Source organism: Sesamum indicum, linkage group LG7, assembly GCF_026168435.1.
Source record: "Sesamum indicum cultivar Baizhima isolate 11 linkage group LG7, ASM2616843v1, whole genome shotgun sequence".
NCBI classification, from domain to species: Eukaryota; Viridiplantae; Streptophyta; class Magnoliopsida; order Lamiales; family Pedaliaceae; genus Sesamum; species Sesamum indicum.
In genome coordinates, this window is record NC_142663.1 from 3590725 (window position 1) to 3722624 (window position 131900).

Below are 131900 nucleotides of genomic sequence, written 5' to 3' on the forward strand. Positions count from 1 at the left end.
AGGGATGGCAGGAGCCTGTGGAAACGTCTTGATAGTGTTCTCATCCATCATGTTGTTTTGCAATTATGGTCGAATGCCTCCTATAGGAGCATCGCCCCCTCTACTTCAGACCACTCCTCTCTACTACTTTAGGGTGGGACTCGACTCAACTATGTAAAACCTTTCCGATTAGATAATTACGTGGCTACTTCACCACAATTCTTGGATACTGTTAAATCAATTTGGTTGCATAATATTGAGGGTACATGCATGTACGTGGTCACTAGAAAGCTACGTGCACTTAAGCCTGTCTTTAGGGATCTTCGACAGCAAAACTCTCGCTTAACGTCCAACTAGCAAAGGAATTCCTTGCTGAGGCCCAGGGACTTTTGCCAACAAACCGGCACGATGAGACGCTGTTGTTACTAGAGCACTATTGCAGGATTGTCTTAATGAAGGCTGTTAAACTAGAGCAAATCATTCTTCGCCAGCGAGCTAAGATGCAATGGCTGAAAAGGGCGACCAATGCTCGCGAATCTTCTTCAGGAAGGTAGCAATTCGACGGGCATCTAAATGGATATTTCGAATATAGGGCCCCAACGGTAATATGCTTACTCATCAGGATGTTGTTATTGCTGAATTTTTGTGCTATTTTGAGCATCTATTAGGTGGTGAAAGGCACGAAAGGGTGCTAAACTTAGCACATTTGAGGCCGTGGGCAAAGCACGTATTAACGGAGGAAGAAGGGGCGATGCTTACGGTGCAGACCACTAGAGATGAAGTTAAGGAGGCATTCTTTGACATCAAAGAGGATAAGGCACCGAGTACTGATGGATTCTCTGCAGGGTTTTATAAAGCTGCATGGTCGGTAGTAGGGCATGAGGTACGAACGCAACATTGGAATTCTTTCAAAAGGGGAGGATATTGAAGCAGATAAACTCAACGGTTATCTTCTTGATTCCCAAGGTACACAATCCCTTATCTGTTGGTGATTTTCGACCTATAACTTGTTGTAACTAGTGAAGCGACTTAGATTGGTGCTCGATAAATTAACTAGTCCTATACAAAATGCCTTTGTTCTGGGGCGCAGTATTGGCGACAACATATTAATTGCACAGGAACTATTGTCGGGATATAATCAGCAACGCACTCCACCTAGGTGTGTGTTGAAGGTTGATTTGAGGAAGGTCTATGATATGGTGGAGTGGTACTTCCTTTTGACAACGCTGGAGCTTTTCAACTTCCCAGGATATTTATTGGATGGATACGGGAATGTGTTACGACCACCTCCTTCTCAATTGCACTTAACGGGGGGATCTATGGTTTCTATATGGGGGCTCGTGGACTTCGACAAAAGGATCCCATGCCCCCTTACTTGTTTGTGTTGGTGATGGAAATCCTTGGGCTGATACTCCAACAGCGTATGAGACTGACGGTGACTTCCTTTATCATCGGCGCTGTTGAGAAGCAGGGTTAGTACAGCTCTCGTTTGTGGATGATTTGCTGCTGTCTTGCCGAGCTGATGAGGGCTCCATTCGGCTGCTTAAGGAGGGATTGGAGTCTTTTGCTACATTATCTGGTTTACATACTAATGTAGCAAAAAGTCAGATTATACTCTCAAAATTGGCACAGCCTGTTAAAGACAGGATTCTTGGATTTCAGGAGTGGTCTCTTCCAATCACGTACCTTGGATTGCTCTTATATCTTCGAGGCTCACTATCTCTGATTGCAAGCCTTTATTATTGAAGATATATAAGCGATTACATGGTTGGAATGGAGTCTAGTTGTCATTTACAGTAAGGATTCAACTTATCAAATTAGTCGTTATGGCACTTCAGATCTATTGGGCGATGGAATTTATTTGCCTAAAGGGATTCTTAAGGAAATAGAGAAGAGGTGCCAGGGCTTTCTTTGGAAAGGTACCTTGACCACGGGTTATCCCAAAATTGCCTGGAATCAGGTATGTCGACCGACATCAGAAGGGGGTCAAGGACTTATGGATATCACGACACTAAATCGTACACTTATAAGTCGACATATTTGGAGGGTTGCTAATAAAACACCCGGATCTATTTGGTTTTTATGGATACGATGCGATTACGGGGCAAATCTATCTGGACGATAGACCCTATAGTAGGCGCATGGACCCCTTCAAAATACCATAGAACTCATTTATTCTTTGGTTAGCACTGCATGAATGACTCTACCCTGGATCGTCCGTGGCTATTACATATTCCGAGGGAGTGCATCCTCTGCACTAGAGGTACGTTAGAGACACATCAGCATCTATTCTTTACTTGCCCATATGCCAGGCAATGTATACGAATAGTACACAATGAGGTACGATTTCCATGGACGAACAGAGGATCGGGTATTGATGCACTAATTGTTGTATGACTGTGGCGGGGGAAGCATGTAGTTAATGCAGCATATCGGCATCTTTTGGCATCCCTGGTTTACCACATCTGGCAGGAGCGGAACCGAAGGAGATATCAACAAATGGAGCGGGATGCATCAACCTTTACCCGAATGATTTTGGATGAACTTAGACTACGCATTTTGAGTGCTAAACTTCCTTATAGAATTAGTGCGATTGCATTGTATAGATTATGGCAAATTTCATGGCACACTCCATCGGCCATATGATTGTATAGCTTGTACATTTTATACTTAATGAAATTTACCTTTACCGAAAAAAAAGCTTATTTTACAAATAAAATACATGATGGTATTTATAGATCATCAAAATTATGATTACAAAATACACCGTAACTATTATAATTACAAACCATCATGGGAGGATACAAAAGGGTATAGTATAATGAATATTAAAAAGGAATATCAAGCGGTGTATGCATTTGTATATACATGTATATATAATACCCCCTTAAATGCATACGTCTTATCATATACATCCTGCCTTGTTTAAAAATCTTGCCTGAGAAAACCTAATGGGTTAAAAACCAAAGCTAAGAAAAAGAGTATAGTTATATAATCTATACCTCAATTTAAGCAGATGTCTTTAAGTTGTTGCATACTAAGGGCTGGTTTGGTTGTGTTTTCAATTGGATTTTTCCCACTTTTCCCTGTTTGAGAATGTGGGAATTTGTTTGTTTTGTACCTTTTTTAGTGAGAATGCATTTCCAATTCAATTCTCAATTTCAAATTTAATAGGTCAAATAGGCTTGTCATAGTTGTCTTTTCTTGTCAGCCACTATTTGTTTCTTTCCCATCAATTAAAATTGCTCTCCTCCTCCTTCCTCTTTGTAGCACCCCCTATTCGCTACATCTAATTATCACTGTTTCATCCTTTCTTTAATCAGAACTCATTCTATAAGTAATTCGCTTTCAACCAGTAAAATAAATTCTAATTTATCAATATAATATTATATATCACAAAAGGCATTAGATACCACCAAAAGTTCATATTTACCCTCACTACATGTTCTCGTGTTCATAACCTCAAGAAAATCATACCACAACTTTAAACATAAATCCCGATAAAAGACCAGAATATTTACAACCCAACAATCAAAAACTTTGGCTTCAGAAGTCACGGCTGACCCACCTAATAAAGACAACGGCACCGCTCAAAGTCAATGTGGCTAGTCAGTGTGACCTATCTCCTGAAAAGTACGTGGCAAGGAATGAGCTGCCTACTCAATAAGTATAGCTGATCAGTTTATATATACATACAGGCAACAATTTCACGTACATGCAGTCACATCGACTAACAGTCATTGTCAATAGCAACAACAAATATAAGCAGTCATACCTAATCACAATTATAAATCAATCTATGACACAATATTCAACATTATCGTTTATTAGCTAAGGGCCCCACTCACTCTAATTGGTATACATCAGTCAATGGTTTCGCCGGCCATCATCATATCATATACAGCACAGGATACCCGTTGTGTGATATCCCCACACTCTTTTACTTCAGCTGTGTAGCAATATAGCACAGGACATCACAACAAACATGGTACCCCCACACCACCCCAGTGTGTAGCTAACAAGCACAGGATATTCCCTGCTGCCCCGGAATACCCCGGTACCCTACGCGCCATGGTACCTAGCTTAATTCACATATTTTTCATATCTCAATATCAATCACATTATCATCAATCATATTTTCATAAACCATTGACTGTGTTTCCAACTAGGTAAGCATCATCTTTTATTTCCATTCACAATCGTCATTCTATTCTTTATAATAATCACTTTCTCAATAACAACTCCCAATTTGATTTCATCAACAATCAATTATATGATTATCGCATAATCATATCCCGCATATCTCTACATTACCATCACATACCACATAGTAACAATTTCATCAATATTCAAATAATCCACAACTAATTATATAAACAATCAATATACGAAAGCCACGTATAATAATATAAAGCCAAGTCCATGATCGCATCCAAGAAACCAATATATATAATATATACAATACTACACACACACACATATATATATATAAATCCAATTAGCTATACTTACCTTAATCCCAAAATACTTCGATTCACGAGGGACTGCTCAACCCTCTACTTTGTCGTCACGTCCTATAACAAAATGTTATACGTATAATCAACATATATATAGAATATCATAAACTCTAAATAACCTATTATATAATGTTCGTACATTTCTATCAATCTTTTAATATTCAATTTATATTAAAGTCCAACCCCCTGTTCCATTTCTTTCAAATAACTGCCTTTTCTAAGCTCCTCAAATATATATTTAATTTATCAATAAATTCATAAGAATTCATTTAATCAAACCCCTTATACATCCATAACTATCATTTTTAATAACATTCGTAAATTATATTACCATTGAAACCTCATTTTCCTCTTTAATAACATAATATTTCTAAAATATAACTTCCGAAGTATTTTTACGAATTTTCTGTCAATTTACCGTTGCTATACAATTTAATTAAGCAATAATACATAGAATTACATATTTGGTTAATCATTCCGATGGAATTGTGTAAATTAGCTATAGTAATAATTAAATCTAACAAATCTAATATTTTAATTACCCAACTATATCATTTTTATAGCAATTGTGATATTTAATTTGACACTAATATAAATAGCCAAAATCATAAAATACTCCGATTAAATAGTTCACCGCTCAATATAATCAACATTTAATAAACGGACTAATTAAATAATATAATTATATAAATTAATAGAAATTAAATTACAATTTTCGTACCTCTGTTTTTCCGAAATGTGTGTGTGCGTCGCTGTGTGTGTGTGTATGAATGTGTGTGTGTGAGTTTGTATTATGTGTGTGTGTGCATATTAATATGGAAGAGAGGCCCACCGCCTCATTCATTCTACACTCTCTCTCTCTCCCCTCAATTCTACTATATATTATTTATATATATAATATTATTATTTTATATATTTAATTAAACTTTTCTCAAAATACCCATTACGTCCTTTCTAATTTTCTAATTAATATAATTTGCTTTCAAATATTATTACGAACTCCAATTTAATCCGTTCAAGTTTTATTATATCCCAAATTCAATCTATAATTTTATTTACTAATTACATCTAAATTTCTAATAATTACCAATTAGTCTCCCAACTACATACAAAATTCTACGGACGTCACAATTCTCCCCTCCTAATGAAAATTTCGTCCCCGAAATTTAAGTAACTTACCCGCTCAATGGAATAAATAGGGATATTTCTCTTTCATATGCTCCTCAACCTCCCAAGTCGCCTCCCTCGGAGAATGATGACTCCATCTTACCTTTACCATCGGTATATCTTTATTTCTTAATTTCCTTACATTTCTATCCAAGATCTATGCAGGCTCCTCCACATATATTAACTCCTCAGAAATCTCTATCTCCGGCTCATGAATAATGTGACTAGGATCAGACCGGTATCGTCGCAGCATCGAAACATGAAAAACATCATGTATTTGTGACAACTCCGCCGGTAATGCCAGTCGATACGCCAGTGGTCCGATTCTTTCGATAATTTCATACGGCCCAATGTATCTCGGACTCAGCTTTCCTTGCCTGCCAAACCTCAGAATTCCCCTCCAAGGAGATATTTTCAGGAAAACCTTATCACCTACTTCGTACTCCATCTCTCTTCGGTGTTGATCAACATAACTTTTTTGTCGATCTTGTGCTGCCTTCAAACACTTCTTAACTACCTGTACCTTTTCCACTATTTCCTGCACCAGTTCAGGACCTTCTAGCTGTCTTAATCCTTCTATATCCCAACAAATCGGACTACGACACCTTCTTCCATATAAAGCTTCATATGGAGCCATACCGATACTAGAGTGGAAACTGTTATTATATGCAAACTCCATTAGAGGTAGATGATCATCCCAGTTGCCCTTAAACTCCATTGTACAAGCTCTCATCATATCTTCTAGGATTTGTATCATTCTTTCTGATTGGCCATCTGTTTGAGGATGGAATGCGGTACTGAAATGTAACTTTATGCCCAATGCCCTTTGTAAACTTTCCCAAAAGCGTGACGTAAATCGGGGATCTCTGTCTGACACAATTGATATAGGGACTCCATGTAATCTCACTATCTCAGAAAGGTATAATCCAGCTAACTTATCCAGAGAATCAGTTACTCGTACCGGCAAGAAATGAGCAGATTTTGTCAATCTATCCACAATTACCCAAATAGCGTCGTGCTTTCTGAATGTTCGTGGCAACCCCACGACAAAATCCATAGTGATCTTCTCCCACTTCCATTCTGGTATTGATAGAGGTCGCAGTTTACCTGCTGGTGCCTGATGTTCTGCCTTGCTGACATGTCATACATTTAGCCACAAATTCAGCCACATCCTTCTTCATTGTCTGCCACCAGTAATAGGGTCTTAAATTTCGATACATTTTTGTAGTACCAGGGTGCATCGCATATGGTGAATTGTGAGCTTCCTGCAAAATTGCTTCGCGTAACCCATCTGTATCAGGCACACAAACTCGTCCCCCATTCACTAGTACTCCATCACCTCTTATTGAAAAATTTGTTTTCTTACCAAGTCTTATTCTTTCCAACATTCGTAATAAGAAAGCGTCTCGAGTCTGTGCTTCTTTGATCTGATCCACAAAGTCTGGTTTAATTTGCAAGGCTGCCAATAAACCCGCTACCTGATCAACCTCTAGTTTCGTATTCATAGACCTCATCTCCAGTAGCAATGTCTGATTGTGACTCCCCAGATTGGCTAATGTACTTGAACTCTTTCTACTCAAAGCATCTGCTATCACGTTCGCTTTCCCTGGATGGAAGTCAATAGTGCAGTCATAATCCTTCAGCAATTCTATCCATCTTCTCTGTCTCAAATTCAATTCCTTCTGTGTCAAGATATATTTCAAACTTTTATGGTCAGTAAGGATCTGAAATTTTTCTCCGTACAAGTAATGTCTCCAGATCTTCAGTGCATGCACAATCGCGGCTAACTCCAAGTCATGTGTAGGATAATTTAATTCATGGTTCTTTAATTGACGGGACGCATAAGCAATTACCTTTCCGTTTTGCATCAACACACATCCCAAACCCCGTTTAGAAGCATCTGTATACACTATATATCCACCGCTACCAGATGGCAAAACCAAAATCGGATTGGAGGTCAGTCTCTTCTTTAACTCATCAAAACTTTGTTGACACTGTTCCGTCCACTTAAATTCTACCCCCTTTCTTAGCAACTTGGTTAGAGGACCGGCAATTATAGAGAAACCCTCAACAAATCTCCTGTAATATCCAGCCAACCCTAAGAAGCTTCGGACTTCAGTGGCATTCTTTGGCACTCTCCACTCCATAATAGCTTTTACTTTTGAAGGATCAGGCATAACCCCATCACCAGATACTACATGCCCAAGGAAAAGCACCTGATTTACCCAAAATTCACATTTGCTTAACTTAGCATATAATTCCTTCTCTTTCAAAATCTGCAACAACATCCTCAGATGTTGTTCATGTTCTCCCCTATTCCTCGAGTATATCAAAATGTCATCTATAAACACAATAACAAAGTGATCCAGATATTCTTGAAATGTACGATTCATTAATGCCATGAATGCCGCTGGTGCATTTGTTAACCCAAAAGGCATCACCAGAAACTCATAATGACCATAACGAGTACGGAAAGTTGTCTTCGGTATGTCATTCTCTGCAATCCTCAACTGCCAATACCCAGACCTCAAATCGATCTTTGAAAATATTGTAGCTCCCTTTAGCTGGTCTAGCAGGTCATCAATCCTCGGCAATGGATATTTATTCTTCACTGTTACTCTGTTTAATTGCCGGTAGTCGACGCATAACCTCATGCTCCCATCTTTCTTCTTCACAAACAACACTGGTGCTCCCCACGGCGAAGTACTTGGCCTGATAAACCCTTTCCCCAATAATTCTTCAATTTGCTTTTTGAGCTCGTGTAATTCCACTGGAGCCATTCTGTACGGCGCAATAGAAATTGGAGCAACTCCTGGGAGAGTTTCTATGGCAAAATCCACTTCCCTATGCGGTGGCAATCCTGGTAAGTCATCAGGAAATACTTCAGGGAAGTCTCTCACTACCGGGATTTCTTCCAACGTGGGATTAACCTTTTCGGTATCTACCACATGGGCTAGATATGCTTCACAACCCTCTAACATCAATCGTCTTGCCTCCATAGCTGATATTACACAAATTGGTACTACTTGACGATCCCCCACCAATATTACTTTTGATTCGCTAGAACATTCGATCATTACTTCCTTTTTATAACAGTTGACTATTGCTTCTGGTGCATACTTGGCTAGTGCCGCAAAACGGAGTTCATATTCTGCCACTGTCTGATCATCCCCTTGCACTAAATTCAGAAACTCCATCCTCTTCTTGTCTCGGTACATCTTGGGTCTGTATTTGTCATCAAACTCTTTTTGAAACTCAGCCCAAGTTATTTCCCTTGGCTCATATCCCCTCTTTACAGACCTCCACCAAATCAAGGCATTACCCACGAACAAAGAAACAACATACTTAAGTCGGTTCTCTGGAGTGCAATCTACCAAATTCATCACATCTTCAACTTTTTCCCACCATCTTTCAGCAACCTCTGGGTCTAGTGTACCCTCAAATTCTATAGCCCCCATCTTTCTGATTCTTTCATAGTTACGATCAATGGTAGGAACTACTGGTGCTGGCACTGGAGTGGATGCGCGCGCCTGTGCAAGTAACTGCGCTTGTGCTTGTGCTTGGGCCTGAAAAGCCATTTGAAATATTTGTGCATACTCTGGTGATAATCCTGTCGCTGGAGCACCACCGGGAGGAATAGGAGCATCAACACCAACACCCTCTCGACCTACTTCTACCCCACCTGCACTTGCAGGTGCCACTGAGCCCTCTACGGACTCCGTTGACTCTTCTCTACTAACTACTGGGTCAGCACGTCTACCGTGAGAAGCCATCCTACATTAAACAATTCAATCATTAAAGAAATCTCACAATCATTACCCTAGAAACGTAGACCTGCTCTGATACCACCCAATGTAGCACCCCCTACTCGCTACATCTAATTATCACTGTTTCATCCTTTCTTTAATCAGAACTCATTCTATAAGTAATTCGCTTTCAACCAGTAAAATAAATTCTAATTTATCAATATAATATTATATATCACAAAAGGCATTAGATACCACCAAAAGTTCATATTTACCCTCACTACATGTTCTCGTGTTCATAACCTCAAGAAAATCATACCACAACTTTAAACATAAATCCCGATAAAAGACCAGAATATTTACAACCCAACAATCAAAAACTTTGGCTTCAGAAGTCACGGCTGACCCACCTAATAAAGACAACGGCACCGCTCAAAGTCAATGTGGCTAGTCAGTGTGACCTATCTCCTGAAAAGTACGTGGCAAGGAATGAGCTGCCTACTCAATAAGTATAGCTGATCAGTTTATATATACATACAGGCAACAATTTCACGTACATGCAGTCACATCGACTAACAGTCATTGTCAATAGCAACAACAAATATAAGCAGTCATACCTAATCACAATTATAAATCAATCTATGACACAATATTCAACATTATCGTTTATTAGCTAAGGGCCCCACTCACTCTAATTGGTATACATCAGTCAATGGTTTCGCCGGCCATCATCATATCATATACAGCACAGGATACCCGTTGTGTGATATCCCCACACTCTTTTACTTCAGCTGTGTAGCAATATAGCACAGGACATCACAACAAACATGGTACCCCCACACCACCCCAGTGTGTAGCTAACAAGCACAGGATATTCCCTGCTGCCCCGGAATACCCCGGTACCCTACGCGCCATGGTACCTAGCTTAATTCACATATTTTTCATATCTCAATATCAATCACATTATCATCAATCATATTTTCATAAACCATTGACTGTGTTTCCAACTAGGTAAGCATCATCTTTTATTTCCATTCACAATCGTCATTCTATTCTTTATAATAATCACTTTCTCAATAACAACTCCCAATTTGATTTCATCAACAATCAATTATATGATTATCGCATAATCATATCCCGCATATCTCTACATTACCATCACATACCACATAGTAACAATTTCATCAATATTCAAATAATCCACAACTAATTATATAAACAATCAATATACGAAAGCCACGTATAATAATATAAAGCCAAGTCCATGATCGCATCCAAGAAACCAATATATATAATATATACAATACTACACACACACACATATATATATATATAAATCCAATTAGCTATACTTACCTTAATCCCAAAATACTTCGATTCACGAGGGACTGCTCAACCCTCTACTTTGTCGTCACGTCCTATAACAAAATGTTATACGTATAATCAACATATATATAGAATATCATAAACTCTAAATAACCTATTATATAATGTTCGTACATTTCTATCAATCTTTTAATATTCAATTTATATTAAAGTCCAACCCCCTGTTCCATTTCTTTCAAATAACTACCTTTTCTAAGCTCCTCAAATATATATTTAATTTATCAATAAATTCATAAGAATTCATTTAATCAAACCCCTTATACATCCATAACTATCATTTTTAATAACATTCGTAAATTATATTACCATTGAAACCTCATTTTCCTCTTTAATAACATAATATTTCTAAAATATAACTTCCGAAGTATTTTTACGAATTTTCTGTCAATTTACCGTTGCTATACAATTTAATTAAGCAATAATACATAGAATTACATATTTGGTTAATCATTCCGATGGAATTGTGTAAATTAGCTATAGTAATAATTAAATCTAACAAATCTAATATTTTAATTACCCAACTATATCATTTTTATAGCAATTGTGATATTTAATTTGACACTAATATAAATAGCCAAAATCATAAAATACTCCGATTAAATAGTTCACCGCTCAATATAATCAACATTTAATAAACGGACTAATTAAATAATATAATTATATAAATAAACGGACTAATTAAATAATATAATTATATAAATTAATAGAAATTAAATTACAATTTTCGTACCTCTGTTTTTCCGAAATGTGTGTGTGCGTCGCTGTGTGTGTATGAATGTGTGTGTGAGAGTTTGTATTATGTGTGTGTGTGCATATTAATATGGAAGAGAGGCCCACCGCCTCATTCATTCTACACTCTCTCTCTCTCCCCTCAATTCTACTATATATTATTTATATATATAATATTATTATTTTATATATTTAATTAAACTTTTCTCAAAATACCCATTACGTCCTTTCTAATTTTCTAATTAATATAATTTGCTTTCAAATATTATTACGAACTCCAATTTAATCCGTTCAAGTTTTATTATATCCCAAATTCAATCTATAATTTTATTTACTAATTACATCTAAATTTCTAATAATTACCAATTAGTCTCCCAACTACATACAAAATTCTACGGACGTCACACTCTTCCCCTGAAACTCACCCACGGATCCATCCTTTTTTTACGACCGTCGAGTCGTGTGGTTCGAACAACGAAGTCATTTGCCGGAAGAGAAAGCGCGGCACTCGAACTAAGGTGAGCTCTGAACCGAGGTCCGTCTGTTTCTGTTGTTTTCTTCAGTGTAGAAAACACAAATATGAATCTGAAGTAGTGAAGAAGCTGATAGGAATTTTTCTTCTCTGCAAGTAGTGTTCAGCTGAAGCCGAAACTTGATGTAGCAGACTTGTAATTTATTTTTTTTTGGTAATTAAATGCAATTTGTTATACCATTTCGCCCCTTTTGTCATGATTATTTTTTGAATTAAGTAATACCAAAATCACATTTAGATAACAGTTTAAAATTATTCTCTGAAATAGACATTTTCGACCTGCTCATCACTTAATGAAGCTCATCTTAACTATAATTTTATTTTCATGAAAATCATTCACTTCATTGATTTTTAATACTTCACTAACTTTATGTTTTAATTCAATACTTGGTGGAATTCTTTATTAGTTTTGGAATTTAGCTTACAATTTACAGTTTTATAATCAATTATAAAATTTGAATCCAAACATCTTCATCACTTCTGCTAAAATCAACAATTGTTCTGAATCAATTCTTTCATAATCAATTGTTCTGCATTGCTTTGTCAAATCAGGATCTTTTTGTTGTTAATTTTCCAAAATATTTCGTATATTCTTTGCAAATATGTGCTTTCTGGTAGCTTGAGATTGTCAATCTGGACATCCTTCCGACATAGACCAATATCCCTTTTGGATTCTCCTACTGTTAGGTGATACTCATCAATTTTGTGGAAATAATTGCTTGGACTTCAGACATGTTTGCAATCACTTCAATTATGAACTCAAAGTTGTGGAATATCCAAATGGTTTCTCTTATCTATTGTTCAAGTTGTCTTTATTATACTTCAACCTTATATGCATGTGTGGCATTTGATATATGTTTTGCCCTTTATATCAAATTGCTTTTATCTATTTTCTTAGCTGGGTGGCTCTTCTTTTATCCTTGAAAAATATGAAGGCTAGCTATATAGGTGCACTCGATTAATGTGTGCAAATCATATCTGTTAAAAACCAATGTCATGGAGGATTGTAAGAAAATGGGATTTTCTGTAAGTAAAAACCTGAGAAGTTTGTGATTAAACGAAGTGTTTTTTTTTTTGGGAAAAAATAGGTACTTTAGCTTGGGTTTGTTGAATTTCTCATGCCATAGGGATGGGAGAACAAAATTAAGCTTTAAAATTATGTAATTGTCGCGCCATTACTAGGCGTAATATATATTCTCAAATTATATGAAGTTTATGTGTAATTAGATTGAATTTTTAAAAACAACGGTGTAATTATTCTAAAAAAAATTGTATCTCAACCTAATGTCACGATTATCATGTTGTCTCTTAACTTGATGTGTTTGAATAACAATTCCACAGTTTTATAGAATCATTCTCGTCTCAACAAATAGTAAACATCAAAATTAACTCATTAAGGATAAACAAAATTAAAGATACATATGTTATATGCTACTGAAATAATAATAATAATAATTAGATCGTTTACTTACTACCAATAATAAATAAAATAATTACAAATATTTATAGTAATGAATAATTAGAGTAAATTACAAATAGTTCTCAGATATTGTTTATACTTACAAATCTGATGTTATGAGTTATGATTAATACTTTAGATATTTTAATATACGTTGTGACTTTAACATGATAGATGAGTCGAAAAGGGAAGGAGGCATGTAATACGTCTTCAAATCCAAAGTCACGGGCTGACGATGCTTGGTGGGATATGCCACAGGTGTCTCTGCTCATTGAATTAATGTATGAGCATTACAAGAAAGGACACCTTCTCGCATCAACATTTAGTGAGCAAATTTGGCGTGAGATCGGGATTGAATTGTCCCAACGTAATAAAACACAATACACAGTTGCACAGCTTAAAGGTAAGGCTAACAGGCTTCGAATGCTTTGGCGTAAGTTTTACGATTTGGTGTACAAACGGACTGGTTTTGGTTGGGACCCAACAACGTGCACCGTGACTGCTTCTGAGGATCGTTGGGCTGAATGGATCGCGGTAATTGTATTACGTTTCTCCTATTATTTTGATAAATCTATTCATCATTTCTTGACATATTTCAATTAATTAAAGTGTGACTGATTATGCAGGTTAATCCGAGAGAGTCTGGCTTGAAAAAGAAGGGTCTTCCTCATTTCGATTTATGTACTGAGATGTTCTCATCTTCTGTGGCCACCAGTAGCCATGCCCGTTCCTCTGCCATGCCTCCTATCTCCAACAATGACAATGATGACGTTGATGTAAGCTATTCTGCAATGGATACTGGTAATCCACTCTCATCCGGGCCCGAGCAAATTCCAACAGCAACAAGAGGCCGGCAGCAAAAAGGGGGGCAAAGTGATCGGTTGAAGCGAGTTGATAAATGCATTGATGCCATAACGGCTTGCAGTGAAGCCAAAACTCAGAGGCTGGCAAATATTTCCAACGATAATATTGAAAACTGCATGACTGTGCTGTCTAAAATGGAGGGACTACCTCAGCATTTATTCTTTGCAGCGCAAGATCAGTTTGTGTTGAAGGTGAGGCGTCAAATGTTTCTTCTGATGAGTGATGAGGACAAGCGTGCTTGGGTTGAAACATTGAGAAAGTGAAAAAAAAATTTTATTATTATAGGGGTTGCATGAATGTGAAGACAATTTTTTTATATACTTGCATGATGTTAGTTGTAGTTGTTTTTCTTTACATCATTTTAAATATTACATGTATGTTGGTCATGGTAATTCATCATTTTACTGACGTCATTAATTTTGTCAGCTGCAAGATTTTAAAAAAATTAGGTATAATTATTGAACTAAAGTGAATATTAAATATATTTAGCTGGCTAAAAAAAATTTACAGTCATTTCTTTTGCAGCATTTTGTATTTATCAAAAATATTTTCATGTTCTTTATTGCTGCGCATACATCACATTAGTTAGAAGCCTTTTATTACTCATCTAAGTTTTCAAAATTTCACTATAAAAAAATGAAAACATATTATTACTATCCAATAAACTACAAATTGAAATTAGAGTAGAATGCTTTTAAAATCTTTCCAATTAAAATTGTCCAAGTAATTTTCGAAAATATATAAACTAAAACAATCTAGAATAATGGAGTAGTAAGTCTTGACAATTTTGACCAAAAATCCTATATATAATTAAAAATATTTTTTATTCATTTTACACACCTCGTTTGCTTATAATTTAATGAGAATCACAATTTTGTGTTACAATTATTATATTAAAAACAATTCAATTGATTATTCACTTTACTCACCTCATTTCCTTACAATAGATGTAATTGCATTTCACCAAACCCCCGTCCTTTAAAAGTCACCAACCCTCTTTGTGGAATTTTGTCACCAACCCACTTTGTTGTCATTTTTTTCACCAACCCCCACAATTGGCCAAGTATAAAAGAGTACTCTGGCTTGTGTCTAATGCATACTTGCATTAGATTACAAATATATCACCAAGCAATTTGAGCAGAAATAGATAGATGGATGAATCAAGCGGCAACAGTCGTTCTAATAGTTCTTCTGATATGTCCTCGGATGATGAAAACAACCTCAGGTTAATCCATGAATTGTGAAGCACTTCAATTTTGTGTTCGAAACAACCACAACATAATTCAATTATGCAAGGCTCTGATTGGCTGAGCGAGCTTCTGTGCTGGCACCCCGATCGAATCTACAATATGTTACGTATGAACAAAGATACATTCCAGAATTTATGCCTGTTCCTAAAAGTGAAAGGTGTTTTAATGGACTCGCAACGGACGCGTGTCTCTGTCATGGAATCAGTCGCCATTTTCTTATAAATCGTTGGTTTAAGCGAGCGCCAGAGAACGAGCTGCGAGCGGTTCCAGCACTCTTTGGAGACCATCTCCAGGCATATGAAAAGGGTTTTCGCGAGCTCTGAATCTTCTTGCACCGGAACTGATTTGTCCTCCAAATTTCAATCATATACATCTCAGAATCCTTAACAATACACACTTCTTTTCATATTTTAAGGTAATATATACTGCATTCATTTTTTCTTCGAAATTATTTTATTTCTTGATCGAAATTATTTTTATTTTTCACGAAAATTATTAATTTTTGACCGAAATTATTTATTAATTATCGAAATTATTTTATTTTTCACCAAAATTATTTTAAGGTAATATATATTGCATTTTCCTTCTGATAACGTTTGAAATTATTTGTTATTAGGATTGTGTCGGCGCAATTGACGGAACACTTATAGCAGCAAGTTTTTCGATGTCCAGGCAAAATGCATATTGTTCACATCAAGGTGATATATCACAAAATGTTATGGTTGTTTGTGATTTTGACTTGATGTTCACGTATGTCATGGCTGGATGGGAGGGTAGCGCAAATGATGCCCGTGTCTTCATGGACTGCCTAAATAATGATCTGAATTTTCCTTGGCCATCAAATGGTATTACATTTACATTAGTGCTTGTGGAACCGCTAATTTGACAGCCTTCATTGATAAATATCTCATGTTGTTTCAGGTAAATATTACTTAGTGGATTCCACTTATCCCAATGTTCCTGGATTCTTGGTGTCGTACCGTCAAGATCGTTATCATATCAACTCCTTTAGAGGTAACAACCGGCAAGCCCATTCACCAAAAGAGTTATTTAACCAGCGTTACTCACAGTTGCGTAATGTCATCGAGCGGGCGTTTGGTGTGCTAAAGAACAGATTCTCAATTCTGAAAGGACCTATGCCGCCATACAGCTTAGATCGTCAATGATATCTTGTCATCGCATATTGTGTTATCCACAACTTCATACGGAAATTTGGCATAGATGACCAATTTTTTTAACGTGGGGAACGGGGAGAGTTTGACGATCCTGATAATGAAGCAAACGATCAGTTTCGTCGTTTGCCTCAACAATTGCAACAAGATATTGATACACAAGCGGCATTCCGCGATGCAATGGCCGGCCATTTGTGGAATGATCGAGAGACCGGTAACGACAATACTGATTGAATTATTGTATTTGCGATTGCTTAAAATTGACAGTTCAAATGTTTTATTATACATCTATACATATATATATGTCTCCACCGGTATCTATCTATCTATATATCTATATACATATATATATATTAAATAAATAATAAAATATAATTTCGAAAGATATAAATAGCAATAATCAAAATATAATCAATATAAATGTAATCAATACGGTATAAAAATATAACGTATTGTTTGTATTAAATATATTTAATCCAAATGTCAATTGCATTATTATAAAACCTGAATTTTATATAAGTTAATAGACATCAAATCAAATGTCAAATGACTTTGCTTGTGGAAGGAAGCAATGAGTTGTCCAAGAAATTTGCAGCAAATTAACTCATCACTTTTTTATATATAATGAATACAGTGCAGAATAATGAAAAATAAGGCAAATGTTGTTTGTATTAAAATATATAAATATAAAAATGATATTGATTATTACAAAAATTTTGATTTTATATAAATGAAAATAAGTAATAAGGCAAATGTTATTTGTATTAAAATATATAAATGTAAAAATGATATTCATTATTACAAAAATTTTAATTTTATATAAATTAAATACACTTCAAATCAAATGTCAATTGGTTGTGGAAGTAAATGAGTTCTCCAAAAAATTTGCAGCAAAGTGGTTAACTCATTAATGATGTATTTTGCATTAATTTTTATTAAATATACATAACTTTTTATATATAATGAATACGGTGCAGAATAATGAAAAATAAGGCAAATGTTGTTTGTATTAAAATATATAAATATAAAAATGATATTGATTATTACAAAAATTTTAATTTCATACAAATGCAAATAAGTAATAAGGCAAATGTTATTTGTATTAAAATATATAAATGTAAAATGATATTCATTATTACAATAAATTGTAATTTTATATAAATTAAATACACATCAAATCAAATGTCAATTGCTTGTGGAAGGAAGCAATGAGTTCTCCAAGAAATTTGTAGCAAAGTGGTTAACTCATTAATGATGTATTTTGCATCAATTTTTATTAAATATACATAACTTTTTATATATAATGAATACGGTGCAAAAATATGAAAAATAAGCCAAATGTTGTTTGTATTAGAATATATAAATGTAAAAATGATATTCATTATTACAACAAATTGTAATTTTATATAAATTAAATACACATCAAATCAAATGTCAATTGCTTGTGGAAGGAAGCAATGAGTTCTCCAAAAAATTTGCAGCAAATTGTTTTTGTAATGATGTATTTTGCATCAAATTTTACTAGTATGTCCCTATTTCTTAGTGCAATTCCCATGCAACCTTCCAATTTAACACTTTGCCTATATAATCACATTAAATTTTATTCATGCACCATTTGAAACTACCTTCTTCGGCTATAATCATAGCAAACTTTATCTACTGCTTTGAGCAAAATTTTTCTTCTTCTTCATAAAATCGTAAACATGGTGGTATCCGGTTATATATTTCAAGATGTCATTTTTTATTGTGAATGGTGGACAAGGGAGATGGAGGACGTATTCGTCCAATCTTTCATATACTGCAAATGGCTCGGTATATGGCGCCCAAACCACCACAACATGCAAGCCATCCATTCCGCCCTATTCGACGTGAATAGGAATTTCCACACGCGAATAAGTTACATTTGGGCGTATACAAGGGTCGACCAACTGCGAGATCGCTTTTATACGTTTCAATGGGTGGGAAATCACCCGAGCGTTACATGGAACTACGATGAAAGGAGACTAACGCGGACGACCAAGTGTGGAATGCTATTGCCCGGGTATGTTTCAAATTTTTTTATGTTTGGTTATTGCAAATTTCTTCTTTTTTTTTTTAACAATACAAATTGAAATAATTTTCGGTATGCTAATGAATAGGAGAATCTAATGGCTCGATGCTACCAAAATGCGTACGAGCCAAAGTGGGAAGAGCTGTGCGAGCTCTTCGATGAGGATGAGAACCTCGACATTCTGGTACCCGACGAGGAGGAAGAAGATGACGATGATGTTCTTCTCCCGGAGATTCCAAATATGGCAGCCCCCCTCCCTCAACATGATGAGCCTGCTACCGTCATTTTTGATCCAATTTGCATTGATCTGTCGTCGAGCTCGGACGACGAAAATGGCATGGACTTAAACGTCCCAAAGGTGCTAAAAGACGATGGTGCAAGCTCATCCAATGCGGCGCCGCCGGAGGAAACCCCTAGTAAAGAAAAATGATTGTAAAGTTTTTTTTAATTTGAAGATTATTTTTTATGTAAGCCATTGATGCTTAATCCATGCAAGCTTTGCACGTAATAGTCTTCATATTTGCTATTCTCCTCTCCCATTCACAAGCAATATATATATATATTCTCAAACATTGTTGATTTAATTGTTGAATTAATAATATAACAATGCCAAGTTATGTTATAATCTCTATTTCTTACTCACTGTCTAATAATAAAATTTGTTTGTCTTTTACATGACTCTTCTAATTATGAAAAATATATTTAGTCCCATTCACGTCTTTTTTCTATTAATATAAAAAATATATTTTATTATAATAATATACATCTTCAACTTAATCCCGTTCACATTTTTTTTTAGATTTATAAAAAATATATTTTATTATAATAATATACATCTTCTACTTTTACATGCATTCTATTTTTTATATATTTTGTTTATTTGCTTTAAAACATGGAATATTCAAAACTCAAACAAATATTGTGATATTCTTTCTTGAGAATTTAACGTAATTACGTTTGGCTTTATTATTAAATTTTCTTTTCACGCTCATATTTCCATGTTGATCTCTTTTTCTTTTTGGATCATCAAGGATGATGATGTCATGAAAATTCATGTTCCTTTTTCTAAATTAAAAAAAAATTAGCATAATATATACAAGTATTTACCTTAATATAGTGAAATGTGTTGTGCTAATTTACTTAATATTTGTTTTTAGTGATTGATTATTATTACATTATAAATTTCAATAATCAACAATCAATATACGCAATTATTAATATCAAATATGGATAACTAACCAACAACTATAATTTTTTTTATTACTAATTAATAGAACTAAATAAATTATAATATAACTCATCTTGACACTGAACAATACTTTCAATTCTCTAAAGTTTGTCATATTGTAATTACATCCCTTTCAATTTTTTTCGTTTCACAGTTAATCACTCCTATGATTTAAATATCTAATAAAATATTGTTACAACTGTTTATTTGTTTTTTGTTCAATTGATTCTTTTGTTTTTCATCTTCATTTTCGGATTTATTTGCACCAATGAAAGTGGTCTATTCTTTCATGACTATTAAATTATTTTAATTTATTTTATAATTATTTAGTTCATTATTCATGATAATTAATTTATTCTTTATTTTTCTGTTCAAATTGATGAAATAATAGTCAGAATTTAAAATAATATAAATAGAATTAAAATAATATAAAAAGGAGACAAATATTCAATCAATTAGGTCAACCCTCATAATTAATTTCTCTCACATCAAAAGTACATATACCTATTTTCAACATTCTCACACCTATATACCTACATTTAGAAACAACTAAACCAAACATATTCTCAGTTTTCGCACAAAAACCAATAAAGAATTTCCACCCATTTCCAAAAGTTGGAAACTGAAAATGAAAATGAAAACACAACCAAACGGGCCCTAATATTACGTACGAGTTGTTTGAACACCTCTGTGAGTAATGCCTTCGTAAACAAATTTGCTAAGTTTTGACTAGATTAAATGTTTCTAACATCAATTTTGCCGTCCACTTGAAGCTCATGGTGGAGAAAAATTTTGGTGATATGTGCTTGGCTCTATTGCCTTTAATATAACCATCCTTGATTTGGGCGATGTATGCCACATTATCTTCATATATTACTGTGGGACTTTTCTCGATTGATTCTAGTCCACATGATTCATGAACGTAATATATTAGTGATCTAAGCCATACACATTCGTGCCCAGCCTCATATAATGCAATTAATTCTGCATGATTTGATGAGGTGGCTACCAAGGTATGTTCGGTTTAACGCCAAGAAATAGCAGTTCCACCATAAATGAATACATATCCAAATTGAGATATAGCTTTATATGGTTCAGACAAATACCCCGCATCTGAATAACAACTAATTTGGCTGTTTTGGCATCATCTTGCCATTCAAAATATAGTCCCACGTCATTTGTTCCACGCAAATAACCTAGAATGTGTTTAACACCATTCCAGTGTCTCTTTGTTGGTGTTGAGTTATATCTTGCTAGTAGATTAATTGAAAAGACTATATCTAGTCGAGTATTATTAGCAAGATACATCAATGCACCAATTGCACTGAGATATGGTACTTTTGGACCCAAAATTTCATCATTATGTACTGGAGGATGGAACGGATTTTATTAATATCAAGTGATCACTACCATAGGTGCACTATGGATGAGCTTTCTCCATATAACAACGCTTAAGGACTTTTTCTATATAGTTCTATTGATGAATGAAAATTCCACCCTTAGTATGTTCGAACTGCAGGTCGAGACAATACTTTGTAATGCCTAAATCTTTCATCTCAAACTTACTTTTTAAGTAATCAGCTGCTTATCGAATCTCTTGAGGAGCTCCAATAATATTCAAATCATCAACATACACAACTATGATTACAAATTCCGACTCTGTTGTCTTTATGAATAAACATGGACTTATTTGATTATGCTAAAATCTTTTCTTTATTAAGTACTCACTAAAACGATTGTACCACATACATCCTGATTGTTTAAGTCCGTACAAGGGCCTTTTTAATTTGATGGAGTACATATGATGAGGCTTTGACTGCAATGCTTCAGACATTTTTAATCCTTCTAGGATTCTCATATAGATATTTGTATCCAATGACCTATACAGATATACAGTTACCACATCCATGAGCTGCATTTGCAGTTGTTCAATGACTGATAAACTGATTAAAACTCTAAGTGTGGTTTCATCCACTATAGGTGAATATGTTTCAGTATAATCAATTCCGAGCTTTTGAGTAAAACCTTGGGCGACAAGTCTAGCTTTGTACCTTACAACTTTATTTCGTTCATTTCTCTTTCGTATAAACGCCCATTTATGGCCAATTGGCTTGACACCTTTTGGTGTTGGAGTTATAGGTCCGAATACTTCTCGCTTATTTAGTGAGTCTAGCTCATCTTATATGGCTTTTTTTTCAACATTTTCAATCATTTCGATGTCAACATTCTTCCATAGTTTGAAAATCATTTTCATCTTCACCCATGATTTCGACGGCTACAGAATAGGCAAAAATATCATTTATTTCAATTTCTTTATGATACCAACCTAAACTGTTATGAGCATAATTAATAGACATCTCGTAACTATCCTCAAGATCTTGCTCATTACTTTTAGAGTCTTCAAATAAAACCACTTCAGGGATTTTACCCTTAGAGACGATACTAGAGATCACTTAGCATCGTAATTAATTGAGATTATATCTTTTGAGGATTTTCATCTTTACAGCCAAGTGGTCTACCACACTTCTGGCTTATTTGTGACTCAGATGCATTTGATTGAGTAAGAATCGCTTTAGGAACTTTTAAACGAGCTGGAATATTTTCAGCCTAAATATGTGATTTTGCGACCTTTTTGGTATCTATCAACGCTTCTAATAGCCTATTTGAGCAAATGTATGATCTGTTGAACTTCAAGTTTACTATCATTTGTCCGTAGATCCATAAAAGACATAGATATTGCATTTCATGCAATATCTTTCCTTTTAATCTCCTTATATACTCCCCCTAATTAAAAGAGATATGATTTGACAATGAACAGTAATTTTTGTCTCTCAAATCCCAATATCAAACCTACACCATTTATTTTAAAATATTTTAAATTACCTCAAAACACAAATTTAAACATACCATCTATCTTCAATACACACTTATTTATCTTTATTTATCTCTCTCTCTATCTTCAAAACACAAAACAAAACACTCAAAATACAAATCTAAACACTATGCTAGTATTTTCTTTTATTGTTTCTCCTAGTTTATTGCCAAATACAGTTCGGCATCAAGAACCCATTATAGATAGTCTTTTCCAAAAACGTCAAGGCAACAAAATCTAATTTTGTGAGATTGGTCATTAAGCTACAACAAGTTAATATGGACTTTTAACATAATATTCAACATGTACATATAAGTAAAATAAAATGTATTACACATGATATAAAGTAAAAATGACATAAAATATTACTAATATTAAGTAACATATAAGTTACCATGTAATTAATTTGAATTATTATGGCATGCATGCATACATGGAATTAAATTTGGCTTAAATCTTATAATGTTACAAATAGCAATTAAATGGTATTCATGTCAAAATTGTTTTCTTAACAAATAAATTTTATTGTATATGAATATACTAACAAAACATGTAAAATACATACATAGGCATATGAAAGAAAACTATATAAGTAAATGAACTTAATTAAATTAACTTCAAGTTACTCATATTTTAATAACAATAGCTATACTATGATATCCAAAAAATTATTACGAATCAATTAAATAAACAAAGAAGCTTCGGGCTTCTTGATCAAGCCATTATCTCAAAACACTTCAGGTGGTGAGAAAATGAAACATTATACTTATCATCGCTTTAGGGATGATATCGCACATAATTGCTATAAAATATTTCACCTACTACTGGAGATGATTTTAACTCATTACTTTACTTCAAGAAGCAATGAAATTTTATAGAATACATCCACTTCAGGAGATGAAATTAAGAATTGTATGCCTACTTTTGGAGGCAGTATCACATCTACTTCAAGGGATGAAATTAAGAATTGTATGCCTACTTCTAGAGGTAATATCAAATATGATAGAATATATATATGTATATATCCACTTCAGGAGACATTGAAATATATAGAATATAATACTCATATTTTATTATGAATAATCAAGAATAAAAGTAACTATGATATTGTAGAGGTAAACAAACAAAGAATAAAAATTATACTAGAAAGATTAACATTCTACCTTAATCGAGCGTAATGTCGTGCTGATAACGTGTTATAAACTTAGAGAAATCCTAAGTTTATTAGCCTATCACTTCTAATAGAATATAAAGAAAATAATATATGTATTTCCTCCAAATCACTTTCTTATTACATAAAATACATGATGGTATTTGTAGACCATCAAAATTGTGATTACAAAATACACCATAACTATTATAATTATAAACCATCATGGGGGATACAAAAGGGTATAACATAATGGACATTAAAAAGGAATATCAAGAGATGTATGCATTCATATATATATGTATATATAATAAATTCTTATTTTATAATTAATTCTATAATTTTTTTCATCCCTATATTTGAGATGATAAAATCATCGATATTTTTCTAAATTAAAATAATTTCCCAGGAAAGCATGAAATAAATAAATTTATCTATATACGACCTAAACCTATCCTCTCTCTCACACAAGAATTCTTCTCTCACACACACTATGTACACACACTGGGACTCTAGCTTGAACCTTAGCAATCCAAACGCGAGCAGCAACCGTTGGAGGAGGTGGACGTTGACAATCCAGATGCGAGGGGGGACTTTGCATAGTTTCTTGAATTAGTGCAGAGGGCAATTGAATGTGGAGACTCAGAATATCTTAATATACTTGGTCAGATCAAGATGAAGTGGGTGGAGAGGTTTGGTTCATTAGTTAGGGTCCACGTCGGGGGTGGGAGTGCCTGAAGTTACAATTGGTTCTACCACGCCAAATCCTAGGCCAACACCTAGGGTTTCTTCAGCGCCATGCATGAATCTTGTGCTATATAGAGGTTCACGGTAGGATACGGAGGAGATGGGTACTAATGAGAAGCAAGAAACAAGGTCAAAATTCTAGCCTTAGATCGGTGGCTAGGGTTTCACCCTCAACATTCATGGGAATTGTAGGACTACAGGCACACAGTTAGGTAAAGTTGTTCATAAAACTGTTGATATTACATAGGGCGGGTGAGATTTATGTTTGTTGGGTTAAGCTTTAATCGCCTATGATGCCTATGGAGGAAGACAAGTTAGCAGAGGGTTGTGATATATCAATTAGGCGAACGTTGCACTACGTTCGCTCAGAGTTCAGAAGGATGAAATAGTCGCTAAGCCCGCCTATTGTCTTGGACTCTAGGCTCTTTCAAAGGCAACCTATTGTCTTGCAACAACGGGAACCTGGCTTAGCACATTCGGTAAGATGAATAGTATAGTACATGCCCGAGAATAAGAGAAATTAACAAAAAATTGAATTTAAATCAAAATTAATATCAGATCAAGGGGATATACCCCTTGATTCTTTTAAGGGTTCTGGAGTAGATCGGCCAGGGAATGTGCGAGCGGAAGCGCGGGAAATAAGAAGTGAGAAATTACATATAATTAAAAATTATTTCTACAACCAACCAAGAGGTGTATCCTTGGTGTTCCCGAGCCTCCGGTGTAGTATGTAAATTAGAATAAAGCAACAAATCCCAACATACAAGGTTATAAATAAGCAAACAAAAGATATACATTTATGTAAATGAAAGCTTACCTCTTTTGTTTATGTTAACCCAACAACATGTACTTGACTCTTTGTTCACCTTAAGCTCCAATATAGAAGTCCTCTAAAGATGATCCACACCACAGCGAGAGAAGAATGATTTTGATCCCCTTGCTAAAAGAAATCAAAACCGTTTGGGAAGAAGATGATTAAGGAGAACTGCACTATTAGTTAGTGTATTCTCTTCATTAAATTCTCTACAACTCTACACTTGATCTTAAATCAATGAGAGTTAGAGAATTAATAAACTGATAGGGAGAGAAAGAGAGGGCCACATTTTCATGGATGACGGTTGGAGATTGTGTGTTTTCTATATTACGTGTATCATCTAACGATAATAAAAATCACACACATATATATATGCTTTGTATGGGAATGTGAAAATGTGTTACAAGGCAACTCCCTTCCTTTATGGATCATTCCATATAGAGAAGAGTTCCAAATATGGTCAAGTTTGCACTTTACAAAAGTGCAACTTGGTCAACCCTCCTTCCAATAATAGAAGTCAACCATTTGGTTAATGGGCCTTAATTTAGTAGATCAAGTTTTATTTTAATTAAATTAAAATAAATTCAAGGCCCAATGAATTTAATTAAATCCAAACTAAATTAAACTCAATATCATTTAATTCAATTAAAGACATAAGCCCAATCTCTCTAATTAATAAATTTAATTTATTAACTAAGACAAGCTCAATCAAATTACTTCAATTAGTTTAATCTTGAGTCATTCATCCTATGAATCAATTAAGCCCAATGTCATTTAGTCAAATTAAAGACATAGGCAAAAATATCTCTAATTAATAAATTTTATTAATTAAGACAAGCCCAACTAAATTAATCCAATTAATTTGATATTGGGCTATGCATCCCAAGTATGAATAATTCAAAACAATTATATTTTTAAAATTATTTCTAAATTAATTCCTTGTCCTTCTTTGATTATTTGTTTGTAACTCTTTAGGTTCACCTTTCAGCTAGACTTGGGCTAGCGTCTAACACTACTGATTAATTAAAGCCAATTTAATTAATTATTCCTAATCAACCATTGATGAGGAAAGGCCGCTACCATTGGTGGCCATCTAACAATGATCCATGACATAGAGGCTAGGTGAATATTCGTTCCGTCTACTGTCTCCCGACCTGAGCCTAGGGCATGAAATTTGGTTGGTATCGATTTTCATCTTGGACTAGGCATCAATAATTTGTAGTTAAACTTGATACCACGTTTTGCTTAATTGCTTTGCATAGGAAATCATTTTCAATTCGATCAACTACTGTAGCTACAGATTTATAAGGCGTGAACGCGTTTTCAAGTGCATACGAGATATTGTTGTCATATATAGACAAGGGACGGTTCCTCTTTTTGAAACGCACCGTCTTCATTGCACATTCAACTGTACTGGACAAGGCTTATAATGATCATGTCTGTGATACAATCACCTCTCGCCAGATCCAAGATACAGCCATGGTTCCTCAAGTCCGACGATTACACCTGTACTATCGAAGCTAGGAATTCTAGTCATATCGATCAAGCTTTCAAGGCTTTCATATGACGATTCCCGCGAGTCAGTTCAGTCAGTTGACTAACTTGTCATCTAACCCACTGATATTGTGTAGACGTCCAACATTTGTTGCCTATGAAACACGGCATTCATTCATTGAATGTAATATTTAGTGCAAGTCTCAATAAGACTCTCGAGATCCCTAACTTGGAACATTTCAAACAACCCTCAGAAGTTGGTTCCGTAGTCATCATCCGATACGTATCCCAACAACATGGGTTATCTAATAGTCTATAGGCATCTGTTGAGACATTAAAGCAATGCTTATCGTAATTGGTAAGCACATCAGACACATATATCAAGGGTGAATCTTACCATACTCACAAGGAATGCGCTCACTGTTCCCCTATCTCACGAGTCGTGGAGGACGATAGTTGAGGTGTAATGTGTTTGAAGGGTTGGTCTTAACATCGAGTAGCATGATTCGCTTGGTGTTTTCGGAATCATGATGAGGCAAATCGTCTTGGCAATCTCATTAGATGAGAATGGTATTGGATACCTCCCATGAGCCTTTTGCCGTGTGAATTGTAAAATTGGGCATGGTATATTGCGCTTGTGAATTCAAGCCCACTAAAAAATAATTTTGGCGATAACCCACTTGAGAGTGGTGGGCTTATGTGTCCCGGTCTTATTTATAATAATTTATGGGATAATGGATCCCATCTCTTAGGTGAGATATACACTCCCATCAATTATTATAAACTTGTATTAAAACTATCTTTCCCCATTTACCTTCCACTCTCCCAACTCTCTCCTCTCTCTCTCTTCACTTATGTCCCCTCTTTCTCCCTTTTTGTTTCCATCTATTTCTTCTCCCCAAAAACTATAACCAAATGACTCGTCTGAAACAAATCTTGGAGTTCTTGCTTTTTCTAAATGATTACAAAATTGTATTTCAAATTATAACAATTAGATAATAAAATATAATAAAAATATTACTTTATCTTTTTGGGACTTTTGAAAAATATTTGAGTTTTGATTAGTTGCCAAACTGAATGTGTATTTAGAACTTCTGTTTTTTGTGAATATAGAAAAAAAATTCCACAAATTAATTTTATTTTAAAAACTTTATTTCAATAAATAATTTAGATTTTTTTTTGGTAATCATTCACAAACTAGGGTATAAAAATAAAAATAACTTAAAAAAGGATGCCTTTAATAGTCCTTTTACATTTGCTCATACTTTATATATCCCTTCAACTAAATACTATATAACATTATCAAATGAGATATCACAAGTATAATACCTTAAACCAACAATATATAATGAAAGGTTGGATTAATTATCATTCAATTTTTCATCCTATTCAATCTCATCACGCCTAATTATTGTATGAACCAAATGAGCTTTATAGATATTTTATAGGATAGGGTATTGGTAGGGGATGGAAAAATTGCTATATAGTCGTCGGGTCCAGGTAGGGCGACACCCACCCATTGACAGGCCTAGATGGGAATAGTGGACCACAATTGGCGGGTTGTGGGCGAGGAGGGATCCGAACCCCCCCCGACACCGTGGTTCGTAGCCACGTGCTCTAATCCTCTAAGCTATAGGCCCCACCCCATCTCCACTGGATTTGTTCTCGGGAGTACCCTACAGGCTGACTTCTTAAGTCTTTTCCATATAACAATTAATAAATTAAAATTCAGACGAATAATACTATACTCACAGATGACATTACTTGGTACCAACATCACAGGGTGAATAACATTTTACTTTGGGGAAAAGCTATAAATGGGCAAAAAACGTACATGAGCATAAGAATTTTGTACCTTCCTATAATAAATATTACTTTTGGTCCATCAACTATGCCACCTATCCAGATTTGGTCCCTCGTATTTTTCTCTCATCCTTAGTCGCTTACAATTTATATATTCCATCATTTTCAGTCCCTTTGGTTATTATCCGTTAAAAGCTAATGGATTTCTTAAAAGAAAATTCTATTGGAAGGATTCAAAATCGAGGCTTGTGCAAGAATTCAATGCATTTACTACTCCACCAAGTGCAATACTTGTTTACATTTTTAAATAAAATATTACTTAATAATATAAATTACTTAAAAAAACTGTTTGTACTGCCAAAAGTACTTGAAATCAAGGCTGAGTTCCTAAGAGTTATTAATTTTTTTATTACAAAAAAAAAGTTTATATTAATATAAATTTTTTAAATATATTAATAATAATATAACGAGTCGCTATTTTCGATTAAAAATTAGTTTTTTTTAAATAAAAAGCCCAAGTCGCAATTCGAAATTGCGACTCCAAGTCTTAATTTGGAATTGCAACTGCAAGCAACTTGCGACTTGGGTGGGCAATTTTTTATATTTTTATTTTTTAATCAAATTTTGTATAATTAATTATATAATTTTATTTAATTATATATAATTAACATAATAAAGTTCAAAAAATTATAATATTAAAATTGTATAAATTTAAAAAATTATAATTAAGTATACAAATATAATATGTATATTTTTTTGTACAGCTGTAAAAAATACAATGAAGTATATAATTATTCTTGACAACCCGATACCGGCACATCTAATTGTGTAGAAGAATTTCTTTGTTCGAATTGTTGCCTTGCACGCGTTTGCGCCCAATCCATCTCGTTGTGAATAATTTATAAAATTATATTATTTAATTAGTCCCTTTATTAAATATAGTTTATATTGAGCGATGTATTATTTAACCGGAGTATTTTATGATTTTGGCTATTTATATTAATGTTCAATTAAACATCACATTTGATATAAAAATGATATAGTTGGTTAATTAAATTATTAGATTTGTTATATTTAACCAAATACGTAATTCTATGTATTATTGTTTAATTAAATTATATAGTAACGATAAATTGTTAAAAAATTCATAAAAATATTTCAGAAATTCTTCTACACAATCAGATGTGCAGGTATCGGATTGTCAAAAAAAATTATATATTTCATTATATTTTTTACAACTGTACAAAAAAATATACATTATTACACTTGTACAATTAATTATAATTTTTTAAATTAATATAATTTTAATTAATTATATATAATTAAACAAAATTATAACTTTAATATGTTAATTATATATAATTAAATAAAATTCTATAATTAATTATTTAAAATTTAATTAAATAAAAAAAATTGCCCAAGTCGTGATTATGAATCAGAACTTGGGTTTTTGTTTAAAAAAAGAATTCGCCCAATCACGACTTGGGTATATTTTTTTAAAAAAATTATTTTTAATCGAGTTGTGATTTTCGTTATATTATTATTAATATATTTAAAAAAATTATATTAGTATAACTTTTTTTATAATAAATAAATAAATAACTCGAGTTCCTAAGTCTTTTCCCTACAACAATTAATAAATTAAACTTCACAAGAATAATACTATGCTCGCAGATGACATTACTTGGTACTGACATCACAGGGTGAATAGCATTTTACTCACTGGAAAAACTATAGAGAGGCAAAATTCCTACAACATAAGAATTTAGTGCCTTCCTACTCATTTTTAACCAGACATGTTTTGTTAAGCCAAAACTACCCTTGTATACATATACATCTGAAAATTGACTGTTTGACCACAATGAGAGACAATTCAGCATCAAAGCTTTTATATATAAACACAAAATCAATTACCAGTTGCATTATACTCACTGTTAGAGGACTAGTTACGGCGAGTTGCTCTGGCCCTTCTTTCTTTTTTTTCTTTTCTCCGAGGAAGTTTTTCGTCCAATAAAGTTTTCAGAAGGGGGTTACTTTCTGTTAACCCACTATGTACATACAACAGAAGATGCCAGCATGCGACAGTAAATTGCATGTAATGAGACTATAACTAGATCATTATTTCGGAGGTAATCCGGTGGCCATTGAAACTTATTTCTCTTTTACATAAATACATGGTTGAACGCAAAAATTAGACCTATAACTACATTAGCAGCTCAACCCAAAAACAACACCAGCCGACTGTCGGGAACACTACTACAAGCAAGACGCTCAGACAGTATCCCCCAAGTATAATAGGATCTTTCTATATGATGACATGATAAGATAAATGATATGTTTCTGGAAACTCCGCAAGAGAAAATGTGCCACACGTCTCTAGCTCTCTTACAGTTACAGGTGCCTGTTCTTTCTTTCTGACTTGATTGCCTCATAAGACACCATAACTTCCTTGAATTTTGCTTCAGCAAACTCTGTCGGCAGTAACAAAATCGGCACAGCTAATATGAGTGATCAATCAGATGAAAGATAAACAGTTAGTGTTAGTATCTGCAGAATTCACCACCTTTATTGTCCCGATTCTGATCAGGGTGAAATTCCTTTGCTTTTGTTCTGAAGGCTGACTGTAGATAAACAGGGGAAAGAGAACAGTGAAAAGAAACATTTAGAAACATAAGCCAGGAGCAAACTATTAAGAGTACCAAGTAAAGGTACTGTTATTAATCGAATTCCATCATCAGATATCAATTACTCATAAAGATGCAGCACAAACAACTATAGGGACAACCACCGACCTGAATATAATAAACCTAATATTTTTTCAGCAATGACAAAAGCAGTGTGAACAGAAGTAGATTTGTAAATGATGTATCTTACCTACACTATCACAGCGAAAGATATCTAGGGGCCTGGATTTCAACTATCTAGAGAGTAAGTAGCACGGAACAAACCCACAAACCCTTCAATAATGCGGCCAGTTTACACAGAATTGTAAAATTAAGTGCTTTTTGTCCATTGTCACATTGTAATGAGTTAACTATATCCTACCTAAGATAATGTCAGAAACAGATGATACTACCATAAATACCCTAATCCTACATTTGGAAGGAAGAATTTTTTTGGATGAATGATTTGGAGAAAGATCTCAAATGATCCCATAAAAAAGAATTTGAAACCCATCAATAAACTACAAAACATAGTTATAAAAATAAAAAAAAATTGAAGGATTTGTTAACCTTCCAATTTGGCATTATCCAAACAATCCAAATGATTCATTACTCAATCCAAATGTAACCTAAATGATTTAACCTTAAAGAAACTAAACATGTTCTAGAAATGACTTGCCTCTTCATACTAGTTTTGATCTCAAAGTTACTTCAGAAAGGTCAGAGGCACAAAATCAGCACCTAATTAAAATCTATAAAAATATTAATAGTTTCAAGTTGAAGAAGCCTAAACAGAGCATGTTCAACGTAATTGATAGCTGTCCCTTTTGCACAGAATTTAGTAATTTATTTTTGCCGACACTGGTCTGCAGAATCAAAAAAGAACTCAATCATTATTCATGCTCAGTGACATAGGACAACCCAGCATCAATCGGACACAACCAGTCACTCTATCAGCCATTTCTAACAATTATTAGGTACTTGAATTTCAAAGAAGCATTTAGAAACCAGCCCATTTAATTGATAAAGTAATCAGGTAAGAAAAAAGTAACATAAGTTAACAATAAATGAAAACTTCCACTAAATGCAAGAGTATGAGGATTCTATGGACCATCATTACATTAAGCTACCAAAAGATGTCATCCAGGCAACAGTTTTCCCGCTGTGTTAACCTTGCGTACCATTTTGTTCCCTTCCTTCCAGTGGTCAGAATCATTGACATAAAGACGAAAGAGAATGAAGAGTCATTTACGGAACACAACTATGTCCTTCAGCTCTTTGATTACATTTTCTATCAGGATATCCTAATCTAAAGACAGAAGAGAGTAAGTGAAGCCTATGAAAACATATTTAGCTCTTCAATATCTTAAGCAACTTTCAATTAGTGCATTAGTACCAGATGCTCAAAAGTATCAGCTGAAAAATTATATTGTGAAACTAGAATTGTTTGAGATTGTCTCAGACTATTTGGAAAACTTTGCCTTGGATGAAATTTTATCATGATAACAGGCTACAATTCCTACAGTTCATTTCAGATTCCTATGCACTTATTTGTAGCCATCAATTCGTTGAGCAACATATCATAAAGTATTTTCCCTATAACATCTCTATATAACAGAGATATGCATAAATACTCCTGAAAAGAATCACAATAGTACAATCTAGAACTCTTTTCCTCTCAGATATTCTAAAAATATACAGAACCTCATCCAGTGAGAAGGTTATGAGAAAAGAACATTTTGATGATCCTCCAAAACTCCACTTCTTCCTCTTTTCCAGTGGTAAAACTTCTCAGAAATCAGAATTTAAATCAAATATTTAAATTCATCTCACGTCATTTATCACCTTTCGTTTCTTTTATTTCAGTTTATTTCAAGTGAAACAGGCTATAAACAAGAATAAAAATGTCGTCATAATTGAAATCCGATGAGATAAACTTTTCATCTGTTACCAGATAAGATCGGTATGGATATGTATACATTAGACTCATTGGCAAGTACCTTTATCTCGTCATCTGTGTAAGGTTTTGTCCTCAGCCTGAAAAAGAGGAAGACAGGCAAATCGGCGAACTTACAAATGCACATACCGTTCATATAGTGATGCATGTATCAGATTAAGACTTCTATAAAATAGCAATGAACTGTAATTAAGAAAACCCAGCTAATAAATGCGTACATCATTTTATCAATATGTTGAAGACTGCATAAGATACACAGAACTTTCCCATGCATCCATGAAAATTTATCTCTTTTAAATGGAAAAGAGCATGCCTTCTTCACTGGAGAATGGCATGACTTTTAACACAGGATATCATCCTACTACTTAATTACTTCACTTAACCTATATTGCACCGATCCAGGTACAATCACACATATGCACGCCAAGGACAAAGGATAGCACCATATCCAAAAGTTGTACAGTTAGCCACATATATAGAATACAATAAGACTACAAAACCGCATTGTTAATATAAATAAATCTTTACACTTATATGAAATTTGTACTTCATAACAAAACATTTCTAAAAGTTAGGACACCTACTCATGTTATATTCTCCCAGATGGTTTAAGATCCAATAATTGGATCCAAGTAAAATGAGCAGCCCATTTTGAAAGAAAACTGCAAAAGCCCAAGTCTATTGAAAGTCAGACTCAAAACCCCAGTCATCATTTTCAAACTACATCTTCCACTCTTCCGCCACTGCACAACTTCTGTCTCTCTCTTTTAGTATTTTTTCTCTTATCTCCATCTTCCCCTCCCTTTTCGTGCTTTGTCTCCAACTGCTTTTCTACCTCTTTTGCTTTGCCTTTTTTTCTCTTGCACCGAGGGAGTCTATCTGGAATTAAGCTAAACCTCAAGGGAGAGTATTGTAATCGTCCCATAAAACTTCTCTTCATTCAAAGGAATTTCACTAGTACCAACCATTGTTAGAATAGCGGTGAAACCATTGTGTTAGTAGATTGATTGGGATTTTGTGTATATTTGCCTTATTTATTGTTGCTATTCTTGGTAGGCAGATCAATCATATTTTTACCTTATTTGTAATTCTCTCTAGTCCTAACAATATATAATTGGGACTAGCTCTTCAATGAAAACCAATCCTTTCTCTTCTTCCTATTCAACATGGTATCGAGCAGGTTTACGAAACAAAACCTGTACAACCCTAGCTCACCTGCTTCCCCAACCCACCACTCCACATTCGCCGCCTTTTTTCAATGTCAACCTTGGTTTTTGTCTACTTTTCATTCTAACACACTCTCTTCTTTTTTGCTCTGTAGATATGATCCCTTAAAAAAACAGAAAAAAGAAAGGGTTATATCTGCTGCCACGTGATGCATTCTTAATCTTTGTCCTATACCTCTGTGTGCTTGAACTGTGTGTCTATGGCGTCCTCCTCTGATCTCAAAGGATTGGGACCATGAAATTAAATGGTCGTAATTATGTCTTTGGTCTCAAGCCTTTAAGTTTTTCCTTGGTTCTCAGAATAAGTACTCTCATATCCTTTCCTCTCCTCCAACAACTACTGATGAAAAATTTGCTGCATGGTAACAATTTGATTATTCCATTATGACTTGGTTGCTAAATAGTAAGAAGGAGAATGTTAGTGCCAATGTACTGTTTCTGAGTTCCGCCAAGGAAATATGTATACTCTACAAGATATGTATTCACATGAGAAAAACATTTCTCGCGTGTTTGAGTTATATGAGAAACCTTTTTCTTTAAAAAAGGATGGACGCTCCACAGATTATTGAAAGGTGCCACTGATGAGATTCTCTTATATCATCCTCTCAATTGTGATGCTAAGGCTAGACACGCTCAATGGGAAGAGTTTCTAGTGGCCAAATTTCTATCTGGCCTCGATTCCACCCTACGTGCCACCCGAGATTCTTTGTTGTCTAGTATTCAGTTCCTACTTTATCTAATGCCTTGTCTCAGCTTCTTCGCATTTCCACTGGTTCTGCAGTAGTGCCACCTCCCTGTGAGACCTCCGCTTTGGCTATTTGAGGTCGTGGTTCATCATGTGGCTGCTCATCTAAGGGAGGACGAGGCCGTGACTCAGATATCTCTCGTGGATCTCGATATTGTGAGCATTGTGGTAAAACCAATCATGTTTCTGAGAAATGCTGGATTAAACTTGGCAAGGCTGAGTGGGCCAATGCTCTTTCTAGTGAACCTAACGTATCAGTTCCGGAGTCTGATCAAGTTTCCGTGAGTCGAGAGACATATGAGTGACTTATCCATCAACCTATTGCCCACTCCACTTATTCAACTGCTACTCCATTTCCAGGTGTTTTTGCTGCTTCTCATGGTAAGCTATAGTTAGTGGATTCCAGAGCCACCACTCATATCAATGGAAACAAATCTTGTTTTACCTCTTTATCTATGTCTACGTTATCCCCTGTACGCCTTGCTAATGGCACTCATTCTCCTGTTTCTAGCTCCAGTATCATTCATCCCTCCAAAGATCTTACCCTTTGATGATGTTCTCTTTGCTCCTCGTTTCCCATCAGTCTAATGTCAATAAGTCAACTTACCAAGTCTCTTAATTGTTTGGTCACTTTCTTTCTTTCATATCGTGTGTTTCAGGACTTGTAGACGAAGAAGGATTGGTGGCGGACATGAGGGTGATGGCCTATACGACTTGGATACTACGACTACACCTGTGAGTGCTTGTGCCCTCTCGTCATCCATCTCTCCTTTTCAATGGCATTATGGCCTTGGACACCCCTCCTTAGCTAAGTTGAAACAACTTTGACCCCTTGAGTCTTCTGTTTCTAAGTTCAAATGTGACTCAAACATCATCTTGTCTCCTATCCGTCTAGAGTCAATAATCGTAGTTCCTGTCCATTTGATCTTGTCCACTCTGATTCTAGGGATCTAGTCGTATCGAGTCTTTTGGTGGTTTTAGATATTTTATTAGCTTTAGTGGTGATTACTCTAAGATGACTTGGCTTTATTTACTTAAAGATAGGTCTGAAGTTTCTAATGTGATCACCTCCTTCTATAATGAAAAAAAAAAAAAAAAAAAACTCAGTTTTCTGCCAACATTCGTGTTATTCGTACTCATAATGCATTGGAATTCAAAATGATGCTTCCGTTTTTTGTGCATCGCATGGCATCCTACATCAAACTTCATGCCGCCATACCTCACAACAAAATGGTGTGGCAGAACGTAAGCATCAGCATATTTTGGATGTTGTTGCATGCACACTTATGTCACACATGAATGTTCCTAAGTTTTTCTATGGGGATGTTGTGCTTACTGCATGTTTTCTAATAAATCGAATACCTTTTAGAGTTCTGTATGGAGATATATCATACTCTTGCCTATACGCCAGTAGGCCTCCTTTTCACGTTTCACCACGGGTTTTTGGATGTATGTGTTTTGCACATAACTTAGCTCATGGTATTAATAAATTAACTCTGAGGTCTGTCAAGTGCATCTTTATAGGTTATTCCCGCCTCCAAAACGGGTATCGTTATTACGATCCTGTAACTCATAGATCGTTCACTTCTGCTGATGTAGCGTTTTTGGAGTCCACTTATTATTCAACTGACATAGACAAAAACATCACTGATAGGACTTCCCCCTCTACCCTGGTGCCTCTTCCATTCACTGCGTCTCCTTTGGTACCTATTTCCAAACATTCCTCTCGACCTCTACAAGTGTATGTTCGACGTCGCCAAGTACCGCCACCACGCTTGATGATTCTGCTCATCCATCGTCTCTTCCTGTAGCTCCTCCTTCCTCTCTACCTACTCAGCCAGACGATGACCTTCCTATTACTCTTTGCAAAGGTAAACGTTCCTGTACCGCACATCCACTAGCTAACTCCATTTCTTATGACCACCTCAGCTCACTTTTTCGTACGTTTGCTGCGTCACTCTCTAGTAATTTTGTCCCCAGGACTTACCATGAAGCAGTATTACACCCTGAGTGGAAGCTGGCAATGGATGAGGAAATGTCAGCTCTAATTTCTCGAGGCACTTGAATTTGGTTTTACAGATGTTAGGCAGACCATTCAGTAATTGTCCAACGAGGACCATCCGGTATAGTTATTGTGGTTGTCTATGTTGATGACATTCTAATCTGGAAGTGACATTAAGGAAATAGAGAAGACGAAGGCATATCTGCAACACTTTGTTACCAAAGACATGGGACATCCTAAATATTTCTTGGGCATTGAGACTACTCATGGCAAAAATGGTATCTCTAGAAGGTACGCCCTTGACTTACTCCAAGAAACTGGCTTACTTGGGACCAAACCTGTTGATAATTCTACAGAATTCAACTCTAACTTTGGAATGACAATGGTATGTATTTTGAAGACAAGGCCAAATACAGACGACTCTTTGGGAAGCTAATATATTTAACCGTAACGAGACTGGACATCTCCTTTGCTGTGGGCATAGTGAGTCAATTTATGGATAGACCCCAAATTATCCACGGGAAGCTGCACTCAGGGATACTCAAATATGTTAAAGCTGCTTCAGATAGAGGTTTGTTGTTCAAAAAATATGGTCATCTAAGAATAGAAGCTTATTTACATGTTGATTATGCTAGCTCTAGAAATAATAGAAGATCTACATCTGGATACTACACCTATCTTGGGGGAAATTTAGTTACTTGGCAAAGTAAAAAAGCAAACCACTGTTACTCGGTCTAGTGCAGAAGCTGAGTACAGGGCTATAGCTCTAGCTCATATTGCTAGTGAGATGATGTGGCTAAAAAATTTATTGGGAGAATTGGGATTCTTGTACGATGAGCCACTACCTATGTACTGTGATAATCAGGTTCAGGTAGCCATTCATATTGCAAGCAATCCAGTATTTCTTGAAAGGACAAAACATATTGAAGTTGATTGTCATTTCGTCCTTGAAGCAATGAGTGGAAGAATTTGTACTCCATTTACTCCTTCATTAGAACAAACAGCAGATGTGTTCACCAATGCTTTAGGACGCAGGCAATTTCAGTTCTTATGTAGCAAGCTGAACATGGTTGATATATATGCTCCAGCTTGACGGGGACTGTTAGAAGATTGATTAGGATTTTGTATATATTTGCCTTATTTTGGTAATCAATCATATTCTTATGTTATTTGTAATTCTCTCTAGTCCTAACACTAAATAATCGGGACTAGCTCTTCAATGAAAATCAATCCTTTCTCTTCTTCCTATTCAACACATTGAAAACTAACATATCTAAAGTGTCAACAGAACCAACTATACAAATTCAGCTGCTAGACTTGAAGCAAAAGCATTTCCCACTCCTGTTTCATCCTTCTTTCAATTGTTAGAACAATGTGCACCTCCCTCCTTAAAATAGGAAATGAGTGAAACTTTTATTAAGTGAAATTTCTAGAATAGGGGTAACAAAACAATATAAATTTCATCATTAGTGATGTCGCTGGCATGAGCCATATATGACACAGTCAGGTCTCAACCATCCTGCAGCCTTTCTTACAGGATAGACAATAGAAGCCTATCATCATTCATCACATACTTCTAACATTGTTGGCCAGTCAAACAATTCTAGGCTACAAACTGAAAATTTCTGAAGACAAAAACTAGTCACTTCATGATTCTTGCTTAGCAACAAATTAGCTGTAATTTCATATCTGGAACAAAATATATACCTGTCAAGACCAAGGACTGAATAATGATGTGATAATGGAGCTCTTGCATTGGCTCTAGGTGTTTCCCCAAAATTACTACCGTTATGATCTCTGAATGAAGTATCTGCCTTCCAGTACCAATCATTCCTCTGAAAGTGTTGATGGTAGGCACCTGGACCATTTTCTTGCCAGCTCTCATAACTCCTTTTAAACTTATTTCTCTCTCTGTTGAATACACTTTGCATTCGCCGAATTCGCTCCTAAGAAAAAGCATAAGATTTGTCAATATAGTAATAAAATTTGCTATATAAAATTAAACTCATTCTTTAGCCTAGTTATTGATTATGAAATGATAGAGATACTGTAACTTAACAGAAACGACATTTCCATGAAAGAAAAGGTCAACTACCTTATTGCTTTTATCAAAGTGTGAAGGCAAGGAGCTAGCTTTGTTCTCAAAGAAGAACAAGCTATTATCAACTTATTTCTTGAGCAAAAGACAACAGAAAGGAGAAAAAGAAACTCCATGACGTAGTACAACTACAAGTGTTTAGAACACTTAATCAGAGAAATGCATCATCCACATGCACAGTTAGAAGCCAAAAGTATGGTAGCATACCCACTTTAAGTTATAATATTATTCTCTTGCTACTGCTGCAATTACAGCCAAAATTTTCAAACCAACTTGGGAGAACTATGCAAGCTGCTTCGGATGGATTACAGCCTTCTAAAAACTTCAGTCTAGAAAAAGAGAAGGGAAGAACTGAAATAACCAATAAAAGGTCATCTACATTTGCTGGTTATTTCAGGAGATCCTGGTAATTTTGTCAAACCATAGAGATCTCTTGGTTCAACTTTTATTTCTATGTACGAAATCAATGTTTTGGGATCTTCTTTAATTAGGAGTTGGTGAAAATACACCAAATCGTTTTTGAATGCGCTAGGTAGGCTGAATCATAGTTGAGAAAAGGACTTCCTTTTGTTCTAATGTTTCCTAGTTATTATCCAAGTCAAGTCATGTGTCAAAGAAAATGTTTCAAGAAAACCATAAACACAGTTTTTAACTTTTGCACTTAATGGCGAGACTCCATTAATCAGAAATCAATCTTTTCCCTTAAACCTTCTTTTATTTTCTTGAAATCTCCAATCTGTTTACCTGCTGGGAAATCAATTTAGCGACCATCAACTTGTGTATAACTTTATATCACTTCAGCTAGAGGTTCTCAAATAAATTAGAAGCAGTTTCTTATCTTTCTCTTTATTCTACAAGAAGAGGCACCCATCAAGATCAGAAAGAGATAAAAGGAAGACATATAGAGAAAACTAGAGCTAATAGCATTGGCAGCCCAATTATTCAGCCACACAAAAATTTCTCCCCTGCCATAGATCATTATTTTTTTTGGGATAATTACCGTGTCCACTCTTGAGGTTTTATCTTTATTGGTAGCTCCCTTACATTTGAAAAATTATATTTATCACACTAACACACAGTAAAGAATCCTAAAGTTCTTAATGAAATGACTCTTTGATTCTAGATAACCAAACCTCCCTTGAGATATGTAACCTGTTCACCTTTCCTAAGATATGTCAAATTACAACTACACCCTTTTTGAAGTTTTTTCATTTTAAGACCCCCTATAATTTAATGTTTTTCCTAACATAATATCTAATTTTTAAGGTAACTCTTACCATCAAGCAAGCTGCACTTCAATATACAAACTCAATTCATAACATTGCATGAAATATAAAAGAAGTCAATATATACATATGTATATGCGTATCTTAAATAGATATTCTTTCTTTTGAACAATGTCTTAAATTAGATTTTTACAGAGAACAAAAGCAAATTCAAAAAAGTCTTACCACTCTCTCCATTTCTTCTTCATATTCTTCTTGCATGCGACGATTATATCTTCTCCATGCTTCCTCTTGAAAACTAGTTCGAAAAGAGCGTCCATCCTTCCATGATGATTGAGACCTGCTCAACTTTTTGCAGTCGAGTAACATTCCAGGTCAGAAGATGTTAATTAAAAATTGGTTTAGGAGCTGTTCATGAAACATTATATATTGTCAGCTATGCACATGCAACTGCACTACTACATTTCTCCAAAAAAACTGAAAAGATAAATAAAGAACTATAAGTCCAATGATTACCTGAGAGTAGAACCAATCAACTGTTCTTCGTAATTGGGTAACCTGCAACATTTGTTAAAAATTACAAAAACAGTCCACAAGACAATAGCACAGGAATGTTTAATCAACCAAATCATAAACTTCAACCACCAGATGGACCTTTCAACAACAAAGGCAAAGTCTTACTAGATAAATTTGTACATAAACAGTAACATCTCAAACTTTTGGTTTATTTTGCATGAAATCTCACATGGCACTGAATTCTTTCATGTTCCTTCACGCAATTATTTTCCAATTACATTTTTTTTTGTATTAATGGTAAATAAATTCCACAGCATCATTTTGTAAAAATCTAATTACAATAACATTTGAAAAGCTACTATTACAAGTTTAGTGCCAATAACTTATGACTTAGTCACTTAGTCTAGTCTTAGCTGCATTGTACAATCCAACCACCCTCCTTGAATGTCTTTACCTCATTATGTAGTAGAGTTAGATGAATATATTTGTTGTTCTCTAAATGCAATAATAGAGGAAAAACAAAAAAACAAGATAAGGGTATATGGCATCCATACATGCAATATAATCTAACAATTGATCTCCCCGCAAGTTTTAATCCATTCCAATCCTCCAAGTTTGACTAACTACAAATCGTAAATTGAGGAAATTTTTCAATGAAGTGATAGTTGTTCTGTCCAAAACCTCGTTCCTATACCTTCAAGGAATATAGCAAACTTGGAGGGGAGGTTTTCTTAATTTCAAAAGGGAAAAGGGTATAGTCAGTAAGTAGTCTAACTCTCAAATGAGTAGTAGTAATTGACACCAAGGATTTTCCTTCTTTCATTATATTCCATAACTTATGAGAGCTAAAGGACCGGGAAGGCAATACAAGAGATGATGTATGCTTGGAGTTGAATTTTTATACTTCTACGGTCAAAATTAAATGACAATTTGTAATCATAAAGGGACTATGATAGCCAAGATTGAAATGAATCTGTTTAGTTATCAAATAATCCCTTCTCCCATAGAAAGGTAGCCGTAGCTGGACCATGAACCTCAAAGTTCTTTTTGTTCCTTTTAATTCTTGATCTAATTAAGAAGGTACCAGTTTTTCATTCAGAAATTAGCTTTAGTGGCTGACCACCCTTACTACTGCTAGAGATCCTAAACACCCTTTAAAGCGAATTACGGTCAGAGAAAATATTGTAAATGGTATATTTGTCAACAGAAGAAAACTTTATCATAGCAGTTCAATGTCGTAGAACTACTATAGCATTCTACATAAAGCTTTCTCCATCAAATCAGTAACATCAGGATACATGCAGCATACATATCACCTGAAGAATTCTCAGAATTATTCAACAATTCATCCTTTAATTTTTCAGAAGATGTAATCATAGACATCAATCAAACCTTAAGATCAATGCTGGGCATTTCATAATTTTTAAAGTCTAAATACTGAACTTAACAATCCCACACTCAGGCTTTTCGCATTTCCTAATTCTGATATTAACAATTAAATACCTTACCAAGATTAACATGAATTCTATACACCATTTCCACAATAAAACACTGCACTCAGCTTATTCAATAGTTTGAAAAGCACAGCAAAAGCTTCAAGAATATCAAGGTCCTCTGTCTGCAACTTGCATTGTCTTATAACTAGCTTTCCTTTTTGCACTCATCACATATGCACCATAAACAACTTCTCAGCAAGCACCACCCACACCACCGTCACTTCTCAGTCGTCTAGCCACCACTTTTACATGACACACAACCCAATGAACAGCATATTTCATAGATCACCTACCTAGAACAGTCACTAAATCCCAAAAACTAGCAATCCTGCCAAGGAAGCTCTAAAACCTTTTCGTCTATTTTGGCAAAAAAAATTATATCATAAAATTTAATACTCATCATAGTAAGGTTCCAAACATTTCCGTTTCCTATATAGGCTACACATAGTTTTCAGTCAAAATCACATGCTGAAACAAGAATCATATCTGAGAACAATTTTGAGATGTTATATCTGTGCCGAACCATTTAAGATTCAGGTAACCACATCTAGCATATGGTTCGCAACTTCACCGAACACAAAAATATCTAGTCTCCAGCAAATAGAACTTCTGAAAGTAATCATGTTTTACAAACATTACCATTTTCATCCTTATTGTAAACAAAGTAACATGCCTATCTATGCATAAAACATGGGGGCCTAATACAGCAAGAAGAATCATAAAAAACAACCAATAACTACTAATAAATTATCAAGACTTCAATTAAACTAAAATCCCAAAGTCCTAAAAGCTGAATAACTAACTTAATTATCAAAAAGCTCTTAATGCTCATGCCTTTGTAATGCATGCAAATCCCACGACAAAAATTTCAACTAAGCTAAACAACAATTTGAACAGAGAGAGACATAATTGAACAAACGCAAAAGGCTTACTGCGAAGGTAGTAACAGTGGCTCCTATTAACCCAAAAACTAGAATTCCCCATAGCCTCATGCCCTCTTCTTTCTCCTGATAACCTCTGTTGGGTTGCGGCCTTGGATTATCCCCGTTCCATTTATCGCCTTCCTCTTTGCTCATTCTCTTCTATCTTTATTCTATCCGGCTCCAGGAAAAACTCAATTCAAGAATTTCTATCGACCGATGATGACAACTCCGACTGATTGAAATCACAATGTTGAAACCATTTGCATCCCCAAATTTATCGCATGGTAAAGTGAATTCCTTCCACCGCCATAAAGATTTTAATTGAATATGACCTTTTCCTATCTCTCCGCTCTTCAATTTTTTATTATTTTCTTTTTTGTGTGAGGGTCTAAACGCAAATTGGAATTTAGATTGATCGGGACCGTTGACTTTTCATGTTACGGTTGGGATCGCGGCCGAGTTGGAGGTCCTTTTACAAGTAATTCATTTTAAGTGTTTATTATTAATTTTTTATTGCAAATAATTCAAAAAATATTTATATATATAATTTAATATCTTTTTAAGTATTTAAACTAAATTCATTTAAATAAAAAATTATAGAATTGTACTTACTAATTTCTTTTGTTCACCTTCATATTACTTTTATTTAAATTTATGACGTGATTTTAGTTTATTTGGAGTAAATTTTATTTTGATAATCAAATTTTGTCGTTAATATCGTTTTATACTTATTTAGTACCCAATTTTTATCATTAATATCACTTGGTGTCCGATGTATTTTTTTTGATCTTTTTATTTAATGATCATTTTACCACGAGATACTAAATTGAAAATAATTAATGCGCCAAAGAAAAATTCGCATAAATTTTAATTAATATATTTTCTACCATTTGACTTTCAACTTTTATATTTGAATATTATGCCACATAATATTTTTTTTTGTTATTTTGCACTAACTATATCTTTTTTTGGCAATTCACTAACTTTATTTATAAATATTTTTAAGATAACTCAATTTTTAGTAATTAATTATACTAAAAGTAAACTTTGAGACACATTGCTATCTTAAAAGAAATTTAATTTTTATTTTTATTTTTGAAAAATTATAATATAAAATTTATGCTCTTGAATATAAATTTAAGTTTTTACAATCAAATTTCAATATTTCGATTAAATGCAAAAAAATTACTTATTTCTGTACCTTTATTATATTAATTAAAAAATCATTACTGCTTGAAATCTATCTTTTTGAATGAATTTAATTGATTATTTATATATATTATTTAATAATAATTTTTACAAATATTACAAATAAACAAAGGATACCAAAAATAATAAAGATATAAGAATCGTGGAAATATAATATGAAAATAAAATGTCAAATGGTTAAAATAAAGATATAATATATTGATCGATATTTGTGCGATTTTTCTTAGGTTCATTTATTATTTTTATTTTAAAATTTAAAGGTACAATCGTCTTTATTTAAAACAATTAACAATAGAAAAGAAATAAAAAGTATAATTAGGTACCAAATCAATATTAACAATGAAACTTGGTACAAATTAAGTTAATTATAATTACTTAGTACTAAAGTAATATTAATAATAAAATTGGGTATTGATGGGGATTACCTACTAAAAAGACAAAAAAGCCCTTCATTAAGGGCAAAAACCAACATATCGGAAGGGCCATTCATGACCAGGTGGAGGCTGCACAAAAATGAATTTCTCCTTAAAGGGATCAACATTGGATTTAAGAGTTTCTAAATAACTACAGTCTTTTCGAGCTGACAAATAGAAAAAGCTTCTATCCCCTGATCTTTTTTAGGTGGTAAAAGAATATAAGGACAAAAAATTGTCAAAATTGGTTCGAAGCGATGAACCCACGTTATTATAACAAAAAGAACGATGTGGCTGATGAAGTTAGGGGATAATTGCATAGGGCAAAAATTCAAGCCCTGAAGAATTTTGGATACAGATACTGCTAAAGGAAGGCATAAACCAACTTCAAAATAAAGAAGGGAAAAGGGGCAGAACCCCTTAGGGGGATGATGCATGAGATCAAATGATTGCAGAATGAAGATCTCATAATTATTGGGAATAAAGTAGTTCTCTTTAATGCGATGAATTTGAAGTTTTACAGTAGTCACTATACTAACCCAAGGATTATGATCTAGCATTAGTTGATACCTAACATGAGTGGGAATTTTCTCTCATTTAGACTCATCTACCTGATGTCTAGATCTAGACCTAACCCTAGATGGACCCTCAACAAGAATTGGGGTCGCCCCACTTAATCGAGGAGACATCACAGAAGAAGATGAGCTAGAACTGGAATTAGAAGAACTAGAGGAAGATATTGTACCTTAAGATGGAGGTCGAGGTCAAGGAGAGCCAAGCAACAATCTCAGCAGATGAATGAGTGGGTAGAAAATTTTAAAAATAAGGGGTATATATAGGCTAAGATATGGAGACGTGCCAAAAAAGGGCCACTCTGATGGTGACAAGTGGCATCACAAAGATTGAAGTGACGGTTTAGATGAAGATATACGACTAATTAACTTCTTCCAAAGTAATTAATTATACTTAGACCCGCCCCGTGTTTGAACCTGCAAATCCAACCCTGAAATACCCAGGATTGTGCACCACATGATTAAAGCTGGGAGACGCCCTGATGAAGACACGTGGCCTGATCTACAGTATCAAATTGGACCTTATAAATACTTCAGATATGATTCACTCGAAGTAACTAAAATTAATTGCTTTGACCGTTTAACTTTTGATCGCATATTTCTATCTCAATCCAAGAACTAACTTGAGCGTCGGAGGGTCCTTCTCGGGGACGAACCCGAACCTTACATACGTGTTTCAATCCTCAGGACGTCGGAGGGTCTTTGTTGAGGATGAACCCGAGTCTTACGTACGTGCTTCAATCCTCAGGACCCATCACAGATTTGGGGAGATAACGTGGCATGATCGAGGTCGTTCATCGAGGTCATATATTTTGAGCCGGATCAAGTACCCAAATAAATTTACCCATGTATTTTTAACTAATTTCAAGTCTAATTGCCATTATGCAATTTTATCAAATGACAAATTCAAATTATCATTTAATAATAGAACATGAAGGTATAGTTTCTTGGCAAGTTAGATGATGTGATTATTCCTTTTAATTAATTCACTTTAAATTGTGTTGTAGAAATAATAATTCCAGTTAAAAAAATAAAAATAATTTTTTAGGTTGAGGTACGGATATCTTGCTCTCTTTAAGGAGATTCAAGCCCACTGCAATAAAATTCTCACTAGTCCAACAATATCTCTCTTGACTTGTTCCCTTCAAGATATAACAACTTGACAACATCGTAGCACTCTAACTCACTTTTTGGACAAGTAGTAGAGTCTACAGCTCCACAAAAAAGAACACCTTTCAACAACTAATATAACTTTCTCTTATAGAATAATTGCACGTAGTATATAAGTATGTATGTGTATATCAAGACAAGTAGAATGATGCCCTATTTTATAGGTATAGATTCATCCACCATTTTAACATGAATTAGTGAATAATTATGTAATAGATGGAGTCATAATGGCTAGTAATGTGTATGAATATGGTGTAGTATTGAGATGGTGGTATTGAAGAAGAAAGGTTACAAATATTATGACCATAATCATCCACCAATACCACTAACCTTAATATAAATTGATGGAATATGAAAAGGCATATGTTATAATTTAAATATTAATATATAATATATACCAACAATCCCCTACTCATTTCAATATTAAAATTAAAGAGAGTATATTAGTTGAAGGGAGACTATTATGTATAATGAAGCTGTACTCTGTATTTAACCTTCACTTAGTGAAACAACGACCTCTACTCCAGAGTTAGTAGTGATCTCAAACTTGAACAATGACTGCTTAGGGGAAATAAAATATCATTGCACACACATAACAATCAAGGTGTTAATATGAGCTTCATTAGCCAACATATTAAGGCCTTGTGCTATCCCGATTTTCATGATTTTTTTTTAGAATAAATCCAATTCTCATATAGTGCTCCTGTAATTCTAACACCCCGCTCATGTGAGCTACATATTTTTATTAAGAGTTAGTAAACTCAACCTCCACGAATCATTACAGGATAAATGCACTAACATCATAGGGATGAAAACTAATTAAAATAAGATAGTGCATATTTTCCATTGAACCTAGTTATAGGTTCTCTAGTCTCCAAATTAGGTTTCCTCATACATGACTTTGAAGGGATTGGATCAAGTAAGGAAGCGCGGTGGAAGCGTGAAAAAAATCAATTGACCTTAATGTAATTTTAGGAAAATAGGAATTTTATGAAATTATTAGAAATTTAAGGACTACTATGCATTTTTAAGAAAATTATGCACCTAAAAGAAATTTTTAGGAAATTAGAGGATCTTAAGATAACTTTTGAAAAATAGAAATTTTATGAAATTATTAGAAAATTAAGGAATGTGATACTTAGAGAAATTATGCACCTAAATGAAATTTTTAGAAAATTAGAGGACCTTAATGTAAATTTAAAAAAATAAAAAGTTTATGAAATTATTAAAAAATTAAGGACTACAATGCAATTTTAGAGAAATTATGCATCTAAAGGAAATTTTTAGGAAATTGTGCAATTATTAGGCAAGTTACAAAAAAAATATATAATTTATTCAATAACAAAATACAATTATGTGTTTTTCATATTAATAATTTTATAAATTATAGATAATAACGATTGGTGCTCCGCCACTCCCGAGATGAGGTCGTGGCGATGAGCCAGCGGATGCGCCTCAGCCCCCCCATCCTGGGAGGGAGTGTCCCAGCCCCCGCCCATTCCTGCAGACTCTCCCGCAGTAGGGTCACATGCGGCGGGGGCCAACAGTTCACAATCCTAGGCGCGGCTGTGGGATCCAACACTACTTCCCCCAATGGCTTAGAGGTAATACATCAGCCTCCGGGATGCGAGGTACGTAGAAGAATTTATTCAATTATTTTATATATTTTTATTTTTGAATTAATTTTAATATTTAATTATTATTTTCAAGTCTGACCACGATTTTCACATGGCCATCAATACTATGATCAAAGGGCATTATCCCCATCCCTGGCCACCATCTCCCAGATCTTAGAGGAGCACCAGCTATTTTGGTTCCAAAAGTTGAAGGTAAGTATAATATCATTTAATTTTAATTAAAATTTATATTTTTAAAATAATTATAATTTTTTTATTTGTTAATTTTTCAAATGTCTTACTGGTGGGATTGCGACAAAAAGAGCATGTTCAAGCTCGTTAAGTTGCAGGCGGGGAAGTTCCTGCGGAAGCGGTTTGCTGACGCTCGCAACCAATTAGCTCGACCACTATGGCTGGCCGAGGAGATCTGGCGCCAGCACCTGGAGTTTTGGTCGAGCATAGAATTTTAGGCATGGTCTGTCAAAAATAAGGTCAATTGGGCAGCAAACCTAGAAGCAACTGCGACCGTCTACCATGGGAAATCGTCAGCCGTTAGGCGCAGAAGCAGAAGACAGTAAGTATTTCAAATCATATTAGTAATTCCATTTAATTTTGTATATTTCTAATCAATCTTTAAATTGATTTTTAAATAGGAGACACAACTCAAACGCCCCGGCACTGAAATGAAGGTATTCGAGAAGGTCTACAAAAAGAAGGAGAACGATCAGTGGAGCGGCCTGAGGGCAGAGGAGGTCGCCTTAAGTAATTAAAAAAAATTACGTAATTTATTCTTTTAATTTAAATTTTTTTAATCTAATTATTTAACATGTTCACAAGAGATATTCTTGAAAATGATGGAGGAACGAAAGAGAGAACATAATAGCAATGAAGAGCTTCCATTGTTGTCTCTTGGCTCCATGGCCCGAGATGAGCAACAGGTCTGGATGTCAGCAGCGGACGACCGGAAAAGGCGCCGAGTATTCGGTCTTGGCTCCGAGGCCCATCACTCGATTGCTGGACCATCACAGGCCAACCGTTCGACTGCTCCATATCCTCACCACCACAGTGCAACGTCCCAACATAGATGATTGGGTGTTGGCCCTCGAGCACTACATCAGAAGCATCGATTCTAACTGGCCTGATCATCTAATGCCCGAGCCTCCAGCTGATCCCCCGACACCCGACGACGATGAAGACAAATACGCGGCCGCTGGGGATAATAATTTAAATTAGGAATTTTTTGTATTTTGTAAAAATACAATTTTGTAATAATATATTATTTTTATAATTAAATTATTATTTTTCATAATATTAGGTGTTTTTTATATAAATCCATTTAGTTAATTTTACAAAAATAAATATTAAAATATATTAAATAAAATAAATATTAAAAATATATTAAATAAAATAAATATTAAAAATATATTAAATAAACTAAATATTAAAATATATTAAATAAATAATAATTTTTATAACTGCATTTATAACGAATTTTGTAATATCAGGCCATTACAAAGACTATCAATTTCACAAAAAATAATTCCATAAACTGTTAGAAAAGCAGTGAAAAGGTTGTTACAAAAGCAGTGGCAAAAACAGATACAATATAATTCAACACTGTTACAAAGTGTATTATAAAAATCGTTATAAATATCAAGCATAACCATACCTAAATGTGTTATAAAGGGTGTTACAATAACAATTAAATCAAATTTAACAGAGCCATTACAAAAGCAGTTCCAAATTTATTTTTTTTCATGTCACCATATTTGTAATGGCTACTAGCGGCCGTTCCAATGCCGTCACAAATTGTAACGACTTTTTATGAAGCTGTTACAAATTTTTTGTAACGCCTCGTTTAGCCGTGGTAAGCCTTTCTGTTATAGAAGCCGTTAGAAAAAAAAAACCGTTATAAAAAAATAAAAAAAACCGTTATAAAAAAATAAAAAAAACCATTCCAATAAAATGATTTTTTTGTAGTGCTTGTAACATTCAATTTTCATATTCTTCTTTTTGTAAAAGTATCAAAAAAATTATTATCTTTTAAGTTCTATTCAATTGTGTTGTAATAACCATTTATTACTCAATGATGAACACTTAGGAGTCCTAAACATAATTATTTTGTTTTTTCTTAATTTTTTGAAATATACTAAAAAGTATTTTCGACTGTTCAAGGAAAGAACTTAGCTATCTTGTACACATTTTCTTTCACAATTGTGTCACTGGCAGTTATGCCCAAGGGTGGCAGTTATACTTAAAATTGACCATATATTATAATTGTTAATCAATATCATGTATTTTATTTTGGATAATAATAAATTATGGTACTTTTATTTAAATATTTGATCTTTATACAAAAATAAATTTAATCAACAACTTAGTAAATTATAACATTTTTTATAATTAAAATTATTATTTAATATGACACATATAAACTTTATGTTATATTTTAATATATATTTGTATTGTGTTATACTTTTTTAAATTGACAAGTAATTCACCTATAATTTTTTTTATTTATTTCTGAGTTTTATATTTATATCAAGATACATACTATGTATTATGCAATCTATTTTATTACTTATAAATTTATCTCAAAATTATTCCTATGAATTAATCTAGTCATGCCTTGTACACTGAAGTGAGTAAGTGAGACCAGAATTCCTAAACCTCTATCCTCGAGATCCTTTTCTAAATTTTCATTTAGCTGCTGTATTTTTCTCAAATATCTTAGAATAGCTTAACTTAGAGACCGGAATAAAATGAACTAAATTTGAACTTATATGGGTAAAAATTTCATTTGCGTTTGGTAGCTAGGACTCTAGAATTTGATTTCATCTAGAACACTAGATTGTTATATGAATTTCCTAAAAGTGAATCGTTTGCAATCTATTTTCAGATGGGAATCTGGACCAAAACCATTTGATATAAAATTTTAGTTTTAATCATTGACTGAGCATCTATGTCAAAAAAATTCACTGAATCAATTTTAGTTTTTATTTTTTTAGGGTAGATTGCATAACACCTCCTGTATTTTACGGAAATAATGCGAAATACCCCTATGTTATATTTGTAGGCAAAAAACCCCGTATTATCTAAAGTACAATAAAATACTCCCTCCCCATGAGAAACTAACGGAGAGTGAGCCACACGTGCGTTTCCGGAGAATGGTCTTTGTATTTTGCGGCTTTCGAGATTTTTTTAAGTGGGCAAATGCCCAATTTGCTTCTTTTGTTTGAATATAAATAAAAATCACTTATAATATTTTATATTATTAACTAAATTAATTTATTATTTAATTTCAATATATTTTAATATTTATTTGTAAAATACACTAAATAAATATAAAAATACCTAAAAATTATATTAATTTTTTTAACTTATATAAAATATTATATTAAAATTATTAATATATATTTAAATTAAATATCTAATATTTTTTATTATTTTAAATTAGATAATTTTATTTAATTTTGTTTAACATTCTTCTTCTTGGTGCACGATTGATGAAAATGGGCAAGCTTGGCCTTGTTGGAATCGTCTGGACGAGTGGAGTTGAACGGTGGTAGTCTCAGGCCATGATTCATCCACATGAAGGCCTATCGGCGACAAGAAACTTCAACGGTCATGCTAAGAGCCCAACCTCTACACTTGCTGAAAATCCAAATTGAAGATATGAGAATGTTCACCTTGATGAGAGGATTCGAACGGTATAAGCCACGACCTAAAATTCGTTCGGACAGAGGAGCAGTGGCGGCCTGAAACTTCATGGCGAAAATGAGCTTAAAATTTTTGATCTCAGCAAAAACTTAATGTAAATGAGTAAGCTTGGTCTCGTTCAAATCATCAGCTCGAGGCGAGTCTAGTGGTGGGGTCCTACGATCGAAATTCATCCAGACGGTGATGAATCGATGCCATAAAACTTTGATGGTCGTGCTCAGATCCCTCTTCGGTCAATGAAAATTTAAATTAATGGTATGGATATGTTCGCCTTAAAGAGAGGATTCGAATGGTGTAAATCACGGCCGGGAATTCATTCGAATGACGTTGGAATCTTAGAGAGAACATTCCAGAGAAATAGTTATATTATATTATATATGGTGTTATATAAATATACATATATATAAATAAAAACTATATTTAAAATATTTAAGATCTAGACTGTTCATCTTTTACATTTCAAAGATCAATAGTTGTTATAAGAAGGGTATAACAGTCAATTTAGCAAAAAATTAACGCTGTTAAGGTTTACCTAATGAAAAGAGAGAGTATGCAACATTTTGAAAAATATAGGGAGTTTTTAGCTAAATTTTAAAACACAAAGGATTTTTATGCAATTTACCCTTTTTTTTTATTTTAATGTGTATGGTTGTGTTGCAAAGTCCATGGCGCATTTGTTTATTATTTATGCGAACAATAATATTTTTAACTTATTCTTGTTGAAAATTTTGTTTTATGTTCAACATCTATAGTTTGTAACTTAAATTCTAGTTGGATCTGGTGTGGTTATAAGTAAGAAATTTTATTTTAAATAAAAGGATTATAGATAATACTGACGACAGTTATTATGTTGTAGAGATTAAGAATTATGATCTCCCTAAGTTGTTTCTAATCATTTGTTCAGCCAACTTGGAGAGGTATGACTCGAGGGTTTGCTCAACTACTGTGGGGCCATGGTTGGGATCGTGGTTGGGATATGGAAAGATGGTTAGACCACTTAACCCTGATGCTTCTGATGCCCTGGAAGCATCGGGACAGCCCCTCCTGACACCTCCAAGTAAATTTTAAACTTTACATTTTTAATTATTTTTATTAATGTTGTAAATTCACAAATTTCTTACTTATTCAAATATCTGTGTGGGAGGGTGGACGACACGTGAAGCGGGAAGCAGGTTGAGGAGGTCGTGGTAAGTTTTTGAATATTTCTTTATAAATCAAATTTTAGTTATTTAATAATAAATTTTTATTAGTTATTTACTAATATATTTATTATTTATTGACTAATAAAGTTTATTTAATTATTTTCAGAAAACTTATCAAAAGTTGTTTGAGGAGCGTGTCTCTTAGCCCGCGTCGGGGGAGGTAACCTCATCAGATGATACTGCCTCAGTTGTTCAAGAGACCAGTTGTGGGTTGAGGCTGCCGAGGGGAGAAAGCGAGGTCGAGTTTTCAGCATGGGGCCTGATGCTTTGATGTTAGATGCAGCCCAACCATGGATCACAGAAGCCCGACCATCTTTATCTACTGTTGTTCCTTCGCCGACTGATACCAAGCTTGATAAAATAATATTGGTCTTTAGTGCTTTTTGCGTCAAGATGGGGATGCCACAGAATATTCCCCGAGGTGCAGTTAACCACTAATGGCCCAGTCGAGGGAGCGACACAGCCGAAAGTCGAGGATGCTATTGACCTGAGCTTTCAGATGAACCAGAAGCATTAGACTAGGATTTGTTTTAATTTTTAATTATGCGCTTTGTAAAATGACACTATTTATTTTTTTAATTAAGTATACTTCTATTGGACAAAATATGGTTCCCAAACATTTATTTTTTATAAAATATTAAAAAATTATATAAAACATAGTATATATTTGGGACGGATTTTGGGATGAAAATTGTCAAAAATATTTCGGATGAATTTTGTGACGACAATGATCCCAAATTACATCAGAATAATTTGGGACAGAAATTGTGATCTATTCGGTCCCGAATTTCCGTTGCAAATTTTCAAAATAATTTGTGACAATTTTCAAAAATATTTTCTACGATTGAATATACGTAATAGTTTTCAACTAATTTATCGACAAACTTTCCGACAATAATATAAAAAATCCGCAGAAAGAAATTTGTCGAACTTTTTTATTTTTTGTCCGAAGATCCCTCCCAAACTCTGTCACAAATAAAATACTAATTTTTCATCCTATGGATACTTTTCCAACGACAATAACAAATCACCATAAAATGTTCTATCATAAGTGCGATAAAGTAGAATTTAGAACAAAATTTACTTTTTATTCATTGTTTGTGCATTTGTGTTTTTTTTCACAATATACGCCTATAACATATATGTGTATATATAAAAATATACTTGTATATATGTGTAATTTAGTTTATTTTCTAAAAATTTCTTATGAAATTATTATATTCAATAAATAACAAAACTACCATCATGTTTTTTCATTAGTTCTTTTCTAAGAACATGAAAAGATTACATTAATCATCTTGATAATGTCATCATATGAACTTGATGTAGGCCGCGCGAAATTGGGATCGGGTCGCGTGCTCGGAATGCTGATCAGGGTCGCTGAATCCTTCTTTCGTACTACCTGTTAGTGGATTCTAGCCGAGTAGCCCTCGACGATGGCCCTCCGATGCTTAAGTTAGAAAAGTGGGGTCGAAAGATAAAAATAAGATCGAATGAGATCACGAAAATCGCGGTAAAATGATAGATTGAACATATCTTGAATAATCATAAATGGGGCTATTTATAGCCGTACGGTACTGTCTAGGAGAGAGCCACGTGTCCCGCTTGAGATGCTGCCACGTCTTCATGATCCTAAGGCCTTTATTTATTTTCTGGTCAAAATTGGTCAAAATAGTCAACTATGGAATTTAAATGACTCAAATTGGTAGGGGTATTTAGGTAACTTAATAAACTCCTTCATCATTACTCCCCTACTTCTCTTAGTGTCATTAATGACACTAAGGGAAGTGAACAGTCATCCTGTCAGATAAGAGGATCCCAGCCGTCTACCATGACCCACGTGTAATCATCCGGTGAAGTGTGGGAGGGCCCGCTGCCTCAAATATTCCCCTATATATAGTCCTTCATTTGAATATCATTGACCGCACCTTACAATTAATCGCTTTCGATCTCCCCCTACGAGCTCCCTTCGTCTCTTCCAGGTATTACTAAAACGCTTTTATTTCCGCTTTTATTGTAGCATGTCTTCTAGGACTAAGTCTAGGAGTATTTCTGATTCCGAGTCTGCGTCTTCATCGGGCTCAGATTCAAGTTTCATGTCGGGGTCGTCCGCGACCTCCCCAAGTGTCACTGGCCGCTCCTTAGGCAAGACGGCCGGCAGTGACTTGCGGAGGACGTGCGGGCGGCTAGGGGATGCCGGCCGGCACGCAGGTGCGCAAACGGCCTTCGAGCAGAGACTCTTACCGATTGGGGATTGCAAAACTGTTCGTATGGGAACTTCCTTGATGTATGGGGATGCTTCCGCCAAGTATGAAGTCATTCCAAAGACGTTTGGGCAAGGAGATATAAGGGCGACGATCAGGCGCCACCCTGCGCGCGAGCAGGAGAGAAATGCGTGAAGCAGAGTGCTTTATCTTTCGAGATTTGCAAAACTGTTTCTATGGTGAGATCCTTGGAGTGTTGGGAACACCTCCAAGATGTTTCAGAGGTAGACGGTTCCGTTTGGATAGGAAACGATGATGATCTTCAGAGTCTGCCAGTGCAGTAGCGAGACTGTAATTTCAGAATATTGCGTGGGCAATTCCTCAGTGATGGATGATCGGATGGGACTGAAATTCAAGAGTTATGATGTAGAAGTCGTAGGCTACGCTACGGTTCAAGCGGCACGTGATTTGGACGTCGGTTGAGGGAGATGCGGAAAAGGTGCGCTCCTCAACCCCTTTCAATGTCTACTGCTAGAAATAAGAAAAACTTTCTTAAGCCTAGTATAAGGGGGGTATGATGCGGTGAGCTCCAGCCGGCCCTCCCCATGCACGACGGCAGTGGCGGTAGGCAACGTCGGCACTAACTGAGCATCTCTTGGGGGCCTCCAAGGGCCGGCTCTAGGCATCTCAAAGGAGTGTTTAGAGTCCTCGAAAGGCATGGGAACCGGACGGGCAGCGTAGGGCCAGGACGGCCTACGTTGGGCACAAATGCGGCCGAGAGGTTCCGTGTGACGTGCAAGGTTGCTCCGCGGGCTGCGAGATATTTGGGGCAACACCTCTCGTGCGAATGGGTGATCGAGGCAAGCACTCCAAGACCTCGTGATCCAACTCATGGCACGCGCTATCGGGTTCTAGCCGTCCATGGGGGTCCGTTGGCCAAGATGAGGGGTCGTGGGGCGACGCCGCACTGTGGGCAAATTAAGTAGCCACGCCGAAAGGCAAGAAGGCATGTCGGGCATGCCATGCGGGATCAAGGCAGGATGTCGGCATATCATGTGGGCCTCAGACTTAAGATGCGGTCCTACTCGGGCGAGGTATAGAAGACGGCCACGATGAAGGCGTGCGCCGGGGATGCCCCGAGTGTGCGTTGGACATGAGACGGGCGTTGCGGGCGCATGTGGAGCGCCGTAATGCTGAGGCGGAGCGAGGATGCTCCTTGCCATCGAGGGATGCGTCGGCGGGTTCCGAGATTGTGGGCGAGACGCATGGCGGCAGACTAGCTAGTCGGGGCCGGCCGCTAAGAGACGCTAAGGTGTGCGTGCCGAGAGCCTCGGCGAACATGGGCATTTTGGATAGGCGAGCGCAAAGGCACGCGGTGCCGCGCAGGGATGCGTTCAAATGTCGTGCTAGCGAGCTTCAGTGTCGAAGACACACGACGAACAGTCGGTAAACTCTATGATGTGCGAAGGCTGGTCGAAGGTTGGGTGAAACCTGAGACGCCGCACGGGCGAAAAATATATTCCGCTGCGTGACAAGAAAGTCCGCCCGTGACACCAAGGGAGGTCACTGGTACATCTCGCGACCCTGCTTCTTCCCTTCCTGCCTTCCCTTTAAACATTCCTGAAGAAACTGCTGACTCAGACGATGTTCCAATATTTCACAAATATTCTGAAATGCTGCAACACAAGCCTTGGTTAGCAATAGCCAGCACAATCAAAATGCCTGTTGTACAAATAAAAAGAAAATATTTCATCCCTGATAGATATGAGGTTATCCTTCCTCGGTCATTCGATAGGATGCACCAACCTCCCGAGGGCTGTTGTGCCATATCCCTTCCCCATTTAGATGCAGGGTTGCGTTTTCCTCTACCTCGTGAAGTGAATGATATTCTCACTAGATTAGAAGTTTGTCCGATGCAGCTGTCCCCAAATTCCATAAGCCATATCCTTCTATTTAGCATCGTGATGAAATATCTTGATCTTCCTCCCACTTTTGACAATTTCTGGTCCTTCTATAATATTACTGCTTCCAAAAGATCAGGTGAAACCGGATGGTTTTATTTGACCACCCGCAAGGATTTTCGATATTTAGATGATTTGAAATCAAATGTAGGTCTTTGGCGAGATAGGTTTTTCTTCATACGTCCTCCTCCTAGCCATTCCTGGAATTTTTGCCTTGATTGGCGTGAAACAAAACCTAAACCAAAAATATATGGGGAGGGGCTCGACAGCGACCTCATCAACTATACCACCCTATTCTGGTATCTTCCAAAGGTCTTGCTGCAAGAGAAAGTGTTAAAGCTCGCGGGCCTCTTCCCAGCCCCTATTCCTGTCAAGGGCTCCTTAGGTGACTTTGACTTCCATAGTCTTTTCCTCTTTTTATTTTTTTTTAGAAAAAAATATTTTGTTAACCTGTTCTTATGCAGAATCCACCATCATGCTTGCTAGGATCGCAAACAAATCTCGAGCCAAAAATGGAACATTGCCTCCCTCTGTTGATCGTGAACTAGCTCGCTATGCTGCCCTTCAAAAAGGCAAAGGCAAAGAAAATGAAACCACTGTGCCCTCATATGCTATTCCCGACGCTCCAGAACGACCTTCCGCCCCTACCGAACAGCCCTCCACATTGAGGTAGTAGAGGTCTCCGAAGAGCAAGGTCTGCAGAGGAAGAGAAAAGGAAAAAGACGCGCGAAGAACCCCGAGCCCACAGAAAGCAGAAGCAAAAGTGGTAGCGAGCCCTCATCTAAAACTGACCGACGAAGCCGATTAGAGGCCAAACTTGCTGCCGACCGAGCTGCCGAGCCTGTCAGCCGTCAGAAGTTTTTAACCTCGCAGGAGGTGTGGCAGCATACAAGGGACGAGCGATCTCCTCCACTTAGGGTCGCTGAAATGTCAGGTGAAAAATGGGTGCCCGATTGGAAAATATCAAAAAATAGCAGCATCTTGCGAACACTAGCTGGCCAAGACTCTTGGGAGATATACAAGGCAGCTTGCCTCGAACGCGACCAAATCATCTTAGCTCAGACCTCCCACACTTCAATTGAAGAGCATTTGGCACACAACATTGCCCAGGTAAACAATGATTTCAACATTTCATGAGCTCGGTAAGTTTCTTGTGAGATAATCCCCTTTCCTTGTCAGGTGATGGTTTTTTCCCACAATCTCTCCCTCCAATGCTCTGTGTGGCGCCATGAAAAGATTGCTGTGGATGCTCGAGCGCTGGACCATGAGATGAAAATTCTCGAACAACAAACTCTGATCGAGTCCCTACAATCGGAGATGAGGAGTATGGCAGAGCTCACTTCAGAGCTGGAAGCTACCAAGCAAGCTTTAGAAGAATTAAGATCCACTGCCTACAACGATCGCAAGGCAGCGTTTGAGTCTGGCAGAGAGCAGGGACAATATGAAGGTCAGGCCCAGTACCTTCAAAGTTCTGAGCATCAAGCCCTCCAAGCACAAACAAGGTACGAAGGGGCTCGTGATTTCCTCAAATCCAATACCTTCAAAGAAACCGTGGAAAATCAAGCCTCCGAGTTCATGACCGAGGGGTTTGAAAATGTCAAGGCCAACTCCAAAAGCTTGGTGGGCTCGTGCTAGATTTCGACCTGGAGCAATTAGATGTGGGTTTAGATAGGAATATGGAGCCCCACCCCAGCGAACCACCACTCGAGGATGAATTTCCCGAATTTGCTCCTCTAATGGACGAGCTTCCATCTCCGAAAATTGCTTGACTGCTGTTTATGAACACTTCTTTTTGTGAGTTATTCAGTTGTATATTTTGCTTTGATCTTTCAGGATGTAATGCTTAGAATACTCCCTTTTGTATAGCCACAACTGAACTAATCGAATGACCCCTTTTGCTTAATTGATTTGTGGGTTCCTTTTATCGCAAATGCAAGCTTCAAGCGGGACTACGTGTAAAAGCAACATTATTGGGTCGTTTAGCAGACCCTCTTTTAAACTAACAAACTTTTTCGGATAAGAAATCTTGCAATCCCTCTCAGGTCGCCTAATTTTTTTTCAATTAGAAATTCTGCAATCTTTTTTAGATCACTTATGAACCTTTTTCAGGTTCGAAATCCTGCAATCTTTTTCAGATTGCTTATGAACCTTTTTCATGTTAGAAATCCTACAATCTTTTTCAGATCGCTTATGAACCTTTTTCAGGTTAGAAAGCCTGCAATCTTTTTCAGATCGCTTATGAACTTTTTTCAGGTTAGAAATCCTGCAATTTTTTTCAGATCGCTTATGAACCTTTTTCAGGTTAGAAATCCTGCAATCTTTTTCAAATCGCTTGTGAACCTTTTCCTTTAAGGTTAGCTTTGAAAGAACAAAACAAAACTTGTAGATGTAAAATGACCTTTTTCAGGTCGTCTTTTTCAGACTTTATTGTAGTGTCTTTTCCAGACATCTTTTTCAAACAATTACAAGCCTTTTCAGGCAAGACCTTACTAGGTAACTTACGTACATCTAAGCATAAAATTTCTTCAGATTATGCACATTCCAAGGTCGCGGTAAATTCTTCCCTTCTAAATCTTGCAGAATGTAGGTTCCTTTTCGTCTGATCTCCACCACTTTGTATGGACCTTCCCATGTTGGATCGAGCTTCCCAACATGCTTTGACACTTCCACTTTCTTAAGTACCAGATCGCCAATTTGAAAACTCCTGGGTCTCACTCTTTCCAACCTGGTCTTCAAATACTGCAATAACGTTCGGTTCGTGACCTCTGCCTGCCAATTCGCTTGAGGATTTCCGACCGCTGTGAAGTTCTGTTGAATTTTCAGCTCCCAACACCATGCCACGATCTTCTTACCTTGAACTGAGTTCCATTGTCTGATACCAAAACTCATGGGATCCCAAACCTGCAGATAATATTTTTCCAAATGAAATTGATTACCTCTTTTTCAGAGATTTTTGCCAAGGCTTCAGCTTCGACCCACTTGGAGAAATATTCGACCGCGACAATTAAGTATTTTTTCTGAGCCGCTGCCTGAGGAAATGGTCCAACGATGTCAATCCTCCACTGATCAAAAGGACATGTGACCCTCAAAGGATCTAATGGGGTCGCTGGGGAGTGGAGTAGTCCTGCATACTTCTGACAACTTTCGCATTCTTGGTAAACTCCTTCGCGTCTTCTACCATAGTGGGCCAAAAATATCCTTGCCTAAGGATCTTCTGGGCCAACGATCTTCCTCCCGAATGGTTTCCACAACTGCCTTCATGTATTTCTTTCATAATATACTGCAACCTTTCAGCATCTAAGCATTTCAATAAGATACCTTCCGGAGTTCTCTTGTATAGATCATCATCGTAAAACGATTACCCTTGAACTATAGTCTCTTTGCAGTGATCGTGTCACTAGGAAGTTCTCCATGCTTCAAGTATCGAACAAAGGGTGTTTTCCAAGAATCTGCTACTTCGACTGCGTGAACCCCTACCTCATCTATTACTAGTTGCGATTTTACCATCACAGTGATCTTCCTCTCCTTAACTCCTTCCACCAACGATCCAAATTTTGACAGGGCATCTGCTCGTGCATTTTCATCCATCGGGATCTGGTTAATCGTGCATTTGTCAAATTTTTTCATCATGTCTTTCACCTTCGTCAGATATTGTGTCATGGACCACTCTCGCATCTCATAGGTGCCCTGTACCTGCATCGCAACCAGTTGTGAGTCTGTATAAACATCTACCTGCCTTATACCTCTATCCCATGTTGTCTGCAATCCTTGAATTAGAGCTTCATATTCAGCTTCATTGTTGGTCGCCGGAAAATTAAGCCTCACTACGATCTCGATCTCAACACCATCCGGACCCTACAAGTAAGTTCCGACTCCCTCGTTCTTTAAAGTCGACGACCCATTCACATGTAGCAACCATCTCTCATCCTTTTTGGGTTGCTCGCCAACAAGCTCAATCAAGAAATCCGCAAACACTTGCTCTTTTATTGCACTTCTCGTTTGGAACTCTATGTCAAATTCTCCCAGCTCGACCGCCCACTTTACCATCCTGCCAGATGTATCCGGTCGTGACATAACCTGGTTCAATGGATGGTAAGTCAGCACAACGATAGGATGAGACTGGAAGTAAGGTCGCAACTTCTTTGCCGTTGTAACCAAAGCCAACGCTAGCTTCTCGATCTGGATATACTTCTTCTCTGCCCCTTCTAACATCTTGCTCACGTAGTAAACAGGGCTTTGCTTTCCATCTTCTTCGCGAACCAGCACCGAGCTAACCGCGTTATCTGAGACAGCTAAATATACATACAATTTCTCCCCTAATCATGGGATTAGAGAGTAGTGGGGGGTAGTCAAATACAATTTTAGCTCTTGAAGAGCTTGCTCAAATTCGTCATTCCATTCAAAATTATTCACTTTTCGCAGAACCTTAAAGAAGGGTAAATTACGATCAGCTGACCTGGCTATAAAGCGATTTAGAGAGGCGACCTTTCCCGTCAACTGCTGCACCTCCTTTATCGATTTTGGCGACCCCAACTGCATAATCGCCTTTATCTTTTTAGGATTCGCCTCTATGCCCCGCTCGCTAACCATGTAGCCCAAAAACTTACCCCCTCGTACCCGAAAAGTACATTTAGATGGATTCAACCTCATGCCGTAGGATCGCATGATGCTAAAAGCTGTTCGCAGGTGCGCCACATGATCACCTTCTTTCTTACTTTTGACCAACATGTCATCTACATACACCTCCATCGTGCTCCCAATGTGGTCTTTAGACATTCGATTCACCAGTCTTTGATAGGCCGAACCCACGTTCTTCAATCCGAAGGGCATCGCATTGTAACGGTAGACTCCTTTCTCAGTCACGAACGCAGTTTTTTCTGCATCTTCCTTCGCCATAAAAATTTTGTGATAACCTTGGTACGCATCCATCATACTAAACAACGCACACCCCGCCGTTGAGTCCACCAGCAGATCGATCCTTGGTAGCGGGTACGGGTCCTTCGGTCACGCTTTGTTAAGATTGGTAAAGTCTGTGCACATCCTCTATTTTCCAGCAGCCTTTGGTACAATTACCACGTTCAAGAGCCAGGTCGTGTATTGGATCTCCCTCACGAACCCAGCTTGCAACAACTTGTTCACTTCCCCTTCGATGATCTTGTTCCTCTCGACCCCAAACATCCTCTTCTTTTGTTTCACTGGTTTGACCTGTGGATCAAATTTAGTCTATGTACAATTACCTCAGGGTCTATACCTTGAAAATTAGAAGGGCTCCATGCAAATAGGTCGTTGTTGATCTTCAAGAAGTCGATCATCAACGTTTCCATCTCCGCCGTCATCTACGACCCAATGCGGGTCGTCTTTTGAAAATCCCCAGATCTTAACCCACTTCCTTACACTCCTCGGAGGGTTCAATCCTTTCCATTTTTCCCTTTTTTACTTCTTCACTCTGGCTCATCTCCTCTTTTCTCTTCTCCTTTTTTGCTGTTTCTCCCTGTTTAATGGCCAGGTTATAGCAATGTCTGGCCGTTTGCTGATCGCATCTTACCTCCCCTATTCCTTGTGTTGTTGGGAACTTCATCTTCAAATGGTACGTAGATAGCACTGCCTTAAACCTGTTCAATCATGGTCTCCCCAATACAACGTTATATGCAAATGGGTTGTCGACCACCAAAAATTGAATCATGCATGTCTTTCTTCGGGGTTCTTCACCCAATGAAACTGGTAGCTCAATCACCCCCTCTGGCACGACCTCACCACCTCCAAACCCAACCAACGGTGTTCGAACTGACTTCAACTTTATATTCCATTTTCCTGAGTACATCACTGAAAATAATGTCAACTGAACTGCCATCATCTATCAACACTTTATGTACCTGATAGTTGGCGATGTCCATTTTAATAACTATAGGGTCATTCTGATCACTGATGCTCGAGCTCAGGCCTCGTCTCCAAAGACGATACTTTCCTGTTTTTCTACCTGCATCACCTGTTCCCCGTACTTGAACCTGCTCTCCCTGGCATACTTTTTCCTTGCTCTCATTGAATCTCCATTCGTCGGTCCGCCAGAGATCTTTTTGGTATCGCTCACGACTCCTCGACCTGCTACGTTTGCCCGCTTCGGCTCTCCTATCAATCAAATGTTTGAAATATCCTTGCCTGATCAATCTTTCAATCTCGTCCCTCAACTGGTAACAATCCTCCATATTATAGCCTTTATGTTTATGGAACCTGCAATACTTGTGAGAATTTTTCTTGGCAGGTGTGTCACGCATCTTACCTGGCCATTGCAGGAGGCCCTCCTTCTCCACCATCGTCATCACTCTTTCCCTGGTCGTAGTTAAGGGAGTGTATCTGTGGTATCGAGGCTGGTATGATCCTTTTCGTTCTTCATCTTTTTTAGATCGCTGCTTACCATCTCTCGATCGCTCGTACTTCGATCGCCCCGGATCCCTTGTCCACTTACTATCTTTCATGGCATTCATCTCTTCCTCGTCTATGTATTTTTGTGCCATCTCCATCAACTGTTCTGTACCTGCAGGTGGATCCCGAGCCAGCGCCGACGCGAACGGGCCTTTCTTCAATCCATGTATCAAAATGCTCACCATCATGTCGATTTGCAGATCCTGAACTTCCAACACTTCATTGTTAAATCTCCCCATAAAAGCCTTTAGCGTCTCGTCCTCCCTTTGTCTGATCGTGAAGAGGTGAGTGGTTGACCTCTTCGCCTTTCTCTTACTGGAAAAATGAAAAGAGAATTTGTGAATTAATTGCTCATAAGAATCAATTGTTCCACTACCTAAGCTCGTGATCCATTCCTGAGTCTTGCCCTTCAGAGTAGTTACAAACAGCTTCGCTTTGATAGGATCAGTTTGGCCGTATAGGTTCATGACCAGATCGAATGCAGCCACATGTTCCCTAGGATCCTTGCTCCCATCGTACTTGGGAAGATCCGGGAACCGAAAGCTACTGTCCACCACCTCCAGCAGAATCCGATTAGTAAAAGGTGAGCTCCTATTTTGCGACACGATCTCTCCCCTTTTCTTCAACTCTTCTATTTGCTTTCCCAACTTCTCAATCTGTTTGCTAACGCTGTCCACGTCCGCTCGTGATATGTCAGGTTGTCTGGTGGTCTCTTTTGCTAGTCATCGTCCTTTTGCTGGTCACTTCATTTGACAAGGTTCTCTCAGGGCCTTTTTCAGGCACCCTCGAGACCTCTCTCCTCTGCTCTGCCTCTATTTCCTTGAATAACTGCCTCCTTACCCCTTCTCTAGCTGGGGTTACCGTTCTACGCTCATATTCCACAATGGCCTTTCTGCTCACCTCTTCGATCATTCGTTGCAATTTTCGTTCGTCATCTGTATCATCCGCTCGTCCTCTCTCCCTAGGGTTTCTTCCATCTGTTGATCTCGTCGAGATGACCCTTCCATTTCTAGTTCGTTCTCAGTTTTCCACAAACAGCGCCAAATGATGTAAGTCGCGCGAAATCGGGATCGGGTCGCGTGCTCGGATCGCTGATCAGGGTCGCTAAATCCTTCTTTGTACTACCTGTTAGTGGATTCGGAGAACAAAGCAAACGTGAGACTAGCCGAGTAGCCCTCGGCGATGGCCCTCCGATGCTTAAGTTAGAAAAGTGGGGTCGAAAGATAAAAATGAGATCGGATAAGATCACGAAAATCGCGATAAAATGATAAATTGAACATATCTTGAATAACCATAAATGGGGCTATTTATAGCCGTACGGTACCGTCTAGAAGACAGCCACATGTCTCGCCTGAGATGCTGCCACGTCATCATGATCCTAAGGCCTTTATTTATTCCCTGATCAAAATTTGTCAAAATGGTCAAAATAGTCAACTATGGGATTTAAATGACTCAAATTGGTAGGGGTATTTAGGTAATTTAATAAACTCCTTCATCAGAACTCTTTTTACATAACTTGAACAATAATAAAATAATAATTTTACCATGCTTGGTAGAAATATTAGTTAGAATTTACCATCTATATATCCAAAATATCAATCGTTATACATATTAACAACATTCCAGTATGTGAAAACCTTGCAAAACGAAACTTAATAATCATAAGTTACTTATAATTATAAGTTATATTGCTAAGATTCATATCGTGTTAGTTCTAATTGCTATTTCATTAGAATTTCAATTTGTTGAAGTTTCTGTTTTTAGGAAGCATTTCACATGTCTAATTTAAAATATTTTAATTTTCTTCAACTATTGTGATCTTTAAAGAGTCTATTTGTATTTTACAACATACAACTAATATTTTTTTTATCTTATTTAAAATATTATGCGAAATTCTATTCTATTTGTCTTATAATTGTTTGGCAAAAGAATATTTTTATATATCTATATAATTACTTTTTTAAGTAGGGAAATGTAAATTTTATTGCAACCATGTATATAATTTAGCAATTTCTTATCCTTTAAGTATAAAAGAGTTTTAATTTAATGAAGTTGGGCATTTTGTTTTTTTTTTTTAATCTTGATTCTTAAAAATACTAATTTTTTAGTTTAGCGCAACTCCAAATATTATAGAGATATGAATCTATAAACATATCCACACAATTCATATGCTACTAAAAAAAGAGACGGAGCTAATGAATAAAAAATTGAATATTTTTTACTAATACAACTAAAAGAATACATTCTCAATTAAAGAAGAAAATCAACACTTGATGGGGAGAACCCAAATTTTAACATAAAATACCAAAAATACCCTTAATGAAGGGTATTTTCGTCATCACAGGAGTAGATCTGCGCGCTGAGGAAAATGGGTCGGGTAACCCATCATTCGGATCTGTTTATTGACTGAAGACCCCGACATGCAGAGGACCGTCTGATTGAGAGCGCCCGCATTTCCGATGTCGACACGTGGCTGAAAAAACAGTAACCACATTGGCTTTATAAATACCCCGACGCACTAAATTAGAGGTAATTGACATTTAGTATTTTCGACCTATGCTAATCAGATCGCATATTTTTACCTCGATTAAACTAACTTGAGCGTCGGAGGGTCGTTGTCGGGGACGAGCTTGACGAGCCTCACGTTCGTGTTTTATCCTCAGGACCCTTTCACTAGATCTTGGTAGAGTATGTGGCCAGGATCAAGAACACCACTCGAGATCGTATATTTCGAGCGACATCAACACTCATAAGCAAAAACTTCAATTAACTCAGTTAATCTTAATTGGTTTTAAAATTCCAAGAAATTAATACAATCCATGCACCAAATTGATGACATACATGATATAGTACTTGAGAAGACGGCCTAAATAATAAATAATAATAAGAAAGATGATATTAAAATTTAAATCCCCAAACAATGGCGAGGAAATTAATAAAATCATTAAGGAACCTCAAGAAATTCATGAAAACCAATCATGAGAATTTCTCCAGCCAACACAATCTCCCTCCCATGTTGGATTCCTACAAAAATGGATTGATTCTTGAATACAATTGAATCTAACGGTTTACGTTGTCGAAGAAAGGAATGTTTTTAGATTTCGATACGCATGCATTTGTGCCCTTATTTCAAGGGCAATTTGATAAAACGTGGCAAAAAACACAATTTTTGTCCAAATCTCATAAACATAGAATTATTAGAATAACAAGTTTTATCATCTTGCATAAAAAATGGATTAAATGCAATTTATCTCCTGTAATATGTGAAATGAATAAATACCCCCTATAAAAAAAGAATTAGCAAATTATTCCCCTATATTTCAAAGAATGAAGCAAACTACTATCGATAGGGGTAATTTGATTCATTTTTCAAATTATAGATGATAATTTACTATTTTATTTTTCATAAAGAGTTTACATAGGATAAATTGCATTTTTTCCTAAAAAATAATGATAAATTATCCTTTTCTTACAAGTCTCTATTGTAATCCCACTTTTGTCCATCACCATTTTATCCCATAATAGTATGTAAACTAAGGCTAAGAGTAAAGGGGATGAATGCAATTCTCCCAACACATGAAAGGGAAACTACGTACACTCATATTAAACGGACAGTTGGATCTCAGACAGCTTAGCCATTTTCTATCCCAAATCCATATGATTTTCCAAGATTTAGATTTACATATCACGACTCCTTTCTCCTGTTAGCCATCATCAAGAAATCAATAGGGGTCTCCTTTCATTTTCTCATTCATGCCATTCTTGAGTGTTGTTCTTGGTCTACAGAACACGTGAAGAAACATTGAGCTGTGAATCATTAGAATTTTGAGGGCAATGAAGATGTCAAGAAGGCCCATAAATCTTTCTCGACGCATGTCGGAAAGCGGGTTGTCAGCTCCATTCTCATCCACCTTTCATCCAAGATCCCGCTCTCCCCCTTACTTATTTGTTGGAGTCATCATTCTGGTATAGTATCTTGTTGTTCTCTACTCTTTGTTTTGTTTATATATATATATATATATATATATATATATTTGAATATGCACTTCTAATTTAGGGTTGAGGGATTTGTGATGTAATGCCCTAATCACAAAGAAAATTTGATTGTCTGAGGTGAATATTGATGGAGCTTAATCTTATTCATGCATAAATTCTGAGGGGTTAATGCAATTTGCGCCCTTATAATATTGTAAATGAGTAAATTATTTCTTTATGAAAAAAAATAAGTAATTTAACCCTCTGATAAATTGCAATATTTTAAAAAATATAGGGAAATAAAATTGCTGGTTTTTTTTTTTCATAGGGAAGTAATTTGTTTAGTTACACTGTTACAGGAGGTTACTTTTATATTTTCCTAAATTTTAATTTTGGATTTTATTTGCAACTTTTCAGGGAGCATTTCTCCTCATTGGTTATCTGTACCGTGGTCGAGGTTTGAATTTTGACTTTTTTGTCTTCTCATACTTGGATAATCAATGTTTGGTTATTTGTTCATGATTTATAAGTTCAGTGGAATTATGAATTTAGGTCCCGTTTACTTTTTATGTATTAATATGATGAATAAAAACGATAATATAGTTTAATATAGTATTAATTTCGAGGTACGAGGGACCTGATACTAGTCCATGAGTCATGTACTAATCAGTGTTCCACCTACATAATCCATTCGGCCTAATGACCACAACCAACCTGGTAATTAGCATGTAATTTCTCAATTTTACACACAATACTTTTGTCTTTAATAGATTTCAAAGGGTTCAATAGTAATTTTTCCACTCAATCCATGTGTATCAATCAAAATGAACATATAACTAAACTTTATCCTGATGCAATAATATGTCTAAATAAACAGCTTATAATTAATTCAGAGCTTTTCTTATCATTCATTTAACTAAAAATAATCCTATCACTCATTTAATAGGCGAAGTAAACGGTGCCCTAAAAAACAAATTGAAGTAAACGTGGCCCTATAAATACAAGCAACCCCCTTGTGATATGACAAACGAGCCAATTACCCCTTTATGAAAAAATAAATAGTGATTTACCTCCCTATATTTTTTAAAATGCAGCAATTTACCGCCCTATATAAGGAGGTAAATTGCTTCATTTTAAAAAGTATACGGGATAAATTTTTATATTTTTTTCATAAGGGGATAATGTGCTCATTTTCAATATTACAGGGGATAAATTGCTATTCACCCTGAATTTATTGTTATTTGATGACAAGTTGGAGCATAGACAAACTTCAAATAAACTAAGTCAATTCTGTAGTATAGTACTATTATTAGTCATGTTTCACCAGATTGGAATTGTCTTAAATTGGCCGCATTTAAATAGTTTGCATATTCTCGTCATTTTATATCTTTAATATGATAGAAAGATTTGGTAATGCTCATAATTTTATTATTTATTTGGGGATATTAAATGTATCGAAACTAAGATAAATAAATATCAAGGAAGAAGCATTTACATAAATAAAAGGCAATCATCGTACAAGAAAAGAATTGCACTGCCACTGCTCCGTGTTTAGAGTCTGCTAATTTGATTCAAGAAGAGATTTGATTACTCCAAGAATTTGATACACACTGCAATTCACAGCAATGGCTCCTTTTATAGAGCTGAGTGCCTAACTGCTCTGTGTTCTAAACTAAACTAATTGAGGATGTAATCCAGCTAGCACTAATTGTAAGTTGTTAACGTAATTGTACAAAACGTGGGCATGACTTAGCAGCTGACCAAAACTAATAAACAGAGTGAGCTGAGGTAGCTTCTTGCTTGTCTGAAATCTGAAAAAATTGGACATCATCTCTTCACATCTTTTCATCCCCTCCTCAAAGTGGGACTTGATAAAATGTTTATCAATCCCAACTTGGAAATAATTGACATAAAAACTGGACCTGGAAGTGGCTTAGTAAAGACATCTGCCAACTGAAACTTAGAGGAGACATGTGAGGGCGCAAGGAAGCCACGATTGTACATATCTATGACCAAATTACAATCAATTCAAAGTGTTTAGTCCTTTAGTGAAACACAGGGTTCGCAATAATATGGAGTTCAACGTGGTTGTCGCAAAGAAAAGGAATAGGTGTGGGAACTTGAACTTGGAAATCCTTAAGCAAGTTGTAGACCCCAAGTTAGTTGATATGCTGTAGTTCCCATACTTCTGTACTCTACTTCTATAGTGGATCGACATATCTTTGTTTGCTTTTTACTATTTCAAGAGATCAAGGAGGCTACAAGGAAGATGCACTATCTAGTTAGAGACTTTTTGGTATCACACAAGTAGCCCAGTCTGCATCATAGTATGAGGTCAAGTGTAGATCACCACATGTAGGAAAAATAGTCCTCTACAGGTTGTTCTCTTTAAATATCTGACAAGATGAATGGTTGCATCTAATGTTGCCTACAAGGATGCTGAATATACTGACTTAACTGCTGAGTGGCATGACACATATCAAGCCTGTTGAATCCTAAGTCAAATAGCCTTCCAAGCAACCTCCTGTAAGCTTCAAGATTGGCTATTTGCTCTCCTGCATCTGCTGCGAATTTAAGGCCAGAACGTAATATGAATACTGGTTGCCTTGGCATGGCTGAGACCTACATCTGCTACAATATCTCAGATGTATTTAGTTTGAGTGACAGCAAGTACCTCCTTAGACCTGGCAATTTCTAGGCCCCAAAAAAGTTTTAGTTGTCCTAAGGTTTTTAATGGTGAAAAAATTATCCAAATATTGTTTAATTTTTGTATTCAACTCTTCAGAAGGCCTTGCAAGTAACACATCATCTACGTATACGAGCAGAACAAAAAACCAAGGGATGTAACCTTAGAAAGAGACAACGATCATGTTTAAATTGAGTCAAGCCTAAAGCCTCTAGCTTTGTCGTGAACTCTTGATTCCACTTGAAGCTTGCTTAAGGCCATAAAAGGACTTTTTGAGTTTGCATACATGCCCTTTAGGAACTAGATAGTCTTCAGGTGCCTGCATACAAACTTCTTCATCCAGAAAAGCATGTATAAAAGTATTGTTAATGTCTAATTGATGTATATGCCACTGTAAAGAAGCAACTATAGCTAGAAACACTTTGACTGTCACAGCCTTTCCCACAGGTGAAAAAACTATCCACATAATCTATGCTTGCCACCTAGTTGTAACTTTTTGCCACCAGTCGTGCTTTATATCTCTCTATAGGACCATGCCTTTAGTTTTACTTTGAATACCCATCTACACCCTATTGCGTTCTTGTGTTTGGGTAGTGGTGTAACTTTCCAAGTGTGTTTCCTTTCTAAAGCTTCAATCAGCTGACATTGCATTTCTCCGTACTTCATGTTGGTTAGCTTGGTCATATGTTCTTGGTTCCTGCAAATGGGAAAGTACAGTAAGGAAACAAGAATGCACAGAAGCTACAGAGGCAGCGACAGGGATATCTGTACCTGTAGAAGTGCAGAACACACCAAATCCTGAAATTAATAGCTTTACATACAGTTCTATAACGATAACGCCTCAGTATTATCCTGTTGTGTATTTAAAGGCTCTTCTTGAGGTACAGTCTCCAAACCTATAGCAGGATCACTAACCTATTGTGTTTCTGAATGATACTAAACATTTTCCAAAGGATCATAGACAGTTTTAGAAGCCACTATAGAGATAAAACAGGTGATGGGATCTGTTTGCTACCTAAATAAGGAAAGGAGTTCTCATAAAAGACCACATGTATTTAGACTATGACTACTTGTTTAGTTAAATCAAACAACTTCTAGCCCTTTTGGTTATGTCCATAAAATAAGAAAACACATTTAAGGCCCTTGGATAAAATTTGAATTTACTTGAAAGTGTGTTTGTAGCAATACACAAATAGCCAATAACTCTAAAGTGGCTATAATCCATAGGTTTGTCAAACAAAATCTCATAAGGTGTTTCCATCTGAAACTGGTTTAGGTAACCTGTTTATAATATAAGTGGCTACTAAGATAGCATTTGTATAGTACATTTTAGGAAGATTGGACTGAAACATTAGTGATCTTGCTACTTGTAGAATATGTTTATGTTTTATTTCCACAATGCCATTCTGCTGTGGAGTATACACACAGGTTTTCTGATGTATGATTCCCTCTTATTTAAATTTTTTTTGGCATTATTCCCCTAAGAACTCAGTACCATTGTCAGTCTTGAAAATTTGATACTTTTATTGAACTGTGTCAATATCATTTTGTGAAAATTAATAAGGAGGGTTGTAGTTTTTTTATTTCTACTGCATTAAATAAGTCCAAGTGTATCTACTATAATCATCCACTATTGTTAATATGTATGTGCATCTGAAAATAGAAACATGTCAAATACATTTTGGGAGTAAGAATCCATGTTATTTAGCTTGTGGACATATTTCACAAGGGGGGGTTCATCTTTATTTTCTTTGAACAAACCTATGTGATTTATTACATTGTTGGAGGCGTGGCCTAGTCTCCCATGCCAAACCTCGAAGGAAACAGAGGATACACTAAGGCCTAACTCTTTGGATAAGTTCGTTACTTTATCAATTTGTTTCTTCTTAAAGGATTTATCATTCTGAATGTAAAGCTTTCTTAGCAAGCATCCTACTACAACCAGTGTGTTAGTCTTGTGGTCCTACAAGACACAATAGGAGGGCAAAAACTTAAATATGATAGAGAAAGTGGTACACAACTTACTCACAGAAAGTAAATTAAAATTCTAAATTAGGCACAAGTAAAATGTCCTTAAGAACAACTTGGTTAGAGAGCAATATATCTCCTATGTTTTCAACAGGATGCATAGTACCATCTGCAAGATGTACAAATGTGTCAGCAGTATTAGTTTTGAAGGAATGAAATAAGGAAGTATTATTACATGTATGTAGTGGCTCCACTATCTATAATCCAGGTTGTAAAAGACTAATTATCCAAGATTGAATTGCCAAGAGATTTTTCCTGAGGATTCATCCTAGTCCTCAATGGTTTTTAACAAGTGTTTCAGGTTCTATTTCTTTGAAATATATCTGCAATTCTGCCTTGATAATTTATGAACTGCTTGCTCATCAATGGCATTATATACTAAACCTTAGATTTAGCAACAAGAAAGGCTCTACTGCTACTGGATCCATTTTTCCTCCTTGCTCTACCAAGGTTTTGTACCAATTAGGGTACACATATATTTCCAAACATACTTCCTTGAGATGCCTAGTTTTCCCACATTCCTCACAGAGTTATGTTCTTCTATTAGCTGGATTCTTTCTTTTCTAAATTTTATAGGGCTCCAAATTTCTTGAATGGCTTGCATTGCCATTTTCTGAGCGGTGGTTGAATTGCCTGAGTTCACTTCTTTTTGTTTTCCAATTCTCAGGATCATTGATTCCTGACATGGTCGTAGTTCTCATTAAGACCCATTAGAAATTGTATCAATTGATCTGACAAATTGAGTTCAGCCAACTCTTTGGTGGTTCCACAAGTACATTGTGGGTTCTGCTGTGATACAAGCCAATTGATCCCAGAGTCTCTTAAGTCTTGAGAAATAGACTGATACTAATAGAGACCCTTGGGATAGAGTGGTCATTTTTCTTTTAAGTTGGTCGACCATTGGTCTATTGCTTTGTGTAAAACGAGTTTCCAATTCAATCCAAAATTCTCTAGTAGTGCTAGTATACAAAAAGCCTTCCACAATCTCCTTCGAAATAGAGTTCAATATCCAAGAAGTCACTATATAGTCCGTATCCCTTGTTCAAGATCTTTGTCCCCTTTTGCAGGATTTGTACTTTTTCTATTGATGAAGCTTAGCTTCATCTTGGCTTCCAATGCTAACTTGACTGAGCGGCTCCAAGCCAGATCATTGGAACCATTCACAAGGGTAGATAACAGGCTTAAGCGTGGATTATCACTGGGATGCAGCTTCAAGATCTCTGGATCTTGAACCATCTTCTTGTATGAAAAAGTCCGACACCATTATGGAGATTTTTGTAGTTTATAAGGGAAAGAAAATCAAGAAAATAAGAAATCAGAGACCATCAAACATGGATTTAATACCATGCAAAGAAACTAGAGATACAAGAAAAGAATTGCGTTGCGGTTCTATGTGTTTAAACTTTGCTAATTTGATTCAAGAAGAAATTTGATTACTCCTGGAATTTGATACACACTGCGATGGATCCATTTATGGAGCTAAGCGCCTAACTGCTCTGTGTTCGAACTGCCACTAACAAGATAACCTCCATTAACTGATCAAACTAATTGAGGATTGAATCCAGCTAGCACTAACGATAAGTTGTTAACGTAACTGTACACAAAGCGTGCACACGATTCAGCAGTTGACCCGAACCAATAAAAACACTGAGCTATACAAAAAACGTAAAACAGAAACAACCCATTTAAATAGAAGTAGTAGAAGTAAATAGAGTGAGCTGAGGCAAGCTCGGACAGCTTCTTGCTTGTCTGAAATCTGAACAAATTGGACACCGTCTCTTCACATCTTTTCGTTCTGAAGTAAACAAGTTTGTAGTGCTCTTTATTATCATACAATGAATATCTAGCATTTTTCCGTTCCCTATTGATTGATTAGAATAAGATTTTATGTTCTTAAGCAATATGCTTTATACTTAATGCATGTGTTTAGACTAATGAGCAATGCTTTTCTAAAAGGTACTCTTGAAAATAGGATAGCTCTGGGCAGGGTGGAAGGTAATTTACATTCCCTTGCTTTTACATATAATTTGTAATTTTCTTTTTTTTTTTTGGTTCTCTTTTGAAAGGAGCCAAGAGTGCATGTCCTTTAGTCCCCCTGTCGTAATTGCTATTTGTGGTGTGGTGTTCATTATGTAGGAAATTTTTTTGTACAAATCAGGTTTGGTCGAACTAAATCAATCACAAAATAAATGTATTATAATTGTCATGTGATTTGTCACTTTTCTTGAACTGTACTAATGACAGGATTTCCATCATTATATATAGAAACCTGCTACTGTTTGAAACACATTACTATATTCATGGCAATTCTTCAAGGTCTCCAAAATATACACTTTTTCCCTTCCAAGACAATACTAGCTAAAGTTCCAAGCCTTGCATTCGTTCGGATGAAAAGTTATAACTTTTCAAATCCATCTTTTTCTGATTAGGCATGTCCATTCAATGATACATTTTCAACTTCTATAAATCAGTCTTCCCATTTCATTTCATTCGATCAATTTGAAAGCATGCCGGAGCGTTTGAAAGAGTTAATAGTAAAAGCATTTTATTTTTTATTAAAAGAGTTCCAAAATATTGTTTGGTTCGCCGAATCTCAAAATTTGTAGTCATGCTACTTTTAGATTGTCAGTCATAGTATCTTGAGAGATAAATCTTTCCTCGACTTCATACTACACAACTCCTTCATGTCCCTAATTTTTTTCAAAACACACATTGTAATAAAACTTATGATGTCTATCACAAACTGACATTATCTTCTAAGATACATATGACAAGTAGTTATGAGTTTGTCATTAAAAGATTATCCGTGACTATTGCTATTAGGTGATCTTTTTTGAGTGAGTAACAATTTATTCACTTGTGATATTGAAAATGAGCACATTACTCCCCTATGAAAAAGTATAGCAATTTACCCGCTTGTACTTTTTAAAATGAAGCAATTTATCTCCTTATACAAGGAGGTAGATTGCTTCATTTTAAAAATCATAGGGGGGTACATTGTTGTATTATAAAAAATATAGGGAGTTAAACCGCTATTTATTTTTTCATAAGGAGGTAATTTGCTCATTTGCAATATCACAAGGGGGTTGCTTGCATTTTCCCAATCTTTTGTTAACTTCTAAATTAATGTGCCCGAATAGAGAATAAAGATGTACACATGATTTCTTCATCCAACCAAAGATTCTTTGACTATCTGAGCAGGCGACTTTTCATGTAATAGAGAAGTTCAACGCGCCATCCCAATTCTAAAACAAGCATATGGCGACAGCATGCATAGGGTGTTGCATGTTGGTCCGGACACTTGTTCTGTCATTTCCAGTTTGTTAAAAGAGAAGGAGACGGAGGCTTGGGGTTTGGAACCGTATGATATAGAGGACGTCGATCATACGTGCAAGCGTTTGGTGCATAGAGGCATTGTTCGTGTTGCTGATATTAAGTTTCCTCTTCCCTATAGAGCAAAGTCTTTTCCGCTAGTGATTGTCTCAGATGCGTTGGATTACTTGTCTCCAAAGTATCTCAACAGAACCGTTCCTGAATTAGCCAGGATATCATCTGATGGCCTTGTCATTTTCACTGGTATGAGAATTTATTCCGCCTTTTTATTTTATCATGATATCTTTAAGGAGAAAAATGGGAACAACTCCTGATGATATTAAAATGAGCAAATTACCCCATATGAAAAGAAAAGTAATTTAAGTCCCTGTGTTTTTAAAAATACAACAATCTACCCCTGTGTTTTTCAAAATGAAACAATTTACCTCCTTAGACAGGGCGGTAAACCGCTTCATTTTAAAAGATATAGGGGGTAAATTGCTATTATTTTTTCATAGAGGGGAATTTTCTTATTTGCAATATTACAGGGAGGTAAATTGCATTAAACTCTGTTTTTAAGGGTTAATTACACTTAGATCCCCTCCAAAAAGCGAAAGTACACTTTCCCCCAAAAAGTTATAAAATTACATTTACACCCCCTCCTAAGGTTAAGTGTTTACACCTGACCTTTTTCCATTAGAGTTTTGACGAATATTGTTGACGTTAGCAAAGTAATCACATAAATTTTAATTTTACCCCTTATTTAAGTTTCTCATGTAATAATTTTATACTTACAAAGGGAAAAATATAATGACGTTAACATCACTCCATATATAGATATTATGTTTATTCCTTTATAAATACAAAATATACATGAAAAATGTTAAAATGAACGGACAAAATTGAAAATTTACGTAAGTTCTTTTGCTAACATCAAAATTTTTCATCGAACTCTAACGAAAAGCGACCATGTCTAAATAAATTTTTTTTTGGAGAAAGTGTAAGTGTAATTTTAAAATTTTTTTTAGAAGAAAGTTAATTTCACAATTTTAAAGGAGGTTAATTTGCAATTATCCCTAGTTTTAGTTTGCAAGTTCTTGTATGTTCTAAAGGCTTGTTGTATGATTTGCTACTTTTATGTGTTCTATTCTTGGTATTTGCTAGAGGAAATTTAATTTCTTTATCTGCCTTCCTCATTGTAATAGCACTTCACAACATTATCACCATCAAAATGGAAAAAATGCAAGCAACCTTCTTGTGATATCGCAAATGAGCAAATTACCCTCTCATAAAAAAACAAATAGCGATTTATCTCCCTGTATTTTTTAGAATACAACAATTTATCCCCCTATGATTTTTAAAATGAAGCAATTTACCTCCCTGTATAAGGAGGTAAATTGCTTCATTTTAAAAAGTATAGGGAGGTAAATTGCTATATTTTTTTCATAGGGAGGTAATGTGCTCATTTTCAATATCACAAGGGGGTGAATTCCCATCAAAATGTTCTAGTTCGTCGTTATAATGCCCCTTCTTCAGTGGTAAAGGGCCTAGATGGAGTAGGCATTGGATATTATAGTACTCAAACTTCTAGCATTTATTAAATTACAAAAGGATGGTAAGTTACTTAAAATAAAAGATTAGGAATATCTTGAGAAAGAAAATACTAGCACTAAGTTTGGTTTCATATTTTTGCATTGTTCGAGATAAGATAAAATATATTTAATATTTATGTTTGTGTTTTTATACCTTACATGTATGTTTTCTTGTTTATTAATTTTCTATATATAATATATATATACACACTTGTATATATAATATAAAAGAGACAAGATTTGATAATATACAGTGATTTTTATCTAAAAAAAAAATACAACATTGCACATACAATATTTACACGTATATACCTATTTTTATATAAAAATATGTATAAAAGAGATATTTTAATAATGAACAGTTATTTTTGTCTCTCAAATCCCAACATCAAACCTACACCACTTATTTTAAAATATTCTAAATTACCTCAAAACACAAATCCAAACATACCATTTATCTTGAACACACACTTATATATCTCTATTTTTCTGTCTCTATCTCCAAAAAACAACACAAAACACTCAAAATACAAATCCAAACATTATGTAGGTTTCCACCATAAATGGATGGAGCAATTTATATCATTGAGGTTTTGCCTGATTTGTGTGATTAGGTATGATAAAATTGCTATTATGCATGATCACACAATCGGTTTTGCCTTATTAGAATGCAATATTGATATTGGCCCGATCTTACAATCTTAATTTATGGGATAATGTATACTCACATAACAGGGGTGATAACCCATTATTTAGTTTAAGTTAGGATTACTTTTATTTCTTATAATTCCTTCCCCTTAAAGTTCACATAATTTTTATGGTCCATATATTCACTCATTATTAAGTTGGTTGATTATTTTTCAGTCTTCACGGAAATTACTTTTTTCACTTTTTCTTTTTCCATGTGAAATACATGTATGCTTAAAAAGATACACTTTAAATTATAATAATTTAATAATAAAATATAATTAAAAAATATTACTTCACTTTTTTTTAAAGATTTTTGAGAAATACTTGAGTTTTGATTAGTTATTAAGTTTCAAAAAGTAGAATTTTGACATATTTTTATATTTTTTTTTAAAAATAACCCTTCCTTCTCTTGTTTTTTATTTTTTTTATTGAATCTCTATTTTGAACTTCTGCTTCATATAAATTTAGAAAAAAAAAAGAAACACAAATATTTTTTAAGAATTATTATTTTAAAATTATATTTAAATAAATATTGAGAGTTCTTTTTTTTTTTTGGGGTAATTATTTAGAAGCTACAATGTTAAAATAAGATAAACTTAAAAATTAATACCCTTTGTTGTCTTTTTAGATTTAATATTTTGTAATCCCTTCAATCAAAATCTATATTATATCATCACATAGGATATCACACATATAATGCGTCAAACCAAATACTATATAATGAATGATAGAATTAGTTATCATTTCATTTCTCATTCCACCAAATTCCATATGTCTAATCCTATCATATGAACCAAATGAAGCCTGTATGCGCCAGTCTTGTAGTTCCAAGTAAATACTATTTTTCTCCACAGTTATCTTTAGCTTTATATTTCTTTTTTAGGGATAAATGCAATTTACCTCCCTATGATATTGCAAATAAGCAAATTACCCCATATAAAAAAATAATACAAATTTAGCCCCTTATATTTTTTATAATAGAGCAATTTATCTCCCTACCTAATAAGGTACGTTGCTTAATTTTAAAAAATATAAGGTGGTAAATTGCTGCATCATTAAAAACATAGGAAGGTAATTGTTTTTCTTTTTCTCTTTTTTCATAAAAAGATAATTCACTCATTTGCAATATCACAACGGAATTACCAAGTTTTGATTCCCGTCATGTCCTCTCTACATGATAAAAGTATAGTTTCTTAACACCCCATTTGGTTTTGGTGATTATGTAGGATAGCATCGACTATCCTAAATGATCCATTATTTGGTAGGAAAAATTATAATTTTAGTCCTTTAATTTAAGAAAGGTGGCATTTTTAGTCTTTTACAAATTGATTTTCACAATTTAGTTCAATAACTTTATAATTTTGGCAAGTTTAGTCATTTTTCGACAAATTTGATCGAATATTGTAATTTACTTGCAATTTTAGTCCTGTAAATAAATTCATAAAAGACCAAAAATGCCAACTCTCCCAAGTTATAGGACTAAAAAGCCAATAGCTTAAGTTACAGGACTAAAATTACAATTTGATCGGGTCATGTGCAAGTCACATGCAATTTTCCGACCAAATTGACTAAAAAACGCTAAAAATTGCCAAATTCTTAAAATTATAGAACTAAATTACAAAAACCAATTTATACAGAATCAAAATTACTCCCTTATAAATATGACTAAAATCCCATTTTTTTCCTTGTTTGGTATGTATGTCTTCAACGCAAACGAAAGAAGGCCGGTATTCTTGTGAATGGTGTGGGTAACTGTGGATAGGAAGCATACACAATATTGTATTTCCAAGTATGAACGAAATATATTTGGACGAAGAAAACCCTAACTCCTCAATACTAGACTAAAATCATGGAACCAGTAGGTCATATTAACCCTCACCAACATATTCTCTTTCCTTGAGGGCTATTTGAAAACACAACTTTCTCGAACGTAGCAATTATCGAGTTAAATGAGTAGGCTTCAAGCTACGGTTTCCAAAGATTATGTTCATTCTGAGCCATTACTTCCCGTCGTTGTATTTTATGATCCGTTTTATTCGTGTGATTAGACGTGATAAAATAATTTTTTATTATATATAATTATTATATTATTAGAAATATCAAGTTTAATTTTGTCAAAGTTATGAAATAGTGTATCGACCTAAGAGGTGGGATACACAATTATACTTTTCGACTTTCTTCTCTTTCTCTTGGTCTCCTACTTCTCTCTCCTCTCTCTCTTCTTCTCCCCCTAAGTTCTTCACTATCTACTTAGCTACCATTTTCTTTCCCTTTTTCCTGAGTTGTTTACATAATTAATAAAAAATATGGTGGAAAAATATCATTACGTATCAAATTAGATTTCGTAATGGAGATATTCAGTTGCGAAAATTAGTATGACAACAACTTAAGTAGGTGTGAATATTAAAGATTTTAACTATGCCTTTTTCATTACTTGTGAAATACATGTACACTTAGAAGAAGATACTTCAAAATGTATTGGTGTGTGCCCCATCTTTGTGAAGGAAGTGGGTCGACCCGAGAGTATATGACCGAAACACGAAAATGGTAAAACCATGCATAAAAAATTTCATAAAATCCGACCAAGGGTTGTTCCTTTGCTCGTTTTTAGACATTCAATACAAAATATGAAGATTTTAACAACATACATAATCGTGCATACAAGGCTCGTGTATAGAAGAAAGAATAAGAGATGTGTAATCATAAATTGAACGTTTTTTTGATCGGTTATAACTTGATTTTTCTCTCCGATTTCTTCCATGTTTCAGATCTCAATGTAGAGATCCTACATGTATATCCACACAACACCAAGAGTAGTTTAATCCTCTTACTCGAAAAGATTAAACCAATGGAAGAAACGATCTGAAGAGTAGTTTATTCCTTTTTCATATTCTCTTATTTTTCAAATGATTCTAGATAAGTGAAGAAGCAAGAAGGGAGAATGCGGAGAGGCCAAGAGTGAAAGGGACTAGAGAAGGTCCTTGGCCATCATGTGTGCTTGTGTTGGAGGGAGAGTGAGAATGAACCTAGTCACTCAAACTCCATCCTTCCAATCAAGCAAGATTCCTTGTGATACGATGCAAATCATACCATGGAAAGTGCAACTCGATCAACTCTTTTTTCCATGTAAGGAGGAGTCCAACTCCTCCTTTCCTTACATGAAAGTTAACTTGGCCCTTTAGGCCCATTTTAGTGGACCGAAAATTTAGTTTAAAACCTAACTAAACATGGTCCAATGTCATCTAATCGAATTAAGAAATAAGCCCAAATTTCTTTAATGAACAAATCTAAATTATTTATCAAAGTAAGGCCAATTAAATTAATTCATCTAATTTAATCTTTTTCTATCCATCCGATGGACTATCCACGTAAAATAATCCAAATATTTATACTTTTCAAAATTAATTTAATCCAATAAGATTAATTCATTGACAATCGGTGATTTGTGTGTGACTCTTTAGGTTCACCTTCACCTAAACTTGGTCTTGTGTCCAACACAATTGATGAATTAAATCCAATTTAATTTATTGTTCCTTGTTAACCATTAATCAAGAACGCCAATTATCATGTGTCGCCATCTAGCAAAAGTCTATAACACTAGAGTCTAGGTGAATCTTGAGTTTGAACATTTAAGCTCTCAAGTTCCATATGGATACGGTCCTTTCATCTATCATCTCCCAGCCTTGGTCTAGCATATGGAATTGGGTGTCTGTTCTCATCTTGTACTAGGCATCTATGCTCAATACTCCAGACTGTGTTTGCTCCTTTGTTCGACATAGAAAATAATTTTCTATTCGATCAATCACTGTGGCTAAACATTCTAAGAGCATGACCACATCTCCAAGCGCATAAGATATATCGTTGTCACATACAATGACAGGGAATGGATTTTTTTACTGGAATCCACCGTCCTCACTGCACATTCTGATTGCACTAGACAAGACTCATAATGATCATGTCTGTGACACAGTTACCTCTCATCTGATCCAAGATACAACCTTTGTGTATATGTGATTACCATAGTTTTGTAAGTCTGAAGACTACTCCTGTACTATCGAACCCGAAAATTCCAGTCATATGGACCAAGCCTTCAGAGCTTCAATATGAAGATTCCCCTGAATCAGTTCAGTTAGTTGACTACCTTATCAACAAACCTACTAAAATTTGCATAAACGTCCAATGTCTATCGTCCATGAAACACGACAACATCCAATCAATGCAATATTTAGTACAAGTCTTTATAGGACTCTTGATGCCCAATCACGAGGTCCTTGATTGGAATGTTTTAGACCAATCTTCAGAAGTTGGTTCATAGCCGCCATCTGATGCACAACCCAACTACACGAGTTACTTAATTTGTTTATGGGCATATGTTGAGTCGTTGAAGCATTGTTTAACGTAACCGATAAGCAAAATAAATACATATCACAAGGATAAATACTTACTATATTCATCATGATAATATTACTTTAATAAAGATTGCTGAGTTCCTAAAATCGTCAATTCAATTGGCTTTCTAGTCACCTATTCCAACACTTTGTTCAGATCATGCATATACAGATGCGCATAGGTAAAATATTCTATAAGAAGTTGCACCTTTTGGTTGTTTAAATTTTTTCTTGATCCATACTACCTTCAACTAAATACAAAAATTGGGATACTGGATTGGATCATTGCGAGATACACGAGTCCGTTGGATGTGAGAATTACCTCCATACCTACTGAGTGCATCCTAAAATTCAATTATGAATAACATGACAAAAAAGGATTCTCAATGGATGTACTTGAGTTCTTGACAAAAATTATATGATACTTATCTTTTTAGCTCTTATTCGATGTGGGGACGGAGTATCATAATCGCACCTCTTTTAGAATGTGAGTCCTCATCGTGGCATGACATACCTCATGATCGACTCTGAAGCATCAGAATTCTAGAGGTGGATCCTACATGTTCAAAAGGTGGATCTCACACATATAGCACTTTGTCCCGTAGGTTTAAGAGGTGGCTCCCAGACGTAGAGCACTATATCTTGTATAGCACTTTAGTTCCTAACTCGGGTTGATGATAAGACTCTAATACCATTTGTTATGCCCTAGGCCCACGAGCGCCTTAGACCGGAGAACTGCCTCCAAACCCACTGAGTATAGCATAAAATTTAACTGAGGACAACTAGCTGAAAAGAGATAGCAAATAGATGCACTTGAGTTTGTTTTTCTACCAAAACTTATATAATACTTAATCTTATTAGTTGTTTACCGATGTGGGAACGGCAATAGTCAATATGTCCCACCACACACAGGATAACATAATATAGAATTGCTTATCATGAATTATCCTGTCCTTTTTAATTCTTTCATGCATAATTTGATCGCTTTAACCAAAATGCCCAAGGAATAGTAACTTGGTTAGATGTGATCCACAACTTGCATTAGCTTATGTAGTAACTTTTTTATTTCTCCTTTGTACATATGAATCTTGGACATTAAACTTATGAGATTAGAATACACTGTTGAGAAAAAAATAATGCTATAACACTCAAATTTTCAAGGAAAAGAAGATGATGATTTTTCATTCACTATTGGCCTATTTATAGCAATAAGTTACAAGAAGATAACTATTAGAAACCTAAAAGAATTTCAACAAACTAACTAAATATAATCTAATACAAAAATTCAAATAAAAACAAATAAAATCCTGCATAATCTGATGAGATCTTGATTAACAAACTAATCCCAGCAAACTTGTAGCAAATATAGAATAATGTTCATTGCTCCTCCTTGCGACTTTTGTTGCAAACTCCAATTTCATTTCTCGATGCTTCAAATCTTGTTTTTGGCAGTTCCATTGTCAGAATATCTGCTAGATGAACATTTGTACTACATTGGACCAAGTTAACTTCATTAGTCTTTTGAACTTCTCTAACAATGTAATACTTAACTTTACAATATTGAGTCTTACCATGGAGATTGGATATTTAGAGATTGCTAGCAACTTCATTATCAACATATATTGTTGTTGCATCCTCTTGAGCCATATACAAATTTGTCATCAATTTCCTGAACCATGTTGCTTGATTAACTTTTGTAGCTGTCGCGACATACTAAGCTTTAGTTGTTGATTGTACCACAACTTCTTGCTTCTTTGAGCTCCAACTAAAACAACCTGATCTAAGTCCTGCTCAATCATTATCAACAAAACCATGAAGAAACAACTTCTCTTTTCTTTCAGACTTCAATCCATAAAGTAGACTCCCCTTGATGCATGAGAACTCTTCTTGCAGCTTTGTAGTGCAACTCACTAGCACAATGCACATATATGGATAACAAACTTACATGAAACGTTATATCTGTTCTTATTGCAGTCAAGTCAATTAGACATCCTATCATACTTGTGTATGATCCCTCATCAATCTTCTCAACACCATCTTCTTTGTTGAATTTTTTATTTTAAGAAAGAGGAGTGCTGACTAACTTGCAGTCCTCATCTTGAATTTTTTCAGCACCTCACATTTTTACTGTCTGACAGAAAATTTATGCGAAGATTGTTGAATCTCAATACTTAGGGAAACTGTCATTTGTCCTAAATAAGCCATTTCAAAGACTTGCCGGTTCAGCTTTAAACTACTCAATTAAACCTAAATTGCTTTCTGTCGCACGTAAGTCATCAACATATAGTGAAACAATAATCAAATCATAATCAACAATTATGATATAATAAGTTGATCCACTCATGCTTTTGTTGAAACCATCTTCTGCAAATCGTCATCAATCTTGTTGTACTAGGCTCTTGGAACCTTCTTTAAGCCATACAATGCCTTTATAAGCAAGTACACATTGCTTAAATCGACCACAAATCTTTGAGGTTGTTCAACAAAAGTTTCTTACTCTAGGTTACCAATCAAGAAAGTTGACTTAACATCAAGTTCATAAACTGCAAGTACTAGGAGAAATCTGATAGTATCTGGACTTGCAAAAGGTGCTAATGTCTTTGAAGAGTCTACACCATATATTTGAGCATATCCCTTTATGTCTAGACTTCCTTTGTATTTGTTCATAGAACCATCAGCATTTAGTTTGCTCCTGTAAACCCATTTCAACCCAATGGTCGTTTTATGTTGTGGTTTGTCCACTAGTTGCCAAGTTTGGTTTTTCTCTATCATCTTTATCTCCTCTATCGCAGCAAACCATTTTGGATCTTTGGCAGCCTCATACATATCATGCATGTTCAAGTGTTGCCACGTTACATTTTTGATAGATTTTCGTAAGTAACCTTGTACCTCTAACGGGAACATCGTCAATTCTCTCATCTTCATGCAACTCTAGTTTTTTTCCTTTTCGTTGATATTTCAGGGTTCCTTTTTGTCCCTTGCAGTTTCATCAAACCTGACATCTCTACATACTTTTTATTTTTTCTTGAAAGAATCAGTACGATTGGGGAATGCGAAGAAAGTATAAAATAAAATAAATTTAATTCAATTTTAATGGGGTGTTTTCTCTATTAATTTCTAGGCATTCCATAATTACGAATATATCATTACATAAATTAAAAGATGCTTGTATAAGTGGCTAGAGGAGAAAACAAAAAGATATGAGAATTTTAAATCGAAACTTTACCTTTTCATTTTTTTATGTAGACAGTCAATAAGTTTTGTTTTCCTTTTCGTTCCTTTTTCCCTTCACTTTAGGATTCAAATTAGTACTCTTTAATTTGTCTACACCACACTTATAGAAATAAATCTAGATTTACTGCTAGTAAAAGCTAGATCGAGAAAGAAACGTAGCCGTACTACACTATTGATCAGTGTTTACATATTTATCTTATTCTCAACTCGAATCTAATTGAAGAAAAGTTCAAAATATGGAGAAAAGAAGGGAAACTTCATGGCTAAGTGTGTGTATGCAATAGAGGAGTAAAAAGAGTATGTGTGTAGTGTATAATCAAATTACAAACAAAGCAAGTTATTTCCAAAATAACTTCAACACGCTATGTACACACTATACACACAACTTGTGCACCACTACCCATCATATGAGTACACAACTTGTGCAACTTTCCAAATGTCACACATTTCATGGAGGAGTTCCAACTCCTTCTTAACTTGCATTCACTCCTTGGACTTGGATCTCAAGTAATACATTGGGCTTAATTTGTTTAAATCAAGCCCAATCAAGGTCCATTGGGCATTAAAATTAAGCCAATTTAGTTTTATACCTAATTGAAATTCAAAAGTTTATTTAATTCAATTAAATAAACATAAACCAAAATTTTAATTAATTGATCCAATCAAGTAATTAAACTAAATTGAATAAATTAATTTAAAGGTGCTAAGCCAAAATTAATTATTCCAATTAATTAATGTTTGAATGATCCAGTCATTTCTTTCCCTAATTAAATGAATCTATTTCTTTCAAAATTAATTCTAATATAATTCTACCAATTCCATAGTGATTTGTGTGTGACTGTTTAGGTTCACCCTTAGCTGGACTTAGGCGTGTGTCTAACATAATTGATTAATTACATTCAACTTAATTAATTATTATCAATTAACTATTGACCAGAAACGCTTGTCACCATGGGTGATCGTTTAGCAACGGCCCATGGCACTATAGACTACGTGAAAGTTGGCGTGAACATCTAGGCTCCTGAGTTCCATACAGTATGGTGCTTCCGTCGACCATCTTCAACCTTAGTCTAGGGCATGAAATTGAGCATCAGTTCTCATCCAGTGCTTCCATTCTTCCTCTCCCTAACCCCATTTTGCTAAGGGATGTAGGTTACAGTAAATTGATTCCCAATCCTGCAACTTAGCAACATCATTTTTGTTTAGTGAAATACACCCAACACATTCGGGTAAATTTGACGATGAAATACTTGCTACCATTTAGAGAAGTAGTTTTCGTACCTCCACAAACATCTGTATGAAGGAATTGAAGCTTCTCAATTGCTCTCTATGCTTTCCAATTGAAAATGGTATCCTGATTTGCTTCCTTAATTGACATATCTCACACAAAACAATAGCTCATTTCCTTTTTCTGCATATAATCCAAGGTTGAGTAATGAAAATGCCTTGTTCCCATAGTTCAGCTTAAGTTATGCACGCGAATATGTACTAAACACTGCCTTAGCCTAATCGAGGCGAAAACTCTTGTCTTTCATTTTTATAGAAAATAATTCAACACTAAACGAGTCAGTAATAACACACATGTTATCTTTAAAGGTAACAGAATAATCCTTCTCAAGTAATTGGCCTATTCTCCACAGGTTTTGATTAATCTCAGAAACTAACATCACAAAGATTAATTTTATACATGTAGGGCCTTCAATTGCAATGGTAGCTTTGCCTTCAACCTCAATAAACTATCCATTGCCAATTTTGAATTTTGACATTATTGAATTGTCTAATTCTCTGAAAAGTGATTCGTCAAAGGTCATGTGGTTAGTGCATCCATTGTCAGTTAAGCCAAACGTTACTTCAAGTGTGGCTTGCAAAATAGGTTGCGACAAATAATTGCTCCTGCTCCAGCTCTTGTTCATTACTTGAGCCTGTTGTTTGTTTTTGCACACCTTCTCCATATGACCATTTGACCTCAGGACCTACATTGGATATCAGGTCTATACGAACGATATTTTGCTAAATTTGAAGTTTTCTTACAATGTTTGCATGGAGAAAACTACCTTTGTTGTTTTGACCTTCCTTTCCCTTATTTTTTTTTTCTTACTCTTCCCTTTTGGTTTCACTTGACCCATCTCACCTGCCTTAAACGCTCCGTCAACGGCTCGTTAAGCCCTAGCTCCTTTGCTCTAGCTCTTGCAGTGCATGCAGAAATTCAGCTAGAGATATTGTTGACAAATCTCTAGATTCTTCAAAGGAAGAGATTTTTGTTTCAAATCTCTCCAGTAAGGTCATCTATAATTTTTGAACCACCCGATTATCAGGAAGATCTTCTCCCAACAATCTGGTTTTCTTATCCTTTGTGTATATGAATTTTGAACATTGATGAGTACGTAAAACTTATGATATTAGATTAAACATTGGCTTGTTGTAAAATAAGAATCTAATTAGAAAATAAGGTATGCAACTTAAATTCTTTATTCACCCATGATCATGCATAAAAATAAATGTGAGTCAATTATGTGCATGCACTCGTGAATCAAAAGGGATGTAGGAAGATACAACATTATTGTATTTGTCTCTATATATGTCATCAAAAGATAGGAGTTGGTAACTACGATTTGTCACTATGTTAATCGAATACATAGCAGTATGTCTTCATGGACAACCAACCTATGTTTAAGAGCACAAGGACAAAGTACAACACATGTGAGTTTTAGGAGTTTCAAAAATGTTTCAGGTCTAAGGTTGTCTTAACTTAGAGAAGATTTCTCGAGTCTGATAAAAATTACAGGGCCTTTGGCTGCGATTGGTATTTCTCTAGTACTGATTCAGGGTAGTCTACATGCCAATACCAAATTTTTGTACAAGGATCCCATATCTAGAAAATAAAGACGAAAAGCTTGCAGCTAATATTTTCGAGGCACATACACAGTTCAATCATTTCATTAAGAGGTGTCTTTGCTGCAATCAAATAAAGAAAAAATAACACACTAGTGATCTAGCTTATTTTTTAGGTTTCAGTACTAGGTTTGTTATCCATATAAGAGCTTAAAAAAAAAAAGAGTGGAAAAGATATTATATACTATCAAAATAGTCTTTATGGCAAGTGCAATACATTTACTATGTGATTTGTGTACAGAGTGTGTACTTTTTTGCAGTTCGACTGTTGTAGCTAATAGTGAAAAATTTCAAAGCACTCTATATGGAAAATTTATCTCAAAGTCTGCAAAGCCTAAAGTGTTGTTCCTCTAATGATATCTATACATTGGATGCCTAATCAAATTAATTCCTATGCTAGTAGACAATTACTCCTAATAAGAGTAAATTATATTTTTGGTCTCATAAAATTGATTAATTTTCAATTTTAATCCCGTACTTGGTGCCATTGGCACATTGCATCCAATAATTTATTTATTTATTATTTTCAATTTGAGGACAACAAAGGGATTCCGTTAAAGTCTTGACTATATATCAAAGAGAATTATTTGTTCTTTCTTTTTCACTAATATAAATAGGTTATATCCTCTTTTTCTCCATTCATTTTTACATGCACAAGAAATTGAAACATGGTAGCAAATGAAGCATTAAAATATCACTGTGGACCAAGAATCAGAAACTGTGACATTCAACTTCACACTCTCTTATTCCTTAAATTCATCAGAAAAAAGCAAAATCTCAAAAATCATTTACATACCATAATCTGGTAGTGGGTTATAATTGTTTTTTGGGTCACATTGAGCCATTTAAAGTTGTCTAATCTTCCTAATTCAGTTTCTACCTCCGATGCTAGATTGAATGCAACAGCCATAAACATAATTTTAAATTTTGAATGACAGTTGAAGAGGGGTTCAAGACAAAAGAAATAACATTTTATTATTGAGGTATTTTGTAAGAATAACGACATGTGGCTCTATGCCTTCAATACTCAAACTCCTTAAGTTTATTGCATGCAACAAAGTTGATAATTTTTCATATTTTTGTAGAAAATGAAATAGGGTCGAAAGTGAAAGAACTCGGATTTTTACTAAGGTAAATTGTTTGGCGATTTGATTTTAAAATTTGTTGATTAATTAGGGTTTACTTTTCCCATGAGCCCCATTAATGACAACCCTCAGTGCCTTACGTCAATTCTTCTGTCAAGAATTTAATGAAACCCCTCTGGTTTCCCCAAATTTATAAAAAAAGGGATTTATCTGATGTAATGTGTGAATTGCATAAGTGTGGGACTAAAAATGAGTCAACTTGTGGGGATAGAAAATGTAGTGTACGCTTACTATTACAAGAATGTCTAACGCAATCTAATTGTATTGGTGTAGATTTTGCCCTTATTATCATTTCTCTTGTTCTACATAAGAAACCCTCTTCCCCACACACTGTTGTCTCCATAGCGATGTTCATCTTCTTTACGAGCATGTGTCTTGTATGCAAGTCTTCTAACGATCCTTTAGTTGGAACGTTTAAGACGAAAGTCGTAGATGCACATTTCGTTATCACCATCAAATGCATGATCTTGAGAGCTATAGCCATGCATGGCCTAGAGATCTCATCCTATCTAAAGTTTCTATAGAACATAGATGAAGAATGCCAGTTTTATGATGTGAATGCAAATAAGCAAGTTTTACTACAACGTATTAATGTTCCTACCTAACTAGCATCCTATAGTTTAGTTGGCATGTCGGATACTATATACTCCAACATGTAATGCAACATAGTAAACACTAAAGGGAATAATTGAACGAATTGTTTAAGTTTTATTTGGACGGTGAGGATTAGGAAGGGACGATAGGGTAGGTGTTGTAGGTATTCCCTTGTTTGGTTGGAAAGTGAAGGGGAAGTGGGGAAAAACACATAAATGACTTGATCTCCAAACCTCGTTACACTAATTTTAGAAAGAAATCAAAATTATTTTTAATATATTTATAAAGATAGGGCTTCATAATTTTACAAATTCAATTCTTTATATTGATGAAGACCATCAATTAGTTTGTCCTTGATCAATATTTGTAGTAGTTGTATTTCCAATTGTTTTTCTTTTCTTTCATTGGTCAATAAATTTGTCATCATTTTCTGGAAGCTTAGGCTACGCATTCTCCTAGATACAAGATTTATGTTTCTAGCGGAAGACAAAATTACACTTTTAGTTTTACAGTATGAGGGAGAAAACTTATAGTTATTTGCTACACATGTCCATTAATTCATCAACCGTCTCCTAAAATTACATTTTAGCCCCATAGGATATAGGAACAACACTTTTAGTCCTTTACATTACGAGAGTTTTGATTTGATCCCAAAATTAAAAAAATTCTATGTGTTTAGTCGAACCACTAAATCCTTCTTGTTTTTCTAGCTCCGCGAATATTTCGACAGAAAGGGTAAAAACATGGGCTTTGGAAGAAATTTGGGGCTTTTCGAGTGGGAAAGTGATCGGGAAGCTCGTTACAAAAAACAAAGGGCCAAATGTGTCGAGTTATCAGATTTTTAGGGCAAAATTAAAGCTCTCGTAAAGCAAAGGACTAAAAAGTATTGCCACCTATCCTGTGGGGCTAAAACTGAAGTCTTTCCCAAAATTTCCGTCCAAGTTGACTAACAGACACGTGTATTGCGATTAAACGTGTGAAGTTTTTTTTATAATTTTGGGACCAAATTAGAACACCTTAAAGCAAATGGCTGAAAGTGTTGCTTCATATTCTATATAACTAAAAGTATAATTTTGTAAATATTATTGTACCATTCATCTTCACCAACAAATCAAACAAATAGTATTATGGAACTTCCGATGCCAAAGTTCATCGCAACACATGCACTTTTTTAGCCAATTTATGAATTTCGGCTATAACTGTTCTCAAATTATCAATTTTTCTTTAATTACAAAACCAAAATTTCAAAATTCATTGCGATAGGACAAGAATTGCCTCATGTCCTATAATTACAATACTAAAATTGCAATTTTCCAAATGTTCCATCTTTTTCCTTGATCAACTTCTTTTCTCTCTAATCGCCCATAATATAGAGCCTGATTATTCTATCGCTAAATGCTATTCAATATGTATATTTAGGTAGTTGCATTACCTGTTTATTAATTCTTAATCTTTTTCTCATATACATTTGTAGGATATCCACACCATCAGAAACCCAAAGCTGTTGATAGAGCTAAATATGGAAGTTCGGTGAGCCATCTTCCTCATTATTCTCATAATTTTGTTATTGCTCCTTTATGCTATACTTGTGATATATATGTTATTAATATTAATTTATTTACAAGGGTATGAAAGTAATTTTTATACATAAGTCGTATCATAAACACATACACCTTACCACATTTTAAAACTCTCAACACCACTATTAATACTCAGGATAACGATTTCTAATGCAAGTTACTATTCATGATTTGACGAGACATTTCTCACTAGACTTGAATTATACCTAGATGTATTGTTGTGTCCAGGGTATATTTTACATTCTATCCCTTAGTCGAAATCACTACTACATCATTGATGCCATTTGTGGAAAAATATTATCCTGCCTTTGAGAATGCAGACCAAGTCCTGAGCTCACAATGTTCACGGGGTCGAGCCCCCTCACCTTATAAACAAGCCCCATTTAATGGAGCAGTCCTACTATCCCGTGAACAAGCCCCACCTTCGCCTCATGGAGAATCACCCCAATGCTTTCAACCTCAAGACACGATGATACAATTAACAAAAGAAGTCTTATAACGCCCTGATCCGTGATGCATCCACGCGAGTGGCTGTACAAGCGATGGCGGAATTTGCAACTCAACACCCCCGTGAATCTGAGCCCTCATTCCCCTTGCTGAAGTCAAGAATTATCTTCGGCTTTAGGGGGAAGCACAGAGGCAGGAGGAGCTGAAAAGCAGAGTTTCTTGCCCTGAAGTCGCTTAGACGCAAGAGCAAACCCCCCCCCCCCCCCCCAAATCATGAAAATCCTTAGTACCTTTACTGTCAAGGGCAGTCGAGGATCCTTATCTGCCCTTGACCATAGCGCCTCCAAGATGTAGTTCTTTCTCCCTCTCAATCTTAGCTGAGGCACTTCCAGCGGGCATCAAAGTATCGAATCTTTCCAAATACGATGACAAGTGATGCACAAGAACACGTGGACATACTTCTATGCTAAAATTGATTGGCACAACTTGAGTGATACCGCCTATTGCAAGGTCTTCCGCTTTATGCTTTTCAAGTTTGCTCTAGCGTGGTTTAGCCAACTGCTCATGGAAACTATTTCCAGCCTCGAGCAATTAACCCAATGTTTGTTGCGTCACTTCTCATTGATCAAGAAAGTCCAAAAACGACCACATATCTGTTCACCATTTGCCAGAAGGAAATTGATCCATTAAAAGACTATGTTCAAAAATTTGTGGAGGCTGTGTACGAGTTGGTCCATGTCAAACATGAGTTATTGGCCAACATCATTCAACAAAAACTTGCTACTGAGGAGAGTTAAAGAGTCTATAGTCGTAAGAACCCCTAGCTCTTTGGAAGACTTACTAGTGCGACTATAGAAATATATTAGGGTCAAAAGTCCAATGCTTCAGGCCATTCTCTTAGCATTAAAAGGTAGGGTAGAGAGGAGGAAAAAGGGCCGACGAAGAAGGATGAATGCAAACACTTACCTCTGACAAGGTTCACACACTACACCCCTTTGAATGCACCCGGGGGTGAATATTAGTCGTGACGGAGCAACCAGGACTGATCAATCAGTGGTCAAAAGAGATGAAAGTTAATCCCGAAAAGCTCAAATCCGACAAGTATTGTCGTATTCACCGGGACAGGGGACACACAACGGAGGAATGCCATCACATGAAGAGTGTGATAGAAAAATTAATTCAACGTGAATACTGGAAAGAATATATAAACCAGTACCCAGGAGGGCAACTCGACTTCCACTAAAACTCCAAATCGTGTCAACCTCCCAACAACAAGCGTTATCACTCTGATTTCTTGAAGCCCAGTAGTGGCGGACTTCACTAGTACGAGAAAAGTGCTAGCTCGGGCAACTAGGGGAAACCATTGGCAAGCACCCATACAAGTCCCTAATGCTAGCTCGGAGAAACAAGAGGAAATTCTATTTAGCTTGCAAGAGATGGACCTAATAAGGAATCAAAACAACGATGCTTGGTCATTTTGGCTACGCTTTCCAAATTTTGGATTATAAAAGTGCTGGTAGGCAGTGGGAGTTCAATTGACATTATTTTCTATGACGCATATGTCCAACTATGGATTGTCAATGCTCATCTGCAGAAGTTGAACACCCCACTCATAGGTTTCAATGGAGAGATGATCGAGCTATTGGGGAAACTGATAATTCTCTCGTATAGGTTTCAATGGAGAGATGATCGAGCTATTGGGGAAACTGATAATTCTCTCGTCTCTTACCCAAAAAGGCCTACAAAAATGTTTAAGCTTCTCGTGGTTAAGGTTCTATTCGCTACAAACATCATCTTTGGGACTGAGTATAAACCTCTTTCAAGCTATAGCTTCCACCCTCCACATGAAACTTAAGTTCCCCACTCTTGATGGTGTGGGAGAGGCCGTGGGAGACGAATGAATGTCGAAAGCTATGCAAACACCTTAAAGAGACCACGACAGAATTTGGACGGGAAAGCACCCGATGAGAAAAGAAAGAGAATGATAATCGACATTAGGCACAAGGCAAGGGACACCCCCAAGGATAAGAAGATCCTCTAGTAGGAGAAGTTCATTTTTTTCAATGTTACGTTTATAATAGGAAAGGATAGAATAGGACTTTAACATTTCATGCCCTAAACTTTTGAATAGTTCCTTCATGGAGCTTTGTAACTCGAACTTAAGCAATTAAGTTAACTTTCCCGTCGTAGTCTAAAACTTTTCGGATGCGCATATCCCTGGAGTTTTGAGGGCCCCTTGAGTTAACAAAGAGTTGCCTCGAACCCTGTGGTCGAAACATCATCGAGATCCTCCCCAACAATGTTGACCCTAGAAAATTTTGCTCCCCATTTTGAAGTTGGTAAAAGTTCAACTCCAGAAAATAAACAAAAACACCCTTGAGGCAACACCTGATGAAAATAAATTGTATAAGAACAAAATAGCAACTGCATAAGTACAAGGGCTACATTTATAAATAAAAAATAATGTTGATTTAACGTACCATGTTCCCAACCCTATTAGTCGGAAGAAACTCATCCCAACTTTAAAATACTGTTGAATTACACGACAAAATATCTGCCCACATGAGTGGGAAGAAAGCCACCCTTAGTACTAAATATCACCGAATTACAAGTCAAACATTCGAATGCATTCAAGAAAATTTTGAACTACATAAGAAAAACAACTACACTCCCCGTCTCCCCTAATGTCCTGTGGTGCTACATCTCGAGCAAGATTCCCCCATCCTCTTCCTCATACGACATCTCGAGATCGAGAAGCCCGATGTCCTCCTCAGTGGCTCGGCCTTTCTCACGAAGGGCCCGAAGGAGGACTCGGCGACACTTATGAATCACATCATTGTAAATAGGAGTAGTCCTATCGACTAGAATAGTCTAAAATTGTTGGACCTATGGAACTTTGGGATAGCCCCCTGTTTGGTCTTGGTGATGAAAGCAGCACCAGATGCAGAAGCCAAAAACGTTTTTCCCGTGGACATCACTCCCTTAAACCGATGCTCTTAAACAACAGCGTTCTCTAGAGCCTCATCCCTTTCCCCCTTCAGCTGGGAGAAGTTGCCCTCACGCTACTTCAAAGCAATCTCCAAACACCCCATCTTGGCCAACGTGGTCACAACAAAAGTCTGCGAGAGAAAAACAACTATGCCAATAATTCCAAACATAGTACCCAAGTAAAGTGATGACATAGAGCATATACCCGAGCTATGTTCTTGGCCTAAAACTTGTTCATTTGCACTTTCGTAAGATCAACTCATCTTTACTCACAACACCGTGGGCGCGGTACTAGTAGACGACACCCAATCCACCCGCTCGCCCCTGTGGCGCATGTGCCACCTCATGCATTAGAGGGAACTCCTCGCGGCCTCGTTTGTGGAGGAGAAGAACAAACTACTTGAATGGAGGGGAGAGGGCTAGAGCGGCCACCACTAGTGGAGCTCCTTGGAGCTGCCGTAGTGTCTGGTTTTCTCGCCCGTCGTTGAGCTATTTCGCTCGAGCCTCCTTTCCTCCCTCACGACTACCTTCCTCATGCGCATGATCTTGATATCAAGCTTTATACTTGAAAGCAAGGAATAAATGAATAGAATGAGATACCAAATTCTAATAGTTAAGCAACAACTAATAGTATCAAGTTAAGCATCGTAAAACAATTCCAAGTGAATACTGGATGGAAATATTGTGCAACGTCAATCATGTGGCTATATAACCCTGCCGACATAAAACCCTCGCGGTGTTTCCCAACTCCTTATGATGATCGATCTTGACGGACGTGCTACTCCACTTTATGGCCAACCTGCAATTTTTGTCTCTAACGTAGAAATTTTTCTTTCCAAAAACCCTTATGGGAAACAAACCTGTCCAAGAAGCCACATGCCTTGCATTGATAGAAGTAGAAATGTAGCTCGTCATCAATAGAAGAAGACAACTCAGCCAATACCATAACTATACTTGGTCAGCCCAACACCTTTGAAACTTCAGCCTCCTCATTCTTGCCATCAACGTTCTCCCCCTTGCTCTTGGTTTCCTCCACCTCACTCCCAAATTCATCATTTTCACTCTCGGATTGCTCCTCGCGCACTTCCCACCTTCGCTACCAGATACGACCTCCTCCACTTGTTCACTAGGCTTAGACCTAGTTGAGTAGTTCGACTCAATGTTAGACATGTCCTCTAGATTCTCACCTGAGTCAAAAGGGCACTTAGGCAAACTCATAATTGCAAAAATGCAGATTGTGTGAATTACCTTCTAGAAATGGAGACTGATCACCCATGCACCATTGGACAGAAACACTCAATATGTGGAAAACAAATCACACCCCTTTTGCCTCCAACCCTGGGCGAGGAAGGGAGGCGCGCTCCCCTAGCTCGATGCATTGCCTGGAGCTGAGCACCTTGGCTAGCTCGAGGTAACTAGCCCCCCAATCGAGTGAGCGTACCTCTCCATCTCTACCGCGCACAAGCTGCCTACAAGCCCCACCGCCGCGTTCTCCGGGTGACCACCACCAAAATCCTCCCCACCATCTCCACCAAAACCATCCCCACTCCACATCTCAAATAAAGCAAAATGGAAACACAATGCAAAGTAAAGTAGCAATGCTATCTAAGCAACAAAAATAAAATAAAATAAAAAAAGAAAAAAGCTAACTAGGGAAGGTGGAAAATTTACCTTCGATAGCCATTTGAAAATAGTGGAGTGTGGCAAATGGATGAATGGGAGAGGAAGCAAATGAAATGAGGGGGTGGGTAGAGAACAATTAATGATTTCCCACCCACGAACTCCTATATATTAAACTCAAATCATTTTCTCTCATGCAATTGCTTACTCTAGAATGAAATAGTACACCAGACATTAAATATTTCGTACGAGAGTGGGGGCTATATGATGTATATATTATATTCACAAGGGTATGAAAGTGATTTTTATACACAAACTACATAATAAACATATACACTCTACCATGCTATAAGTCTCTCAACAACACTATAAATACTCAAGATATCATTTCTCAGTGCAAGTTACTATTCATGATTTACAAGACATCCTCCACTAAAAAAAATTCTCTCACTAGACTTCAATTATACATGGGTGTTTATTGTGCCCATGGTAAATTTTCCATTCTATCCCTTACATGAAATCAATACCACATCAACTTGTATTTTGGTGAGGGTTAGGAAAAAGATAAAATGCTAAAACAGAATGAGGATAATTTCATTAGTCTATTCTCTAAGTTAGCCACTAAATTAAATTTTTGATATTTCATGTTTCCACCTTATTAATTTTGGTCTAAAAAATTCTCTTAAAATGATTAAAATTTGTCTTGAGCGTTAATAGATAGTCTAAACTACGAACAAACCTTTTTGGTCAACTAACAGTGAAGACTATTTTTAATTATTTTAAGAAAATTTAGGGCCCAAAATTAATGAGGTCAGAATACACTATAAGAAAATAGCTTAATTGCACCGAAATAAAATTAGGGTTGAGCTAATTAACAAATAAACCTCTCGTTGCTATTCTTCATTATCTAATACATGAAATTTACTTGTTATTGCATTTTAGCAATGAGAATTTACTTGCTAATAAATTTAGCAATGAATTTTTTATAATATATATTAAATATTGTAGATTAATAATGAAAGTTTTACTTTCTAATTAGTTTGATGCTAAATTTATTGTCAAATTTATTTGTAGCTAGTGAACCATTTTGTTATAGTAATATGGGGAATAAAAATTGATTTAGTAACTAACTTAGAGTCCAGAAATTGAATTCTGTCAATTGAAAGGTATTATAATTTGAACTTGGAGGTACTTATATAGTTTGTACTTTTTTTTCTCAGTAACATTTAGAAGCTTTAGTTGAGTGGCTTTGTTGCTTTCTTATTATTTGAAATAAATCGATTATAATTATTCATGTCAAATATTTAATTCTAACAACAACAACTAGAAAAATCATACACTGATCAACAATATCAGATAAATTATATTTAAACAACACTTATTATTATAGTAGAAAAACAATACCTACAATGTAGTAGAACCTTTAATTGAGTGACTTTGTTCCCTTTGAAGATATGATTATGTAATGCATGTGTCCTCAAGCCCTCATACTTAATACTCCCTCATGTAAAGAAGGGTATAAGTATCAACTTTTTCTACGAAATAAAGAAGGCAATTATGTATGGTTAAATTGCATTTTTCGTCTCATTAGATAAGGCTGTTATCACTTCTAGTCCCATGCTTTACTTGTTCGACACTTATGGTCCTAAAGTTTCCCGAATTTTAACTATTATTTCATAATGTATCCATTATGCTTAGCATTAGGCCGAACATGCTTTTGAAATATATTAAGACCCCATAGATTCATACCTTGCTTTGACTGCTCTATTTTCGGGTACTCCAAGTCCTCGATTTTACGAATTTCCTCCAACCGCACTACCACAACAGATGGTTTGTAGGCACTTGGCTTCTTCAGTAACAAAACAACACAGCCCTATTTTGTTTCCTACCTTAGGGCGTAAAAAGGACTCCAATATAGGGACTTAATAGAATTTTGGACAAACAAATTGAACAAAAGCTTTACTTTTATTGAAGAAATATATGGAATATTACATAGATATTATTCTTCTATTGGAGGAGACAATTGTTTAGTCTCTCATATGATAGAAGGCTTGACTCATTGGGGAAACCCCCATAAACTAAGAAAATTGAAAATACAAAGACTCAGAATTTGAAATATTCTGCTTTGCAGAGTTGGAGAAGTTTTTCTAATGATCCCGATCTGCTTCATTGCATCCTTATTTATAGGCGTCCGCGGACTTCAAATTCAGACTCCAAACTTGTTTTATGATGACGTTGTCATCATCTTGTTTCTTTCAAATGATGTCACTGCGTTCGTCATTGACGCGTCCTTTTCAGTTGTTGGTCACAATGGCTTGTCGGCCATGTGATTTCTAGCTGGCTTTCCTACTTTGCTGACTGTTGGCCTTTGTCGTTTTCTGCCGATAATCTTATTCTTGATTTTTTACATCCTTTAATTTTTACTTCTTTTTGTAAAAAATTTTATTTTTCCCTTGTCTAGGTCTGGTTCGGGCTTATTTTGTGTGACCCGAATTTTTATCCCAAACAGGGGGTTCTCCTATTTTTCATAGTAAAGGCATAAATGGTTATGCCTTTTCCCAACATGCAACATGTTGCATGTTTTCATCATTGTAGCTTCGGTTGCCAGCAGCTTATTTTCCCAAATTAAAATCCTCTTCTTTTCAAATAAGCTCTCTGCGAAATTCAGTATTTTTTTCCATCAAGGAATTTAACAGAAATGATCCATTCACTTTGTTGGAGAAAATTTTGAATTGATATTTGACTTTGTCCATCTCAATGAGTCAGAACCAGAATTCCCAAGCTCTTCTAGTAGAGATACTGTCGTCCCAAATGGCTGATACTAGGGGAGCTTCTCCTAAGGCAGCTTTGATTTCATTGAAAGCCACCATATCTGGTCTCTGCAATTTCATAAAGTGAAATGATGGATGAGACCCTTTTCCTGCAGTTTCTAGAGCAACTGATACGAAATTTATCTGTAGAACTTTTCCTCTCTTTAGTTGGAGGTTATTTTGCCACGAATCAAAAACCGCCCCACTAATCCACTCGGGAAGTTTTAAAATTTCCGCAGAACTTGGCGACATAATATGTACTGAAGCAAGGGCTCCAAATCATACCATTATCTGACATCCTCTTGTTTCGACCATCTTAACATCCAAATCCTATTATATTTTCTGGAAGTTTCGGTAATGATCTTGCCTGGATTCACTCCACATGCGCGATAGTCCTGCCAAGTAGAAGAAGATATCAATTCGTACTATTGACCTTAGAAGTTCTTGTCATTGGCCTAAGGCTAATATCTCCCTCTTTAACCCCAAAGGTGCTGGGTTGACTTGAATCCTCAAGAGTTCGCAATTCCTGTGACTCATTGTTGCCGTTTCACCAGAGTCCGCTGATGGTCTTGTGCAATCGGTACTTGAATCCAACGCTATAGGTTTAGAGCCCTGCACTCTAAAGGCATGTTTTGGGTCATGCTCCCTTAACTCGTGAGTCATCCCCGGAGGTGATGCCTTTCGAATTGGTTCTCGTAAATCATTTTATAGTGTGGTGGATGATAGTACTGAACTCCTTATGGAGATCTGGACTATGTCTATATTAGCTCTTTGAATTTGTCTGGCAATTTAGGCATTCACCGCTAGCTGCTCAAACTTCTTGTCAAGCTCCTTGTGGTTTTCTTGGAGGTACATAAGCTTTAGCATGATGAAGTTTGCTTCAGATGCCTCTATCTCTCATTAGGAAGTTTGCAAGAATATTTTTATGAGATTTTATAATAATAATATTGGCATTCAACTTGCCATCTGATAATACAAGTTTTCTCTATCTTTAATTCTAATTTATTTTTTAAGAAAGCCTTAACATTAGTATTATCAACCTTTAAAGTAAATTCTTAGCAAGTAAAATAAAGGTCATTTCTTAAAATCCTTCCAAACCGCAAAAGAATTCTTTATCGTTAATTTGCCAAACTTTGACTTGTTGTCCTAAGAACAACCCTCATGTATATCTACAATGTTCTTTCCTTGTAGCTGTTTTTTCATGAGCACTGGTGCCCATCTATTATCGTTGACGTTTGTGTAGACTATCAATTCATCCTTATCATGTGATATAGCAAGTCTTGGCAGGTTACTGTGGACCTGTTTCAGCTCACGAATCCTTTTTGGGTGGATTTCTTCCCATTTCCACTTTGAACTTTCTGTTTCTTTCAAAAGTGGTCGAAAATCCTTCCTGTATCTTGCAAGATCCTTAATGAAGATACTTGCAAAATTAACAACTCCAAGAATCTTTGCAAATGCTTCTTGTCCTTGAGTACATTTGAAAAATTGCAAATTTTCTCCACAATATGGTTTTGTAACTCAATTCTTATTTCGTCAATAAGAACTCCTGAAAATTCAATTTTATTGACAGCAATAGTAGCTGACTTCTCAGAAAGTAAACCTTCTTTATGACATGCATCGAAAATTTTTTCAAGATGTTTAATATGTTCTTTCATATTTTTAGATGCAATTAGTATGTCATCAATATAGACAAACATGAATTAGAAATAATCTTTAAAAAGATTATCCATTTTTCTTTGAAATATCTAGGCTGCATTAGCTAAACCTATTGGAAGCACATTCCAAATATATTGTCCCTGAGGTGTGGAGAATGAAGTAAATATTTTTTATTCACTCTCCATCTTAATCTGATAAAACCCAAATTTGCAATTGAATTTAAAAAACACTTTTGCTCCTTTAATGCAATCAATTAATTGTGCTCTACTAGGAATGTAATAACTATCAAGCTCTAATATTTTATTAATACCTTGATAGTTAATTACCAACCTGGTTTTACCTCTTTTTATCTTGCCACGGTATCTTACCAGAAACCCAGGTCTATAGTATATAGAGACTCCAGGTTCGATGAGTCTAAGACTAATATTTTCTTTGATAATCATCTGCACATCATTCTTATCTTCCATGTTCATCTGGTAGGTTTGTATCGAACGTACTCATACTTGCATTATTGTTTGACTTTCAGAGTAGCCTTAATCTTATTCCTATCCCACCAGGCTAGAGGGTTTTCACTAAAGTTTCTCTGGATAAGTTTCTTGATGTTTTCAAGCAAAAGCTTATGTTCCTTCCTAATCTCTAGTGATTTCATTTCCTGTAGTGTTTCTTTAAGGTTCTTAATTTCTTCCTTGGATTCCTGATAGAAGCTATCACTGTCGATGGGTCCCTGTTGCCTGAAAGACAAAAGAACCTTACTAAATTTCCTCTTATCCTGGATTTTTGGATAAGTTAATCTGGCATTGAAATCACCACGTTTGTTGCGAAAATTTGTAGGCATTATCCTATTAAATGCCTTTTGCTCTTCACAAAACCTATATTTCACAACCACAGTTAGTAGTAAAGATTAATAGATTCCTTTGATTATCGTGCACATATCTTGGAAATATTTGAATGAAATTGTTACCAAGCAAGATATCGGCACCTGTATGATGAAAGTAAATAGGAGGTGTTTTTACCTAAACTTGGGTGATCCAAATGCTCCTCGGATCATGATTTTGGCTTCTCGTATTCCCTTATTAAGTATTAGGACTTTTCGCGAAAAATCCCTTCCTGCAATAACGGATAAGGTTTCCCTTGCTTCTTAGGAAAAACTCCAGGTTTTGTCGTGCAAATCCCTAATCCTGAATCAATAAAACCTGTCAAATACTTTGACTTATACTAATCATACAACATACCAACGGATATGTATATAGAAAAGGGACTCGTCATTCAATCCTTATGGTAACACCATCAAGACTGAATTCCATTCCATTAGCTTTTCTTCCCCATGGTTTATGATCTTCGAGAAAACTTAACCCCAAAGTCGTACTCCCATTTTCTCGTCCTGCAACACCTACAACTAGGATTTCATGGCCTGCTATTTCTAACATGCCTTCATATCTACCAACAACGGGTTGCTGGAAATGATATAAGTCATCAAAAGGAAAAAAAAAATTCTTTCTTAGTGATGTCAAATATAACTTGTATTTCTTTCCATCCTTAAGGGCATCTAGGTTTTACGTTATCTACTTTCATATCTTGAGTTAAAGCTTTTAATAACCCTTTCTCTTTTTCTTTCTAGTCTGTGATCCTATCTTCCAAAAAGGACATTCTACTACTAAACTCAGTTCTCGAGCTAAGTGTTCTATCTAAAACTGGGTAATCTTTTATGATAATATCAACACCACCTATTTTAGGTATCCTTATTAGATCTGGTGACATTACCATAGAAAATTCCTTGAAAAATCTAGGAATCTCCATATACTCTTTCCTAAGAAACAAATCTGAATGATGTGTATTGAAAAGGGCATATGTAATTCTATAGGTTATAGAATATGGTCTATTCCCTTCTTTCATTATGTCTTTCCTTTTAAAATCTTGATGAAGGGTCAAGACTCTACTGAAATCTTGGCTTGCTAGGTTGTATGCAATTCTAGAATGAATGTCAAACATTAATTTTCCTGCATAAAGATTCCCTATCATTGTTCAAAGACAGCCATCTCTTAGATTATTGATTCTTCTATCCATTATAGATAAATGTATTTTTGAATCAATTCTTAAAAGTTGCTTTTATTACTACTTCAATAGTTCCTATGTGGATCCATTTCATAGTAACAACTACTTCTTCTCTAAGTTTATTTAATTCTTCAAAAATTTCATCTTTAGGAATTAGTTGCATGTTCATCGCAGTCACAACATGTTCCATAGGTATAGCAAACTCACCTGAACTTACTTTATAGATTATGTGATGCTTCCTTTGGTTCAGTCCTATCTGGTTTAGGACTTTCCCAATTCCTCCAATCCTAAATCCATCATATGGGTTGAGCTTAGAATCTTGCCACATGATTCTTTCCATAGTTTTATTTGAAACTGTCATTCTGGAAAAGAATTCTGATAGGCTTTTGGAGGTTTGAAGCCTATCTCCCTCGTTGTAATTATTCTGACTCGGTTGAAGATCGATCAGAATCAGTCTCTATTTCCTCCTCATAGACACTTTCATATGATGGAAGATTTTCGAATTGGTAGATGGGTACCAAATCGCCATAGTAGACTGCATGTAGAATATCATCCGTGGCTTCAAATTTTCTCAGTTCACCACGTTTCTGCGGGCATACGGGAGATATATGTCCTCTTGCTCCGCAAGTCCAGCAATTGCAGTCTTTGAAACTTTCATTGGCTCAGATATGGGCGCGTTAGAAATTTCTCCTTGTAGGGGTTCTTCTAGTGAATCTTGCATCTGTTCGTCCAGATCCTTAGGATGAAACCCTTGTTGGTCCTGTTTTCTACCCAGATTTATATGATATGAATTTTGACTTGGACCACCATGATCTTCGTTGGGAAAAGGTTCTTCTGGAACTCCTAGGGTAGGAGTCACTATTTGGCTACCTCCTTTTCCTTGGCTCACTTGATTCTCCTATAATAGTTGGAAAATCATTGTTATCACAACAGAGAGGAATTCGTTTGATTTTACCTCTCAGTCCTTTCATGTTTTTCTGGATGGATGATTGATAACACCAATCCTTCAGTTTGTCTTTAAGGAAAGGCATTCTTGCAGCTGAATCTAGCTGCCCTTTAGGTACTTTATATGACTAGATTAACATTTTTCTACATGGACTGCATATTTTTGCAAAAAAGATTGGAGCTGCTACTTCTGTTGTTACTTTACTCTGGAAGGAATACTTATGAAACCAATAGATGTATTTATCTACTGCGCAAATACTTCATAGTTCAAGGTTGAAGAGAGCTTGTGTATATTCTTTAGCCTTTTCTGCTCTACATTCTTTGAAATAACCATCTCTGATGAAGTGTATCTTGATAAGCTTTCCTAGCCGGTCTGCTATCGCGCCTTTTAAATCTCCGACAAGGATACTAGCTTTGGTATCTTTTGGGGTATTATCCTATCCGATCTTCACAGAACACTCTAAACATAATTCCACCAGTTTTATAAACTTTTCTTTGTCAAGTTCTAAGGTAGTTGTTCCTATCTTGATGGCTGCAACCCATTCATCTATCAACTTCTCAGTATTTTGAAAATCGATAACATCGAGGTTGAGTGTAGCACCATATGGATGCAAGGGCTGGAGCATGGTCCTCGCCCAAGGTGTATTTTCAAGCACTCTTCTCGGATTTCTTGCTAGATTTTCTTTTAGCTTGGTTCCCACGACCGTTGGAGTGGCATTAGTGTGGAAATCCGCACTTTCTCTTATTGGATGATCATGTGGAGCATCATTGGAACCTGTGCTTCCCTCCGGCGGCGATAGTGCTGCAGTGATTTAATTGGTTTGGACATTGACTAAATCCACAATCCCGAGTTGGGAAAATGATTCTGCTAATTCTTGTAAATCTGATAGATCTGCCCTCGTCACCTCCACTATTTTACAGATCTGATAGATGTGATGATTAGATCTTCTCTGATCTTTGGATTTGGAATCTCCGTGGCCTTCCCCTTCTGATGTAGAAGAGGTACTGTCCCAAGGGCGTCCCTAATTCGCTTTTATCTGGATTTTGATGTCTCAAGGTTCTCCCTTTGGTTTCTCTTCAGATCTGCAATTTCTACCTTCAGATATCTAAGGTCCTTCTGTAGATTGGGAAGGATTTTAAGGACGTTGTCCACCTTCTATTTTCATAGGTATATGAATTGACCTATGCCCATAGTTTTGAACTGTCTTTTGTATCTCCCTCAGATCTTGGGAGATTTTTGAGGTATCCAGTTCAAGTTATTTCCATTCAGTTCCTTTAATCATAATTTTAGAACTGTACTTATGCAGGAATTTACCCATTCCGCTTCTCTTGGCTGTGATTCTACCATGGACTTCAGTGAAGTGTAAACGCCTTACTGCAATTCCTGGTAGGACCTGTCGAACTTCAAAATTCCTCAGTCATTCTTGTTCTTTTTCTGGTGTCAGAAATTCGGGGTCAATCCTCTTAAGACCGTTGTAACATTTGTCAAGAATTTTCATGAGAAATTCCCTTCTTTGTATTTTTAGAATTTGAGAATATATCTTGTTCTCATTGTAACTTGAACTTTCATTCGGTTCAATTTTCTCTCAAAGAGTTTCCTCCATTAGTGGATAAATAATATCTAAATATAATATAGATAAATATTTTTCAATAAACCTAGGCTCTGTTACCATTTTTTGCGAGCATTAGCATGCAATTAGAGATGAAGTGGGACTAAATGTGCTAATTTCATAAAACCTATGGAACTAAAACTGTTGGCCCGAAAAGTAAGGGACCAAAAGTGAGAACTACCCCAATCCTACGGGACCAATTCCGTCATTTCCACATTATTTATTGGTTTATTGCTACATTCTTTTGCAGATAAAATTGGAATTTTAGTTATCTAAGTATGGAGGACAACAATTTTAGTTGGGTAGAAATTCATTTTGATAAATGTTTTGTTTGTAATTTAAAAATTTCATACATTGAGGAAAAATGACCGGTACATAACCAGCTTAATTGAGTGACTTTTCTAGGCAATTTTGTTTTTAATGAGCAAAATTTCAAAAAATTACAAGACAAATTGGCGAAATGAATTCATACAGTACTAAAATCGCTAACCTCATAATAACAGGACCAGAATTACAAATTTTCCTCCTTTGTTATCTTACAAATTACATACAATAAAATACATAAATTATTTTAAACTCTAGATTTTGAGAATACTATGAATTTGAATGAGATGTGTCATTAATGAGACAGTCAAGAGTTTATTGTTAGAATGAAGATATAATCAATGGGTGAATAGCAATTTATCTCCTATGATATTAAAAATGAGCACATTATCTTCCTATGAAAAATATATAGCAATTCACCCCCCCCCATACTTTTTAAAATGAAGCAATTTACTTCCCTGTATAAGGTGGTAAATTGCTTCGTTTTAAAAATGATAGGGGATAAATTGTTGTATTTTAAGAAAATATGGGGTGATAAACTATTTATTTTTTTATAAAAGGATAATTTGCTCATTTACAATATCATGTTTGTATTTTTCCTTATAATCACTGATCAATTCTGCATTACTTCTATGCATTTATTTTTTCAATGGTTTCGGCAGATTTAATTATCATTCCATTGTTCGGTTTGGAGGATGTCATTGAGACTGTAAGAGGACAAATATTTGTAAACAAATGAAAATAAAAATTCAACATCCTTTATTTATTTATTTTTTATTTGAGGTGATAATTACATAATTACATTAATATCTCAATCAACTAACAATACCTCAATTTGATTAATACACAAATATTCTAGGTCCGATAAAATAAATTACATTAAAACTCATATAAAATGCAATGTCCACACATATGGTAGAATTCGAACTCATGATCTCGAATTTATTCATAAAACGTCAGCCTTAACCACTAAACTAAAACTTCATTAAACATCCTTTCTTGGACAAAGGAATTAGCTCCTATTTGCTGTGAAATCTATTCATATTCTTCTAATATTGATGCCTTGTCTTTTTCAACAGGTTAAGTTGAGGAACTCCACCTGGTGGACTCAATATTTGGTTCATTTGAGCTTAGAAGAGAATGAAGTAGCTGGAAAGAAATTTGAGCAAGCTGCAGAGAAGGTATCATACAGCCCACATTGCCAAATTTTTCATCTCCAACCATACCATTAACGTCCAGATACAATGCCTTTGGTACTGCATATATATATTGGATCCATTTGAGGATTCTTCAACAGAAACTTACAAAAATTTAATGTTCCTCCAAAAAATTGTGTTCTTATTTTTTACTCATTTAGTCAGGAAACTTGTGACTTAAACAACATATTCAGAGTACTACTTTTGTATCAAACATATAAGATTTTGGTAATTTAAATTAATGCAGTGGAGGAATACGACATGTCACTGTAATGTATTGTTCGATAATCAAATTTGCATTGTACGTAGCCTCTGTTACTATTTGGATCGTTCAAGGGTTGGGTGGATTTTGCTAATTTTTTTGGCTAACTTGGGTAATGTTTTTTATTATATCATCTAAGTTCGACTTTTTTTTTATTTTTTTTGAATAATTCGGTTACAATTATATCCTAATATCATACTTGATTAATCTATAGTCAATACGTATAACATTTAGCTATGTCAATTAAAATAAATAATCATAGCAAATAGTCATTGACCACGGCTACACAATCGCTTTTGGCCGTGGTTTTAGCAAAAATTGCTAAAATATTTGTCATGATTTTTTTTTTATCATGGCAAATAATTTTTTCAAGGTGGAAAATCTAATTTTTGCATCGACTTTATTTAAGCGTAGTGAATAATAGTTATTTATCACGGGTTTTAGCCATATCCATTAATATTATAGCCAATACTGATTTTTTTTTTCTATTGATATCAATAGCGATATCAGATATCTATATCTAATCAATAATTATTATTAAAATTGATTAACAAACCATACGTCGATGGAGTTTGAACCATAAACCTTAGAGTTACGGGGCCTCAGCCAATTATGCTAATCCAAGTCCGACTTGTTCATCAGTAGAATCACGCTTTATGTTTTGATTGGGTTGATGGTAGTTGCAATAGATCTTGCTTCCAATATTATGGTGTTTTAGTTTTGAAAACTTGTAAATGACATGTACATTATTTCAATATTATGCTATTTCATTTATTCTGCCTTTTATATACTAAATAAAACTTGTGATCTCAATTAATGAGTGCTTATTTGAACATACTCTTTTCTTACTTATATGTTAAAACAACAATTAAGAAAGTAATCTTTGTAAAACGCAAGCATTAAGTTTTAACATCTTCATAAGATCCATACTTAATGTTGTAGTAAAATAACTTCGTCTTTGAAAATACATAATTACATCAATAATTTTGTGAGATTATGAGTTATATCACATACCTTTAGAGGTAGTTTATTTTAACTACTAATATTGCACTTGTTAATAAAACTAAAGGAATTTAATTACTGATGCTACAACAAAAATTAAAAGATTAGAAATAAGAAAGATTGATGGGTTAGCCCGAACGATTATAACTAGATCAATTATAAAATCATAATCAATACGAAAATAATGCTGTGTTTTTCTTTTTTCTCCTTTGTTTTTTCTTCCGATGGAGCTCATATACTAATTTGAAAAATTTATTATTCATTGTCGTTTTGATGCATGGGTTTGAATTGCGCCTTGGAACCGCCTAGATTGATTTTTAGGCTTTATTCATTGAAGTTAATTGCGGTAATAACTGTTGCATGGAACGTGTCCTAACTTATAGGCCGTTGAAACATGGTGAATGGAAAATTAAAAAATAAAATTATTTTATCAGGTTAAATCATAACAAGTGATTGGTTACTATTTGTGATGCATAACAAGCTTGTGACACGTGGATGATGGTTGATGGGGCCCAATCATCATCCAACCATGTTTAATCAACCGAATAGGTGTGTCCTTCGAGCGGAACTCTTTGGATGAAACGATGCATCCATTTGAGTGAAATGGTATATCCTTTGGGTTAAATGATGCGTCCATGCGATGAAATGTTATAATCTTTCAAAGGAATCTTTTCTAATTGGACATGTCCATTGGATGATACCTTTCCAACTTTTATAAATAGGTTTCTCTATTCACTTCATTTGGACTAGTTGATTTCATTCAACTGAAAAAGCATTTTAGAGTGTTTCAATGTGTTAGCAATAAAACCTTGTTGTCTTTTATTAAGAGAGTCCAAAATATTATTTGGTTCGCTGTTTCTCAGAGTTTGTGGTGCTGCTACTTGAGATTGTAAGTCGTTGCCACTTCTGTTTGCACCAAAGCGGGGCAATAATTTTCTTAAAAATAAAGAGTCCAACTCTCGCCTCGACTTCATAATACACAATTCCATCCCTTAATTTCTCTACAACATATGCTTTACCAATTGGAGTCAATCATGTTAGTAACCACTGCCTTGAAACTGAACTAACATTCTAGGCTTTATTATTTGGAATTAATCGTGCTAGTAACCACTGCATTGAACCTGGACTAGTTTTTAGGTTTTATTCATTTGGGGCAATTATTCTATTTGATAATGAAAACTATAATTTGATTATAGAAAATTTAATTTATAATTTTGTTATTTCATCTATTTCCCCATGAATTTCAGATACCAAGTATGACATGTTTCCAGAAGCAAGTTTAGAAATTAGGTTTTAGCGAGAGTACGATTGAGGACTTTTTCAATCTGTCGAGAGGCAGGGCCTAGCCTTTCCTGGTGGGGGACTAGGTAATGTCTATGTGATTTTTTGATATACAACGATGTTAATTTTAATACAAAATTCTATTTGATGAGGGTGATTTATCTAAAGACAAATTTACCCCTCGTTATGGATAAATTGGGCTGCCAGTTTGGGAAATCTTCTAGAAAGGTAAGAATCCCACTAAGTACTCCTATAGCAAACATAACGTCAGCAATAATTAGGGGATATTAATTAGCTGCGATCTTGGAGCTTGACTTAAGCACAATTACAACATATTACCATTTGCCAAATACACTATGGAAAAATCTATAAATATGATGGGTTGTATTCATTAGAAGGTAATGTTCACACATACTAAGCAATTCATTCTATCTACCTACTCTATCCCAATATCTAGATCCTTACTTGGGCGTCGGAGTCTCTTCGTCGGAGACCAACCCGACTAGCCTAATTGCTTTTGTGTTCTCAGGGTTATCAATTTGTTCGAGGAATTGATCTAAATCGTTGAGTGGGCTCGCGACCAGATTTCTTGGACTGATCATTTGGCGCCGTCTGTGGAAAGAAATTTTTTGTTTTTAAAAATAACCCTTGGGAACATGGAAGGAGATATAGGAAGGAGAGGACCACTAAGCCGGTCATCCAGTTGACAAAAATGGAATTGCAACAACTGATAGAAGAGGCTGGGAGAAACGCGATCGTGGCATACGAGCGTAGAAGAACAACACCCCTCGAAAGAGAAGGTACCAAAAGAAAACTGTTTGGCGAGAGAGAACCAGAAAAAATATCTGGAACCAGCAAGAAGGACCTTGACAGGAGTAAGCGCCCCCCGTCCGAAGTGAGTTCGAGCAGCGAGATTAGAGCCAAGTGAGGGGGCCTGCCTAGGGGTGGCAGATGAGTCGAGCCGGCTCGCGAGCTCGGTGAGCCGGCTCGACTTTGAGCTCGACTCGAGCTCGAGTCGAGCCGGCTCGCGAGCTCGAGCTCATATTTGGCTGTTCACCAGCTCGCGAGCTGGCTCGCGAGCTGGTGAATATTTTTTTATTTTTTTTATATATTTTTTTATTTTTGAATTTTTTATATATTTAATTTTATATTTAATATTTGATTAGTTTTATAATTAAAATTGACCATATATTATAATTATTAATCAATATCATACATTTTATTTTGGATAGTAATAAATTATGGTACTTTTATTTATACATTTAATCTTTATATAAAAATAAATTTAATCAACAACTTAGTAAATTATAATTTTTTTATAATTAAAATTATTATTTAATATGACATATATAAACTTTATGTTATATTTTAATATATATTTTTTTACGTTATATTTTTCTTAAATTGACAATTAATTCACTTATAATTTTTTATTATTTATAAATTTATGTCAAAATTTAGTAATTCCTATGAATTAAACTAAAAATTATAATAATAATAATAATAATAATAACAACAACAATAATAATAATGATGATGATGGTGGTTGAACAATTCTAATTATTATTTTATTATATATATAATGAGATTAAAAAATTTAATCAATAAGTACGATATCTTAAAATTCGGGCACCTGATTCATACGAAATTTAAATATATACAAGACTGTGCCAATTAGATCATATTCGACGGTATGATTTAAAATCAGATGGCCTGATTCAACGATACACCGTTTTGAATGATTACTCTTATGTTTCGAGTACGATATCTCAACATCCGTATATCCAATAAATCTAAAACTTTACCAAATGTATTTTTTTGTAAGTTTTATCATATCTTACGGTCAGATCTGAATTTTGATGGCCCGATTAACCCATGTTTTTCAACAATGTAATATGATAGTTACATCAATGTTATACTAACATTTATAAATATATAAATTTTGCAAATTGTTAACATATATTAATTTCAACTATATCTATGTAAAAATTTGATTATTCGATTTCATTATTTAAAATAATAATAATAATAATAATAATGATGATGATGATGATGATGGTTGAACAATTCTAATTATTATTTTATTATATATATAATGAGATTAAAGAGTTTAATCAATAATTATGAAATTTTAAAATTCGGGCACCCGATTCATAGAAAATTTAAATATATACAAGACTGTGTCAATTAGATCATATCAGACGGTATGAACATAATTAACTATATCTATGTAAAATTTTATGATTCGATCTCATGATTTAAAGCAATAATAATAATAATAATAATGATTCGAGCTGTCGAGCTTGGCGAGCTCGAGTTGAGCTCATCGGCTCGAGTTTGAGCTCGAGTTCGAGCTCGAGCTCGAGCTCGAGAATACATTGTCGAGCTCGAGCTCGAGCTTGACCTCGGCCAGCTCGTCGAGCTCGAGCTCGAGCTCGAGCTCGAAGATCCTGAGTCGAGCTCGAGCTCTAGCTCGACAAAAATGGTCGAGCTCGACTCGAGCTCGACTCGTTGACAGCCTAGGCCTGCCATCTCGCGCGCAGAGGTCGACACTGTATCAAAGCAGATCGCTAAATCGGGAAAATAGATTGACGAGTTAAAAAAAAGAGGAGATATAGTATCCCAACACAGAAACTCACCTTTCTGCAACCAGATACTGACGGAGATCGTTACCCCAAATTTTAGGATGTCAGACTTGCCAAAGTATGATGGGGCAAGAGACCTGCTGGAACATCTGGCCGCATTCGATATGGTAATGAACTTTTATAGGCAATCGGGCCTAATTAACGCTAAACTATTTGTCACAACTTTGACAGGTAAAGCCCAGGTGTGGTTCACTAACCTACCACCCGGAAGCATCGAATCACATGAACAATTGGTACAGAAATTTTCCTTCCATTTCGCCAGTAAGAGGAAACAGAAACGATCGACGACGCACTTGTTCACCATAAGACAGCAAGACAATGAGACGTTGAAGAGTTTCATGGGAAGATTCAACAATGAAACACTTGAGGTACTTGACTTAAGAATTGACATGATGGTCAGCATCTTAGTACACGGCTTGAAGAAGGGTGCATTCGTGTCTGCCTTAGCCAGAGAACCCCCGTCAGATGTAGAACAGCTTATGAGTCTAGCGCAAAAATATATTGACGAGGAGGAAATGAATGCCATTAAAGACGGCGAGTGGAGGATTGGCAATGAGCATGGAAGAGATCGAGGTCGTTATAACAAGGATGAGGACAGGCAAGCTAAGCATTAACGGAACAAGGAACCTTATTACTAGAAAAAATATCACAAGTATACGCCTCTCAATATGACAAGAGGCAAAGCACTGCTAATGGTCGAGAAAAAAGACGTACTCAAATGGCCGAAACATACGAGGGTCACTCCGGCCAAAAAGTATTCGAGCAAATATTGTCGCTTTCATCGCGAGAGGGGCCACGACACTGAAGAGTGCTACCAGCTCAAAGACGAGATTGAGCGATTGGTACGCTAGGGCTATTTCAAAAACCAGATATCACAGAACTACCATTAGAGGGATCATCGCAGCAGGTCGCGAAGCCAAGAGAGGCGACCAGAAAATGTGGATATTGGAGGGCAGAGAACCCGAGAGAACGCGCCTTTGGAAAGCGTTATACATACCATAGCCGGCGGTTCTACTGCAGGATATTCGAGGAGAGCGAAAAAGAGGATCAAAATGAGGATCGGCTCACTGGAGAATAGACAGATGATGAGCATAGCAAAAGACCTGGATATCACGTTCGAAGCTCAGGATCTAAAGGAAAAGATTGGAGACGATAACGACCCAATGGTAATCAAGATGGACATAGCCAACTTCACTGTCCATAAGGTATTGGTAGATAACGGTAGCTCTCCGGATTATTCTCAAGGAGGTACTTATCAAGATGGGTCTGGACAATGCTGATCTGAATCCTGTAAATGCACCATTGATCGGTTTTGGAGGAAGTGAAGGGGATTCTTTAGGAATGATCGAATTACCAGTCTCTATTGGTGACGAACCAGAAAGGAAGACCCTCATGGTAAAGTTTCTCGTGGTTGATACTCCCTTTGCGTATAATGTTATTTTGGGAAGACCTGATTTAAACACTTTCAGTGCCATAGTATCAATTTATCATCTGAGAATAAAGTTTCCTACTCCTGGTGGAGTGGGCGAGGTTGCGTGCGGCCAGGCCGAAGCTAGGCGATGCTACAACCTCTCTTTAAAGAAAGACACGACCGAGAGAAAGAGGAAGTTTAGTGAATCCCACACAAGTGAGGGTGAAGACAGAATAGAGCCGATTGACGAGCACAGGGAGATCGAGTTGGTACAAGGCGACCCAACAAGAACGACCAAGATTGGATCGAGATTGGAGAAATGACTCAAAACATTGATGATCACATTCCTCCGTGATAACCTTGATATTTTTACATGGAGGCCTTCAGACTTCAAAGGGATCAATCCAGAAGTCATTGTGCATCGGTTGAACATAGACCCAACTGTACGACCGGTCCAGCAGAGAAAAAGAACATTCGGGGTCAAAAAGAATCGCATCATCCAAGAGAAGGTCGATAAATTGCTGAAAGCAGGGTACATTTCAGAAGTCCAATATACGGATTGGCTTTCGAATGTAGTAGTCGTACCAAAATCATCTGGGAAATGGAGGATGTACACTGATTTTACGGACTTGAATAGGGCATGCCCCAAAGATCCTTACCCATTGCCAAAAATAGACCAATTGGTGGACGCGACCGCAGGATACGAGCTATTTTTAATGATGGATGCCTACCAGGTGTACCATCAAACTTCCATGGCGAAAGAAGATCGCAATTTTGCCTTTTGGCTTAAAAATGCAGGTGCTACATATCAGAGGCTCGTGAACAGAATGTCTAAAGATCAGATCGGGTTGACAATGAAGATGTACGTCGACGACATGTTAGTCAAAAGCCAGTAACCAGAGGAACATTTACACGACCTTGAAGCTACTTTTGCCATCATGAGAGCTTACGGAATGAAGTTCAACCCGACTAAATGCACATTTGGAGTAGGCGGTGGAAAATTCCTGGGATATATGGTGAGTAGCCGAAGGATAGAAGCTAACCCGGAAAAGATAGAGGCGATCCTCAAGTTGAAATCCCCGACCTCAATAAAGGACGTCTACAAACTGACAGGTAAGATCGCGTCACTTAATCGATTTATTTCTAAATATGCAGATAGGAATTTACCTTTCTTCAAAGTGTTGAGAAAATCGAGAGATTTCAAATGGACAGATGAATGCGACATGCATTTAATGAACTTAAAGACTATCTGAGATTACCCCCGCTCTTGGCAAATCCTAGAGCCGGAGACATTTTATACTTGTACTTAGCTGTATTCGAGTATGCAGTAAGTTCAGTACTTGTAAGGGAGGAGAATAAGATCCAGAATCCGATTATTACGTCAGTAAAATGCTACAAGGAGCAGAGTTGAGATACAGTATTGTTGAAAAGTTTGTTCTAGCCTTGGTAGTCATAGCCCGAAGATTGCGACCATACTTCCTGTCGCATAAGATCATAGTATTAACAAATCAACCACTCAGAAGAATCCTATCATGACCCGAAGCTTCAGGGAGATTGGTGAAATGGGCAATAGAGCTGGGTGAACATGATATTGACTATCATGCGAGAACTTCGGAGAAAGCCCAAATTCTGGTTGACGTCGTAATGCAACTGTCGAGTGAGTCCATCCAAGAAATGGAAACCCGGATCCTGCATGTTGATGGGTCGTCGAATGCCAGTAACGGAGAGGCAGGAATCTTGATACAAGGGCCAAAAGGAGTAGAGATAAAGGTCGCAGCAAGACTATCATTCCCGGCGACCAATAACGAAGCAGAGTACGAAGCATTGATTTTGGGATTGGAGTTGGCCTACGCAGCTGGAGCATGAACCTTGGAGGTATATACCGACTCTCAGCTGGTAGCTTTGCAGATTGAAGGGACGTATGAGACAAAGGAGCGATCCATGACGATGTACCTTAAGAAAGCAAAGTCATTGATCGGGCGATTCGATAATACACAGCCCTGCAGATTCCCAGATGTGAGAATGATAGAGCAGACTCCCTCTCTAAATTTGGAGCTTTGTTATCATGAATTAAGAATCGTACCATCACCGTTATGGTGAAGGATCGACCAGCGATCTTGGAAACGAGCGAGATAGAGGCCATAGACTAGCCATGCACATGGAAGGATGAAATAGTCCTCTACTACAGAGAAGGAATCTTACCAGACGATTCTACGCAGGCGAGGAGTTTAAAGTTTAAGGCTACTAGGTTCACCATGATCGGGTCGGACCTATACAAGAGATCCGCAGAAGGACTACTGCTAAACTGCTTGAATCAGGAACAAGCGAATTATGTATTGAGAGAGATCCATGAAGGTAGCTGTGGTAATCACTCAGGAGCAAGGTCGTTGGCACAAAAGGTCGCAAGGCAAGGGTATTTCTTGCCCACCATGATGAAAGACGCTAAAGAGTTGGTGGAAAAATGTGCGAGTTGTCAAAAATTTGCCTCTCAAATACATACTCCAGCTACTACAATGAAGCCAGTACAGATCGTATGCCCTTTCGACCAATGGGGCATCGATATATTAAGACCTTTTCCCCCGGCAGAGGCTCAGAAGAAGTTTATCATAGTCGGAGTCGAATACTTATCCAAATGGGTGGAGGCAGAGGTAGTAGCTAAAATATCTGAAAAAGAGACGATCAATTTTATTTGGAAGAATATTATTTGTAGATTTGGAGTTCCCATGATACTGATATTGGACAATAGCACGCAATTCCAAGGTAAAGAAATCACGAGCTGGTTGAAAGAGTTGAAAATTCAACAAAACTTCACATCGGTTGCCCACCCTCAAGCAAATGGACAAACGGAGGTGACCGACAGAACCATCCTTCAACACTTAAAAGCTAGAATAAAATCGAAAGGGTCATGGGACGAGGAGCTACCGGGAGTATTATGGGCTTACAGAACGACCCCACGGTCGTCCACAGGTGAAAGTCCTTTTTGTTTAGTTTATGGCTCTGAAGCTGTTACGAGGATAGCAAATTACGATCCGGAGGCTAACGACCAAGCGAGGGCATTCGACCTCACCATGGTGGAGGAGAAGAGGGACGCAGCATATGCGAAGATACTCCATCACGAAGGCTTAATGATGAGACACTACAATAAAAGGCTGCGACCAAGAGAGTTCCAGGTGGGCGACCTAGTCTTGAAAAAGGTCGGAATTTCTAAACATGTTGGAAAGTTGGATCCCGGGTGGGAAGGCCCGTGCAAGGTGGTCAAGATAAGAAGAAGATGAACTTATATGCTTCAAGATACCAAAGGTCGAAATCTTCCACGACCTTGAAACATACAAAACCTAAGAAAATTCTACGCGTAGATGAATGCCTGAAAAAGGCCAAATAATGTAAACGATCTGACAATGCAATCGTATTCCCTTGCCTGAAAAAGGCCAAATAATGTAAACGATCTGATTGTGCGATCGTATTCCCTTGGGCCTGAAAAAAGGCCAAAAAATGTATACGATCTCGAAAATGCGATCATAGTTAGTTGCCTGAAAAAGACCATTTTATACCTGAGAAATGTTTTGATTATTTGAATCATGCATAGTTCAAGCGATCAAAATATCTTGGTCTGTAAAAGACCAGTTGAATCGTTGTCTATTCATAAAGAAAATCGAATCATTTGATTACAAAAGGGTCAAACATTCGAATCACCAAGAAGCGTTTACAAAGACATCACATATTTCAATCTCATCCAAAAGAATAGCAAATTCATCTTCTACTTGAGGAGGGCCACCTCATCTGGAAAGGGTTGCATATTGCCATCTAGGGCAAGGTCCAGCTTGGTCGCATCAAATTCTGGCACAAAACCTTTCAAAGTGGATACCTGAGCTTTGCATCTATCGAATCCTTGCATCAAATTCGCAGCCTTGATCTCTAAAGCAGTTTCAAAGGCAGGAGCCTTGATGAAATCTAGAACGCCTTGGATGCGGGCTTCACGAATGCGAGTAGAGAATTCTTCCGAACTCAGATATTTCGCTCGACCTTCTGTCGCGCTTGCGATCATCCGAGCTCCATGACCGGCCGTGAATCCTACTTCCTTCCTTGACTCCGTTGCCTTAGAAATTTCAGAAGACATCTTCTCCTCTAGCTCCTAGATGCGAGCTTCCAGAGTTGCACGTTGGTTCTCCAGATCATCTTCTCGAGCTATGACCTCTGAGATTTCAGCTCGCAGATCGTGATTTCTACGCTCAGTTATGATTTGGTTCCTGCGGAACCCAACACATTTCAAGGAGAGACCGCAAACAAAGTTTGCAGCCTAGCAAAATACCCGCGTCAGAAAAAGAAGGTAAGAATAAAAAGCAAAAAGGATGAACAGAAACCTGGATCTGTGAATGAGCAGCATGTTCTTCAAGGCGAGTGAAAGAAGTTTGTAGCAAGGCTGCCTGGTCGCGAGGCAAGCAGCTCGCATTATACAACTCCCAAGTATCTTGACCCGATTGAGACCCTAAGAGAATACTGTTAGAAGACACCTTCCAATCAGGGATAAGTTTTTCCCCAGTCAGCTCGGCCGTAAGATGGTTAGGAGTTCGCAGATCTTCGCGAGCCTTACACCAGCAGTGAGAAACATCATTCAACATCTCCATGTTTCTTCGCTCTTCGAGCGCAGCAGATTCTGATTGACCAATGGCTAGAGATTGAGATCAACTCCTCGTGTTAGGTCTCATCGGACTCTTACCTCTCATCCTCCTCCGACTCACCAAACCTCCGGACTGGATTCGTCGGTACAAGATCTATTTGGCGACCCCAATACTCCATGGAAGATATTTTGAGGTAAACCCCGTGATCGTGTATCTTCACTCCCAACGACGACTGGGTGAGGACTCCTAGGTCGAGAACCTTCGGGAGCTATGGAACTATCAGCAACAGATCAGGTCGAAGTAGCGGATGGAGGAGCGACCGGGGGAGGAGTGACCGATTCAGCAGCTGCTCTGGCTTGGGCAGCTCGAATACACTAGGTAAGGCAAGCTTGAGTAACCATGTCATCTACAAGAAATTAAAAGCAAATTAGTAAAAAAATCATCAAACATGAAGAGACAAAAGAGAAAGATGAACCTTTCACCTAAAGAGCCCTCAACGGGGATGGGTGCAGGAGAGTGGTGCGCGAGCCTGAGGACTTCCTCTATCAAAATTTTCTTCGGGTCATATCGGTAAGAGGAGAGGCTGTTAATTTGATCACCTTCTAACCCACACCCTTCAACTACAGGCTTTGGTTTTTCTAAGACCCATTCATAGTTGAAGGGCCATTCTCGACCCGGAGGAGGACGAATGAAAATAAATCTTTTCTTCCAAGGACCTACATTTGAGGTAAAGGGGTCCAAAAACCTACAATTCCTACGGGCAGATATGTAAAAGAATCCATTGTCTGCCGATCTAGCTGAAGCGGTAAACAAATACAAGGACCAAAAGTTATCAAAATTGGATTCGTATCGATGGATCCTCATTATGATGATAAAGAGAATTATATGACGGATCGAATTCGGGGAAAGTTGCATAGCTTAAGACGCCTAAGGATTTGAGCCACATGGGGGGCAAGAGGTAACCTTAAACCCGCATCAAAATGGTTCAATGAGAAGTTACAAAAACCCCAAGGTGAACGGTGCATACGATCAGAGGACCTTGGGATTAGAACCTCATAACTATTGGGGATGTAGTACTTCTCTTTTATAAGGTGAACTTGTTGCTTAACAGTACTAAATTATACCTTCCCAAGGATTATTTTCAAGGTTAACGTGAGTAGGGGCATCATTAGAATCTAATTCTACATGTTGATCGCGATACGACCTATGTCGCGACCTGACCCTAGATGGACCTTCATAAGGAACAGGTGACTCGACCCTACGGGAAACGATAGCTGAAGAAGAATTTGAATCAGAACTAGAACTAGAAGAGGACATTGTACCTTGAATGCAGGTGGTCGAAACTTGAGCAGCAAACTAGCAAAGAGCAGTTATCTTGAGGAAAATGAAGCCGGTAGGAAATTTTGAATTGGGATTCCTTATATATATAGAAGGGAGTGGGTCTGTACGGTACCAAAAGGCCATTCCTGTGGCGACGCGCCATGGTATCATGTGTCTCTCCCCGATCGAGGTAATTAATGACCGAGGTGACTTTTTGGACTTCTGCACGCTATGAAACCTACGCGTCCAAAACTGTGGGGGCTAATGATGAGGGTGATTTATCTAAACACAAATTTACCCCTCGTTATGGATAAATTGGGCTGGCAGTTTGGGAAATCTTCTAAAAAGGTAAGAATCCCACTAAGAACTCCTAAGGGAAAAATAACGTCAGAAAAATAATTAGGGGATATTAATTAGCTGCGATCCTGGAGCTTGACTTAAGCATAATTACAACATATTAGCATTTACCAAATACACTATGGGAAAATCTATAAATATGATTGGTTGTATTCATTAGAAGGTAATGTTCACACATACTAAGCAATTCATTCTATCTACCTACTCTATCCCGATATCTAGATCCTTACTTGGGTGTCGGAGTGTATTCGTCGGGGACCAACCCGACTAGCCTAATTGCTTTTGTGTTCTCAGGGTTACCAATTTGTTCGAGGAATTGATCTAAATCGCTGAGTGGGCTCGCGACTTTCTTGGACTGATCACTATGAGTGATTATAAACTTTTTTCTAGGAATGTTTTCAGCTTTTTGGGGTACAATATTACGTACCTCCAGGAAGCTTTTACCCAACTCATTTAGGGGAACTTCATAGGAGTTCTCGAGTTTGAAGAGGCTTTTAGCTTGATGGCGTTGCACTATGCACCTCAAGAAAGCTATTGTGAGTTTTTTTAAAAGTTGAATTTTTTACTCCCCCTACTAGGAGCATACTGTTGCGATGAATACCGTATATGGTATGAAATAAAAATAATGGATCATAAGAATAGGCCAGTGTGATCTTCAGTAATATAATATTAATTAAGATTATATTGGCTTAAGTATTTGGTATGTGTATTCCGAATCACGAACGACATAATTTATGTGTAGTAGCAATATGTGTAAGAAATGAATGCAGAATCTATTTAATGCTTGAACTGATCAATATCTGCAATAATAAACTTTGAATTACCATGCACATGTTATATAATGTGTATTGATGGAACGGTAATATCTACACGTCAAAGGGATAAAATCATTTCCTCAAAGCTAATGTTAGTGCATAATGATGGCTATATCGCGACATACTCAATATGTGTAGAGCAATAAATCATAGTCAAATTAAAAAAGAATATGAATAGTGTATGGTAAAATATAATCACACAAAGCAAATTAGTCAACAATGTATAAAACTGTTTTATAGTGATCACAAATTTCAATTATGTCCGAATACAAATACTATAATATTAGCTAGAAAATTTGTCAAAATTGAAAAAAATCTTGAAAAACTGAACTGATCGAAATATTGTGGGTGTTTATTAAACTGATAAATAACTTATGAATGGCTATGGACATAACATCATTGCAATTATCCTATGCGAAGAAATGTTCTCAATATAAATATCATTAGAAAAATAAAATATAGATGTATATTGCATGAGCTTTTTGCTTTTTTTTTTTCTAAAAAAAACAAGATTGTAAATATTTTTTTTAATACTTCTACTACGATAATGCCTTTACATTTTGTATGTAGAACACTAGATTAGACTACTGATAATGGTGTGCCCTAAGTATGTAAAAATAATAGTAATAGTGTGATTCAAACCGTATGACGTACAATCCTTAAATAGAACAAAAAATATGAACTGCATATAACTTGACTATAACAATATAAGCGAATAAATATATGAATATGATGGATAATTATGGTTATAAGTAAACAACAAGAAGGATGTAACCAAAAGCAAATGTGAAACATAAATGTGTTAATGTTGCAAAAATAATGATTACTATAGAAAATTATTAAGTATGCTAGATTTAACTTATATGAAATAAAAGGAATACAAATATTTTCAAGTGATACAGATATATTGATATGATATATATGAAAATGTAACAATAATGTAATATGCCATAATTAGTTTCAAACAACAAATAAATTGAGGCAAAGTGTATAATATATGTAAGATTTAGATGCTATAATAATTTATAAAGAACATAATGAAAAACAATTATACAACGAAAAATATAACAATTATATATGTAAGCATGATAACGATGAATATTTAAAAGTATCAGATACACAAAAAAGTAAATCATTGCATTAAAAATATGGAAATTCGAAGCCAAACTATATCAACATCGAAAAAATATGAAATGTATAGCTAGCCGCATATATTTCATAAGCTTGTGCATATTGAACGTAATATAAATTACCTTATGGTAAAGGTGAATGAATACACAACGTATGAAGATAAGTTTGTTGTTAGGATAGATGACCACAAAGCCAATTAGATTGACCTGGATGTAATCTATTTCGAGAATGCTCGATATAATTTAATATTATTCAGTGAATAAAATGAGTCTTCACTATTGGCCTTATCTTTGTTGTATTCATTCTATATGTTCATATTTACTTAAACATTACAACAAAGCCCAGAGATCATTTAGACAACCATGCAGTTGGACTCCACATTGGATGGCGGTTATAAAACAACTGCTAAGGGGTTGAGCTTGAAACGTTCCAAGTTGAAGACCTCAAGATTGGGCATCGAGTGTTCTATCGAGACTTGCATTAAGAGTCACATTCATTTGATGAGTGTCGTATTTCATCGGCGACAGACGTGGAACGTCTATGCGATTTCAGTGAGTTGATTGACTAGGTGTAGAATCGACTAAATTGACTCGTGGGGAACGTCATATAAAAGCCTTGGAGGCTTGGTCAATATGACTTGACTGCTCGGCTCGGTTAGTACGGGAGTAGTCCTAAGACTTGAGGAACTATGGCAGTCATGTTCATAAGATAACTGCATTATGGTCTAACGAGAAGTGATTGTGTTACAGACATGATTATTATAAAGTTTATCTAGGGCAGTCAGAGTATGTAGCGAGGACAATGAGTTTCAAGAAGACGATTCGTCCCTTGTCAATATATGACAGAAGTATCTCCTATCTACTTAGAGACGCATTCACGCCTTATAAACCCTTGGCCACAGTGGTTGGTCAAATATGAAGGGATCCTATGTTGAGTAACTTAGCGTAACACGGTTTCAAGTATTAAAGCATAGACGTCTAGTTCAGGATGCGAATCGACACCTAATTCCATGCCCCGGACTAAGGCGGAAGACGTTAGATTGAAGGACTGTACCCGTATAGAATCGGGAGCCTAAATGTTTGCACATATATTCACCTAGTCTCCAGTGCCTGGACTGTTGCTAGACGGCTACCCATTGTAGTGGGTTTTCTTGATTAACAGTTGATCAAGGATGATTTATTAAAATAGAAATAATTAACTATTTATGTTGGACACTACAGTAGGTCTAGCTGAAGGTGAACTTAAAGGGTCCTAGACAAATCACCAAGAAAGAACAAGGAATTGATTTGGAATTAATTCCATAAGGTGTAGGTAATTGAATAGATAGCCGAAAATTAAATTAATTGGATTAATTTAAGTTGGGCTTGTGTTGATTAATCAATAAATTGAATATATTAATTAATAGATATTTTGGGCTTATGCATTTAATTGGATTAAATACATATTGGGCTCAATTTAGATCAATTTTATTAAATTGAATATAATTAAAATTCAATGGGCGTTGAATTTATTTTATAAATTCGATCTACTAATTGAGGCCCACTAGCCAATTGATGGAAGGAGAGTTGATCAAAACTTGCACTTTTTGAAAGTGCAAGTTTAGCATAATTAGAACCCGTTGTATACGGCAGAAAGTTAGGCCCTTTAAGACCACTATCAACTAGTTTCCCTTTTTTTTTTTTCGAACAATTCAAAATATTACTAGGTACATATTTTTTTTAACAAGTCAAAATATTATTTCTGCGGTTTAAACATTACATGTAGGAGAAGTAGTGCATCTCAAAAAAATTTCATGTAGATCATCCTCCAAAAGTTTATACAAATTAGGGGGTGTAAAAGTATCACACCGAAAGCATGGAGTAAAGGATAAATTCTTGTATCAAGAAAGATGAATGTATATTTCATGAAGTAGGATTACATCATATTTCACTGTACAAGCTCTGTTTTCTCTCTTGAGGAAGACGATGGCAAAGTCCATCTTAAATATACAGTTCCTAAACTGATTAAACTAACGCGCACTAACACTAATAAAAATGTAAACACGACATTCTAAAATACGATAACAGTGTTGAATCCTGTTGCTTATAAACTCGTGCTAATGAAAAGGAAACCACGTTTCTTCAGTCATGATTTCTTCCGTTTGAATACTTCTTCTTTTTCGCTCCTTCTGCTGCTGGTTGCTGCATCTTGTAGCTGGCATTTGCCACTCTTTACATTTCCTCCTCAAGTTGAACTTGTCAAAACATTGACAAGGCTCAACTTGGTGATTAAAAACATGAATTTTGGACCTGGTAAGATCTTGGTAAATACATCAGCTGGTTGACTTTGTGATGCAATGTCCTTGGGTGTAATGAATCCTTCTTTGTATTTGTCATGCACTAAATGGCAATCTATTTCAATGTGTTTCGTTCTTTCATGGAAAACTGGGTTTGTTGTTATGTAGAGAGCTGCCTGGTTGTCGCAATAGAATGGAATTGGTGTAGGAATCTTAATTCGCAAGTCCTTGAGCAAGCTGTAAATCCATATCAGTTCACAAGTGGTTGTTCCCATACTCCTATATTCAGCTTCTGCCGTAGATCTTGAAACTGTTGTATGTTTCTTAGTCTTCCAAGATATCAAATTATTTCCTAAGAATATACAGTATCCAGTCAAGGATCTTCATGTTTCCTTACAAGTATCCCAATCAGCATCACAAAAAACTACCAAGTTAAAGCTGTTTTCTAAGTTAAAATGTAATCCTCTGTTAACAGTTCCCTTCAAATATTTCACCAAATGCAATGCTGTTTCCCAATGACCTTTGCATGGATGTTGCATATATTGGCTCAGTTGTTGGGTAGCATGGCAAAATCAGGCGTAGTAAAGCCTAAATACAGTAATCTAACCAACAATTTTCTGTAAGATTCTGGATTTTGCATTTGTTCCCTTGCTGCTGCTGAAAGTTTTAGTCCTACTGGTAGTGATGTATTGGTAGCCTTGGCCTAAGATAATCCTGTGTCTGACAAGATCTCTTTCACATATTTACTTCGTGTTATGAACATCCTTACATCAGACCTACCAATTTCTAAACTAAGAAAGAATCTGACTTTTCCCAGATTCTTGATCGTAAACAGGTTATGTAACTTAGTTTTAATCTCTGTAATTATCTTTTCACATGGACCTGGAAGGAGCACATCATCCACATATACAAGAAGACAAAAAAATCCAGTGTTTGTGAGCACAATAAACAGACAATGATCAACCTTAGACTGAATAAAGCTAAGTTTTTCCAATTATCTTGTCAATTCAAGGTTCCATTGCCTAGATGCCTGTTTAAGGCCATAAAGAGATCTTTTTAGTTTATAGACATGTCCTTTAGGAACCTCATAACTTTCAGGTGGATGCATGTATATTTCTTCTTCTATATAACCATGCAAAAAGGCGTTGTTTATATCTAATTGATGCAAATACCAATGCTGCTTACACACTACTGCTAGAAAAACTCTTATAGTTACTGCCTTGGCTACTGGTGAGAAACTATCTACATAATCTATACATTCATTTGATTATATCCTTTGGCTGCAAGTCTAGCCATAAATCTATCTATACTACCACCTGATTTCAATTTAGACTCATAAATCCACTTACTTCTTATGGCCTTTTTTCCCTTAGGTAATTCAGTGATTCCCTAGGTCTTATTACTTTCTAATGCTTTTACCTTTGTAGCCATAGCATCAAGCAATTCCTTCTTCTTAATAGCCTCACAATATGTTTTAGGTTCTTGAGGTAGAGCTGCTGAAACACACAAACTTGCATTCATATCATGTAGTAATTTAACAGTAGGTATATCATTCAATATAGAAGCACACGTAGTCCTGCAGCCTAATAGGTCTGCTTACCTATTTATTAGACCTTCTTAAGACTACATTTTCTACCTGTTGTTCTTGGTTCTGAATGAGGTTATGTGGATTTTCATCTTCTATAGTAGTTTCTTCTGGCACAGGCCAGTCATTCTGATCATCTAAGTTATTAAGGTCAGGTTTAGGTATCATTTGAGGTGTACGGCAAGTAATAGGATCTGTGTATTTACCTGCATAAGAAAAAATATCTTCCCTAAAGGTAACATCCCTAGACACTAAGACCATTTTCTTGTTAATGTCATAAACTTTATATCCCTTTTGATTAAGTGCATAGCCCAAGAATATGTATTTCATAGCTCTAGAGTCGAACTTGGATTTATGTGGTAGGGTGTTAATTGCAAAGCATAAGCAACCAAAAGTCCTAAAGTAAGAATAGTTCATAAGTTTGTTGAATAATACTTCATAAGGGGTTTTCCATTTTAAAATAGGTGTAGGAAGTCTATTTATAATGTAGATGGATGTTAATATAGCTTCAGTCCAAAATATTTTTGGGCAAGTTAGATTGAAACATGAAAGTTCTTGCCACTTGTAAAAGATGTTTATGTTTTCTTTCAATAATGCCATTTTGTTGTGTGTGTATATGCAAGTGGTTTGATGAATAATACTTTCTTCTTTAAAAAATTTTTCGCATTGTTCTCCCAAAAACCCAATCCATTGTCAATTCTTATATTTTTCAATCCTTTTATCAAATTGTGTCCATATCATCTTATGGAATTCTTTCAACAGATTGATAGTTTGAGAATTTGTTACATAAGGTACGTTCAAGTATACCTGCTGTGGTCATCCACAATGGTTAGGATGTAAGCACATTCGGATATTGAATATTAATTGTAAGGGCCCCATAGATCAACATGCATTAATTCAAAACATTCTGCAGAATGAGAACTACCAACAGAAAAAGGCAGTCTCTGCTACTTTGCTTGAGGACAAATTTCACAAGCCATATTCTGATTCTTATTATCCTTTAATAACCATGTGTTAGTCATAACGTCGTGTGACAAGTGCCCTAGTCTTCTATGCCAAATTTCAAGGTTGAACAGAAGACGCAATTAGTCCAACATCTCTGCATTTACACATGATTTCTTCTATGTACTTCTCAAAAGATTCATTTCTGAAGACATAGAATTTTCCTACTAGGCAAGCTATGGCAATGACATCCTTAGTCTTGTGGTCCTGCACAACACAATAAGATTCAAGGAACTTAAACCTTATTGATGAGGTACTACATAATCTACTGACAGATAGAAGATTAAATTTCAAGTTAGGAACATGTAATGTATTTTCTAACAGTAATTTGTTTCCAAGTCTAACATTTCCAGAGCTTTTAATCAAATGTTAAGTCCCATATTCCAGATGGATATAAGTGTTTTCCAGGTCATTTTTCCACATGTGAGTTGTTGCACTACTGTCTATTATCCATGTATTAGAATTCAAAGGAAGAATGTACAAGGCATTTACTTGAGAATTCTTGATTTCCTGCATCTGTTGCTGTAAGTGTCTGTGTTTTTAGCCTTTTGAGAAGTTTGTTGAATTCTATTCACACTGTATCTACCACAGCCCTTTCATACACTGCATTGTTGGCTTTCTCATTTTTATCCTTTGCAACAATTGCTTTGTTGGTGGTAGTTGTGTTTTCTTTCTTTTGTTCCAAGAATGTTTTATGCCATTCATGATAGCCATGGATATCGAAACACACCTCCTTCAGATGTCCAGTCTTGCCACAATGCTTGCAGACTTGTGATCTCTTACCCACAGAACGTTTCTTCTTTTGAAAGGTTCTTAGTGCATTCAGTTTTTTGAATGCTTGCATGGCCATGTTCTGTGAAGTGTACTGCTGCCCAGCATTTACTTCCTTCTGTTTTTCGACTCTAAGAACCATAGCATAGGCTTTGCTAATGTTAGGAAATGGTTCCATTACAAGAATCTGGTTCTTGATGTTGTCATATGTCTCATTTAACCCCATGAGAAACTGCATCAATTGATCTTTAATCTTGAGGTCTGCAGTTTCTTTTGCAGCTGGACATGTACAATTTGGTGGATGAGTAATACAGCTCAGCTCGTCCCAGAGTCTTTTTAGCTTGGAGAAGTAAGTTGCTACTGACATGGTCCCCTATGATAGTGAGGCCATCTCCTTTTTCAGCTGATAAACCAACGAACTGTTGCTTTGTCCAAAACGGTTCTCTAATTCTGCCCAAAGTTCCCTTGATGTATTTGTATATAAAAAACTTTCCACCACGTCTTTTGATATGGAATTTAATATCCATGACGTGACCATACAATCTGGTCTGACCTACTGTTCCAATTCTTTGGTTTTTTCATCTGGTTTTTGTCCTTCCTCATTGATAAAATTGATTTTCATCTTGGCTCTTAGAGCCAAGTTTATTGACCTTCTCCATGATAAAAAAAATTCGACCCATCCAGTGGAGTAGTGACAAGACTCAAACCTGGATTGTCACTAGGTTGCAATCTCAAGATTTCAAGATCGTTTCCCATATTTGGAAGCTGTGGATGTTTTTTGAAATCAAGATACAGAACTGTCTTGAATTTTCTTTAATTTGGCGAAGTCAGAGACCATGTAAAAGTATCACAGCGAAAGATGGAGGAAAGGATAAATTCTTGTTTCAACAAAGCTAAATGTATGTTTCATGAAGTAGGATTACAACATATTTCACAGTACAAGCTCTATTTTCTCTCTTGAGGAAGACAAAGGCAAAGTCCATCTTAAATACACAGTTCCTCAACTGTTTAAACTAACTCGCACTAACACTAATAAAAACGCAATCACAACATTCTACAATGCGATAACAGTGTTGAAACCTTCCACTTATAAACTCGTGCTAATGAAAAGGAAACCGCGTTTCTTCAATCACGATTTCTTTTATTTGAATACTTCTTCTTTTTTGCTCCTTCTGCTGCTGGTTGCTGCAGTTGGTAGCTAGAATTTGCCACTCTTTACAAGGGGCATACATCAAAGAGATCTTTACAAAAAAGCATTTCCTACAGCTTTCTTTGCTTACGTATCAACCACACTGTTTACATCTTGATTGCCGAAACGATGTGGATATCTTCAAACTCAATCAATCTCTTCTGTCAGTCCTTGACCAGCATGAGTAGATGCTTGGGTAGTTTGGTTTCCCTGCTAAAGTGATTGACAATAATATAAGAATTAGTATTTTTTTTAATAATTATTGAATTAGGGTAATTTTTGCAACAGTTACAAAATCTAATACTTAATTTAATCTATATAGATTATGTATAGTGGTACGCTTCCTTTAACATGTGATCATGGATGTGGTCGTGGTTGTGGCCCATCACTTCCATTTGTGTAGTCTGATTCTTCCAAGGCTGGGAAAGAAGGCGGATGGCGACTGGAGAGGCCTGAGAGTGGCTGAGATGGCGGTAAGTACCTTAGTAATTTTATTTTATTTTTAATATAATTTTGGAGTAAAGTACTAATAATTTTATTTATTTTGCAGGAGATGTTCCAGAAGCTGACGGAGGATTATTAGCCTCAGCCCATAGCTGAGGACCACGATACCCGCTGAATTGGAGGCTTTTGCGGAAATGATCGAGCAACAGTTGTGGCTGGCTGCAGTTGGAGGCACGAAAAAGGGCCATGTATTTGGTCTTGGTTTGAGGCCCACATCTCCAGCCAGACCTACACATCACCACGCCACCCCCACAATCAAACCCAACCACGTAGGGTCGAATCGGCGAGTTCGAGACGATGATGATCGACATGATGGCCATGATGAAGGATATGTCTGCCTGCTCCTCGATTGCAAGACCGTCCATGACTGCTAAACCGTCACACTCGACCACCCTAGCACAACCTCTATCCCCCGGCCTCAAACGATGATGAAATGGATGACGCTGATGAGGAGGGTTTAGATTAGATTTTTTTTTCCAATTTTGTAATCAAATAATATTTTTTATTAAAATAATATTTTTTTTCTAATTATTCATTTTTATTGAACATTTCATTATTTCATATTTATTCGATTAATTAAATATATAAATATAATTAATTAAATATTTATTAATTAAATTAATTAAATTATTTTTTTACTTTTATTAAATATATAAATTAAATAATTTATACAAATTTTGTTATAAAATAAAAAATTAGAAATGGCTTTAGTAATTATAAAGAAAATGTTACAAATCTAACAAAAAATTATTTCTAAAATCATTGCTAAAGCAGTTCTAAATTGTATTCCTAAATAAGATTAAGGGTTCCTAAAATTGGTTCAAGAGACTGTTCCAAAAAAATAGAGACCGTTCCTAATACTATGTCAAAAATTGACAACCAAACAATTTTCAAGGCCTTTCCAAATAACCATTCCTAATACCAATGCTAAAACATTTTCAAACACATGATCCTAAAATAAGATTGACCGTTGCTAACACTATTACAAGTGATTGTTCCAAACAAAAAATTGACCGTTCCTAATACTATTTCAAAAATTGACCATCAAATAGTTTCAAAAATCGTTCCTAAATATAACACCAATACAAATAAATACAGTTTCAAAATTTAGGCATCAATATTATAAAAATCATTCCAAAAATAACCTACAATAAATTATGTAACTATTCCAAATGATATCCAATGCATTCCAATTAAAAAAAATAATTTTTTACAATCACATACAATTTTTGGAACGGTCACCATCAATGTATTACAGTAACCGTTTCAAATTGAAACTGTCCAACACTAACTATTTCTAAATATTTGTAACGCCGTCTACAGTTATGGTTTGTCATCCGTTCCAAAATATATTTTTCAATTTTTAGTCATTCCAAATAACAAAAAAATCCTTACAAAATTCTACCCAAATTCCATATTTTTTTTGTAGTTAAAATAATATTAAACTCATTAGAAAACATTAATCCCCTAAGTGGATTGGATTAGAACCATGAACTTTCACCTATATTGTCAACCCTACAAAGAACACAAAGTCGTAGCTTTTTATTGTCAATGAAGAACTCCAATCTCATGCCATTTGATTGGAAGTCAATCAGAGCCAAATCTTGCATTACAATTGAATTTACTTAAGAAAGAGATATCTTGCTTGCTGCAGTCACTAACATGTCCA

General features: G+C 35.8%; 5 protein-coding genes and 2 long non-coding RNA genes across 10 annotated transcripts; 3 read left to right on the forward strand and 4 right to left on the reverse strand.

Moving 5' to 3' along the window:
• Positions 1 to 3340: 3340 nt before the first annotated feature.
• On the reverse strand, positions 3341 to 5261 carry LOC148787474 (uncharacterized). The gene is made up of 3 exons (XR_016066469.1): positions 5218 to 5261; positions 4492 to 4553; positions 3341 to 3605 (listed from the first exon to the last, which is right to left on the reverse strand). It is a non-coding gene; the product is annotated as an uncharacterized LOC148787474 (long non-coding RNA).
• Positions 5262 to 9612: 4351 nt separating this feature from the next.
• On the reverse strand, positions 9613 to 11600 carry LOC148787475 (uncharacterized). Its single transcript, XR_016066485.1, has 3 exons — positions 11526 to 11600; positions 10766 to 10827; positions 9613 to 9877 (listed from the first exon to the last, which is right to left on the reverse strand). It is a non-coding gene; the product is annotated as an uncharacterized LOC148787475 (long non-coding RNA).
• Positions 11601 to 13689: 2089 nt separating this feature from the next.
• LOC105162225 (uncharacterized) lies at positions 13690 to 16795 on the forward strand. Its single transcript, XM_020693912.2, has 4 exons — positions 13690 to 14049; positions 14142 to 14570; positions 16246 to 16474; positions 16551 to 16795. Exons 1-4 carry the CDS (start codon positions 13690 to 13692, stop codon positions 16793 to 16795), a joined length of 1263 nt encoding a protein of 420 aa, XP_020549571.2.
• Positions 16796 to 31048: 14253 nt separating this feature from the next.
• Positions 31049 to 44180, reverse strand: LOC105162195 (uncharacterized). Of its 3 annotated transcripts, none has more exons than XM_011080166.3 (7): positions 43821 to 44177; positions 41393 to 41434; positions 41102 to 41224; positions 39260 to 39498; positions 33623 to 33659; positions 31523 to 31580; positions 31210 to 31430 (listed from the first exon to the last, which is right to left on the reverse strand). In XM_011080166.3, exons 1-7 carry the CDS (start codon positions 43962 to 43964, stop codon positions 31351 to 31353), a joined length of 723 nt encoding a protein of 240 aa, XP_011078468.1. In that variant the 5' UTR covers positions 43965 to 44177; the 3' UTR covers positions 31210 to 31350. The 3 variants fall into 3 exon arrangements, with proteins under 3 accessions (XP_088738817.1, XP_011078468.1, XP_011078469.1); XM_011080167.3 differs by having other exon boundaries at positions 31292 to 31430; positions 33574 to 33659; positions 43821 to 44180; XM_088882691.1 differs by lacking the exon at positions 33623 to 33659 and having other exon boundaries at positions 31049 to 31430; positions 43821 to 44180.
• An 18741-nt stretch (positions 44181 to 62921) lies between these two features.
• On the reverse strand, positions 62922 to 65210 carry LOC105162224 (uncharacterized). The gene is made up of 4 exons (XM_011080218.2): positions 65043 to 65210; positions 63636 to 64954; positions 63424 to 63490; positions 62922 to 63083 (listed from the first exon to the last, which is right to left on the reverse strand). Exons 1-4 carry the CDS (start codon positions 65208 to 65210, stop codon positions 62922 to 62924), a joined length of 1716 nt encoding a protein of 571 aa, XP_011078520.2.
• A 2740-nt stretch (positions 65211 to 67950) lies between these two features.
• LOC105162223 (putative pectin methylesterase CGR3) lies at positions 67951 to 108181 on the forward strand. 2 transcript variants are annotated; one of them, XM_088882817.1, is made up of 6 exons: positions 67951 to 68264; positions 68691 to 68730; positions 74197 to 74229; positions 76186 to 76563; positions 92309 to 92364; positions 107946 to 108181. In XM_088882817.1, exons 1-6 carry the CDS (start codon positions 68133 to 68135, stop codon positions 108096 to 108098), a joined length of 792 nt encoding a protein of 263 aa, XP_088738943.1. In that variant the 5' UTR covers positions 67951 to 68132; the 3' UTR covers positions 108099 to 108181. The 2 variants fall into 2 exon arrangements, with proteins under 2 accessions (XP_088738943.1, XP_011078519.2); XM_011080217.3 differs by lacking the exon at positions 74197 to 74229 and adding an exon at positions 74944 to 74982 and having other exon boundaries at positions 76189 to 76563.
• A 5112-nt stretch (positions 108182 to 113293) lies between these two features.
• Positions 113294 to 113866, forward strand: LOC105162222 (uncharacterized). The gene has a single exon (XM_011080216.1). The coding sequence runs from the start codon at positions 113294 to 113296 to the stop codon at positions 113864 to 113866; it is 573 nt and encodes a 190-aa protein (XP_011078518.1).
• Positions 113867 to 131900: the final 18034 nt, after the last annotated feature.

What these genes read in the sequence shown, in the direction of transcription:
- LOC105162195 (XM_088882691.1), bottom strand. Translation starts at nt 43,964, where the DNA reads ATGAGCAAAGAGGAAGGCGATAAATGGAACGGGGATAATCCAAGGCCG. An exon ending in AAGAAGAAATGGAGAGAGTG is followed by an intron (nt 39,499 to 41,101) that starts GTAAGACTTTTT and finishes GCTTTTTCTTAG; the next exon opens with GAGCGAATTCGGCGAATGCA. An exon ending in TCAGAATCGGGACAATAAAG is followed by an intron (nt 31,431 to 31,522) that starts GTGGTGAATTCT and finishes TACTGCCGACAG; the next exon opens with AGTTTGCTGAAGCAAAATTC.
- LOC105162222 (XM_011080216.1), top strand. Translation starts at nt 113,294, where the DNA reads ATGTCAGACTTGCCAAAGTATGATGGGGCAAGAGACCTGCTGGAACAT.
- LOC105162224 (XM_011080218.2), bottom strand. Translation starts at nt 65,210, where the DNA reads ATGATCGAAGAGGTGAGCAGAAAGGCCATTGTGGAATATGAGCGTAGA. An exon ending in ACCGTTGGTTGGGTTTGGAG is followed by an intron (nt 63,491 to 63,635) that starts GTGGTGAGGTCG and finishes ATGATTGAACAG; the next exon opens with GTTTAAGGCAGTGCTATCTA. An exon ending in CAACACAAGGAATAGGGGAG is followed by an intron (nt 63,084 to 63,423) that starts GTAAGATGCGAT and finishes TTTGATCCACAG; the next exon opens with GTCAAACCAGTGAAACAAAA.
- LOC105162223 (XM_011080217.3), top strand. Translation starts at nt 68,133, where the DNA reads ATGAAGATGTCAAGAAGGCCCATAAATCTTTCTCGACGCATGTCGGAA. An exon ending in TTGTTGGAGTCATCATTCTG is followed by an intron (nt 68,265 to 68,690) that starts GTATAGTATCTT and finishes GCAACTTTTCAG; the next exon opens with GGAGCATTTCTCCTCATTGG. An exon ending in GAGCTAAATATGGAAGTTCG is followed by an intron (nt 92,365 to 107,945) that starts GTGAGCCATCTT and finishes CTTTTTCAACAG; the next exon opens with GTTAAGTTGAGGAACTCCAC.
- LOC105162225 (XM_020693912.2), top strand. Translation starts at nt 13,690, where the DNA reads ATGAGTCGAAAAGGGAAGGAGGCATGTAATACGTCTTCAAATCCAAAG. An exon ending in AAGATCAGTTTGTGTTGAAG is followed by an intron (nt 14,571 to 16,245) that starts GTGAGGCGTCAA and finishes ATTTGTTATTAG; the next exon opens with GATTGTGTCGGCGCAATTGA. An exon ending in TTTTCCTTGGCCATCAAATG is followed by an intron (nt 16,475 to 16,550) that starts GTATTACATTTA and finishes ATGTTGTTTCAG; the next exon opens with GTAAATATTACTTAGTGGAT.